A 128179-nucleotide genomic window follows, 5' to 3' on the forward strand; every position below is an offset into this window, starting at 1 on the left:
GCTTTGTCAGAGAGTTTCAGATGTCCTCTCAAGGATTTCAGAGCTGGACTCAGTTTCTTTAAATACTCCAAAGGCATGTGGAATGTGGTGTAGAGGATGACTTTGAGGAAATTAACAGTAGAGCTCTTTTATCATGACGTGACAGAAATGAGAGTGCAAGTCAGTGGTGCCATGCTAGATGGGGAAAAGTGGATCTCCCTGCATCTCTCACCTTTGATTTAGGATATTACATTTCTGTACAGTACACAAGTTGAGCACAAGTCAACTCCACAATTACTGACAATCCTTCTTTAAATATAATATACTGTACAGTATTGAACTTAAAAATAGAGATGCTTTATAGTTTATTTTAACTTGAGTATTTCCTGATTATTTCTTTAGTGTAGCTTTGTTCTGCAAAACTCTCTGTTTCAGCTCTGACGGCTAACAAAATTGGAGAACATGTTAAAAGATGTTGGACCACTCCTTCAGACAAAATATTAAAAAGTACAGTATATGTTTATGTCTGCTTAGGTTCTTAACCCAGTTTAATTCAGAGCCAACCTTTTCCCATTGGGATAAGCATTGCGTTTATTAAAATATATATATTTATTTGTCTTGTTCTCAATTATATTACATACTGTTCTAATCCTATTTTTGCCTGTTGCTAATGAGCACATCAATTTAAATTAGAAAAGCTATCAGAAAATATATCAAAAAATATAAACAGAACAGCAATTTCAACAGTGATACAGAATAAAAGAACATTAACTTATTTGATAAAACATACCTTGTCTGTGTTTGAAGCAGGAATTTTTGGTTGTCAAAATGAGGCACTGTTCCTTTAAAAACATTATGGATGTTGAAAAACCATTGGTATCAGGCTGTTGTTGAAATTAAGAATTATGATGATATATGCTCCCTGTCTAGAACTTGAACCTAAGGTCTAAGGTGGTGAGAGGGGTGAGTGCTCCACCAGTAACTTGCTACCAAGGTTGGTATTCCAAAAACAGATGACTCCTGAATAATGTCTGAAAAGCTGCCTATGCTTGGAAAATGAACATAAATGTGTTTACACGCTGTGGTGTTATTCAATGTTTTTTGTTTCCTGATAAAACACATCAACAAAAATTGGTACCTCGTGCAAATATTTTATAGCATTAAATCATGGAAGTAGGCTTATTTACACGTTATCTCTTACAGCAATTGCTCATTTCCCGGTAGAAATCCAAAAGCTACATCCCATTCTCTTCATAATAGCACCAGCACAAATAGATGTGAAGTCTATTAGGTGACTATAGAAGTGGCTATTTAAAGTCATGGAGACAGCTATGTGTATACATGTCAGAGATAACCCCAATAGGACACCTTGCGCTTAAAGATTTTTTGATTTTGGACTTTATGTCCCAGAATGCACATTGGTCAGGTGACTGTGGCACTCACCTGAACCGAGGTGACTAATTAGTCTTTGCCGTGCATCTGTTGGAATGCTGTTTTCCCAGTGTTGCCCAGCCGTCTGGCCTCGATGACCCTGTCCAAAGATGGGAGATACTTTGTCTCTGCCACACTTTCTGATTTTGGACTTCTGTCCCAGAATGCACCTCAGTCAGGTGATGGGGGCACTCATCTGAACCGAGGTGACTAATTAGTTTGGTTATACTGTATCTAGCCATGTTTTGAGTCTTTGTCTTGCATCTGTTGAAATGTTCTGTTCTGTTGGAATGCTGCTTTATTCTGTTGGAATGCTGTTTTCTAATCAGTTTTGTCACGCCGCCTTGCCATGCTTCATGTTTTGTTTTAGTTTTGTTGGTCCATACAGTAGCTGTATGTATAGTTTTGTTCTTGTTTAGTGTTTGTTTTTGTTTAGGTTTTTTAATTTTTATGACGCCTTTTTTTTTTTTTTTTTGCAAAACTGTGTAAAACATTTGGAAAACTTTTAAGAAGTACATGAATTGTTTAATATAATCCACCACACACCTTGTTTTACAGAAAGGAAAGTCATTGGAGCTGCTTTTGTGCTCAGTTCCTAGTTTAATTACAGGTAAGTTTTCTCATTCTTAACTTGATATGTAAAGATAGATGATACCTGTAAATAATGACTTATCTACCTTTGTGGTATACCTGTACACTTAATGTGCTGCAATTAAACAATTTAGGCTGGTGTGTACAGGAATCAGGTACAGAAAAGGAATCCTGTATTGAAGATGCCGTCCAAAATTTACATGACTCGTATCTTGTATTCGGGGGGCCTTGCTGAAAATCTGACTCAAGGGAAAGCTAGCTCGGGGGAAAGCCCATTTAATTCAATTCAATTTTATTTGTATAGCGCTTTTAACAATTGTCATTGTCGCAAAGCAGCTTTACACAATCAAAAGAATTTTGGAAGTTCGTATGAAATGTGAATATCTATGAATCAAAATGATGAGATTGTCCCTGATAAGCAAGCCAAGGGTGACGGCGACAGTGGCAAGGAAAAATTATTTGGGTGATAACGGATAGCAGGGATTGATCTGCAGTCATAATGTGTGCTAGGCGGCTGGCAATTTAATATAACAGTTGATGTCTAAGCTAAAATAGTCCAGTCCAGTCCAGTTTGTTGTTGGAGGTATAGGTATATAGAAGGAGAAATACAGTCACACAATGTATAAGGTGAATGTATATGTAGTGCAGAGTGCAAGCAGGGACTCCGGCAGGACTAACTATGGCATATGACAATAGTCCAACCTAGAAGTGATAAAAGCATGAATAATTTTTCTGCATCATTTAGTGACAATATATTTCTTATCTCGGCAATATTTCTGAGGTAAAAGAATGCTATCCTGTTAATATTATCTACATGTGCTTCAAATGAAAGACTGGAATATATAATGACATCGAGTTCTTTTACTGTTGCACTTGATGAAACAGAAAGGCAAACTAAAGTTACAGTCTAATCAAAAAGCTTGCTTTTAGCTGCATGTGGTCCGATGACTAAACTTCTGTGTTAACAGGATTAAGCAGAAGAAAGTTAATTAACATCCAGTCTCTTATGTCCTTTACACATTGCTCAACTTTATTAAGCTGGTTTTTCTTATCTGGTTTTGCTGAGACAAATGTCATCAGCATAACAATGAACACTAATACTATGCTTATGAATTACTGTAAGTTGTCCAGAGGAAGCATGTAAAAAGAAAAAAGCAGTGGGCCCAAAACTGAACCGTGTCACTATTTGGTTCTACAGTCACAGTGGATCCTGATTTACTCCTAATGAGTCCAGTGTGGACATAAATGCTGTTTTCAGAATTAGAGAATCAGAATCCGAAAGAGTTTTATTGCCAAGTACGCTTGCACGTACAAGGAATTTACAGACGTGACAGTGACAGAGCTTCCAGAACAAAAAACAAATGACAAGACAAGACAACACGACACACAAAAAAAGTTGAGATCAAATGGAGTAGGGTGTGAGATACTTTTAAATAAGTTACATAAATAAATACTTCAGGTCCTGAGAGATGGTCGTGCCCAGGAACCGGAATGACTCCACTGCTGTCACAGTGCTGTTCATGATGCTGAGTAAGGGAAGTGCAGGTGGGTTTCTCCTGAAGTCCACGATCATCTCCACTGTTTTGAGCGTGTTCAGCTCCAGGTTGTTGTGACTGCACCAGCTGCTCGACCTCACTTCTCTATGCAGACTCATCACCATCCTGGATGAGACAGATGATTGTAGTGTGATCTGCAAATTTCAGGAGCTGGACAGTGGGGTCTGTAGAGGTGCAGTCGTTGGTGTAGAGGGAGAAGAGCAATGGGGAGAGAACGCATCCCTGAGGGGCTCCAGTATTGCTGGTGTGGCTGTTGGACATAAATTTCCCCAGTCTCACTAGCTGCTGCCTGTCTGTCAGAAAGCTGGTGTTCAAGTGACAGATACTGTAGAGCTAGGAACAAAGAGCTGGATTAGTTTGGTCGGAAGCAGTGCTGGGATGATTGTATTAAAAGCTGATGAAAAGTCTATAAACAAGACCCTTGCATAAGCCCCTGGTTTATTTGCCTGCTCGGTGGTTAAGGCATTGGACTACGGTTCGGAAGATCCCAGGTTCAAACCCCACAACCACCAAGTTGCCACTGTTGGGCCCTTGAGCAAGGCCCTTAACCCTCAACTGCTCAGATGTGTAATGAGATAAAAATGTAAGTCGCTCTGGATAAGAGCGTCTGCCAAATGCCTAAATGTAAATGTAAATGTCCAGATGTTGAAAGATGAAGTGCAGTCCCATGTTGACTGCATCATCAACAGACCTGTTTGCTCTATAAGCAAACTGCAGGGGGTCCAGTAAGGGTCCTGTGATGTCCCTCAGATAGGCCAACACCAGTCTTTCAAATGACTTCATGACCACAGATGTTAGGGCGACTGGTCTGTAGTCATTAAGTCCTGTGATTTTAGGTTTTTTTTGGAATGGGGATGATTGTGGAACGTTTAAAGCACAAAGGCACTTTACATTGTTCCAGTGATCTGTTGAAGATCTGTGTAAAGATGGGAGCCAGCTGATCAGCACAGGATTTCAGATAGGCTGGTGTCACACCGTCTGGGCCTGGAGCTTTCCTTTTTTTTTGTTTTAGAAAGATCTGGTAAACATCCATTTCACAGACCTGGAGTGCAGGGGGGGGAAGGGGTGGTTGTCAGAGGTGATAATGGTGGTGTAGAAAGAGGGACAGGAGTGTGGTGTGAGACTGGGAGTTTCAAATCTACAACAGAACTTATTCAGGTCATCAACCAGTTGTTGATTCCCTACAGAGTAGGTTGATGGCGTCTTGTAGTTAGTGATGGTTTCAGGCCTTTCCACACAGGGTAGTACGCAGAAAACAGATTTTCCAGTTTTTTAGAGTAGCTTCTCTTAGCCGCTCTGATTGCCCTTGTTAGTGTGTTCCTGGCCTGGTTGTACAATATCCTGTCCCCACTCCCGTAGGCATCCTCTTTGGCCTGACGAAGCTGTCTGAGTTTTGCTGTAAACCATGGTTTGTCATTGTTATATGTAAAGAATGTCCTGGTAGGGATGCACATGTCCTCACAGGAACTGATGTAGGATGTTACAGAATCTGTGAGCTCGTTCAGATTGGTGGCAGCAGCTTCAAAAACACTCCAATCAGTGCAGTCAAAACAGGCCTGTAATTCCTGCTCTGCTTCACTGGTCCATCTCTTTACTGTCCTTACTACAGGCTTAACAGATTTATGTTTTTGCCTATAGGTCGGGAAAAGATGAACCAGGCAGTGGTCAGAAAGTCCTTAAGCTGCTCTAGAGACGGAGCGATATGCATCCTTTATTGTGGTGTAGCAGTGATCCAAAGTATTTTTGTCTCTGGTGGGGCATGTAATGTGCTGTTTGTATTTAGGCAGTTCACGTTTGAGGTTTGCTTTGTTAAAATCCCCAAGTATAATTATAACTGTCATGACCCGCCAAGTCACAGCCCTGGCATGAATCACCTGCACACTCCAGTTTCATGATCCATCCCACTGCTTTCTTTTCACCGCCTCATTCTCCACTCTGCACACCTGTACTCAATCTATAATCACCTCTCCTCCCTACTTAACTCGTACTCTAACTACACTTCCTCGCCAGATTATTGTGCACTCACCATGTCCAGTATTCCAGCGTTCTGTCTCGTTTTGCCTTCTCGTTTCCGACCTCGCTTCGTTTCAATGACCACGTCTTCGCCTCACGTCACGGATCATTCGCCATCTCGGATTCTCCCGGTACTGACCTTTGGAACTGTTTCTCGACCACGAGCCTGGATTATGGACATTTCCCCTGATCTCCGGCTTCGACCTCTGTCTGTTTCTCGACCACGAGTAATTCCCATGCGTCTGCGTCATCTGCGAGCCAACCCGACCTCAAGTCACACACGCCGGCTCTCTACACGGAGCTCATTCACCTCGCGCCGGCGCTCCGCTTCCGCATTCCATGCGAGCTCAAGTCACACACGCCGGCTCTCTACACAGAGCTCATTCACCGCACAGCGGTGCTCCGCTTCCGCATCCAGTACAAAGTGCCCGCGTCAGCGCAAGCAGGTTCCCAATCTAACTGTCACGTCCTGCTCCTCATCTGCACTTGGGTCTACCACGGCAACTACGAACCGTGACAGTATAATCTGGCCAAATATGGACCCAGCAGAGATTACTCACCTGGAGGGGGCATTAAAGAGTCAAGAAACTCTCTTGGATACTCACCAGCAGGAAAATTGACAGATAACGAACACTCTCCAAACTCTCACTGAGACGCTGACGTTACTCACCAACCAAGTGCAGCAAACACACCCGTCCTCAGCACCCCCTTGTTTGCCCCCCCCTCCGGTGGATGCCTTCCATCACGAGCCATGTCTCCCGGCGCCACCCACCTATAACGGGGATCCCTCCACCTGTCGCTCTTTTCTCTCTCAATGCTCTCTCGTGTTTGAGCTGCAAGCCTCCTCATTCCCCACAGAACGGTCAAAAGTCGCTTACATAATCACCCTCCTCTCCGGGAAGGCAAGGGATTGGGGAACGTCACTATGAGATGCACAGGTTCCCTGCTGTTTGACCCTCAAAGCTTTCGATGATGAAATGAGGAGAGTTTTCGACCGTTCATTTTCGGGTCACCAGGCAGCAAACCAAATACTCCAGCTACGCCAGGGGGCTCGCTCCGTCTCTGACTATGCCATTGATTTTCGTACTTTGGCTCCCTCTAGTGGCTGGAGTGAGCAGGCGCTCTTTGATGCATTTTTTCATGGACTTTCCGATTTAATCAAGGATGAGCTCGCAGCCCGTGAGCTTCCATCGGATCTGCAGGGGCTATTTGACCTAGCGACCCGTATTGACGCCCATAAACAGACTCGGCAAGAGGAACATTATCAATCTCCTAAGCCTTACCCCCCGACCATGACCTCAGACACATCGAATTCATCTCCTGAACCAATGCAGGTTGACCGCACACGCATCTCGCCAAAGGAACGGCAATGGCGAAGGGATGACGGGGCCTGTTTTTACTGCGGAAGGATTGGCCATGCCGTATGTAACTGCACATTAAAGGGGCAGAACCCCCCGGTTATGCTGGGTACCATGGGGAACTCCAGCTTTACCTCTTTCTCAGATAAACGATCATGCTTTGCTGTTACACTAACCCTCAAAGAGCAGTCTCATATTACATATGCCCTGGTGGACTCTGGAGCCGACCAAAACCTAATGTCCTCAGCCACGGCCTCTCAATTGGAGATTCCGCTTGTACGAGTCACTCAACCATTCAATGTTCAGGCGCTCAATGGAAGCAAACTTTCTCAGATCACTCACCGCACTTTCCCCGTTACGCTATGCTTCTCTGGCAACCATACAGAAACCATCACCTTCCTCATCGTGAGAAATGCACACGCCCCGATTATTTTGGGGCTGCCATGGTTAAAGATACATAACCCCCACATCGATTGGGTAAGAATGAGCATTCTCGATTGGCACTCAACTTGCCACTCTTCGTGTCTACGCTCCGCGGCCATAACCCAGACTCGTTCCACGCCACAGGAGGAGATTCCCAGTTTATCCCAGGTCCCGGTAGATTAACTAGATCTGCAGCCGATCTTCAGCAAGTCACGGGCTGTCTCACTACCACCTCACCGACCCTACGACTGTGCTATTGATCTCCTCCCAGGAACCACCCCACCCAAAGGGCGACTCTACTCCCTCTCTCGCCCTGAAAGAGAGGCCATGGAACAATATATTACCGAATCGCTTGCGGCAGGGATCATCCGCCCCTCGTCCTCCCCTGCTGGTGCGGGATTTTTTTTTTGTGGAAAAGAAAGACAAGTCCCTCAGACCCTGCATCGATTACAGAGGATTGAACGAAATCACCATTAAAAACCGCTATCCACTTCCCTTAATGTCTACTGCCTTTGAGCTGCTCCAGGATGCCCGCATTTTCACCAAGTTAGACCTGAGAAATGCTTACCACCTAGTCAGAATAAGGGAAGGTGATGAGTGGAAGACCGCCTTTAACACCCCTACTGGTCACTATGAATACCTGGTGGTTCCATTCGGTTTAACCAACGCACCCGCAGTTTTCCAGGCACTCATTAATGATGTCCTCAGAGACTTCCTCAACATCTTTGTGTTTGCATATCTTGACGATATCTTGGTCTTTTCTCGTTCACTAAGGGAACACAAGATCCACGTACGTCAGGTTCTACAACGGTTATTGGAAAACAAACTTTATGTCAAGGCTGAAAAATGTGAGTTTCACGTTGACTCCACCTCCTTCCTGGGATTCTCTATCTCACCTGCGGGCATTCAAATGGACCCGACCAAGGTCAAGGCAGTCACAGACTGGCCAGTGCCATCTTGTAGACGAGAGCTTCAACGCTTTCTGGGGTTTGCCAACTTTTATCGCCGTTTCATTAGGAGTTACAGCACGGTGGCAGCCCCGCTCACAACACTCACCTCCACTAAGACGCCATTTAAATGGAATCCCCTGGCAGAGAAGGCTCTAGCTGAACTCAAGCACCGTTTTACCACGGCACCCATCCTTACCTTCCCAGACCCCTCCCTTCAATTCGTTGTCGAAGTTGACGCTTCTGAGACGGGAGTCGGGGCCGTTCTTTCTCAGAGGTCACCAAAGGATAATAAGCTTCACCCCTGCTCCTTCTTTTCCCGTCGACTCACAGCCCCGGAGCGCAACTATGACATCGGAGACCGTGAGTTACTGGCAGTCAAGCTCGCCCTTCAGGAATGGAGACACTGGCTGGAGGGGGCTGAACACCCGTTTTTAGTCTGGACTGACCACAAGAACCTTGAATACTTAAGATCAGCCAAAAGACTCAACTCACGCCAAGCACGCTGGTCATTGTTCTTCTCACGCTTCCACTTCACGCTGTCCTATCGCCCAGGTTCCAAGAATGTCAAGCCCGATGCCCTCTCCCGGCAGTTCTCCACTCCTCAGGATACACCCTCAATAGAGACCATCCTTCCACCTCACTGTCTTGTGGCCACTACACGGCTGGAAGTGGAGAACGCAGTCCTTCAGTCCCTTGAACAAGAGCCAGGCCCAAGCAATGTCCCACCTGGGCTACTTTTCGTACCAGCACGTCTACGCCCCCAAGTTTTGGATTGGGCACACTGCTCCAGACTAGCCTGCCACCCAGGGGTGACCCGTACCCGTTTTTTGACGCAACAACGCTTTTGGTGGCCCACTATCAAGGAAGATGTCGGAGACTTTGTGGCATCCTGCGACACATGTTCCAGAAATAAGACTACAAATCGTGCCCCCGAGGGTCTCCTAAGACCCCTCCAGATTCCCCACCGCCCCTGGTCTCACATCTCTATTGATTTTGTGACCGGATTACCACCTTCAGACAAGAACACCTGTATTTTAACCGTGGTCGACTGGTTCTCAAAGTCTGCCCACTTCATTCCATTACCCAAACTTCCCTCTGCCAAGGAGACAGCCGAGCTTCTAATTACTCATGTCTTTCGACTTCACGGACTGCCTACAGACATTGTCTCAGACAGAGGCCCTCAGTTCTCAGCACAATTTTGGAAGGCCTTCTGTGGTCTTATCGGGGCCACACCTAGTCTCTCGTCTGGCTTTCACCCTCAAAGCAACGGCCAAACTGAGCGGATGAACCAGGAACTCGGAAAATCATTGAGGTGCATGGCGTCTCACGACACTTCTTCTTGGAGCCGCTTTCTCCCATGGATCGAGTATGCTCATAACTCGCTCCCCACCTCCTCCACGGGAATGTCCCCTTTCCAGTGTTGTCTCGGTTACCAACCACCACTGTTCCCCTCCCAGGAGGAAGAAGCTGCGGTCCCCTCAGCTCAAGCCTTTGTTCGCCGCTGCAAAAGGACATGGCAACGTGCTCGTACCCGACTACAACATTCGGTCAGCATCTTCCAGCACAAAGCTAACAGGCATCGTCTAGCCGCTCCCAGGTACCACATCGGCCAAAGGGTCATGCTCTCTGCTCGCGATCTTCCACTCAAGACAACTTCCAAGAAGCTCTCACCAAGGTTCATCGGCCCATTCACCATCACCCGCATCATCAACCCATGCTCCGTCAGACTGGCCCTGCCATTGTCCATGCGCCAAATTAATCCCACCTTCCACGTCTCCCAGATCCGTAGGTTGGTTGCGTGTCCGTTGGCTCCACCCCCCCCTCCCCCACCACCACCCAGACTCATAGATGGGGGGGAGGCCTTTACAGTTCGCCGGCTTCTTAAGTCTCGCCGACGTGGACACGGCCTTCAGTACTTGGTGGACTGGGAGGGCTATGGCCCTGAAGAAAGAAGTTGGGTACCAGCCAGATTTATACTAGACCGATCTCTGATTACTGAGTTCCACAGACTTCACCCCGAGGCGCCTGCTAGAACGCCCGGAGGCGTTCGTAGAGGGGGGGGTACTGTCATGACCCGCCAAGTCACAGCCCTGTCATGAATAACCTGCACACTCCAGTTTCATGATCCATCCCACTGCTTTCTTTTCACCGCCTCATTCTCCACTCTGCACACCTTTACTCAATCTATAATCACCTCTCCTCCCTACTTAACTCGTACTCTAACTACACTTCCTCGCCAGATTATTGTGCACTCACCATGTCCAGTATTCCAGCGTTCTGTCTCGTTTTGCCTTCTCGTTTCCGACCTCGCTTCGTTTCAATGACCACGTCTTCGCCTCACGTCACGGATCATTCGCCATCTCGGATTCTCCCGGTACTGACCTTTGGAACTGTTTCTCGACCACGAGCCTGGATTATGGACATTTCCCCTGATCTCCGGCTTCGACCTCTGTCTGTTTCTCGACCACAAGTAATTCCCATGCGTCTGCGTCATCTGCGAGCCAACCCGACCTCAAGTCACACACGCCGGCTCTCTACACGGAGCTCATTCACCTCGCGCCGGCGCTCCGCTTCCGCATTCCATGCGAGCTCAAGTCACACACGCCGGCTCTCTACACAGAGCTCATTCACCTCGCGCCGGCGCTCCGCTTCCGCATTCCATGCGAGCTCAAGTTACACACGCCGTGTACTACACATTTATCTTTGCGCTTTACTTCAGTTTCGCTGTACAACCACAAGTCGTCACTCACAACCTCTCAGATCTGGCAGTACAACCTCAAATCCCTTTTTTTCTAGACTTTTGCTACTCATTTTGCGATATTCCTGTAGCAAAACTCACTTGTGCACTTCGACCAATTAAATGACTTCATTTCCACTCAGCCCCGCTCCCGACTCTGCTCTCTCAAGTTCGCGTTTACAAGTGCACAAGTGAGTTTTGCTACAGGATTATCGCAAAATTAGTAGCAAAAGTCAGAGCGCTGGGATTTGAGGTTGTACTGCCAGATCTGAGAGGTTGTGAGTGCCGACACTTTACACATTTGTCACTATTAATCTGCAACTTCGAATTCAAAACACAGGTGTTCTGAGCAAAGGTGGGACAAAGTCATTGTTTGGCAAGTCACAAGTAAGTCTCAATTCATTGCCCTCAAGTCTCGAGTCAAGTCCCGGGTCAAGAGATTAGGCCCACCACGACGATGTTGTCAGCAAACTTAATGATGGTGGTGGAGCTGGTAGTGGCCACACAGTCATATGTGTACAAAGAGTACAGCAGGGGGCTTAGAACACATCCTTGGGGGGCTCCAGTGCTGAGAGTGTTGGAGGCTGAGACATGTCTGCCCATCCTTACTGCCTGTGGTTTGCCCAGAGTCCCAGGTGCTCCAGCTTGGTGGTGACTAGTGTCCAAGTAAATAAGTGATGTGTGGAGGAGATGAGAGATGGCATCGTCTGTGGAACGATTTGGACGATAAGCGAACTGTAGTAGGTCCAGTGTGTCGGCTAGTGAAGAAATGATGAAGTCTCTACATATAACAAAAATATAACAAAAATTAAATAATTATATATTTGCACCATGGGAAATAAAGTTCAAATCAACTAAACACAAAAAACACAACAAAGAGTCTTTGGGCGCGAGTCTGGCCTCCCCACCCGGAGGCTGCAAATCCCGTCATTTGGACAGTGCTGCATTAATAGCAAAACAGGGTTCTCGCAGCCGGGCTGAGGAGCGGGCACGACATCCTCGGAGCCGAGCTTGGAGCGGGCACGGCTTCCTCAGGCTGTGGAGCTGGCACGACATCCTCAGGCTGAGGAGCTGGCACGACGTCCGCAGGCTGAGGAGCTGGCGCAACGTCCTCGAAGCCGCCTGGAGGATGAAGAAGCGCAACATCCTCATTGTCGAGCAGAGGCAGAGAAGGATGAAACGCGACGTCCTCGCTGACAAATGTAGCGGCGGAGGAGGAAGTACGATGTCCTTGCTCTCGAGCTGCGGAGGGGAAATGCGACATCCTCGCTCTTGAGCTGCGGAGGGGGAAGCGTGACGTCCTCGCTGCTGAGAGGAGGAAGCGCGACGTCCTCGCTGTCAAGGAGAGGCGGAGAAGGAAGAAGCGCAACATCCTCGCTGACGAACGGAGGCGGAGGAAGCGCGACATCCTTAAAGTCGAGTGACGGCGGATGAAAAGGAGGAAGCGCGACGTCCTTGCTCTCAAGCGGAGGCAGGGTTAGGGTTAGGAGAGGCGAAGGAGGAGGAAGCGCGTCGTCCTGGCTGTCCATCGGAGGATAAAGCGCGTCGTCCTCGCTGTCCAGAGGAGGCGTGAGAACGATGTATCCTCCGTGCCGAACAAAGGAGGAGGAAAGCTCGCAGCATGGTTATCTGGCTGGTTATCTCTCTTTCCATTGCCGCTCAGCCTGAGGTTCTAATTCCCAATTGTCACCGCCATACCTGACCCTCCTGGCCCGTACCTCTTGGTCGGTGCGGGGAATCATGTCCCCTCCAGCTGCGTCCTTTTTGAACGGTGTACGCCGAATGGCGAGCCTGCAGCCCTCCCAGCTCTGCTGCGCCCTTCGTCTCTCCTGTGCTCCTCGCAGTCGCACCGGACGGCCCGTCGCCCGCTCCTACAGTCTGCTCGCTCCGACGCCCTCGTCATTCTTCTTCTTTCTTCTTTGTCTTTCGGCTGTTCCCTTTCAGGGGTCGCCACAGCGAATCATCTGCCTCCATCTAACCCTATCCTCTGCATCCTCTTCTCTCACACCAACTAACTTCATGTCCTCTCTTACTGCATCCATAAATCTCCTCTTTGGTCTTCCTCTAGACCTCCTGCCTGGCAGTTCCAACCTCAGCATCCTTCTACCGATATATTCACAATCTCTCCTCTGAACATGCCCAAACCACCTCAATCTGGCCTCTCTGACTTTATCTCCAAAACATCTAACCTGGGTTGTCCCTCTGATAAACTCATTCTTAATCCTATCCATCCTTGTCACTCCCAAAGAGAACCTCAACATCTTCAGCTCTGCTACCTCCAACTCTGCCTCCTGTCTTTTCTTCAGCGCCACTGTCTCTAAGCCGTAGAGCATCGCTGGTCTCACCACTGTCCTGTACACCTTTCCTTTCATTCTCGCTGATACTCTTTTATCGCACAACACACCTGACACTTTTCTCCACCCATTCCAACCTGCCTGTACCCGCCTCTTCACCTCCTTTCCACACTCTCCGTTGCTCTGGACCGTTGACCCCAAGTACTTAAAATCCTGCACCTTCTTTACCTCTGCTCCCTGTAGCCTCACCGATCCTCCTGAGTCCCTCTCATTTACACACATGTATTCCGTCTTGCTGCGGCTAACCTTCATTCCTCTGCTTTCCAGAGCATACCTCCACCTCTCCAAATTTTCCTCCACCTGTTCCCTGCTCTCGCTACAGAGCACAATGTCATCTGCAAACATCATAGTCCATGGGGACTCCTGTCTTACCTCATCTGTCATCCTGTCCATCACCAGAGCAAACAAAAAGGGGCTTAGAGCCGATCCTTGATGCAGACCCACCTCCACCTTAAACTCTTCTGTCACACCTACAGCACATCTTACCACTGTCTTACAGCTCTCATACATGTCCTGCACCACTCTAACATACTTCTCTGCCACTCCAGACTTCCTCATACAATACCACAGCTCCTCTCTTGGCACCCTGTCATACGCTTTCTCTAAATCTAAAAAGACACAATGCAACTCCCTGTTACCTTCTCTGTACTTCTCCGCCAGCATCCTCAAAGCAAATACTGCATCTGATGTACTCTTTCTAGGCATAAAACCATATTGCTGCTCACAAATGTTCACCTCTGCCCTTAACCTAGCTTCCACTACTCTTTCCCACAGCTTCATTGTCTGGCTCATTAGCTTTATACCTCTATAATTGCCACAGCTTTGCACATCTCCCTTGTTCTTAAAAATTGGCACTAATACACTTCTCCTCCATTCCTCTGGAATCCTTTCACTCTCCAAGATCTTGTTAAACAAACTTGTCAAAAACTCTACTGCCACCTCTCCTAAGCACTTCCATACCTCCACAGGTATGTCATCAGGACCAACAGCCTTTCCACTCTTCATCCTCTTTAACGCCCTTCTCACCTCACTTCTACCAATATTTGCTACTTCCTGTTCCACAACAGTCACCTCTTCTACTCTTTGTTCTCTTTCGTTTTCCTCATTCATCAACTCCTTAAAATACTCCTTCCATCTTCCCATCACCCTCCTGGCATCTGTCAGTACATTTCCATCTCTATCTTTAATCACTCTAACCTGCTGCACATCCTTCCCATCTCTATCTCTCTGCCTTGCCAACCTGTACAGATCCCCCTCTCCCTCCTTACTGTCTAGCCTAGCATACAAGTCCTCATATGCTCTTTGTTTGGCCTTTGCCACCTCTACCTTCACCTTACTCTGCATCTCCCTGTACTCCTGTCTACTCTCTTCAGTCCTCTCAGTGTCCCACTTCTTCTTAGCTAGCCTTTTTCCCTGTATACACTCCTGGACTTCCTCATTCCACCACCAAGTCTCCTTGTCCACTTTTCCCTTACCTGATGATACACCAAGTACCCTCCTACCTGTCTCCCTGATCACATTGGCTGTGGTTGTCCAGTCAACTGAAAGCACCTCCTGACCACCCATAGCCTGTCTCAACTCCTCCCTGAAGACTACACAACATTCTTCCTTTCTCAGCTTCCACCACTTTGTCCTCTGCTCTGCCTTTGTCCTCTTTGCCTTCCTCACCACCATGGTTATTTTACACACAACCATTCTGTGTTGTCTGGCTACACTCTCCCCTACCAACACTTTGCAGTCACTGATCTCTTTCAGGTTACAACGTCGACACAAGATGTAGTCGACCTGAGTGCTTCTGCCTCCACTCTTATATGTCACCCTATGTTCCTGCCTCTTCTGGAAGAAAGTATTTACCACTGCCATTTCCATCCTCTTTGCAAAGTCCACCACCATCTGTCCTTCTACATTCCTGTCCTGAAAACCAAACCTGCCCATCACATTTTCATCACCTCTGTTCCCTTCCCCAACATGTCCATTGAAGTCTGCACCAATCACCACTCTTTCACCTCTGGGGATGCTCTGCATCACTTCATCTAACTCACTCCAGAATTTCTCCTTCTCTTTTAACTCACATCCTACCTGTGGGGCATAACCACTAACAACATTGAACATTATCCCTTCAATTTCCAGCTTCAGACTCATCACCCTATCTGATACTCTCTTCACCTCTAGAACATTCCTTACAAACTCCTCTTTTAGGATAACTCCTACTCCATTTCTTTTCCTATCCACACCATGGTAAAACAATTTGAACCCTGATCCTAAGCTTCTAGCCTTGCTACCTTTCCACCTGGTCTCCTGCACACACAGTATATCCACCTTTCTTCTCTGCATCATATCAACTAACTCTCTTCCCTTCCCTGTCATGGTCCCAACATTCAAAGTCCCCACTATCACTCCTAAACTCTTGCCTTTCCTCTTCTCTCTCTGCTTACGAACACGCCTTCCTCCTCTCCTTCTTCGAACATTTAGGGGAGACACCTCTGCTATGCCACTTTGAAGGTGTAGCATTCTGTCACCTTGTGCTCGATGGCGTGTACGTGGCATAAATGCAAAGGCAGTAAAAGAGGAGTTCCAGATAATCTTTTATTGCTATATTAATGTATGACAAAAACAAAAGCTCTTTTCTTCGAGCACTTACGAATCTATAATATAACAACTCTCAAAAACACAACCAACACAACAAACTATAACAAATGCTACACATTTATAATACTGAGACTAATGAGCGACCTCGGCTCAGGTGCGTGCTCCCTTTACCTGACCAAGGTGCACCATGGGCAATCAAATCAACTAAACAAAAAAAAAACACAACAAAGAGTCTCAAAAACCCTTACAATTGTCTTAAAGCAAATTTACAAAATGTTAAGAAAATTTATAGAAGTGTGTATGTGTGAGAAAAAAATGAGTTTAGATAATAATAAGATTTTGAGATTGTCCCTGATGAGCAAGTCGAGGTCGACGGTGTCAAGGAAAAACTCCTATCCTCATTTGGGTGATAATGGATAACAGGAATTATATAACAACATCATGTGTGTTAGGCTGCTGGAAATTCAGTATAACAGAAGTTGTGTGGATCACTGAGAGCTCAGGAGGAGCATGTGTAGATCCAAACCATTATCAAGCTGAATCCAGCTGGGGATGGTCCTTCTCTGGATGCCTCAAGATCTTCGAAGGGTTGGCCTCTGCCTACTGGAGCATTGGCACAATGGCAGACATCTCTCCAGGATGGGTGGAGAAAAGAAGATCTCCGGGATGGGTAAAAAAAAAAGAAGAACTGGATTGTATCATCTTCCAGATGGCAAAAGTGTGAATATATCGTGTTGCTGATGTGTATTGTTCTTTATAATGTGATAAGCCCTAGTGAGAACCCTGGTGTTGTAAATGTCCTGAAGGGCTACTCCACAGATGAACTGTGCAGTTTAATCACCCGCTGAAGAGCTTTTTATTCCTGAGCAGTGCAATTCCCAAACCACACTGTAATTGAGCTGGTGATTACACTTTCGACTGTACTGTAATGATTGTAATGTTCAAAGTGTCTGATTTTGTATATCAATTATTGTATTGCCACTTAATTTAAGATATTGGCATTTAATTTGAGATATGTGCATATTTGAGATATATAAAAGGCATCGCCAGTGCTTCCTTTATTTCCTTTACTTTAATTATTAGTGAAGTCAAGTTTCACCTGAGAGCAATTCATCAATTCAGGACACATCTACAGAAAATAAAAGTAACAAATACACTTAAATATAAATTTATAGAAAATATTCTTGACAGCTGGTTATATATATCAACTGGTTCAACCATTTTCACTGTAATGACTTATACAATGGCGTTTGTATAAATCATGTACAGTAGGTAGTCAACCAGGCTTCCTATAACTTGCGTGCTCACCGGTGCGGCAAAACGACAGCAGCTAAAATAAATCAGTCGCATTTTAAAGTAAATCGTGAAATGACTGCCAGGTGGCACAAACGTGGCATTTACAGTTTCTGCTATTTTTTTTAATGTAATTAAACAAATTTTGTTTAGATAGACAATCTAGTTCATTAGCTGATAATTTTATTCATAGAAAGAATAATCTGTTATATAGCCTATCTCTGTATCTGATTATTGATATTATTTAATAAAAAATACATTTAAAGACATCAAACTTTAAACTGGTTCAACCATTTTCACTGTAATGACTTATACAATGGCGTTTGTATAAATCATGTACAGTAGGTAGTCAACCAGGCTTCCTATAACTTGCGTGCTCACCGGTGCAGCAAAACGACAGCAGCTAAAATAAATCAGTCGCATTTTAAAGTAAATCGTGAAATGACTGCCAGGTGGCACAAACGTGGCATTTACAGTTTCTGCTATTTTTTTAATGTAATTAAACAAATTTTGTTTAGATAGACAATCTAGTTCATTAGCTGATAATTTTATTCATAGAAAGAATAATCTGTTATATAGCCTATCTCTGTATCTGATTATTGATATTATTTAATAAAAAATACATTTAAAGACATCAAACTTTGAACACAGAAATAACTGGAAAATTAGACTTTAATAATAGAATATTAGAATAACTTAAAACACAAATTGTCTTACATTTCTGTAAATGTTTCATATGTTTTTTTTACAGGAATTTTGTTGTACTAAATAATATTTATGCAGTATACTCTAAAAATGCTGGGTAGTTTCTTTAAACACATTGTTGGGTTGTTAATGCCAGGTCAAAATTCTGGGTATTTCGAGTATTTTTAACACATTGTTGGGTTGGCTCATGCTGGGTCAAATGAGATGTAGTGGGCCATTTACAAATGAACACCTGTTATTCTATGGTTTCTCATATAGCAGCCTGCAAAATATTTGAAATATTACTGGTATTGTGTCACAAAATTTAGTTTTATGAGTTGTTTAGACGAGAATGCATGTGTGTACAGACCAAAACCTCCATCACTTATTGAAGATAGCGGCAATTAAAAAAATTGCCATAACGTTTTCGAAGATTTGAGCTCCAGGCAATCCCCAGATGCTCTACGCTCATGTATCCACCCAACGCAACCTCATCTCACGCAGCCTTATTTCAACTTCTGAAAACTACCGCTGGCTGTGATGTCTCTTTAGTGGTTTTAGTATTTTATGGTAAATTAATGTAATTTTTAAATTAGTTTTTTAGTAAGTTGTGGTAGGAGCAAGCATATTTATTGTTAAAATTAAATGCTTTGACATGTGGGTGTGAGGTTAATGTTTTTTTCTCATTCTGTTTTTTTTATTATTTAAAAAAATGAGAAATGGGACAGCTATATTTGAAAATAAGCTATACTTGCATCCTTATAAAATATTCAATACTGTATAAGTTGTCATCACATCATCACAGACCTTTCCTATTGTTGGAGGCAATGCCATTGAGACAGACTCTTTGATGGAGGCTGTTGACGTTGATGTTGATGTTTTTGATGTTAACTACACAAAGCCGTGTCTTCCCACCTGGGCGTTTTTCCAGCACTGTATATCAGGGGATCATTGATGGGGATGAGTCCTTATTTGTTACATTTTTGACAACAATTTTTTCAGCCCACATTTAATAAGTACAATTTAAAAAGGTTTTAGTGTTCTTGTTCTTAATGTTATTGTGAAGTTAATTAAATAGTAATAGTTAAAATAATAAAAGTAATTGTTTAATAGTTTAAATTGTTAATATTGTTAAAATTGTTAAATATTAAGATAATATTACATGATTTGTATTGAAAACTTCTAAATAAAAATTGTTTAAACATCGTAGTAAATGCAAAAACAAATACAATTCAAATTCAGATTTATAAGGGCCTCTTGGTTTTATTGTTTTACAGAGAGTGTTTATTTGGGCCACATGAAATAACCCAGCTTTTTAAGATTTACCCCAGGTAGAGTGTAAATTTTACCCACTGTTTGGGTCAAATGAACAACCAGAATTCTGGGTTTAATTGGTAAAAAGTTTCCACTGTATTCTATAAAACAACTGATACACGTGCCCGCCCTCGCAGCCCCGCTGCCGAAGAGGAAAAGTGTGGTTAGGTTTTTGCGTCAGCGAGAATTCGCGCCGGCCATCAACAGCGGGAGAAGCGCCGTCACGAGGGAGCGTGCAGGAGCGCTGCCTCCGCGTGCTCAGTTCTGCCACTCCGCGCACCAACACTTAGCATCAGCTGTGTGCCCGCATGCCAGTGTGGCACAGCCCCCGGAACTGCACATGCACAACCTTTATCCCTTTCTTTCCTTTCTCCCTCCTTCAACACTTTCCTTCCCCATTTTACCTAAATAAATTACCCTTTTCCTGTAAGACCTCGCCTCGTGTCCGTGCTTTATGGTGCCGCCCGTGCAACATGGGTCGAATCCGTTACAGATCATAACAGTCTACTGCATTTCATTCTTATAATAACGCACAAACACAAGCGGGGCTGAATGACCAACATCAGCTGACGCAGTAGAACGTCCTGACAATGTTATAATTTCTATGGTCATTTATTTTAGTTAATAAATCTACTATAAATTTAAAGGACACAAGATATAAGACGACACAAAACCCTACACGCGTCTTTTCTAATTACACGTGAAAAAATTTTAAGGCTCACTGTGTTAACATTTATTTTGTTTAAATTTGATCCTAATAAGATTTAATTTAATTAAAATCCTACATTTGTATCGTCATTTTAGTTCTGTGATTATAAATTTGTTTAACTACAATGTTTTACTTGATTTTATCCGCTACTACGTGCAGTTCTAAAACTCTGTGTCTCATTAATCCAGCAGAGAATGAACTAAGGCATGAGGCGTCAGCCTGTAGTTATATAGCGCCACTCAACGGTAAAAGCCAGCAAACGCACAAAGCCAAACGGTACCGCCGAGCACGGCGACGGTAGGACCTACATTCCGATTGATTAACCACTGTACCTCTCAGGTGACACACACACACACAAAGACTGGCGACTCCCAGACGTATTCAGCACGTCCCTCTGCCAAACAGAGCAGCAATGACGTTAAAAAACTGAAAATTTTGCTTTCTATAAGTATATATTTTTCAGGTCTGCGAGGAAAGTATACACAGTTTTTATTTTCGGTTCATAGTTGTTACGCTCGCTCTTGATGTCTAGGGAAGATAAGAAAGCCGACATAAGAAAACAAAAAGTTAATATAATAAAGGCCATCACTGATTTCTACCAGGAGAGTAAACTATGTACAAGATGGAGCCAAACTCGAGACGTGCAATGAGCGTCAGCAATTTTTAGTAAGTAAAGCACAAAACACCCAATTGCTCCATAGTTACAGTGGAAAGCAATAGTTTAGAGAGAAAGAAATAATATTTACAAAAATATATACAAAAGATTTAAACTGCAAATTCAGCCATGGGAGCCATGAGCAGAGCTTAAAGCAAATAAATAAATAAATAAATAAAGCAGAACACCTTGTATCTTATGCACAGCAGTCTGCATCACTTCTGGGTTCTTATACTGGGCTAGGGCCGTCTTATTTATTCCAAGAGGAATCACCGTCGCGCTGAGAATGAGGATTGACAGGGGCGATGTCCAATCCCAGGACCTAAAAGACGTAGGAATCAAGAACACAATAGAGACATCCCCAAAATACTACGGGATGTAACAGTATGAATATTTAATTAATAAGGGCACCAATCAGGATATGCATAATATTTAAACAATTCCTCCTACAGGCCAATCATTTCCAGCAAGTGGACACCAATGTACTTAAACATCTCACAGTTGGTTTTTGTGAATTGCACACAATTTAAAAGTCATAGTAAGGACAAGATTGTAAGACGTATCAAGTTTATAGACTATATAGGAGGGACAGTTAAAGTTTTAATTTAACTTGATTCAATTTGTAAGGGGATTTTTGAGATACTCTGTCATTATCACAAGATTAATGTAAATATTTACTAATTACTTTTTACAGTGTCATTTACAACTAGAATATAATCAATGACCATGACTTTGTTCGACCACTTTAAATTTACCTTTCTGGATGATGGCTTCTGTGCACGGGATATTGTTGATCAAAAAATCAATGAGTCCACTTCATCGGTGAGTTTTCTCCATCACATATTAATTCATCTTTAAAGGGGTGTCATGCATATTGCATGGTATTATATCTTTTCGATGTTTTTGATGACACTTTTGTTGTGTTTATCATGTAGGATGACAAGGATGCTTTCTATGTGGCAGACCTGGGGGATATCCTTAAGAAGCATCTTAGATGGGCACGTGCCTTGCCTCGTGTCACACCTTTCTATGCTGTGAAATGCAATGATAGCCAGACTGTTCTAAGGACACTGGAAACTCTGGGAACAGGCTTTGACTGTGCAAGCAAGGTTTACATTTTTTTTGTTTTGCAATATTTTGGTGGCACAGGAGTTAGCACTTTTGCACCTTAATTAACACTTAACTTAATTAACACTTTGAGGGTAGGAGGGTCGGATCTTTTCTCTGTGCTTAAAGTTCTCTTCAGAAGTCCTCTGTGCATGGTTTCCCCGTGCTTTGTGGCCTTCCTTTAAGTAGGCAAGTACCTCTTACAGTCCAAAGACATGCACAGTAGATTAGTGTATCCAACTTTTCTCTGGTTTGTGAATGGGTGCTTGAGTGTTTGAAGTGTTGAAGAGGAGACTGGAAGGTAGCAGCAGGGAAAAATGTATATGTTAATATCAGATCTATGAGGAAGAGAGCAAGAGAGTAGAATTAACTCCTTTTTATATAAAATAATTCTAACACCCCCTGTGACCCTACACAGGATAAGCAATATAGACAATAAATAAATAAATATCACCAGTGCTAAATAATCACTTTCTAAATTTGTAGATTCTTCGATGTATATCGGTAATTTAATAACATGTTCCAGTTGTAGCAGGAGAAGATATTGTACTGAGCTATTTGTACTTTTGTACTTTCTTTAGACTGAGATTCAGCTTGTGCAGTCTCTGGGAGTGGAGTCCAGCAGGATCATTTATGCCAACCCCTGTAAGCAGGTGTCGCAGATCAAGTATGCTTCTGCACATGGAGTGCAAATGATGACATTTGACAGTGAAGTGGAACTAATGAAGGTTGCTCGGAGCCATGACAATGCCAAGTAAGTAGCTTTCTGTATTTAAAATTATAATTATGCTATTGTGTTTAAATAATGACAAAAACTAGAGAATATTAAAGTCCATCTAACCATGATTTGTACATCCACGCAGGCTAGTGCTGCGTATAGCTACAGATGACTCTAAGGCAGTGTGCAGGCTAAGTGTGAAGTTTGGAGCCACGCTGAAAAATAGCAGGCTGCTTTTAGAGCGGGCAAAGGAGCTGGGCCTGGACATCATTGGAGTCAGCTTTCATGTAGGCAGTGGCTGTACTGACCCAGAGACATACACCCAGGCTATTGCAGATGCACGCTGCGTCTTTGACATGGGGGTGAGTGGTTACAGGCTTTGAATTTGTGTATCTGGTACTAACGTATAGGTGTAAAGTGCTTCTTTTGCACTGTTACATTACTGGACTGAAATTTACATCCTTACTTAGGCTGAGTTGGGCTACAATATGACTCTATTGGATATTGGTGGTGGCTTCCCTGGCACTGATAAATTCAAGCTAACATTTGAGGAGGTTAGTTTACCACTTTTTTTATTCATAAAAATAGAGGTGTCTTTTGTCTTTTAATGTTACATTTTTGCTAATATTTTTTTAATTCACTTAGATTACTGCTGTGATTAACCCTGCGCTGGACAAGTACTTTCCTGCAGACTTCGGTGTGAGGATAATTGCTGAGCCTGGGCGATTCTATGTAGCTTCTGCATATACGCTAGCTGTGAACATCATTGCTAAAAAAGTCAACATGAAGGAACAGTCTGGCTCTGATGGTAAGCGCCAGATTCCATTCGCTACCTGTAACTTAATATCTCAAAAATAACAGCCTTACTTTTTTTCTTAATATAATGAAGATAAAGGCAATGTGACCAGTGACAGAACTCTAATGTACTATGTCAACGATGGCATTTATGGATCTTTTCAAGATGTAATTCGGGGATATGAACATGTGACACCCATTGTGCACAAGGTAAGGAAATATATTGGTATGTTCTTTTAGCTCCATCTCCATAAATAAAAATAAAAAAAGGTTTTTGCCTTTATATTGGTTAGAACTTAAAGATATATTTAAATTATATCTTTATGGTGCATACACTCACCTAAAGGATTATTAGGAACACCATACTAATACACTAATCCTTTCGCCTTTAGAACTGCCTTAATTCTATGTGGCATTGATTCAACAAGGTGCTGAAAGCATTCTTTGGAAATGATGGCCCATATTGATAGGATAGAGATTTGTGGGATGCACATCCAGGGCACGAAGCTCCCGTTCCACCATATTCCAAAGATGCTTTATTGGGTTGAGATCTGGTGACTGTGGGGGCCATTTTAGTACAGTGAACTAATTGTCATGTTCAAGAAACCAATTTGAAACGATTCGAGCTTTGTGACAAGGTGCATTATCATGCTGGAAGTAGCCATCAGAGGATGGGTACATGGTGGTCATAAAGGGATAAACATGGTCAGAAACAATGCTTAGGTAGCCAGTGGCATTTAAACGATGCCCAATTGGCACTACGGGGCCTAAAGTGTGCCAAGAAAACATCCCCCACACCATTACACCACCACCACCAGCCTGCACAGTGGTAACAAGGCATGATAGATCCATGTTCTCATTCTGTTTACGCCAAGTTCTGACTCTACCATTTGAATGTCTCAACAAAAATCGAGACTCATCAGACCAGGCAACATTTTTCCAGTCTTCAACTGTCCAATTTTGGTGAGCTTGTGCAAATTGTAGCCTCTTTTTCCTATTTGAAGTGGAGATGAGTGGTACCCGGTGGGGTCTTCTGCTGTTGTAGCCCATCCGCCTCAAGATTGTGCGTGTTGTGGCTTCACAAATGCTTTGCTGCATACCTCGGTTGTAACGGGTGGTTATTTCAGTCAAAGTTGCTCTTCCATTAGCTTGAATCAGTCGGCCCATTCTCCTTTGACCTCTAGCATCAACAAGGCATTTTCGCCCACAGGACTGACGCATACTGGATGTTTTTCCCTTTTCAAACCATTCTTTGTAAACCCTAAAAATGGTTGTGCGTGAAAATCCCAGTAACTGAGCAGATTGTGAAATACACAGACCGGCTCGTTTGGCACCAACAGCCATGCCACACTCAAAATTGCTTAAATCACTTTCTTTCCCATTCTGACATTTAGTTTGGAGTTCAGGAGATTGTATTGACCAGGACCACACCCCTAAATGCATTGAAGCAACTGCCATGTGATTGGCTGATTAGATAATTGCATTAATAAGAAATTGAACAGGTGTTCCTAATAATCCTTTTAGGTGAGTGTATATTGGAAGACCCAAAACCAGTCTCTCTAGTTTTCTGTCTGTGGGGCTGTATGTATGTCTGTCCAGCCAGATTTTGTCACAGCATCACACAAAATTAGTTGGACAGAATTTGATGAAATGTTTGCAGTACTAAGATATTTAAAATTAAATTAAAATGTTTAGGAAAAGTGATGTTACGAACAGTTATTTGGCGGATTTAAAAATCTACTTTAAAAAAAGCTACTAATAAGGTACTTGCTCAATGCAAACAAACACCTGCACCAATAGATATTAAGTAGATATTAAGATCATCCCGGGTTAGTTTGTGATATTAAGTAGAAATGCTAAACTAAATATTTTTACTGTGATTGCTTAATATCTTTTACAGCTTGTTTTTTTTTTTTTTTTTTTTTTTACAAAATTTAAAGCTTTATTCCTCCTACACTGAAAAAAAAAATCCTTTGAATTTACTTAATTTTAATGTGTACATCGGTCGCACATCATCAAAATGTGGCCAAATTACACAATTTTTGTCTGCTAAACCAAAGTATTCCATTCATGTTAAACTTGTGTGAAAGAATCATGTTGACCTAACCTAATCTTTATCATTTACTGTAATAGCAATTGATTGTGCAAGTGTAATGTAATTGAATTATGTCTATGATACTCCATCATAATTGAAAAGTCTAATAATTTCTTAGTGCTTACATCATTTAAATGTTCAATGTAAATTTTTTAAAAAAAATTAATCTGTCGAATTAATTTTTATTAGGTTCATTTAACTTATTTACTAAAGCTGCGTCCAACATTATTTAATACTGTTAACATAAATGAATAGGGTTGGTACAACTCAAGTAAATTTAAATTTTACCCCTGATGAACAGAATTTTGTGAAGGAAAGAAGCATAAGAAAAATGGAGATTTTTATTTTATGTTTAATATAAACCCTGTTTTACACCAGCAGCAACTTACAAATGAGGTCTCAATTTAAAAATATGTACAAAACATAAAACACCACAAACCAGTATTAATCATAAAAAATAAATTAAACACCAACAGAAACGTTTTGTACTTTAATTGTACATTATGACTTTTAAAAATGACCGTTAGATACGGTTGGTCTTGAAGTCAGATGCAGACAGGACATTTTTCAGTCACAAACTCCTGTGAAAAAAATACAGAGATAGATTCAATTAAAATTCATGATACTTAATTTAGCAAAAGAACAACATTTATACTTTGTTCCCCTCGCTTCACAACTCATGAGAACAGACCAAAACCTGAACCGAACCGCAGATTAAGCACGCGCATATAACCGTCTGTATTTTAAGTGTGATTAAAAATACAAGAAATAGCTTAAACCAAAATAACGTGACTAAACATCGCTAAACAGCAGGTGACATTTATGTACAGGTCGTTTCTATTTAGAAAGATTTCCACACACCCGTCAACCGCTTGTCTTCTTAACAAACTGTGTTCTCTTCTTGCGATATCTTCTTGCGATGTTTGCTTTGATATTTCCGTTTTTCATAGTGACAAGATCTCTTTGGTTTATCTCATCATGGTTGAATCTAATACATGTTAAGTTGTTGAACTGCATGCAAATACAACATAATTTATTCATATTCATCTTGGAAACATGCAATTATTATGTACAAAACACATATTACATCTTAGTACATGTAACAGGTAGCCAACTTCCTTTTTTTGAGTTTACTTTTTCGATTTCTCATCTGTGATTCACATTCAGATTACCGTAGAGTCTATTTGGCTGACAACAAAACAAGTACAACTAGTATTCAAGTATAACAAAATATTCAAAGTTAAAAAAATTTATTTCTTTGTATTAAGTTTGGCAGTGAGTTCTGCCGTGCAGAAAGACATGCAGACATTTACAGTACGTCGGCTTCAACCTGAAATAATAATATCACTGGGTACATTAAAGCTGATCAGCTTAGTTTAAGCTTTAACCCTTTATTTCTACAAACTCTTTGACCATCAATGATGGGTACTATAGCTAGTTAATCCTTATTTGTGTTTGGCAAATTACAGGCATGTTTAATTGATTTCACATATTACTGAATATTACAGTTAGGTTTTTACTCTACAGAAAATGAAGCCTGATGAGCTCATGTACCCATGCACTATTTGGGGTCATACTTGTAATGACCTAGACCGCATTGTGGAACTGTGTAACCTGCCTGAGCAGCAGGTAGGAGATTGGCTGCTGTTTGAAAACATGGGTGCTTACACTGTGGCTGCCTCATCAACCTTTAATGGCTTCCAAAAACCAGACATCCATTATGTCATGTCTAGATCAGCTTGGTAAGCTCACAGTTTCTGATTTCTGGTTTTGATCATGCTGGTTGCACTGAATTTGCATTTATGCTGACTTGATCTGTGGATTCTGATAAAGTACGTAATTCTTGTTTATTGTATTTTAGGCAATGCATGCAGCAGATCCATGGCCACTGTAAATGTGAAAGCACCCTGGAGCCGCCTGCTTAGCCCTGGGCCACCATTTGCAGGCTCTAGGTCACCACATATGTGGCACCAAAAGGCTGCAATGAATTAAGTTGAATTAAAACCATATTGATTTTCCTCTTATAAAAAAAACACTGCTTGGACCCAATGTTATAGAGCAGTTTACTGTTTTTAATTTTGTTGTATTTCATGCAGGTATTAAAATACTGAAACTATTAAAGAAAATATTTTAAAAAATTAACAATATGAAGCAATAAATGAATAATAAATGTAGTAGTACCGGCAAGAATTAAAAGCTACTTTCATGTCTGTCTACTTATCTTGACTGATGAAGTTCATCTTCTGCCTAACAATTAAAAAAAAATTTCAAAACAAAAAAGGTGGTTTGTAAAAGTAACACCCACATAAACACCAGAACCCAAGATTTCCAAGCAGAATAGTTGTTACTATTAAAGTGGACAGAAAGAGAATGTAAAATAGAAAAGAAAGTTTTTATTTAGCACCAATCCACCACAGTTAAAATATTTTCATAATAGCCTAGTTTACTGGGAAGCTGGAGTCAGAGAGTATGTTTCTCAGTGTGGCAACACCGTAACCAACAAGAATAAAAGCCTTGTTCAAGTCCCCAAATGTGGCAGCTTTGCAGTTCTAGAGCTCTAACTCTTGACCCTGAGACTAACCCTGAGCCTTAAGCACTGAGTCACAAAAATTGCTCAGTGTCCCAGTGTAGTTAGTTTTTCTTTTATAAAACCAGTGATGCTATCTATCACTAGCAATTACTAACTGTGGTACTTAGTAAATGTTTTTTATTAATTTTTTTTTACCTGTGTTAACATCAAGAGTACTACAAAACTGAAATTGGGCCTGTACATAAGCATAACCAGACTGTACCCTTAAGTTATATATAAAAAGTATGCAATAGAATAAAGAAATTATGCATTATGATATAAAAAAAAGCATAAATACAACGATGCATGCATGTACTCGTTATAAGCTGCAGCAGCTTACTTATTAAATTAATATATAGGGAAGTCATTATACATTTAATTAAATTAGTTTGTATTTACATAGTGCTTTCACAATAATTCATCATTATACAATTTGAAACTTTACTCCCTAGGTTGCTAAAAAGGTTGCAATACATTGCAAGTATTGCTGTAACCTTAATGAAGGTCATTCACATTCATCAGCTGAAACTGCTGCAGAGTGTAAACATCTACCTCTCAGAATCTAGTGGCATGGTTTCAACTTGAAACATCACAACATTATTAAGAACGAATGTTTAGCTGAGATGTTGTGCCAATACGGGAGAGATAAACCCCTCTGTAAAGTCCTCTCAAACACATCCCAAAGACTTTCAATGGGATTAAGGTCAGACCTCTGTGTGAAAATAATTCATTGTGGTCCTCTTTTTCATTTTGGGCCTGATAAATCTTCATATTGTAATCTGGGAATATGCCCATGCTATCAGGAGCGAACATCCATGAGTCACTAACTATTTTAGGTTTGGTTTTACTTTTTTTTGTTCACCTAAAAACAATTTAAAAACCATTTTTACTGTAGATAAGATTAATAGTTAAGTAGAAGGGATTAATGTTAAATTAATAATATATATAAAAAATTCCTTTGAACCTACCGACCCTATTCCCATAAATCTTTTTATTTCTTAAATGCCACCCCACTAAATGTTCATGGCACACACAGCATAGGGTCTATAACATGACTGACAGGAGGCCCATCCAAACATAAGCATGTGTTATAGATGAGATATAGATTTTCAAATAGATTTTCTCGGGTGCTTAATGCACTAGTGCTAAGACCATTGCTTAAACTATCATTCACTTGAAACACTTTTGTTTTGGGGGCCTGAAGCCTATTCCAAGCGACTCAGGCCACATGGTGTGGGACAACCTGGAATAAGGATAACCGTTCTGACCAACTATGGGCAATTTGGAAATTCCAATCAGCATACAATGCATGTCTTTATAATAATAACAAACTATAATAAAAACAAAACCATTGTGCTCAATTTAAACCTTTTCTCAATCTTTTTTTTTTTTTTTTTACTTATTTTTAAAGTTATCAAGACGAATGTCACTATTGCACATTTAAAATCTAAACAAAATGGATCGTGCTGGGAGTTGTTTTTTTATTTGTCACATGACAAACTGTATATTTTTACATGTTCTAACATGACAGGGTGATACCTGATGCTACCAGGTAATTACCAACTTACGAGTCTGTGTTGCCTTTGGCGTATACAGTACAATCCTCCAAGGTGTGGTAAAATGAAATTATGTGGGAAGGACAGGAATCTAGGAATGACATGACGTGAAACTTATGCATATACATGTTAAGCTGTTAGTTGGAAAACGTGAACAAAGCGTTTTAATTCCAAAGAGTTTTCAATTGCAGAAACAAAAGGCTGTGGTCTTCTAAACCAGTCATAGAAAAATGTTAACTACAGACACAAATGTTAATTCAAAAGTTTATGGTGTCTCTTTAAGGTTCTCATCCTAAATTATCTTAAATTCCTTTTCGTTCCACATAGACGAAACATAGACTAAACATTGAGAATTAGTTCAGGGCCAGAGTGTGTGTCTACAAAAATAAAGTTTGAAGGAAAACTACATCCTGATACACACTGAATCTGTCAATACTACTGGTGTGTTTACAGATTCTGGTATTTATTTTCCAGTTGGTGATGGAACATCATTATTTCTGTGAGAAATATGTGCACCTAAAAATGCACCTTAAAAAAAAAAGAGGTCACCAATTAAAAAAACTACATGAATTAATGAGATCTCCAAAGTAGAAGTGCCACTTTAAAAATAACTGTTCGAGATTAATATGCTAATATTATTGAACACTTAATCATTTGTACATTTGACCATAGATCACAGCAGAACTTACATTTCCTGTTATTTCTTGTGATGTAATTGGTTTTGCTCTCAACATACCTATGATGCTTTTAACCGGTTGAATCTAGTTTAGAGCTGTGGTTTCTATGATTTGTGTGTGTCGAAACATTTGCTAGTGACTTGAGCTGTGTGTGTGTGTGTGTGAGTTTGTGTGTGTGTGTGGAGGGTGGGAGCAAAAACAAAGACACACCATAAGACTAACAAGAATCAATTTATGAGGGTATGTCGGATGATGTGGCGTTGAATGTGCTTGAATGTGTGTGTGTGTTTAAAGGGGAACATGTGTGGATGGGGTGGGATCTGCGCTGTCTGTCACCTCCCCTTGTCCTAGAAACTACTCTGACGTGGATTCCAGGAAGTTTACTTGGTGAAAAGGCTTGTTACAATGTGGTTGTCACAGCGATAATTGTACATCCTGAATTTGTCTAAATGGGGGGGGGATTTTCCAACTCTCATACCAAGTGTCTGACATGGTCTGTTGAGAAAAAAGAATCACCCTTTCCACCCTTTTTATAAATCCTTTTAGAAAGTTTATATCAATCAAAATTTTGACGTACAACTTTTCTCTTCCAGGAAAGTACATTTTGTGCCAGGTATACTGTTTCGAAACAAAGGCAGAATCTCATTAATTCTGCAATACGTTTGCAAAGAAAGTGAAGTAATACCTTTAAGTTCCTCTGTGTGTGTTCGCTTGTGACAGGATTAGACAGGATATGGTTCAGTCTATGTGCCTTGACATAAAAAATTCCCTTTAAACCGAACTATATTTGAGCAAACTTTTTAACACAATTTGCTTAGTTGAATGTAAGAAATATTTTCACAGCAACCTATTTAAGTACCTATCATGTTATGCTCTCTCTCTCTCTCTCTGTGTTACACACTCGCACACATATACACCGCAAAGCAGCTTTACAGCATCCAAAAAAAAATTTTTTTTACCCTTACTGACAGTTTTAAATGACTGCTTTTTGGTGGGAAGGTTGGTCATATTATCTATGGTCCCTTCAGCATAGGAAGCTGTAGAACATTGTGAACATTGTGTGCTGTATTGAACAGTGATGTCAAACAACTTATAAACAAAATACCTCAACTATCCTTGCCTTATTAAGATTTGATTTTATATAAAAGGAGGTAAATTTTACTGGACTCAAATCCATGTTGTAGAGGAAAAAATCTTACCATTTTTAGACAAATTACAATGAGTTTTTAAAGATGATTAAAAATCCAAATTACAGAATGTTCCACAAAGCTTATTAACATTAATATACACTCTATTGGCAAAGGTTTGTGGATACCTGACCATCACACCAATGGCTTTTTTAAAACTTCGAATATGAGATTTTCCCCTTCTTTTGCTGTTATAACAAGCTTTCCTCTCCTTTCCACTAGATTTTGAAGAATGCTTGTAGGAATTTGATCATCCAGCTACAAGTGCATGTTGGACGAGGATGTCTGGTCCAGTCAGTGTTCCAGTTTATCCCAAAGCTGTTACTGTAGATGATTTTGAGGTCCGAAATCTGTACAGGCTTTTTGAGTTCTTTCACTGTAACCTTGGCAAACTTTATCTTTACATACCTCACTTTACGCATAGAAAAACTGACATGCTGGAACAGGTTTAGGCTCCCTAGTTCAGTGAAGAGAATCTGTATTACAAATGCATAAGATATGTCCTTATAATGCAACCATTTAGGGAAAGCCCACATATGCGTGTAATAGTCAGGTGTCCACAAACCTGTGGCCAAAACATACAATTACTTCACTACTTGATTGTATTATGTTGGCTGTAAAGCATGTAGTCATTCATCCCACTTTCTAATGTCTTGTAAACACTATCAATGTGACCCTTATGTATGGAAACTTCACTGAAACCGGTACTGCAGTGCCTGTGCCTTTGTTGACATTTAAAATTTATTGGGAAAATCAATGTAATTTCCAGGCAATTGCTACTGTATAACTAGAAGATAAGGCAATTGCCAGATTTTTGTGGTTAGAAGGTTAAACCTTTCGAGTGACAAACTGACTAACATGCCTTTACACTGTAGACATGTATCATTCTACCAAAATATAGTGTTTACCCAGGCATACACACTGCTTTGGCCATGCCTCCTCATCTCTAGATGGATTTCTCTGCCTCATACAAAGAAAAAAAAAGCCCACCTACAAAGTATAGCAAAAATTCTTAGTCAAGCCTGTACCCTTAATCAACTTCATTTGATTTGTCATCTCCGTTGTTCCTGAACAAAACTCGCCTTCCTACTCATACTCCAACTTGTATTCATTAAACTGATGTGCTTTCCAGTGTTTGAAGCTAGTAATAGTAAATGACCTCAGACTCTGGTTCAGAGAAAGATCACAAGATCCGTCTGGAAACTCAGTTGAAAAAAGGACCAGCTTAGAAAAGGCCTGGGAGGAGCAAATGTATGCCTGGAAGCAATATTCACAACCACTGCTAGAGCAATGTAGTCTTTATGCATGATAAAGTTTCCTACATTAGGCATAACGTGGAAACTTTGACAACTAAAGAACCTCAGACTCAATCTCAGCTCAACCTCAGACTTATACCTGATAACTCAACATTCTGAATGCATTCTGATATACCTTTTAATCCTTTTTTATGTTAATTTTCATTAAAAAAAACAGATGGCTATGCCCTATATTTTGAGAATAACTGCTTTTAGCCTTTTACTACTGTTTAACTAATATAGACTTTATTGAATGTTTAACAAAAAAAAGCATGAGTTTTGTGACCCATCTTGTTTGCACTCATGGATTTTTAACACTATCAAAAGACACCATCACTGTTCAAAGTCCAAACTACTCCTAATGCTTTGCTTGCATTTTAGAGATTTTAATAGGTAATAGGAAAAAATAATAGAGATAGAGAGCAGATAATCAACTTTGTAGTGGCACGGACCCTGTGCTTAAAGCACTAAAGCTCGCACTATCATCTGATACTATCTTCTAACCAACCGGTTTTGAGGATTCATCAGTGCTGTAGTATATGGCAAATGATATACATAATAACCAATAATTTATTTCAAATCTTGCAATGTGAGCGGTAGTAGCTCAGATGCATGTTTAATGCAAGTTAAACAAATTGCTTCCAATTTTACGTTTTCTTACATAACAAACTCAGTTTTCTGCGCAACAAGGCTGTAAGGATTGGATATTTGAATAAATGTAGTTATAAGCTTAAACCTGGGCAGTCTCTTCTGACCTTTTTTTTATCAGGGCATTTCCACCTACAGAACTGCAATTTACTCGATTTTTTTTCTTCTTCCACCATGCTGTGTGAATTCTAAAGATTTTGAAACATTCAAATCAGCTGTCTGGTACCAAGAAACATGCAAAAACTGTCATCTATTTGATACGAACAATAACTGAAGCATTTAACTTCAGTTGCATGATCTCATGTGCAATACATATTTTGCTGACCTTAAACTAATTTAAAAGGCGTGTCATAAAGAATCCAGCGGCATCTCCTGGGATTAGTCTTTAAACCCATGTATCAGGTTTTGACAATATTATCTGACTGCACCTTCTGCACACTTTTCGAGGAAAAGACACTACTCATGAAACATGCTCTGGGCTCAAACGAGACTTTGTTGCGCGCGAAGGCCGGTAACAAGCTGAAACCGGTTCGTAAGCAAAGGAGAGGCCGGTTTCAGCTGGCGTGTTGCCCTGGAAACCGCTGAACTATAAATGAATGCCAGCGCATTGCCTGCCTCATTCAGAACAGAGCACGCCGGCTGGATTGCCGAGAAAACGCGGTCTTTTCATTTCACTCATTTTGGTCTAATGGGCAAAAATCTTTGTAAATGCTTTTTAAGGTACGTAATTGACACACAAGGGTTTATTTTTATTTTACTGGATATTCTGGCAAACGGAGAGCTGTGGGCTAATTTGCCTATAAAGTTAGCTCGCTAGCGTAAAGGGGTTTAAAAGCATGCTAGCACCTACTACGACGGCGAGTCTTTTACTACCAATTACGTTTATTTCCTTGGTATCAGGGAGAAAATATACTCGTTAATGAACTCAGTGCTGTTAAAACATCTGATTTAGGTTATTTCTATTGGTTTTTACGATTAGGTACGTGAAATAGGCCTCGTACGCCGATAGCTAAGTTAGCTCCTTGATTCTGGCTGACAAAAAACCGGCAAGGCTGGCGGGACGTCCGTTTAAAGCAAAAAAAAAAAAAAAACTAGTTAAGTTACTACAGCGTCATTAAATAATGTTTGTCGCTATACAAATGGCTAACCGCTTTTGATCACCCTGATATATTTTATGGCTTGCTAAGTATTAAGAAATATTTATAACATCGATTTATTTAAACCACGTGGCCGGATGTTACAGGGGCTACGCCATTATATTTAGCAAAAAGCTGTAAAAGTGAGGATGGATTAACGGTATAGCAAACATTTTTTTTTTTTTTTTTTTACTAGAACATATGCTGTAGCAAAATGACTTTCAAGCAACCCGTTTTACCTTTTAAATATACGAGTGCGTGTACTTGACCGCTGCATTTGCGGCTATGGCGTCTCCGGAACCCGTGCTGCGCTTCACTCATTGGTCTACAAATTGTAGCTCGTTGCCTATTGGGGAACACGGAGTGTCCTGCTGACTGAGGGTCGATCCCAAAACGTGGAGTGCTGACTTCTATGCCCTATATAGTTCAGTGGTGGAATTGGGATTGATCCTGAGCCGAGGCTTACTCTTACCACAGTTTGTCCATGTATGGGTTGACTGACCATTAAAAGAAACGCTTTTCTTCTTAATTTCTTTTTTTTTTATGCGTTGCTAGAACCCATATTTTGCATTATGTATTACTAATAAAAATGTATTAAATATTTTAAAATAATTCTGTTAAGCTTTATCATCTTAATGCAATTCAGATATTCAATTTAAGAAATATAAAAACTGTGACTGAAACTTGGTCTATATGCTTAATTTTAGATCACTTGCTTGAGCAAAGCACACACTGGCCCTGGCCTTGAGGCTTATCTAAAAGGATTTAACTTCACTGGTGAACCACCCTGGTTGCGCTGAACCTCTAACATTTCAGAATTCCATCTCTTTCTGTCCAAGTAAGTAATTGTATTTTTATATATAATTTATAAAGTCACTTGACCTCTTAGCTTTAAAGTGCTGAAGCCCTATTTTTTTTGTATTACATCAATCTTGTTATTAATACAGAAAATTCCCCCCCAAAGTAATATTAAAGTAAAATTTGAATAACATTTTAGTAGTGGCTTAATAAATTGGTGTCACTGACAAAAAAAAGTCAAGGTTATTAGGAGAACCTATACTGCCAAACTTTCATAGGGTAGCCCTTGTTTGATGTGCTTTTTTTGGCAGAGATGGCATTTTTATGATAAAAAGATTGATTGGGTTTAACATCAGTGCTTCTCTTTTTATAGTTTCTTTTGCAATTACAATTTGGTTTGTGGCCATGACTTCATTCAACGACTTTGAATTAACCTTCCTGGATGAAGGATTTTGTGCACGGGACATCGTTGAGCAAAAGATCAACGAGTCCACATCATCAGTGAGTTTTCTCCACCACATTTTTTTTTTCTTTAAAGAGAGGGATGTGTATAGCATGTTATTGTATCCTGTTTTTAACAAAATTTTTGTTTATTGTGTAGGATGACAAGGATGCTTTCTATGTGGCAGACCTGGGGGATGTCCTTAAAAAGCACCTTAGATGGGCACGTGCCTTGCCTCGTGTCACACCTTTTTACGCTGTGAAATGCAATGATAGCAGGACTGTTCTAAGGACACTGGCAACTCTGGGAACAGGCTTTGACTGTGCAAGCAAGGTTTGCATTTATTTATTTATTTATTTTGTCTAAAGGTTCATTTAATTACGTTTTAAGTAATATCAATATATTCTAAGTACATTATTGACATATGTTCCAGTAGGGGTAGCAGTTGTAGAAATTGTACTGAGCAATCTCTCTTCCTTTAGACTGAGATTCAGCTTGTGCAGTCTCTGGGAGTGGAGCCCAGCAGGATCATTTATGCCAACCCCTGTAAGCAGGTGTCGCAGATCAAGTATGCTTCTGCACATGGGGTGCAAATGATGACATTTGACAGTGAAGTGGAACTAATGAAGGTTGCTCGGAGCCATGAAAATGCCAAGTAAGTAGCTTATATCTATAATTATGCTATTGTGTTTAAAATTCTATAGATTTATTTTTTCCTTATTTAAAGACCATCTAACCATGATTTGTACATCCACGCAGGCTAGTGCTGCGTATAGCTACAGATGACTCTAAGGCAGTGTGCAGGCTAAGTGTGAAGTTTGGAGCCACGCTGAAAAATAGCAGGCTGCTTTTAGAGCGGGCAAAGGAGCTGGGCCTGGACATCATTGGAGTCAGCTTTCATGTAGGCAGTGGCTGTACTGACCCAGAGACATACACCCAGGCTATTGCAGATGCACGCTGCGTCTTTGACATGGGGGTGAGTGGATTAATACTGTGAATTTGTATGAATCCTCTGCTGATGATGTAATAAAAGCTACTTCAGCATTACGGAACTGAAATTGACATCCTTCCTCAGGCTGAATTGGGCTACAATATGACCCTATTGGATATTGGTGGTGGCTTCCCTGGCTCTGATGATTCCAAGCTAAAGTTTGAGGAGGTGAGTTTGCCACTAAAATGTATTTCTTTTAATAAAATGTTTTTTTTCACAGACAAGTGAGAAATTTTATTTTGCTTTTTCTTAGATTACTGCTGTAATTAACCCTGCGCTGGACAAGTACTTTCCTGCAGACTTCGGTGTGAGGATAATTGCTGAGCCTGGACGATTCTATGTAGCTTCTGCATATATGCTAGCTGTGAACATCATTGCTAAAAAGGTCAACATGAAGGAACAGTCTGGCTCTGATGGTAAGTGCCTGTTTTCTGTTGGCTTTTGTAATTGTATATCTCTTAAACAGCAGAACTTACTTTTTTTCTTTTGGTAATACAGATGAAGATGATGGCTCCAGTGATCGAACTCTAATGTACTATGTCAATGATGGTGTTTATGGATCTTTTAACTGCATTCTTTTTGATCATGCACATGTGACACCCATTGTGCACAAGGTATGGAAATAATGGCTCATGGTGTAATGTATGTTGTGTATATTGTTTGGCCGTATTAATATGCCATATGGCATGCAAATTTTTCTATCATGAAAATGTTACATAATTTAAATATTTGGCTTTGCTCTTTAGAAACCAAAGCCAGATGAGCGCATTTACCCGTGCAGTATTTGGGGTCCTACCTGCGACGGCTTAGACCGCATTGTGGAACTGTGTGCCTTGCCTGATCGGCAGGTAGGAGATTGGCTGCTGTTTGAAAACATGGGTGCTTACACTGTGGCTGCCTCATCAACCTTTAACGGATTCCAAAAACCAGACATCCATTATGTCATGTCTAGATCAGCTTGGTAAGTTTCCCCCTTTTTTTTAATTAATTTTTTTTATACATTTTTTTGGCAAGTTGCACTGCCTTTTATTTTTCCCCATCTGTATCAGATGACTTATTTCTTCATCATATTTCAGGCAGCGCATGCAGCAGATCCATGCCCAAGGGATGCCAGCTCTGGTGGAGGAGCAGAGCTTTGGGCACATGCCAGGCCACTGTGGGTGTGGAAGCACCCTGGAGCTGCCTCCTACCTCCTGTGCCACCCGTGTGCTCTAGGTCAAAATTGATGCAGTACAAAGAGGTGCCGTGCTGCATTTAATTGGTCAAATGGATGGACTCTCCTGATGGTTCCCATTGCTCAATTGACAGTTAAATTTCATCATAAAATGGTAATTAGTACATGGTATATGTGCAGAACATTGTAGATGTACACAGGTTGACCATTTTGTCCTTGCTTCTTTTTACATGGTTCCTTAACCAGGGATTATGGGAGAGCGTTGTGGTATTTTCATTTCATTTGTGATGGTGGTTTACTGCTGTTTTCCAGCCCACTCTCACAATTGATGCAATGCTATTTTAATATATTAAACATTATGAAGAACCACTCTTCTCAGGAGCTTGGCATGACCCTTCTTTTGAGCTAGGACCATTCATGGAAACCATACACATTCCTTTGTTTCTTTACTTTTGAGATTATTTTTAGTAAAATAATACATAAGGTAAAATACTTAAGTAGCATTATTTATGACCTTAATGCATTTGAAATTGGATTTGAAAGAGGTGGGATTGCATTCATACTGCTTTCCTATGGAAACTTTTTTTTAAAGCATTTTTGTATTGTTTGTTTTTATAAATAAAACATCAATAAAGCCTGATGTTGCTGCTTTTTTTTCCATATTTTTATTTTTTACAAAACTAGTACCAAACTATACTTTTAAAACGGTACCGGTTCCTGAACGGACACTTTAAAGAGAGAGAGAGAAAAACAATGGTGGATCATGGTGAAGAATGACTTTTTGTATTAGTTAAAGAAATATATAGTTAGGTTTATTCTAATATACAAGTAAATATAAGGCAATTTATATACTACCTAACTCAGCTACAATAAAACATTTGTCTTTTTGGTATGCCACAAACCAGCAATTATTTGTGACAAAACACGACACCTCCACTGCCTACTAGGGTTGGTCTGACTGGGGCCAGAGACGCACACACTGCCAGCTAATGACCACGAGCTGTTAAACCCGGTGCATCCCTCGGCTTTTAGCTTCATCTCATGTTCCCCTTTAACACGCAGTTGTTGAAAGACATTTGCTAAATGCCGTGGCGTCGGGAAGCCTTTGTGTGAAATCGAGCCACCCTTTAGAACGTTCGCTCCTTGCTGTCATCAGAGCTAATAATGTGAAGTTTGGATCATTTTAGTGACTCGGTTCTTTGAATCTCTCGTTCATCAAAATGGACGAATCTTTTCTGAGTCATTTAGTTCATTTCGTTGTTTTGATCATAAAAAAATGGTTGCATTGTCAATAAACAGACCCCAACACGTCTACATACACATTTTGACTATAGGCCCAAATCTTTTACGTTATTAGTGGCTATGGGAATCACGTGGCGAACGAATGATTCGGACCAAGACTCGAGAGATAACTACTCATTTCTGTTTCCTGTATGTAACCTACAGATGTTTTGCGAGTTGTAGTATAAAAGTCTACTCATTCTTCTGAGTCACGTTAAAGGCTCGAGACGTTCATGAACGTGCATTCACGCTGATGGTCTAATTTCCCATGTTGTGCTTTTAAGTCGGAATGTAAAAGCAACATGGACACTCAAGTTACTACACAGATTACTAGGCATTTAAGGGTCACTGAAATCTGCGTTCTGATTAGGTCCTGTTACGTACCGGATCAAGTAGATAACCCCGCTTGTGAAGACAACAGTTTTGGCCCCTTGTGACATGGATTCCACAAGACAAGTGTGTACCTGGGTAACTTGCACAAAGACATAGCAGCAGATACGTTATGTCCCATTGGTTGTGAATGGTGTGACCTCTGTCTCTTAGACTTGCTTGTCCAGCATGTTTCACACATCCTTGATTGAACTGAGGTCTGGGGAATTTGGAGACTTGCATGATTTTGCTGAAAAGGCCACCCTTGCCATGAAAGGGGTACGTCAAGTTCAAGTAGGCTTTATTGTCACTTCAACCATATACAGTTAGTACACAGTGAAGCGAAACAACGTTCCTCCAGGACCAAGGTGCTACATGCAACATAAACTTACAACATAAATTAACAGAGAAGCTAAACTAGCTAACTAAGAGGCCTAGTTAGCTGGCTAGCAGAGACAAGACAGACAGTCCTAACATAAATTACAACATAAATTAACAAAAACTAACTAAAACTAACTAACTAAGGAAGACTATCTACAGGTTTTACAGACAACAGGCAACATAAAGTGCACGTGCAAATGTGTACTTGTATTGCAATAAAGTTTAACTAGGTGGTTCACAAGGTGTCTTTCTTTGGGCCACTTTTGGTAGGTAGTAAACAGTGCACACAAGAACTAAATTGACATTTTGAACTTCAGGAGATGACTTTACACTTGCTGCCCTATATATCCCACTCTTACAGGTGCCATGGTTATTGGATCGATTAGTGTCAGTGGTTTTAATGTTATGGCTAATCAATGTAGGTTTTGGAAGATTGTCTTGCTAGATAAAGCCTATGGAAAGTTTTCTGTCAAATGAAATTTGAATTTAATATGAAAAATGACAATGTAATGATAAATCTCAAATTTACATTTTCAACTCATACATGTAACTTTTTAATTTGCAATTTGTTGTAACATTTAAAATGACATTGCAATTATTTAAATAAATTATTATTCATCACCTTATAGCAAAATAAAAAAAAAATTAAAAAAAACAGGGAGGCCTTTGCAATAACATACTCACTATAACTGCGTCAGAATCGTCTGGTAAAAAAAGCATTCTTTAGTATTTTCATTTTCAAAGCTTGCTACACATCAGCTGTAAATCAGGGTGGGAGTATGGCATACTAAACAGAACGCATGGGTGGATTATGGAATTTATATAACAACTCTTCTCCTTCTCTATTCCTCTGGGTGGAGGCGTACAGAATTGCTCTGAATGCATTTTCACATACTAACTCGAGCACAGTTAGTGCAAATATGTTGGTACAAAGTGGGGACCAAAGTGCTGTTTTAAAATAAGTTTTAAAATAGAAGCATATTTCTAGTAAGTATTATAATTATAATTTTGACACCATAATTGTTCAACCAAACGCAGCACCCTAATTCAATTTGGGAAAACCATTTTTATTTCAATAAAGGTACTTATGAAGCAAATCTTAAAGGCCTGTGTAAATGAAATCTCTGTAGTACATATAATTGTGAATAGAATAGTTGAGTTAGAATTTTATACCAATAATACCTATGTATTATGTAAAATTATTAGATGTACAGGCAGCATGGTGGTTTTGTGGTAAGCACTGTCGCCTTGCACCTCCATGGTCCGGATTAGATTCCCAGCCAGGCTCAATCCCATCTTTGTGTGCATGAAGTTTGCATGTTCTCCCCGTGCTTTGTGGGTTTCCTGCGGATACTTCGGTTTCCTCCCACAGTCCAAAGACATGCTTAGGCTAATTGTCATTCCCATAGTGTGTGAATGAGTATGTGAGTGTTTGCGCCCTGCAATGGATAGGCACTCTGTCCATGGTGTACCTCACCTCGTGCCCCAAGTTTCTTAAGATAGGCTTCAGGCCCCCGCGACCCTGAATACAGGATAAATCGCTATAGACGATGAGTGAGTGAGAGCGAGTAACAGCTGTATACCAAATTGCTAGGAACTATTTGAATTCGAATTTTGAGCCCAAAGTTGCATGTACAAGTTGGAAATGTAAACTCCACTTTATTATTACATTGCCATGTTTAATATTATATTTTAATTTTGATACAAAAAAACAAAACACATAATCATATGAAGTAACTATAGCCAAGTTGTAATTTTTAAGACAGAGGCAGACAGGTTTTCATTCCCAAATTCATTGTACTTTATATGTTGCCATATATTTTTAAAAAGTTCCCATGCCTTTGCAGAAAAAATACACCACGGATCACAGATCCCTAACAGTGAAGACTGGTTTTGTTTCTGCATAAATCTGTTTTATTTTTCTTCTAACGCCACCTAATGTGAGGCTCACTTGAAAAACATCTATTCTATTCTCTTACAACAGAACTTAGTTGAGACTAGGTCACATCAAGTATTTGCATTTGTGGTTTAATAAACAAAATCAATCAATCAAATAAAAATACAAACCTGTTATTTTTGTATGGCGCCCAAAAATTGTTTTGCATGAAGATTATGATATAAATATTGACATACTAGTGAATATCAGTAATGTCAGGTACGTAGCTATTCTTATAATATTAAAAGGGCAAAAAAAGGTCCAATTCTGTCACATTTAATTAGTGTATTTGCTAAACTTCTACATACTGATGAATGATTAACGGAATTTGGCTGCTATCGAGTAATACACTTTCAGTAAAACAGGACTGAAATAGGCACAAGTTAAATATACCTGGTTAAGAATCACCCACTCACTCTTTCTCTATATACCACTTATCCTTATACCACTTATCCTTATACCACTTATCCTTATACCACTTATCCTTCAGGTCACGGGAGACAGGGTACTAGTACAGGCACTAGAGGTACAGGGTACAGTGTGTACCCAATCCATCACAGATCACTGACACGCACACACTCACACACTCAGTCACACACACTATGAACTGAGAACATCATTCAGCAACTTTTTGTTCTTACTAATTTACATTTTTGTTTCACGATTTATAAACACTGTGCAAGGTCAATTTTCTCCGGCTAGCTGTCAGGATGTTATCAACACACTTTAAATGTATACTCATCAGAAAACTAGAGAAGCAGCAAACTATAACTAGAAATAACAAACTATTGTGATCATAGCCTTAAAACTCAGAGTACCCATAGACATTTATTTGTTTAGCTATTTTCTTTCTTTTTTTCTTTCTCTAAATATATACATATATATATATATATATATATATATAGTACTATGCAAAAGTCTTAGGCACCATATTAAACGCTGTACTAATTTTGTTATATATGTTTATCATGTCTGCATAATCATGTACAAAATCATTCAGTATTTCCATATATAACTTAAAAATTCATAAATAAATAACATTACAGGAGAATATTTGCATATAATCATATATATAAAAGCATATAATATGGTGCCTAAGACATCTTTTTTTTAGTCTAACCTAGGTAATATGATGAACTGAATTTTATTTTATTTTAACCAACTATACAAACATGACCAAAGAAAAAAAAGAAGAAAAAGTGGTCACTTAAGGAAAGAGATTGCACAGATACACACAATCACATGTTTTTCTGGTTGTTATTGGTTGTTTCTATGACCTAGAAATAAAAAGAATAATATTCTAACTTGGGGAATTCAACATTTTTGTGGTGTCATTACCATATTCAACGTTGTGTTTGCGCGCATGTTTATCAGTTAAGTCCCATTTGTTCTGAGGTGTGGTGTTTTAGTTTTATCTAAGTGAGAGTGTTGTGTGTGTGTACAAAATATCTGTCCAGATATTCTGTAACATTTTTATTTTCAGATGGAAGGAGGGTGAAGAGTGAGTGTGACAGGTGACTGATCAGACACAATGCTTGTGGCTTTGCGGATGCAGCATCTGGTGTATGTCTATGATAGAGGGAGGAGAGACCCTGATGATCTTCTTGGTTGTCGTCACTATCTGTTGTAGGGTCCGAGATGGCACAATTCCTAAACCAGACAGTGATGCAGCTGCTCAGCATGCTCTCGATGGTCCCTATGGCTATTTTATGATAATTTTCTGCACATGACTATATTATGTAGCTGGTCATCATCAGTGAGCCTTGGCACCCCATGATCATCTGTTCCTTCTTTGGACCACTTTTGGTAGGTTCTTACCACTGCTGTCTGGAAACAGCATGAGCTGCTGTTTGGGAGTTGCTTAGCCATCACAATTTGGCCTTTGTCACAGTAACTACAGTTACAATGGTGCCTGGAAGTGGGTGGGATATATTAGGCAGCAGGTGAACATTTTGGTCCTAGATGTGATGTGTTGATTCGACTTTGACAAGGGCCAAATTGTGATGTCTACACAATAGGATCAGGAACTCCAAAACCGCAGCTCTTGTGAGATGTTCCCAGGCTACAGTGGTCAGGACATACCAAAGATAGTCCAAGGAAATAAAATCGTTGAACCGGTGACATTGATGCACATGGGGAGCGAAGACTGGATTGTGTAGTCCAGTACAATAGAAGAGCTAGTGTTGATCAAATTGATGAAAAGGTTAACGCTGGTTTACATAGAAAGGTGACAGAACACACAGTGCATCACTGTTGTGGTTGCAGAAGCGACGATTTACTCAATATTAGGTGGGTGGTCATAATATTATTACATACATTCATGCATGTATTAGTTCTGCCTATGCACAAAAGTGATTTTAATAATTATTTTTAGCCTACACTGATGGGAAGCATATTTATGGAAAGTAGACTGGAAGAAAAAACTGGTAGGAAAAGGTACACAAACAAAAAGGATGACTGCAGCCTTAAAAAGACCTTGGGAGAGTTCCATAAGAAGGCATGTGCCATGTGTAGTACACACAGACATCTTCAGAAAATGGGTTACAACTGTTGCATTCCTGGTATAAAGCCACTCTTGAAATAGGTAGACCATTAGAAGCTTCTTACCCGGGCTAAGGAGAAAAAGAACTGAAGCGTTGCTCAGTGGTCCAAAGTCCTCCTTTTAGATGAAAGTAAAATTTGCATTTCATTTGAAAATCAAAGTCCCAGTGTCTGGAGGAAGAGTAGAGAGGCAGAGAATACAATATGCCAGAGGTCCAGTGCGAAACTTTTACAAGCTGTAATAATTTGGGGTGCCATGTTATCTGCTGGTGTTGGCCAAACCAATAATGCCTCAGCGGTGCCACAGGCTTAATGCCCTCCATGCCATGTCACATGTACCAACATGTTTGCACTAACTGTGTAGTGATGCAGGATTTCTGTTCAGGTATTGAGGGCAAAAATTAACATAGCTTTCCCTAATCTTGGAAATATTCAAATATTTTGAGATATTGGCTTTTTGATTTTCAGGAGCTGTAGGCCAAAATCATTAAAATGAAAACAAGACAACTATCTTCCTAATTCAGAAAATGAATTAAGAAATTATGAATATATACTGTAACTCTCTACTTTGCAACAAGGTGGCAATGTTTCTCCATGCAAGGTTTACTCAAACACTACTCCCACCCACCACCCCCGGAAAAAAAAATGGTTGCATGATGTTGCCCATTTCATAAGACACTTCCAGCAATAATGGAATCCAGCTGTCTGTGCTTTGAATATTCTACTAGCTTGCTCATTACTTTAGTAACAGTCTGCTTCAACTCATTTTCCTGTCAGCTTTCATCATGGCTCATTGCTCCATGGTAGCATGGGAGGTTTCTTCAATTTTCTTCAATTTCACTGACCGCACTTGCTCATTTAAATTTTTTACATCAATTGACTAAAAGCCAATTCCACCATCAGATCCTTTAGACAGGCATCTGTAGTGTGTGAAGTCCTGTGCCTGCTCTACTTCACCACAGGAGTTAAGACACCCAAGGAGCTCCAGTCAGAATGGATTCAACAGTGCACCTTGGCTAATTAGGCAGCACTAATAGCTGATGTTTATATGGCATGTGCCTTGCTGTTCAGGGAACACATATGCTGCTCTGTAATCCTTCTTGATAGAACGAGAGAAAGAGAAAAACCTGGGACTGAAAGCTTTTTTACACATATTTTAAAAAGTCTAAAGGGAGAAAGATTTATTCAGCCTTTTGGTAATATGGTGAACTTGCACTGAATGATTGAAAAAGAAGGAAACCTTGCTATTCAGAACTTGTACAGAATCAGATGAGTTCTGTACAGAGTCGGATATCTTACATTCAAAACATTTCCTTACAATATCAAAATTGTCATCCAAGTTGTCATGCATGATTTTCATGAATCTGCACTTTCTCTACATTAATAATGTTAATAATGTAAATTAACAACTTCACCATGGATGGAAGGACAAGATTTTAATAAAAACAAGAGAAGAATGATGACAGTAACAATCTAGAGTTTGTCTAGTAACAGAATAGTTTCAGTTCCCTTTTATAAATACGGCATCTGTACGGCATATAAGACATCTGTTAAAACCATAACAACATCATTGAATACAAAATGTCAAGATTCACTAGTTTTAAGCCATAACTGTCATGAAGGGGTTTAAAATGCTACGTTCCTTTTTAAAATTTGGACTTGATTTGCCTTCATTCTGGTTCTGTTTTTACTAGAAGTGTTTACTTAACACTTCCAGTAACACTTCATTTGACATGTTCCTGATGGTGTGTTTTTACAAGGCTTGGGAAGAGGCCAGTTACGAGGTCAGACACATCTCCATAACTATCTCAGTCAAGATTTTACAAATCAAGCCAGTTTCTATGGTGATGGGAAATGGAAAATGATGAAGTTGGACATGCATAATCTACATCATGGAAATGCTTTATCCAGGAATAAAAGGAGGTATACTATGTGGCACACTGTTATATTGCAGCAATTTGTGAATGGCAGATTATTATTACATTCAGAAAAGTAGAGAAACAAGAAAGCAGAAACGCATTCACATTGGGCTTCACTACATTCCATTGTGGCGTCCTAAAATGCACCATTAGCAACCGTAAGGGCATAGACCAAAAAATATTAATATTTCAAATCAGTTACAATATTTAGGTAAAAATTGCAATAATACATGCAACAGTAAGTGTCTATTAAACAAATCATTGCTTTTATAAAAAAAAAAAAACAATCACTACTACATACTGATTAATATCCATGAAAAAAAACTAGAAACCTTCCAAACAAAAGTCTATTAATGTGAACAAAATGCTAGCAACATAAACATAATAAATTGTTTTATAAAACAGTTACAAAGAAAAACAGCAATTTTATATCTTAAAATAAAACTGTTCTGATTATTTCACATTGCAAACTTAGTAATGTGTAAAAAAAAACATATTCTACAAAACCACTATTTATAATAATCAGCAAGAATTTATGAACATGCACAATACAAACATTCCCCAAAATAATACATACAATAATGAGTAATAAAAAGAAAATAAATTACCATAAAACCTTTTGAGATCATAAAATTTATAATCTAATTACTCTTAATGAATTGTTGTAAGGGATTGATATGTATGCAAGGCATTTTATATAATGAATAAGATTTCAGTTTTGAATATGTGGATTATTAAATTCATTTGTGAATCGCAAGACAGTTATTTGTGGAACATGACACTGAGCTGAATCCATAGAAAAATCATGCCACATTTGCAACTAAAATACAAATTACATTTAAAGAGAGTCGACAGTCTTGTTTTGCATCAGTTTTGTTGCTCACTTGCAGCCTTCAAACAGCTCAATGCCTGCCTGCACAATTTTGCATATTCACAAGGCAATTATACATGCAGGTACATGCAGGTGAAGATTAAAAGTTCTAGGAATTCCAAGTGTCATTTTGTCTTATACATCACCCCTTTGCCAGAGTTCAGATTTCCAGATTTTTCTCATGGATTTGAACACCTATGTACTGTAAGTAACCCTCAACACTCAAGCAGAAATTAAATACAAGAAACACTGACACCCCAAATTTAGGGGACATAGATTTACACATGTTCAGCTTAGCTGATATTAGCTGATAACTAAGACCAAGTTAAATCTACAATCAGTGTGTTGTTAAATTTCTAGTGTTACAGTACATGACGCTTACACGTGATGATCATATTAGTGTTAGTCTAGTTCTGGTTAAGTGGATTTAAAAAGTAATTCTCGACATCTCTAAATTGATCTATTATTAGGCTATTGTAATTGTTTTTGATATGTGTTAGTATATTTTAAAATATCAAGAGCAGTAAAATGTGTTGGTTTACGACAATTCTTGTGTCACTATACATTGATGTTTATTCTACATTTCACTGCTTCACTAATGTTTTTGCAGTTAGGATAAATTAGCATGTATGTATATTTTTAAAATTTTTATTAACAAAGCAAATGTTGTAGTGCAGATCGGTACCTTTTCATAGCCTTGCATTGGTTTGTAAGCGATTCTAACTTAATCCGATGTCGTCATTTTAGAAATAGTACGGACAATCTGCCTGAATTGTCACAACTGTAACATCAGAGGCCCATTCGCGTAATGTCGACTTTGTAAACATGAATGTTAAACTCGCCACCTTTATGCTATCATCCACAAAAATTCTATTATCTTTGGAGCTGAACAGAGCTTTGTATAAATAAACTTTCTTATTCATTTGTTAGAAATAAATAGTCCAATTATTTATCCATGCAGCGTTTCTTTTCTTAGGAGTATAATTTGCAACTGCGACTAATGCATCATCTGGGTTTCATACACCTACTATATGTTTCTTTAAGTCTTAATGAGATCCAAATTTGCCACGGCCATTAACAGAACATAATTTTTATGCAATAGTTTTGAGGGCCCAAGTCTCAGGGCTGACATACCGTGTTGCTTTCCACTAAATATTTCCATTATAACCTGCACTTATAAAACACATATTACCAAATATACACAACACTATATTCCCAGTCCATACCAAGTGATAAGTGACTGGTAATAAGGTTTTCATGTGCTCACTGGCCTCCATTTAGGATTCGCATTTCATAACTGGTCCTTAATGCCACTGACCGAATAGCATATGCAACAATGACTACAATAACCACACCCTTACATTAACACGAACACTTACCATGTTCACTATTAACTTGAGTGAACACTATTAGAGTGCACTGTGGTTGTTCCTCTCAGAACTGACTGGCGCTGCTCGGATCACACTGGAGGAGGCGGACGATCGAGGGGTCGCTCCTGGCGCCTTTTATGAACTCTTCCAGAGAGATCTTTCCTATAATAGCACAACAGGACACAAACTTTAATGATAGTTAAGTGCTATTAAATAGATGATCTCAAATAATGTCACTGTACAAGGCTACAATTTGCAAATAAGAAATAATTCATAACAGTTATATTATTTGAGATTATGTCCTGAATGCTCTTAGATGCTCTAATGATTCTGCATTGAGCTTCCCTAATGCATTTAAATAATACCATTAAATCTGGCCATAATAACAGCCTCATTAAATATTATGCCACAACAGTGCACCTAAATCTTCATAAAACTGCTAATGAACTAACAAACAGATTTTTCTGTGGATTTAAAGTCAGGCAGAGGGCAAAACAGAGAAAATTAAAAAGTGTTGGAGATTTTTCTGTTTTTACCATCTTTATTGGTGTCCATCTGTCTGAAAATCTTATCAGTTCTCTTCTCGGGAGTGGACTCATCCTCTGGCATCTTCATCACAGAAGAAACCATCTTATAGATTGCCTAAAGAAAAACAAGTTACCTAATGAAAATAATCAAATTATATGGGTTGATTTTTACTGCAGTTAAGTATGTGAGACCTACTCACTCTGTAACATCATGACTTTTTGAACATTTTTATAAAGACGAGGGTGAGTCGAAAATTATCCGCACTCTGGCTGTACCTATTGTGATTCGTTTTTTTAGAATATACTACTTTTTTCCACCATAATCTCCGTGCTTTTCAACATACTTTGGCCATCTGTCAACAAGCTTTAGCATTGCATAAAAAAATGTTTTAAGCTGAACCAGGAATGCACTGCTTTCATCACTTCTTCATCAGAAATGAATCTTTGTTCTCGTAGGGCTTCTTTTAGGGGACCAAACAGTAAAAGTCTGATGGACTGCTTCAACACCTCAAAACTAAGTTTTTGAAGAGTGACGACAGTGTGGGCAGTGTGGACGTGCATTGTCATGCAAGATAGCAGTCCTCTGGGTTTAATCTGATGTTTAGGCTTCAGATCTTTAAGCATCTCACTGTGGGAAGTACTGTTGATTGGTGAACTATTTTCCTGACAATGTTCCAATACTGGCTTTTGAGAGTCCCAGAAAACTGTAAGCATAAATTTTCCAACTGATGGAAATGGGCTGTGATTGAGGATGTTTCCATTCCATTACACTCTGCTCTTTACTCTCAGGCTCGTAGTGATGACTGTAACTGAGGCAACACGTGCACAGCTGCACAACAGTAACAGAGGAGACAGTAGCCTTGAACGGAAAGCGCTGATAAGACAATTTAGGATAAGTTTTAATATAACTGGAGTGCGGATCATTTTTGACTCGCCCTCATAATATACAAGCAAATTAGTGCAGGTGATTTCGCAATGTGGTCTCACTTAATCTCTGTAATTCAAAGCAACCACTAATGGGATTTTTAAATCTGTTACGGTGACTCATGTTTTCCGGTCAATTTAACCTTATTTACATCATTATATCTAATAAATAGTTTGGGTATTTCAGACTGTCTTCATGACTTCTGTATTATTTCTATAGTATTCATTTTCTGGCTCTCAAAAGCTTCTCATTCATGTCCCAGAAGAAAAGCAACATAAAAACAATGAATAAAAAGTACAATATGTAGAATAATATATGTAACATTTTTATAACAGGTGACTAGTGATCTAGTCTGAAGAATGTTAAATAATGCATAATAGTGCAAATTTCCAGAATAGATTAATTCATAATGATTTTTTTTTACAAGACCTTGGTATTGTAATGTTCATTTTGAAATCATTGTGAAATATATGTTATATCTCCCTAAAAAAAGGCATATCTTAGCAAGTGAAAATATCTTCAATCTAGTCAAATGTATCTATAAATTCTTAATACAAGATACAACAAACCAAATGATTATTTAATTATGGTTTTATTGGCAGATAACTGTGTTAGGTTTAAGCATTTATATCTTTTAAGAAGCAAAATTATCTGCCAATAGAACAAGTAATGCCTAGCTAAAAAAAGGCATTTCAGAAATCAAATTATTGGGCTGCATCAAACAAAGAAAACAATAAGGAGATTTAAAATGACTTAAACTGGCTTAAGAACCCTTCAAAACATTATGAAAGCAGGAAAAGATCAACTTTGCGGAGGAAATGTGGTTAAATAATATTAATAAAAAAATCATAAATGGAGAGCACTTAAATACATGAAGTTGCTAAGATATCACGTTTTGCAGTGCAATGAATAAGTATTTATATTACATGAATGTACATTAAAATATAGCAAAAATCACATTTGAACTATTTATTTAAAACATTTAAAATTAGTACTTTCAGGTAGATGTTGTGCAGATTTATAAGTAAATTGACTGTTGATTATTGTTCAGCCAAAGTGCTTCTGGAGACTCAGAGTGTTGCACTATTGCGCACTAGAGTGTTCATTCTGTGAAGTCATAAAATAAACATCTCAGACACATTTTGTATTTAGTACTTGGTGCCTAAGACTTTTGTATAATACTGTGCCATGGCTGTGTCCTACTTTCTATCTCAATACATGAGTATTATGAAGTTTTTATTTGCATGGCACTTTGGTGAAAAATTAGTTTATATGAAAAAAATTAGCAGTAGAGTATATTTTATGAAATTATTAAATAAAAATTTGGAGACAAAGTCAAAGAGGCCAGATTGAGGTGGTTTGGACATGTTCAGAGGAGAGATTGTAAATATAACGGTAGAAGGATACTGAGGTTGGAACTGACAGGCAGGTCTAGAGGAAGACGAAAGAGGAGATTTATGGATGAAGTGAGAGTGGACATAAAGCTAGTTGAAGAGTTTAAGAGTGCCTAGACTGACCCATATTTGAAAAAAGACTATGATAAATAGACAATACAAAAAAATTAAATGTAATTCCTTGTTTTTGCACTGAGAATCCTGTTTTTTTCCATAGTGTGATGGATGTGAAAGGATGGATGGAGTTTTGCTAGCTGGAAAACTTTGATTTTAACTCTCCTCACTCAGTTGGAACCTTAAATATATATTTTTAATAAGTTACATTACTGCACTGTGAGGCTGGGGTCAGAGCTGTTATACTGTGCCTCTGGAGCAGACAAGGTTAAGGATCTTGCTTAAGGGCATAACAGAAGCAAAATAGTAGAGCTGGGGCTTGAACTGCTGACCTTCTAATCAGTAACCCATGGCCGTAACACACTGAGACACGACCGCCGCCATTAATGAAGTTCAGCATTTTAAAATTAACAAAGTTGCCCAGTACACACTGTAGATCAGTGTGTAGAACAGTACACACTAATCTACGGGACCAATACTAGTATGAACAAGAAGAGAAAAGGCATGTCACCTCTCACCTGTACAATTTCCAGCATCTCTGCTCGGCTGATGTACCCATTGCCATCCAGGTCGTACATACTAAAGGCCCACTTCAACTTCTGCTCCAGCTTCCCTCGTGAAGTCACACTCAGTGCGATGATGAACTCTCTGAAGTCTATAGTCCCATCACCGTTAGTGTCGAATGTTCTGAAGACATGCTCAGCAAATTTGGAAGCATCTCCATATGGAAAAAAATTTGCGTAGATTTTTTTGAACTCGTCCACAGTGAGGTGACCTGTGGGGCAGTCCTTCAGAAAGCCCTTATACCACTCCTGCAGCTCATGCTCACTGAACTCGGTGTTCTCACGCAGATCATTAAGCACCTCAGGCCGCAGCTTGCTGTTCTGTTTCCCCATGACGCCCGGATAAGTGAATGCCTCTCGGGCCTTTCTCTCTCTCTTTCTCTCTCTCTCTCTCTCTGTCTTCACAGTGCTCTACTGTCTTCACTCTTCTCCTCTCTGTCTTCTTCTTCTTATTATTATCTCCTCACACCTTACTCTCTGTCCAATGAACAGTAAGCAAAGAGATAGTAAGAGTGAGCTAATCGTGAGGAATAAAAAGATAAAATCTTAGTGGCTGGTGCAAAAAGGCAGGTCTTTCTTACTATGGGTGGCAGGATCTGCTATTCATTGTCTTTAAGATTTAAAATGCACTACATTATCATTTTACACCGCAGATGAATTACAATGGCAAATTGTTTTAGTATTCCACAGAGCTTAAAATTTGGAAATAACAGCTAGGGATGCAGCAAATAGTTTTGCATAATACATGAATACATAATGGCATGCTTCTCACATATATTTACACCAAACTCCAAATCTGATAAAAAACAAACAAAAAAACAAACAAAGCCCTAATGCATCCATTTATAAACAAAGCAAATATTTCTTTTTCACTTGTCATGTAATTATGATGCTCTCAAGTCATTATCTAATCCGACATGATGGATATTTGGAGAGGTTTTACTCATAAAATCAGTATAAAATATTTATTATTTATTAATTATTATTATTGATATTTGTTTGCATGTTGGGGTATTTAAAAGCACTCAAGGTTATTTTAATTTGAGATTCCTGGTTTTGGCACTGAAATGCTGCACCTGACCTTTAAGTGTTGACGATATTAAAAAACTATTTACTCTGGTTAGTATGAACATAGCTAGAATAAGCCATAGAAGGTGACTAGCTCTGTCTAGCAGGGCTTAATGACAACTGCAGCCTTATTCCAAATTGCTATCCCCACAGTAATAAAATTATATGCATAACACAGGACTCACTCTCATCACTATAAAAAATATCCATTTCCCCCCTTCGTGTAACAAAGAGGACTTGGCTGGATTTAATGGATGCATTTGCAGAGCTTTATTGGATACACAGAGGTAGCTGAGTAATGAAAAAACAATAGTTTAATAGAAAAGCATGCTGAAGTTATTAACATTTATAACAGGTGAAGTAAATTGATAATCATGGCAATGGTGATAGCGACACCTTCTGGCTAGTTTTGGTGTAGCATCATTTTATGTCATAGTTAATGGATTATTATTTCATCTTTTTATGCGTTAAGTGAGAGAATTCACTCCAGATAACCAGATCAGGTCACGATTTTAAGTTCAACTAGTGGTACACATAACCAATTTACCTACAAGCCTGATTTTGGACATTGTGTGGGTTTACTCAAGCTTATGGTGGTTTATGCACAAACCCAGCCACTGTAATGGCACATTGCATTTAGTAGTGGTCACCATACTTTAGGACATATTTCTACAAAAATAAATCAACAGAGAGAGAAAAAAAACAGGAATTTGAAAATAACAGGAATTAACCACTCAGAAATAAATTGCAGGTTTCTTTATAAAGCACGGGAGCATAATTGATAAAGGAAAAAGGAATAAAAATAAGGCTTGATCTGGATGAGCACAAGGAGTGGTTGAGAACCATGTACTCTTAGGGTAATACATTTTCAGTTCTTTATCATGAACAGCTTTTTAAACTGCTACTCATGCCATGCAATGTTTCTTCGTTACCTAGGCAACCTGATGTCCACTGGTTTGCTTCCAAGCTGAAAAGTTGAGAAGAAGAAGAAAAAAAAGAAAAGAAGAAAAAAAACCCACACTCCTTGTATGCTACTTTCCACAATGGTCATGGGAATGATTATGGCAGTTAATAATACAGCAAATGTTTACCAGTCCATTAAGTTAATATAAACTCCACCACAACGTCTACCTCCACTACTCTTCATAGTCTCTACCATGGTTTCCATTTCCAAGTCCATTAATGCCATGCATTCTTGAGATCACGATCCCATTCTCTATATATTATCATATAATAATAAAATAATTTGATTTAGGAATACACGTTTTAATATGCAAGTACACTATATTGCCAAAAATATTTACTCACTGATCCAAATCATTGAATTTAGATGTTCCAATCAGTTTCATTGCTAAAATCATGCACCTAGGCATGCAGACTGCTTCTACAAACATTTGTAAAAGAATGGGTCGCTCTCAGGAGCTCAGTGAATTCCTGCATGGTACCATTATAGGATGCCACCAGTTCAATAAGTCCATTTGTGAAATTTCTTGCTACTAAATATTTTACTGTCAACTGTTAGTGGTATAATAAAAAAGTGAAAGTTATTGGGAACAACAGCAACTCAACCACACAGTGGTAGGCTGTGAAAATCACAGAGCGGGATCAGCGGATGCTGAGACACATAGTGCACCGAGATCGGCAACTTTTTGCAACAGCTACAGACCTCCAATTTTTATATGGCCTTCAAGAACCATGGTTTTCATGGCCGAGGAGCTGTATCCATGCCTTATATGACCAAGTGCAATGCAAAGCATCCGATACAGGGGTGTAAAGTACGACGCCACTGGACTCTAGACCAATGGAGACATGTTCCCTGGAGTTACCAAGCACGCTTCTCTGTCTGGCAATACAATAGACGGGTCTGGGTTTGGTGGTCGCCAGAAGAATGGTACTGTCTGACTGCATTGTGCCAAGTGTAAAGTTCGGTGGAGTGGGTATGTTGATATGGGGTTGTATTTCAGGAGTTGGGTTCAGTCCCTTAGTTCCAGTATAAGGAAATCTTAACATTTAAGCATTTCACTGCATATTAAGCATTTCACTGCATATCGTACTGTGTATGACTGTGTATGTGACAAATAAAATTTGAATTTGAAAAATTTTAATTTAATGCTTCAGCATACCAAGACATTTTGGACAATGTTATGCTCCCAACTTTGTGGGAACAGTTTGGGATTGTCCCCTTCCTGTTCCAACATGATTACGTACCAGTGCACAAAGCAAGGTCCATAAATACATGAATGAGCGAGTTAGGTGTGGATGACCTTGACTAGACCTGAGTCCTGACCTTAACCCGATAGAACACCTTTGGGATGAATTACAGCATAGACTGCTAGCCAGGACTTCTCGTCTAACATCTGACCACTCAATTGGGCTTCAGGAAGAATAGTTAAAAACTTCCATAAACACACTCCTAAACCTTGTGGAAAGCATTCCCAGAAACGTCGAAGCTGTTATAGCTGCAAACGGCGGGCCAACATTATATTAAACTTTATGTATTAAGAATTGGATGCTTATATGCATGTGAAGGCAGGCAGGCAAATGCTTTTGACACTATAGTGTATAATAAAAGATTGACATGATTGCACATTGCATTGCCATAATACAGCTCTAAAGTGGATCCTGGGTTTGATCCTGGGCTCTGGGTTTTTTGGTTTGCTCTTGCGGTCCAAAACATGCAGGTGGGTGGACTGGCTGTGTTAAAATATAAACTACGAATGAGTATGTGTGACTGTGTGTGCACGGTGGACTGCAATTTACTGGCGCCCCATTCTCCAGACCTGAGCCCAGTGTTCCTTGGATAGGCTTCAGTTGTGTTTTTTTTTTGTTTGTTTATTTGTTTTTCCTTCTACCCAAGTCAGCATTCAGATGAGTCTTCCTTCTCTACAAGACATTAGCAAAAAGACAAGGAAAATCTAGTATAGCCGGACTGTAGAAAATAGCCTGAAGGAAACTCTGTCAATCAAAAACTAAAAAACATTCACCCATGACTTTCTGGCCATAAATAGCGCTGTTGCCTGAGGAATGAAAAGGAAAAATCAATATCTCTTCACACACAGGGAAAAACACAAAAACTCACACTGAAGTTTCAGTAAGTTGGAGGTCACTAATATATCACAGGAACATTAGCTTACCAGATAGTGGCAAATGTATATCTCTGAATATGCTAGCAATCAATAGAATGAAGATACACTCATCATATAGCTAGCTTGTTTTCATTAACATTCACACGCAAGAAATAAAATGATGTAGTATGGTATCGTATTAAAATAATCAATGACTGGGTCTTATCATACAATCCAAAGTTCTTTTCCCACCAAATAACTCCAATAACTGTCTGAATTGTTGTTACAGTGTTGCTATAGAGGAATAAATCATCTTCTTCTGACCAATCAGAATAGAGGATGCTGGAGCACCATGCTGTAAGAAATATCACACATCATTTTTTTTTTATATAATATTAAATCCCCCTCAAATCAATACATTAGGATATTCATGACTACCAGTACTATGGCAAACCAGCCTCTTCAGTGTGATTGATCAAATAAGGACCACATTCACATACTAGACTGGAGTTAGTTTTGGACAAGAAAACAATAAATACATTATAAGCAACACAATAAATCCTTTAAGCTGAAAACCCAATGGACATGCACATTCCAAAACTAGATGCTGTTTCAAATTAATATTCCAAGATCTTGCACATTATTCCCCAATAGTGAGAAAAATACCGACCAGCTGCCAAAGCCAAACTAGATGCACCTTCATGCACACACAAAACTTACAGTAAAATGACAGTAATCCCTTCCTTTAAACCTTCAGCTTCTCTTTTTCTGTTTATAGAACATTTGAATCCATGAGAGACTCTGACATATTTACCTGTTGAATTACCTGTTCTTATGGAGTTTTTTTAAATTACCATAATAGCCATTTAAACCAATGGCAAATGATGAATTAGAAAATTTGGTGCACTAGATATTTTGGCAACTAACAGACCAAAGACTGCAGTCACATCTGCCAGAGATTAAGCCGGAGCTCCTCCGGAGGATACTGATCCCCCATCTGGCGAAATGAGGAAGGAAATAATGGTGAATATTGATCAAAGGAAGAGATGTGTCCAGGGGAATGGCGTTAATTGCACAAAGCGCAGCTCCTTGCTGTCAAGAGCTCTTAAAACTGATGACACTAATATCACTGTGGAATAGCTCAGGGAGTAGCGACCCAAACCACAATTTATTCAGATCACTGTGCATGAAAAGACAGCCGAGTTACACATAAACCCTTCAGTCGCAGGTGGATTTATTCCAGTCATCACATTGTCATTATACTATAATGTATAGAAGAATTATGGCTACACGATATGACAATAAAAAAAAACATATTGAGTTTATTTAGACATATTTTGCAATTGTGATTTAAACGGCATGTAACTATTGAGTGTACCATTTAGTATTTAATCATAAAAAAGTGGGATTAATTTTGACAAACGACTATCTCTCTCATTCATTCTCTATATCGCTCATCTTGTATAGGGCTGCAGAAGGCCTGGAGCCCATTCCTGGGGAACTCTGTGCTCAAGGCAGGATACACCATGGGATATACCACCAGTCGATTGCAGGGCACAAGCATGCACATACTCACTCACACTATAGACAATTTGGAAATGCCAATTAGCCTAATCTGCATAGAGAAAGAACCCGAAGTACCCGGAAGAAAACAAGCACAGAGAGAACCTACGAAAACTCCACACACTCCGGGACTTGAACCCAAAAGGTGCAAGGGCGCAGCGCTAACCGCTACAGCACCGTGCCACCAAGCTCTATCTGAATTACATTATCTTTCATGACGGCTGAAAATATTCATGTGGCAAATTGGTAATAGGGAAACAAATCAGAATATAGGGTGCTGGAAGAAAATAATTTAATGCATAAAGATGCACTTTATAATGCACTTTATGGCTGCATCATCACACCCTTGAAATTGATCTGATTAAATCATGAAGTCCCCAGAAAGCCACACTGCCACTGCACAACAATCTGTGTTAATATCAGCAAAGAAAACCTTACTGCTATTCTTTCTGATCCTGTTCCCATCACAAACCCACTGATAGAAAAACAACAGGATGTGAAGAAAAAAATCCCCATTCCAAATATCCTGTGAGTTTATGGGTAACAATAGACTATACCTCTTCCGGCTGTTGACCTACCTTAAATCACTGACTCCTTCAGGGAAGGAAGGGGTTACTGAAGAGCAATCACAATACCTTAAACAGGATGTTGACAGAAATATTTCCATATGCACAATCTCAGACTCGAGGAGAAAGTAAAATCAAATATTATTTATTTATAAGAATGCAGTTAATTTACAAAGCAGTAGTACAGTGCAATGTACAGTACATTACTATCCCTCTACATAAGAATTATAAGCAGAGCTAATGCGCAAGTAAAATCTCAAAGAAGTGATGGGGTGTGAAGTTTTCTCTGAGTGGGTTTCTTCAGCTCTAAATATGCAGTTATTAAATGCTACTATAGCACAATGCGCGAAGCTCTAGGGACTGCAGATAAACCTTCCACTCCCACAAGTCTGACAGTGTGAAAAATTTTTGTGTTTCAGTGGAGGTGTGGGAGGTTAGAAAATGCTACACTAGTGGATACAGCATGGCTGAATTCTGGGCTGTACAGTATAAATCACTAGGGATGGGACGATATGCTTTTGTCTCGATACGATTGGAAACACAATATGTTGCTCATGATTTGATACACACACAATACAATTTAAAGTTCAATAACCACAATGTGTGACTACAGAATACTTGTCCTTATTCCCTTTTCCCCTTTTTTTCTGCAAAGGTTTGATCATGTAAACAAAAAACAACAATACATGCAGCAATGTGCAAATAAAATTTCATAAACCACAAAAAATTTTTTTTATTAAAGTCTAATAAAATTTGTATCTTTACCTAACAACTTCATAAAGTTTAATTAATTGGCCTGCATCAAGAAAAAAATAAGATTTTAAATGACTTAGAGCTGGGTTAAGAAATTGTTAATACATTAATAAAACGGATAGTGCAGAAATGTGTTTGGGAAAAAAAAGAGGGGATTTAAACACTTGGTGAAGTTGCATCATGAGAACCGTCGGCAGTAGAAATCATAGCTATGTTTAATGAAGGTAGGAACATTTCCACATGTGAAATGTGACCAAAAACTCACAGAACTGTACTAATGTTTCAATTTGCTAAGGACCATAAAGATTGGACTCTGAAGCAAGGCATAAAGGTCATGTGATCTGGTAAGTCTAGATTTGCCCGATTACATTAGGGTAATATGCATCATGGCAAGTGCATGTGCATCAGGGAAAGTAGGTGTTACTAACTGCATTATTAACCAACAAGTCCCCCTGATTCTGCAATTGAATACTGAAGTACCAACAGCGCTAACAAAAAAACAGGCAGAGAGAATTTTGTTTTTTATTTTACTATAAAGCCCTGGTGGACACTAACTGGCCACTTTATTAGGTACACCTTGCTAGAACTGGATCGACCCTCTTGCCTTCAGAACTGCCTTAAATTTTAAACTAATTCTTATATTCAAGAAACCAGTTTGAGATGATTTTAACTTTGTGACATGCATGTTATCCTGTCGGAAGCAGCAATCAGATGATGGGTACACTGTGGTCATAAAGGTATGGACACTGTCTGCAACATAACCAGGTACTGAGGGGCCCAAAAGTGTGCTAAGTAAATATTTCACACACAATTACATCACCAGCAGCCTGAACTGCAGAATGGATCAGTGCTTTTATGTTGTTTACAACACATTTTGACCCTGCAATCCAAATGTTGCAGCAGAAACAGTAACGCATCAGACCAGGCAAGATTTTTACAATCTACAATTCGCCAGTTTTGGTGAGCCCATACAAATTGCAGCCTCAGTTTACCTTTCTTGACTGAGAGGAGTGGTACTCAGTGTGGTCTTGTGTTGCTGTAGCCAATCTGCCACAGGGTTCGCCATGTGTGTTTAGAGATGATCTATGGCATACCTTAGTAATAAGATGTTGTTTGAGTTACTATTGCCATTTTATCAACTTGAACCAATCTAGCATTTCTCCTCTGACATCTGGCATCAACAAGGCATTTTGCCAAGAGAACTGCCACTTACTGGATATTTTCTCTTTTTAGTTATACATGAAAATCCCAGAAGATCAGCAGTTTCGGAAATATTCAGACCAGCCTGTCTGGCTGACCATGTCTACATGCCCTAAATGTATTGGTCTGTATGTATGACCGGCAAATGTATGTCAATAAATTTGCACTACAAAGCAGTGAATAAGGTTGTCAGCCTTCTTAATAAAGACAATAATCCTCCCTTCTTTTACACAGCCCACAGTCCAGGCCCAAAAATCACAGATCAAAGATCACATGTGTATCACCAAAAATACACATCTTTCATTTTTCAGTTCCTTTATGTAGCAGGGCTCATATAAATGTATTGATTGTAGATAGATTCTTTTTGCTGTGTTATTTACCTTGAAATTTGAATAAAACCTCCACAAGAATTTCTTTGCCAAGATGTTTACTCACGTCTGGCTCATCCTTATCTCATTTTATAATTTCTGGATTTCTCTTTTTTTTTGTCTGTAATAACTCAGTGGCATCTTCATTGTGGCAGTGAACTTCTTCCCACACACAGGCTGTTACACCACGCGGGAGGAACCCAAGCAGTCAGCGCTTCTCTCCCGCTCAGCCTCTCGGCTCTTATCCCACCACGTGTGACCTTCATTGGAAAGACACTGACTGTGTAGAGGTGTTTTTTTTTAAGGTGAGTGCTGTGTGTGATTTTTTTTTTTTATCTGGCATGTTTGACACCTTAAAGTATTACAAAAGACTGTGAAAGGAGCCCACGTACACACGATCACTAGCCACCTTTTTCCCCCTCACAACTCTCGCTGCTCAGAAATAGCCTCGATTGAGCTGCAGAAACTGAGCTGTAGTAAAAAGACAATTGCATCATAGGGCATTAAATGGGTGGTTTGTTTTAATTTGGCCTGAAATGTTTAATCATATTATTATATCATAAAACACGGGGGAATTACATGGAGCTTTTGATGAACTGTGTGCTGTATCAACCTGAATAGCAACCATTCATCAACACTGTTACAAGAACTTGATGCTATCAGCCATATGTTCACATCAAACAACAATAGCTTCAACCGCCCCACCCCCTTCCCCCGTCCTCTTTAGCAATTTCTTTCACACCATCTGGTCCCAGAGAGAGAGAAAGAGTGAGAATGGGCTAAAGAGAGAGAATAAGCTCCACTCAGTCGACGCTCTCATCACTAATGCATGTCCTCAGGTATTCACTCAACCAGGTCAACCCACAATGAAGAGATAGTAACCTGACCAGGCCTCGGGACTACCCCTGGCGTGGATATTAACAAGACACACACACACACACACACACACACACACACACACACAATGAATTAATGTGAACAACAGGGTAAAATTAATTTGAATGTTGATAAATTACTGCTATACTCAGCATTAAGAGTATGACACATTTCAATAAAAAACAACAACAACAAAAAACAGAGGTTAAAAAAGGAGACGGAAAATCAAAGGGTTTTTATTGGCATGAGTTTTGCACTTTTCAATTCCCACCACACTTCCTCTTATCTTGTAAAAAAATGTGGGCCAAACAGCATTGTGGAACTCACTGTTAAACTAGGGTTATAAAACGTATTCAGGGATGTAAAACTTATTAAGATGAACAAAATCACTTCCGAAGATAAACAAAATCATCTGCAACAAATAACAGGACACAAACTTGACAGGTTGGAGACAGTGAGAGACAACAGATCACTGAACAAACTCCTGTCAATCATAGAAAATCTATTCCTCCCACTACATGATCCTATACAGAGGCAGCGGAGTTCATTCTCCAACAGACTGATCCAGCTTTGCTGTCACAAAGAACGATTCAGGAAATCGTTCCTACTGTTCACCATTGCACCGTACAACAACTCATCGCTATGTAACAGTATGACTTTAGCAACATACACATACATACACTGACATTTGCACATTTTTATCTCTTTTTCTTATTTTGAAACGCCAATTTGCACTCTTTTTTTTATGTTGCATCTGCAATACTGTGCTAATATATTTAAATTACAATTACATTCTGCCCCCCACCTATCTATCTATCTATCTATCTATCTATCTATCTATCTATCTATCTATCTATCTATCTATTTAAGTGTTTTTAACATATAACAACACAAAGGCAGAAAAAAATCTGAAAAAGAAATACTGCACCTGGTCCTGTTTTCATCTAAAAAGCAACACAGCTGTGATGTGCAAGACAGAGGTGTGTATAGTGACTAAAATAACCTCAATGCAGACGGGAGTGGGCAGCCAGATATGACGCTCAAGGGACAAAAGATAGATCACTCCATGGCTAAATGTATGTGGACATCCCTCCTAAATATTAACCTCACCCATTGCTAGAAAGTACGGGAATTCAAGCACACTGCCAAGCCAAAAAACTGTCAGTACTGGATTATACTGGACAGTTCAGTGACTTCTTTATTTTGACTTTTCTGTCACTTCCTGTCTTCCTTTGCCACAAATCGGTTCATGAAATTTCTGACTAGATCTGTGCAGGTCAACTGTAATTTGCATATTTGAGTGCAGGATCATGGTTGCCACTGTGGCCTCACAGCTCCTGGGTCGAGGATTTGAGTCCCACCTTTGGGTCTATGTGCAGAGTTTGCATGCCCCCCCGTGATTGGGTTTCCTGCAGGTACCCACAACCCACTGTTGGTCTACTGGTGGGACCAAAGATAGGTTGGCCCAACATTGGTTCAGTGGATAATGGCAAACTGGTTGAAAATTGAAAATCAAATCATATTTCTTTATCTTTGTCCAGCAGGCTCTCTTAATGATGCCATCACACCAGGAGCTCATATGAGGGCTGCCAATCTAGTACATAAATAACTTTAAAAAAAAATACCATATCTCTAAATCAGTGGACCCTAGCTAACACCCCAATTCTTTTAATAAATTTTCTTATGTTTTCTAAAATGATGAATGTTAAATTCATTGGACTTTGTGCTCAACTGTGAACCCTAGACTCACAGTTCTCCAAAGATGCTGTAATGTTGGTGAAAAAGATGATAAAGAACAGCTGAGCTGCAGTGATCAAGCTGATGGTGAAAGTACCGTGGTAAATGATGATGAGGAAGATGCAGAGCCACCTGATATAAAGGACAGTCAAAGGCAATGGGTACTTTGTTTGTACCTTGCTTAGAGAAAAAGTGGTTGTACTAGGTGTTTATTTTGTAGCTTATCATCATAATGGTTACATATATTTTCTTAGTTTTTAATAATTCTAGTACCAATAAAATTAATAAATACATTTCTGGAGATATAATGTGTTCCCATATTATTGCCAATGATGAAAAGAGTGTAATTTAATTTCCAATTTCCAACCTTGCCATTATCTACTGAACCAACGTTGGGCCAACCTATCTTTGGCCCCACCAATGAGCCAACATTGGGCCAATGGACAAAATGACATTGGGCCAAGCACTGATGCACTGCCATTGGCCCAGCGTTGACCCTTTAGCAGTGTGCTATCTGGGATTGTGAGTGCGCGCATATGCAACCTGCAAAATATTCATGAAGATCTTCTCAGAGTGCTCCTAACTTTGATTAAAAGCTTTTAACTATGAGTCCTAGTTTCAAAGTGATTTAGGACCAAATCTCAAAAAGTGTTTCCCCTGTGCTCAACATCTTTTTCTGTGCGCGCTCGACTCTGCCCAGGCCTGGACTGACCATAGGGCATATCGGGCAATTCCCGGTAAGCCGATGCACATTTTTGGGCCGAGGCTGTCAGTCATAATTTATATTTTTTAAAAAGTTTATAAGGCCAATTTATTTATTACAGCAACGGTAGAGTATCTGAGACACAAATCGTGGCCCATTGGTTGACTGTCTTAAAGGACATTGAGCTAGACCAATGAAATTTCAAGCCATGCCCTGCCTCCCTCCTGGCCAGCCCTTATCTCCCCGTGACAAAATCTGCTATTTAGAGTTGGCAGAGTGAAAGGAAGGGACATTTATTTAGGGAGGACAGAGGGCTTTTTTTGTGATGTGTGTGTGTGTGTGTGTGTCACTCGTGCATTTGAGTGTTTGTCAAGGATTTGTAGGCTAAAACTGTGCAAATGCTCAAATTATTGCAGTCAGACTTAAAAACATTTAATAGTAGACCATAAGTTTTGTGCAGAACTTCATCCTTGGAGGTCACTCACGTGTGTGTGTGTGTGTGTGTGTGAGAGAGAGACAGAGGGAGAGAGAGAAAGAGAGAGAGAGAGAGAGAGAGAGAGAGAGAGAGAGGGAGAATTGCTAATAAAAGACTGTATAATAACAATAATAATAATTAAAAATAATTTTTTATCAAGGTTTTTCGCTTCCATGCAAGTTACTGTGGTTTAATGTTTGAAACAAAACAGTGAGCGCATATATCCTTTGATGTGTCATATGCCTCAGCATATTGTTTAAATAATCATGGTGGGCCGCTATGGCCAAAAATGCCAGGGCCGTTTTTTGGTCCCAGTCCAGCCCTGACTCTGCCTGTATGCTCGCTTTACAGAATCAAAAGAAACTTTTTAGAAATTAAAATTATTTTATTTTATATATTTATATATAAATGATAGGAAGCGTTGTAAATAAAGTTTTATTTATTTACAATATTATAAACAAACGTTATAGTATTTACTATAATAAGTATTAGTATATACCACTTTCGTTTGTCCATTGTGTGTTTTTATTCACTTATCTACTTTTCCATATAGCTCATTGTTAAACTACGTTGACTAAAATTCATATGGGACAACTCGGTCGTTTTACTTATAAACCTTTATTTACAGCGCTTCCGTTATGCGGTCGATAGTGCGAGCTGTTAGAGAAGAAACAGCCAATTAGACGTAGTTTGTGAAAGTCTGTGAGTGGCTAATTTTGTGTTTAGTTTAAGCTTAAGTTAAAGGGGTTATCCAGACCCATTTTTCATTAAATGTTAATATGATCTTTAGGGTCGTAATGAAAAGTTTGTAATATATTTAATTAAAAATTCTCAATGATTGTGTAAAAAAAAACACTACTTTTAACTGGTAAAAACTAGCTCTGTTCTCAGCAACCTATTTCAGTGCATGTTCCTTTAAATACTTATGATCTCTGCTGAGCCCGCCCCCCAGTTCTGTGGGGCGTGTCTTCACAACACACGTGGGGTATAGCCACGGGAGTGTAGTCCAGTGCGGGCAATGCTTTGGACTGCATTACCCACAAATCATTGCCCACAACGCAGTGCATTTCAGTCCAAACTGATAAACGCTGGAATATCGAGCCTGAGCCTGTTTTCTTAAGTAGTTTTTGGTTTGATTTAGGTACGGAACCTACGCTGAAGTTTGTAATATCGCCTGACATTTTTCAGGAGCAGCTTTGTAGCAAAACCTGCTTTATATTGACCCGCGTTTATAAAGCAGTCTGGTAAAAAATTATTAGTACAAACATGAACGCATTTAGGTAAATCGGCGGGGACGTTAGCTTTAAAAACAAAATTCAGCCACTGCGTCCTCAGCGGCTCAGATGTCGGTAGTAAATGACGACTGCTGTGTTTGCTATTACACCCAACAACTGTACACAACACTCGCTTAGGCGGCATTTTGCTCCAGTGGCGAAAAACAATGGCCGACAGCTTCTCCTCACTCGGGGCGGGTCTTTGCTAAAACACCAGTGTCAATCAACTATAGTAGGAGTGGCCTCTGTCGGTGTGGCATCACATTGCCAGGCATTTGCGATTGGCCTGATTTCAGAAGGGGCATCTTATTTTAATAAATGAAAAGAAAATCACTGGGCGGCTCTTTATCATCGTAGAGTGGTTGTGTACGCACTCTCCTAACCCACGGTTCAGTCCAAACAGCTTAAAAAAGTGCATGTAGGCCCGTATGACCCCTTTAAGTTTTGTAAAGCTGGACCAAGTTGAGCGAGCGTACAGACAGAGTCGAGCACGCACAGAAATGTGTTGCATGCGCGCGCAGACAGAGTCAAGTGCGCACCGCAAAAGGATGATGCGCGCACGCGCGGAAAACACTTAGAACGTGCAGAGGAGACACGGCACGCGCATAGAGTGCTTTGTCTACTCTCAAAATGTCAAAACTGTGCGCTCAGGAATGTGGCATAAATATAACCCTATATGAGCAAGGAAAAAAGGGATGCACAGCTTGACCTGGGTTTAGTTGATCCTTGTTAATAAAATTTACTTTCTGCTTTCATTCCCCGTTCTGCTTGTCTTTACACACACATACACCACACTTGCAGTTAGAGTTATTGTTAGAGGCCCACTCAACCCAAAAAAATGTTATCAGTTGCTTTTGTTTACACTGTGCTTTCACTGCTGGCGCACAAACTCATATTTCTGTCATACTTTTGGAACAACTTGTGTATTCTTTTTATTGTTTTTATTTAATATATTTATTAGTAAATCCCTCTGAGTGAAGTGAGATGAAGTAGAAGAGTGGAGGAAAAGAGTAAAGTCAGCTTAAAGTTAGCTCACTGTCTGCTTAAGTGCACTCCTCCATTCTAGTTTTCAGTGTAGTGATAATAATGTAGTTGTAGTGCAGTATAGTGTAGGGTTTTGCGTTGGTGGTTCTGGAGCTTGATTTGGGCATGTTAGAGTGGATCAGGCGGGTCAGGTGCAGACATAAAAAATACTTAACTGGCACAAATCACTGCAAAGCTCTCTTAATCATCAGATAATCCTTTCCTTTGAAATAACTATTTTGCTTTTTTTACCCTCAGCATGTAGATCCATTTGCTTCATTTCATTTTTAAAAAAAAAATTCTTAAAATTTTAAGAAAAAAATGCCCTGCTCTATTCAATTTTTGTAATGCGAACATATTCATTAAAGTTGCATGGTTGGTTTATTCGTAGTAAAACGAATGATCTATGTACTATGATCTATGAAAGATTCTTGGAAAATGTCCACAATTCTACAAATTATTTTTAGAATTTCATCACTAGGAGCACAAAGAGTTTTGAATACAGCCCCAGGCCTACCCGTGATCCTGAACAGGATAAGTTGTATAGATAATGAGTGAGAGCGTGAGCGCCAGTGAGAGCGTGAGTGAAATGGAAGATTCTGAAAGCAATAGCAGCACTGTTTCAAAGTGATAGACCACAGATTCTTAGAGCATCTAAAGCTCTAAGGAAGTCACACTGGACACAATTGATTTGTACCATGCCCAGGAACGACAGCTCCCCTCTCCCCACTCCCTCGTGGCCCAGCATCTTTTTTGGTCTCTGTCCTCAGGTACACATGCGTATTTACACTTTTTGATAGAACAGGTGGCAGTATGCACCTACTTGGTTTGTGAGCCATTTTAATATTTTGAAACACTCTCATGTGTCTTCCTACTTTATCAGCCAGACGGCACTCATGATGTCGTGCAAACAGCAATGCACATCTGTGCTCAGGTACGACTGGCTTTGATCTGTGCCTAAGTACGCAGTATCATTCTTAAGACCACCTTTTCCACCAGGCAAGGTTCCTGAGCCTGGAACGATAGTATTCTTATTGATCAAGATGAACCAGACTTTAGGGTTAAGTGTTGTCAGAATTGATCCTGGGGCCCTAATGTGAAAACCCAAAATCTAGCTGATCTCCTACAGTAGTATAGCCCACCCCAAGCAGTACACTCAGATGAAACAGGCCTGATGTTAATGTTATATATCGATAATAGTAGAGGTTAAAATTTGTAGAAGTGATTATTATATTATTATTATTATTATCATCATCATCATCATCATCATAATAATAATAATAATAATAATAATAATAATAATAATAATAATTAAGTAAAACCTATATTTTAATTAATATTAATAATGAAGATGAAGAACATCTCCAAACCTCATACTTCACATTTTATACTTTAGACATTTTTAAAGCTCATAAACAATTTACATTTTTTTCTTTTTTTAGTTATAGCTTCTAGCTTAAATGTCACCTAAATGCATTTTTTTTATAAAGTGAAGTGTAGTACATGTTGAGAAAAAGGCTATATTCCTAAAGCAATGTAGATGTGGTACAGCAAGTAGTGCCACATGGACATGTGTAATATATGGTATAATATACACTTTCACTCACTCACTCATCTTCTATACTGCTTTATCCTGTATTCAGGGTTGCACTGACCTGGAGCCTATCCCAGGAGGGTACACCCTGGACAGGGTGCCAATCCTTCGCTGGGCACACACACACACATACACCCATTCACACACTACGGCCAATTTGGGAACGCCAATTAGCCGAATTTGCATATCTTTGGACTGTGGGAGGACCCGGAGGAAACCCTCCACGCATGGGGAGAACATGGAAACTCCATGCACTCAGAGATCAAACCCGGAATGATATACACTATACAGTATTGGCAAAAGTATTTGCTTGCCTGCCTTCACATGCATATGAACTTGAGAAACATCTAGTGTTAGGGTTTAATATGATGTTGGCCCACTCAGCTTTAACTCTTCAGGCTTTTCACAATTTTTAACCATGCTCCCAGAAGCACATTTGTGAGGTCAGACACTGATGTTGGATGAGAAGGCCTGGCTCGCCTTCTCATGAGACTATCAAGCCAGTAAAGTTCTACTACACTTGCTTTGTGAACTTCTGCGCAGTCATGTTGGAACTGGTGTCGGGTTGTTTTTCAGGAGTTCGGCTTGAGCCATTTTTTCTAGTGAAAGGAACTCTTAATGCTTCAGCATACCAATCCTTTTTTGGACAATTTCATGCTCCCAACTTTGTGGGAACAGTTCGGGGATTGCCTCTTCCTGTTCCAACTTGACTGCACACCAGTGCACAAAGCAAGGTCCATAAAGACAAGATTGGTGTGAAAGAACTTGCAACGGACCTCAAACGGATAGAACAGCTTTGCGATGAATTAGAGCGGAGACCGCGAGCCAGACCTTCTCGTCCAACATCTGACCTCACAAATGCGTTTCAGGAATGGTCAAAAATTCCTATAAACCTTGTGGAAAGTCTTCCCATAAGAGTTGAAGGCTCTTGAATGTAAAAACTGTATCTCCATCGTGTAAAAGTTGTATAGTTTAAGTGCTTTCGTTTAAACTGTTTGCTGATTTCGGGACAGTCGCGCTAGATCTGTTCACGAGCTACTTGCTAGCATCGCATTGCGCAATCACCTGATGAGCAATAATGATTAGTTAAATGGCGCTACTTTAAATTATCTTAAATTACACGGTGCAAATAACAGGAGAATATTACATTTAGTAATTGTTGTGGTTTTCAGCGAACGCAAATAACAGTATATTTGTGACTATTAGCTTTTTGCATTTCTACAGTTTTTTTATAGTCCACTACAAAGTTAACTTGTAATTTACTGTGGTTTTACTTATACATACATAGTTTTATTATACAAAATTACATTATTTTAGCTTTTTATATCTTATCAACTCAATATATCAGTGTATTTACTCTATATGTGGCTTTTGCATTTTTTAAAGTTTATTTTTATACATAAATAATACCCTGATTTATGTTTTTTTTTAATAGTTATAAGCAAAATATCAAATTTAAGAAGCGGTTAGGTTTTATCCGATTAATCGAAAACATAATCGCCCAACTAATCGATTATCAAAATAATCGTTAGTTGCAGCCCTAATATATATATATATATATATATATATATATATATATATATATATATATATATATATATATATAAATCCAGAAGTATCCAGAAACGGGTCCAAATGCACTGGAGCTGCACGTTGCCGACCCCTGATATAGAGCATATCTCTATTGCACATAAAATACAACATGACCTTTAACAAAAAAATGGGTGCTTTTTTTGTTTGTTTGTTTGTTAATTAACCCTGGAGTTTATTAGTAATTTATTAATACAACATGACCTTTAATAAATTGGTGTTTTTTTCTTTTAATTAACCCTGGAGTTTATTAAGAACAAACAGGTACAACCTGCAGAAATTACATAGAAGGTCAATAGCTAGGACATATAAACCTCAAGGGATTATGTACACCCCTGTCTATCGTACATTGCTAGCTGGCTGCACACAGTTTTTAGCCTGAATTGATTATGCAAGCCACCAAGTCTTTTAAGTAAATGCTTTCAGAATATTGGGCAAACCATAATAGGCATAATGGGTCAATAAAATCATTAACAATAACCATCAACACATCATGAACATGACTGTGCAAAATGCTGGGTTCCATACTAATTAATTTCTGCATTTTAAAACATTTTCCCATCTTTAAACTGATATTTTAAAAGTATTGCCCTAAGGAGATAAAGACCTTAACCATTAGATCTTGACCTGCATAGCTGATTAGATTACTGTGCATTGACTCTAATTACTGCTCACTAACCTTCCTTTTGGTGAGATTAAAAACATATTTTCAATGAATATGGTAATCCTTATTTTGTACGAATTAATTCCTAAAAAATACCCCTTCCCTGCCTAAAATATGTAACACAATGTAACAGTGCAATTGCTCTCGTTATGTTATGTTCATTCACAAAACATGAAATCAGTCATGAAAACAGCCTGACACATGGAGCTACTCGTAAGCTGATCAACACCTCAGAAAAATCCACCCACCATTTCCAGCACTGCCTGAAAATTCAACCATGTCTGATCCCTGTTTCCTGCCAGAGCTGCATGGAGAAGCTCCCTTTCTATAAATGACTGTACGGAAACCCTGACAGAGGAAGAGTGACAGCTTGTCTAAGCATGGAAGATTTCCTGTGTGAGGTGTGAAACTCTTGGGTGTATGTGTGTGTTTGCTTGCATGATATATAGCTTTGAATAATTCTTGAATATTAACTAATAAATTAAATGAAAATAATGTGGTCGGGTCACTTTTCTCTTATTGTCTTTCTGGATTCTGTGTTGTTCACTGAGCCAGAAGACATATGACCATATTAGACATGTAAGGCAATGCCACTATCTGTATTTGATCTGTTTTTGGCATAGCCTTAAAGTTGTTAAACATACAAACCCTATGACTACACCCATGGGAACACTGGTAAACATGGAAGAACCAAGATACAGAAATTCCAGTACTGTCAGCAGTGTGTGTGGTCCTGACTCTGACAGTTCCTTAACCTCAGCAATATTTCCAATACTTACAATTATAGATGTCTGTCATTCCAACTACATACTTCTAGTCTAGAAACCAGATAACCCATGTCAATCTCTCTGGCTTTTTTTAAAAACAAGAACAACAACTGAGGTCTGGGAAGCTCAGTGGTTAAGGCATTGGACTATAGTTCAAAAGATCCACCAATGCCAAGTTGGGCCCTTAAGCAAGGCCCTTAACCCTCAACTGCTCACATGTATAATGAAATACAAATGTAAGTTGCTCTGGATAAGTGCGTATGCTAAACGTAAACAAAAAAGAACTAAATCCATGTCTTAGTCATATCAGTTTATTTATTCATTCTCAATACTGTATTTGGTTACATCCCTAGTCTATAAGACCTTTGCTAATGAGTTATACAATTTTTATATCAACACACTCAAAGGAAACAAAAATGTTGCACTTGTGCGTCAGGCTGATAGAGAATACTGTTGCTGGCTCAGTGGGAATAAATGTCATTTCCCACACAGAGCAGGCCTGACACAGACTCTCCTTGTCCAGAAGTTCACTGTAGTGAACAGGCAGGAATGCTGCTTAATCATTAACAAACACACACACACACACACACACACACACACACACACAAACACAAACACACACACACACACACACACACACACACACACACACACACACACAGTTTCCTGCCTGTAACATTTCCCCATGATGTGAGCATTTTTCTTGACATTGACGTGAACATGAAGGACGTTATTTTAATCACCACAATTGTGAGTGGAACAGTCTGGAGCTTAACAGTTTCACTGAAGAATGGAGGAAAGAAAGTTTCATAAGCCAGATGAAAACACGTGATGTCATTTTTATCTGAGTCATTGCCATATTTGTGCTTTGAACTTGTATGATGTTGTGTGTCACTACAAAAACACATAGACATTGCACATGAACTTGTAAAAAAAAAAAGGAAGCTGCTATTGTGATTTTAATGTTTCACATATACTGATCAGCCAAGACATTAACATTAAAACCACCAAGAGTGTAGGCTTCTCTTGTGCCGCTGAGGCAGCTTTGTGGCTCCTCGAGACCGCTAGGCGTGTGCTCTGGTTTCTGGCACCATGAACATGACTTTTGTGGATCTGGCAGTGGATCTTTTGGGTACTATGGGTTGCTGGGTGGGACCTGGCTCATTTGTCCAGCACATCCCATGGGTGCTTAATCAGATTGTGATCTTGGACTCCTTGCTTGTGGTGTAGGCTGTAGGTTTTGAAGCCTTTTTTTTGCAGCTAGCATAAAATTTTTTCAGCAAGTTTTGCTGCATTTCTGTGGGATCAAGTTGGATGGGCTGGCCTTTGGTCTCCATAAGTGTAGATGAACTCTAACAAGAGGCTTCGGTTACTACTGCATTACTTTGTTATGGTGCACAAGGACAATAAACTTACCGTAATTGTATACATTTACATAAATTCTAATTGAAGTTTTTATAATAAGATGTGACAACAGTAAAATATCTGGCAAAAAATAAAAAGTTTGAAATAAAAAATTATATTGCAGACATTAATATGTTTCAGCTACAAACAATGCTTTTAAGCCTAACTGATGCTGAAAGATGTATTCTGTTGAGATGAAAAAATTTCACTGTCATTCAAAAGGGTCATTTATTGGCCTGCATCAAGCAAAGAAAAAAAACTAATGTGACTACTAAACTTCCTGGAATTGGGTTAACAACAGTCCAAGGCACCAAAGTTCAAGAAATGTAGTTGAAAACCAATCAAAAATGACAGTGAAGTTGACATCTATAAAATTGCATCCATGTTTAAAAGTGAAACTAAGTACACTTCCACACAATGTAAAATTAACTTATTGGACTGAGATAAAGCAGGTGTCTGGCCTTAAGGGTAAGAAGGGAAACACATGCATAGTGGCCATTGTACAAGCCTATGGAGGAAATGTGTTATGTGACGCTGGTTCGGTTGGTCCAGTTTAGGCTGAGCAATGTTATAAAGGAAGTCAGCTGATGACTGACTGATCAGGACTTTTTCTTCATTGATGGCATCCTGGACAACGTGGCCAAGAGTGATTCTGGAAGACCATGAATGGAGCACCAGAGAGTTCTGCTTAGAGTCCTGCTAAAGTCTTTGGGATGTTTTGGAGAGGATTTTTTGGATTGGTTCCACTCTCCCATCATTAATGCAAGATCTCTGCAAAAATGTATGCAACTGGGCATAATGTGCAACAATGTGGGCATAAACCATTCTAAAGACAGTCAAGCAAAAATAATTATGCAACTTTTTCTGGTTAGCCAGTATATCATCAGTTATATTTCGGCAGGTCTACTTTTAAATCTTTTGATATACATAGATTTCAAGGCATTTGGAGTCTTTTCATAGACACTTTTGATCTGAATAATAATGACGAATTAATTTGTTCTACTGTTGAATTTGCTTTGACACCTTTGTTTAAATTATTGGTGATGTCCAGCTTGACTCTGTGTCTACTGTGACCTATTTTGCTCTGCTTGTCTGATAGAAAAGCTCACTGATCTTGTTAGTCTCCCAGGATATTATTCAGTTATTATAATCTGTGCTCATAAGACATTTTCTTTCTTTCTGTCTCTCTGAAATTTATATTAACTTGTCCTTGGGGCAAAATGCTTGTACAACAACTCATCTTGAGTCTTGTGTGCTACAACAAGTGGACAAAATATATATAGTATAAATATATAGTCCATTCACGTAAGTGGTATATAATTGTCCTGAATTAAGCAAGACAACACAAAGACAAGACTTACACTTGATTCATCCTAAAGCATTGCTGAGACTTGACATTTGCAGTAACAAATCAAAAATGTTCCATATAACCAATAAGACTCAAGAATTCAATAGTATAGTGGAATAAAACATTAACAGGGAAATTTTCTAGAACAGCATGGTTAGTGGCACTTTAAATCCCCTCCATTTCACATTGCAAATGTAATGTGCAATGGTTTTTTCAACAGCAATGAAGCGAGTATTCTCAGGCATAGTCTGAATGTTTTGAGATAAGCAAATCATATGCCAAAATAATTAACCAACTACACTTGCCTCATGTAGCAGTATGCCATTGATTAGTACTGGTTTGATGTAGGATTAAAGCTAAAGGGAAGAGAAATTGTGTTGGGATTTCATGCTTTAGAAATTCAATCGCATTAAGAAGATGTGACTGGCATCAGCGCCTAATGAAAACTCTCAAGACGTTAAAAGGTTATTGCACATCTGTTCATTCAAAGACCTCTCTCTCTCTCTCTCCATCTTGCCTACCCATTATCCCCAATACATCCCTTCACATTACATGTGAGCTGGAACTTAACTTACCGTTTTGAGAAAAAATTAAATTGTAGGAGAAAATCTATACTCATGGACAAAAGAAATGTTGCATTGTAAAAAATTAAAAGGTTCACCCAATATGTATAAAAAGTAAGGAAAAAAATGTCTGATTACGCATTTTGCGCATCATGCCCAGTTTAGACAATGCTAGCAGAAAGACAGCCATCGAAATGATTCAACTTGGTGCAATGCAAGCAGGTGTCACCGGTCCGGTTTGGAGTTGCCAGGAATACCATTTCTAGGCTATGGAACAGATTTTGAACAGCTGGTTTAACGGCTGATAGCCCTAGGTCTTGAAGGCCAAGAGTGACAAAGCCAAGGCAAACTAATTCGATGGCATCTATTTTAGAAATTGTAAAGAAACTGCTGCCACTACTGCTGCTGCTGGTATTCCAGGATTACACATGATAAGTCATCAACTATGTTTAGCTGATGCTGAACGTGCGAGGAGACTCTATCATGAGCTAATGTTGACTTTACGCCATTTTCAAAGTAATTTGAATTTTTTATTTCTGGTGCTGATGGACACAGATTTTTGTATAAAAATCAAACTTCATTATTTATTTGACATAAATAAATTCATATGTGCACCATTTATTTTGTCCAAGGGTATATGAAAAAATGTTAGAAGACAAACCAGGACAAATGTTACATTTAAGTTCCATGAAAAGCAAGTTTCTTTGTCATTTTTTACAATTCCATTTCTCTCTCTCTCGCAATTCCTCATCCCTCTGCCGGCTCCTTAATGCTGCTCATTTACTGCTACTGAAACTTGCACATATATTGACAGTTAATTCCAGGTCACAGAAACCCTTCATTCTGAAATCTGTCAGAAAGCTATGATTGCAGACTAACATGGAAAAGCACGTATTCATCCATATGCCCTCCTACAGGAAATTTAGTCATAATGTTGTATATCTAAAATCGGACTGAAGACATAATGGATCCTTTTTTATTGGATGCCACATTCATTTCTCCCATTACTGTCATAAAAAGTGATAAAGTGTTCCTCCCACCCTATCTCTAAAATACAGCAATAATAATAAAAGTACAAAATAGGAAATAAATGTAAAATGAAATGACTGCATCAAACATCTATTATACATAAAAAAGCATCTATGACCGCACCAAACATACATCTAAGATCCTGAAAAACATTCCAACGTTAGTTGATTCATTTTAATCAAAAGAAACATGATGTCTTTTATACCCAACTGTAGTATTTTCATGTCCCATTAAAATGAGGAAATAGTGTGTAAAATAAATAACATAAACAGGTGACAAAAACCATATAGTAAGTGGAAGGAACTGCTTACAGACTGAATCATACTACCTTATCTTATTGAGGAAGCATGTATAGCTGCCAGTGGAACTGGTTTCCTTGTGTATAGGGTTATATTATCTGCTCAGATTTAAGCACTTTTTAAAACCCAGTGCAGATGAACAATGACACAATGCATACTTCGAAAGCAACCCAATAGTTGTTTTAAGACAAAGAAATAGAATGGCCATTTTAATCATCTGACCTGAATCAAACTGAGCATGATTTTACTTCCTTGAAGACCAATGGCAAAATGCCCCAAGAACAAGCTAGATCTTTAGTCAGCTGCAAGAAAGGCAGAACAACACCCGGGCACAAACCCAGCTTCTGGTGATATCTACTGGGCTCCAGGCTTCAGGCAGTCATTGACTGCAAAGGATTTGCAACCAAACCTGAATATGTTTGTCATGATTATTTCATTGCATTATTTCAGAGCAAACATAGAGCACTTGAGCAGAAGCTACTTTATACAAAGCATCAGTCTTGTCAATAAGATAAGTAAGTTATGTAAGAACTACATTTATAACAGCCTAATTTTTTTTTTTACTTTAACTTTATATCCTTCTTTTATATTATTGTAAGGCTGCTAGGTGACAATGTGCATTGTTAAAAACACTACACATCTGCCTCTAAATAACATTGTCTTGTCAAGCTGTGTACTGTCCAGTTGCACTGTGTGCTGTCTTGCCTGTCGCTGTCTTTTGTAATCTTTTTTTGTTGTGCTGTCTGGTATTGCCTCCTTCCTTTCTTATATCTTATGTCTACTGGTACATGCCTACCTGTACGCCATTACCAATACTTAGCATACACTCTTGCACTCCAGTCAATTTGCACATTTTGACAATCACTATAGTTAATAAGCTCTGTGTAGTCTATTTATTTCTTCTTTATATGGACACTATTCTAGATTTAGAGCTGGACTTCTTTATTTGTTTTATGTTCTTTTTTATGTGTGTAAACCCAGCTCTGGAACTTGCCACTAAGCATTTCTCTTTTAATTCCATAAAATAGAGATAATATCCCTAAATTAAAGCTTAACATTTTAAAGCACTGCCTTGTTTTGTTTTTTTATTCTAATGTACTGTGTTAGACAATAAAAATGTCCAAATATTCTAGTGCCTGACTTTATAATTGTAAGGAGATTTTAAACTATAATCGCAATAACATTTTTTTTTTCTGAGACTGACTACAAAATTCCACTTGACTTTTACCCACTAATTTAACCACCAATACCAGATTATGCTACTTTTTATGAAGCCACATTGGAGAAATAGAAGTTTTGGGCCAGGTGTAGCTCAGTGGTTAAGGCATTGGATTACGGTTCGGAAGATCCCAGGTTCAAACCCCACAACCACCAAGTTGCCACTGTTGGGCCCTTGAGCAAGGCCCTTAACCCTCAACTGCTCAGATGTGTAATGAGATAAAAATGGAAGTTGCTCTGGATAAGAGCGTCTGCCTAATGCCTAAATGTAAATGTAAATTGCGGTTTAAGAGATAAAAAAAATATATATATAAAAATAATGTACAGAATAAAATAATATTACAATGGGATTGAGCTTAGATGGCAAAGTGGCTTTGTAGTTAGCCCTATTGCACCTGATTTCCACCTCAGGTCTGCGTGTATGGAGTGTGCATGTTCTCCCCGTGTTCGGTGGGTTTCCTCCAGGTGCTCTGGCTTCCTCGCACAGTCCAAAGACATGCAGATAACTGGTGTTCCAAAATTGTGCATAGTGTGTGAGTGTGTGTGTGCATGTGTGTGCCCTGCCATGGATTGGTCCAGGGTATACCGCACATAAGTCTCCTGAGATAAGACTCCAGACCTTAAGTCTCCTGAGATAAGACTCCAGACCCTGCACCACCCTGTATACAGGATAAATGGGTATAGATGATGAGTGAGTGAGTATACAGTACAGTGTATTCAAGGACTTGTCTTTATAATTGTAAAACTATCTTTGTATGAGACTGGTTATAAAATCATCAGACTTTACGTCAATTTATGGTAAGTGTTAGTGCTGAAGGTGTTTGTCTTTTATTTTTGGATTGTGATTTGTATTTCTGGGATGTTCGGTCACATGGGTGGCGCAGGTGGATATTTATCTAATTGTGTTTGCTGTCTGGGTAGTTGGGAGAGAGGGGGTGAGTAGTGAGAGCGCTCACTTTCTGTTGACCGTCTTAAGCCGTATGCTGTAATGTTCTTTTATATGTTACACTGTGTTATCAATTAAAGGGTGAATACAATGAACGGGAATGCATCACAGAGGAATTCCTTCTACTTAGCCTCTCAGCGGCTATAGGTTGTCGCTACAGTAAGTTTTTAGCCACTAATTTAACGAACAATACCAGAATTTATTAAATCATACATTTTCTTATTTATGCTTAAGAGGCTGGAGAAAAAGGGGATTTGGGAACCAACAAAAGGATGTACAAGCTAAAACGATAATAATAATAATAATAATAATAATGCGAGATAGATCTGGTGCAAAAAAGATGCACATCATCAAGGTCTATGCAATGCAATGTCTATATAACTGGTCATTTTCAATGTAAACAGTATACTATAATACTGTTGAGTAAAGAGGAACCAACAATCCAACATTAGGAAGCAGAGGAAACAAAAAAACAAAAAAACAAACAAACAAACAAACAAACAAAATGAAACACTGTAGACCATGAATAGACTTAGGTTGATTGTGGATTGGCATAATAGCTGATGAAAACACTCATGTCATACATGACAAGTAAATTATTTATTTATTTATCTAATAACAGATGGGGATCATTTCCCCAAACAGCGTCGTTTCACTGTTTACCTTCTCACTTTCACTGGAAGGAGAGACGCGTTTGACAGAGCGCATGGTAAATAATCAGTAATTACTTTGCAGGTTTATTTCTAAAGAAACACCTTTACACCCTGCTTTGCTGGTTTCCCATTAATGACGTTTTGTTTCTCAATAAGCACATTAAGGTTTTAATAAGGACTCAACTGATGAATATCTCACTAACACACAAGTGAAACCTGGAGAAAAGGATTTATCAGTAAGAGTCCCCCCCCTTTTTTTATTAAAAAAAAAAAAAAGCGACAAGAATTAGCGTGAAAGTAAGAAAGCTATATACTGTACAAACCGAGTAAAATGACATGTAATAAGTCGAGTGTCTACTCACCAGCTCCACTTCGGACAGTGACACCCCCTTTACAAACACAACGCAAGCCTATCTTTAACTACGACAGACGTGCAAGTCCTATACGAAAAGTCCAAAAAAGTGCAAAGCCATAAACGCGGGAAAAATAATTCGCAGCACTCTGAAGTTCTCGCACACGCGCAGGGCTGAGTATTAACGTCCGTACCGCTGGTCGCACAGCACTGCCTCCTGCAACGCACTAACCAAGTTTAAACGGACGCCACATGAGTAAGGGGCGGGGAATATGAGTCATGCATTCACCATCATCATGAACATCACTAGACACGACTTCATTTAAAATAATTAGAATAGTCTGATGAAGGGGGATCTCAGAGGGGGCTGTGGGTAACCTCCTCAAACAACAGATGGGTTCCCTGATTCCATTTATTCACAGCACATGAATTGCTATGGAAACTCATTTACAACTCAGTATCACTGTCTGCTATACATCATGGTATCTTTGGTATCATGTAATTTTTACATCTAAAAACAGCATTATACATAGTCTGATCAATAATGTTGCAATTTAAACTGCTTGATGTGTGTCACACACAGGCACAGAGTGTAACACTGACATCTTCTTGAGCTTGGTGGGTTTCCTCTAGTACTCACAAAGACATGCAGATTACGGTGATTGATGTTCTAAAATTGCCCATAGAATGTGTGTGCCCTGTGATTGATTGAAACCGGACTCCGGGAATAGCCCCGGATAACCAGTATGATGAAGCGGTATAGATGATGAGTGAGTAAGTGACACTTTGACTCTGACCTCTTACTGTGATGGACTTCAGTTACATACTTTCTTTTATCTTCAGTAACCACTTTATCCTGGTCAGGGTTGTTGTGGACACAGAGCCTATTCTGAGAAAAAGTTATAATTTATGTCCAGCATTAGGTGCTTTGTGACAATACCACATTGCCATTCTTAAAAGCACTAAACAAACAAAATGAAATTTAATAGAATTGTATTTGGAGGCATGATGCTTGTGATGTCTGAGCGTGTGGAGTTTGCATGGTCTCCCCATTCTTGGTGGGTTTCCTTTGGGTACTCCGACTTCCTCCCAGTCTTCAAAGACATACAGATTAGGCTAATTGGCTTTGTCAAAATGCTCATCAAGTGTAAATAAGCAAGCGAGGCAGGGTGTGTGTGTGTATGCCCTGCGTTGGTTTGGCACCCCGTCCATGGTCCATGGTGTACCCTGGTGGGTTTGCATGGTCTCCCCGTTCTTGGTGGGTTTCTTCTAACTAATTTAGCTTTGATTATGGAGTTCAGCTTGGTGGCCAATTAATGTGCGAAAATAATTCCTCATGTTGCCAGAACCACTCTTACGCCTGGGATACGCCTGTGCCATCAAGGAAGGAAAATTGTATTGATTAGATAACCTGGTCATTCAGTACATTTGGGCTGTCAGCTGACTTCCTTTTATTGCCACATAACATTGCTAGACTTGAACTAGACCTGACTAAAATGAAGCAAACCCAGATCATAACACTGCTTCCAGATGCTTGGACAGCAGCCACTATGCATGAGGGGTGTATTGCTCCATGCATTTCCCTTTTTATCCGGCGCACCCTTTGCTCTGAAAAAGTTTCAATCTTAAAGATTCAAAGGACTTTATTAATCCCAAAGGGAAATTGCTTAAATCTGAACTCATTAGACCACATAACCTTTTTACATTGCTCCAAAGTCCAATCCATTTTTTTTTATTAGCCCGACAGCCTCACAGTTTTGTTTGTTTACAAAGCCACAAAGCCACAAAGCTGTTTAGTCCCAGTCCTGTGAGTTCCCACGATTGTGTTGCATTGTGTGTGGAAATGCTCTTGCTTTCACTATTAAACATCTGTGATTTCTTTGGCATGCTGTAGCATGGAATAGTTATCAATTGTATGTTTAGTGTTCATATAGCACATATTCAAAACTCTGATAAAAAGAAGCAAAAGATACCATCTGAGTTTAGGATTTTGAGAAACACACTTCAAAACGAAAAAAAAAGAAAAGTTTCTTTCCAGAAGCTGGAAGAAGAGGACCTCCTTGACACCAAAAAGAAATAAGAACCTCTTAGGAAGTTATATGGAACTTTTTCTCTTAAAGTCAGATGGTGGAAAAAGTAAGATAAAGCTTGTTATATAATGTTTCTCAGGAGAGCGTGTGTGTTAATAGCAAAGTATTGCCTGAAAGGCTGTCACCACACCAACCACGCTGTTCTGTTCTCTGGGCACTGGAGAATTCATTATAGCACTCGCCCAATATGAGATCATTAGTGTGGGAGAATAAAGGGTGCTGAACTTTTCATGGTTGAAATAAAGTTTTCTGTGATTTTTTTTAAAGTGGTAGTGATGATGATTTTCAGCAAAAGCTCTCATAAGTCGTTTTTAAATAATTGAACGTGTTGTTTTTAGAATTTGATTACAGTATTCATCTACAGTAAGGCCCATAAGTATCTGAACACCGACACAATTGTCATCATTTTGCCTCTGTAGCACACCACGATGGATTTGAAATGAAGCTTTCAATATGTGATTGAAGTTTAGAATTTCTGGGTCAAGGGGTTTATTAAAAATATTGCATTAACCAGTTAAGAATTACAGCCATTTTTGTAAGAAAAACAAAACAATTTTTTTTTTTTTACAAAAAAAAGTAATTGGAAATATGACTAATAAATATTTTTACAATTCTATTTAATTTCCTAGTTATTTCATGACGGATTAAGGAGATATGGGGTGTAAAAATGCTTCATTTGCTTGCACCATTTGACTCAATATGCAGTCAAATGGTGCAAAATTAATATGATGAACCTCAGTGTACAGATAGATAATGACCCAAGACATATTGTGAAAGCAAGCCAAGGCACAGAATGTTCTTAAATGGTCACATTAACTTAACCCAAACATGTTTTTCACTCCACAAATTGAGCGAAGGAAGACACAAAAAAGCTGAAACTGAAGGCGATAGCAATAAAGGCCTGGCAAATCATCTCAGGGGAGAAAACTGACTTGGTGATGTCCATTGGTTCGAGACATCAGTCAGTCATTGTTATGCAACATAACTTTTTTTGCATCCAAGTATTAAAAGGAATCCTAATAGTTACGATTAAGTAATTTTGTCCACTTATTATTGGGCCTGTGAAAACTAATGGGATGTAGAGTTACTACATTTTTGTTGTTAACCCCTTTAAAATAAAACAAAGTCTGCACTTCTAATACATCTTAATCGCTTTATTTCAAATCTATTGTGGTGAAGAGCCACAAGTAATAACAAAAAAAATGTGTCCTTGTGCAAATACATATGGACCTTAATGTTACTGGCTATAAAGAACAAAACCAATAAACGTTTAGAGCTAATGGTTCATGTCACATTTGTTGTGATTATCTTCAAGTATTCTCAACATTTCAGTAATTCAGTCCTCAATATTCTCAATTCATTTCAGTTTGTTAATGTTTATAGAAAAGTTTGTATTTTTAAGAGAAATATTTGGAGAGACCACGACATTCTATGGGAAGTAGGTGGGGGATATCCCAAAGATATCATCAGAGACACCCAGATAGTTTCCTTTGTTTTCATGCATCCTCAGTAAGTGCTTTATCCCGGTCAGGGGTACAGTGCATTTGGAGCTTTAGTAACACTAGGTGTGATCCATCCTTGGATGTAAAGCCAATCCTTTGCAGGGAACAATACACACATTCACACGTAGGTCTCCTACCCACTTAGAGCTCATTCACACCTAATGTCAGGAATTTACTAGCATGTTTTTGGAGGTGGGAGTAAACCACAAGACATCTCTTGACATGCACAGATATAACCAGAGGTCAGGATCAAACCAATTGCCCTGGAAGCGCTTTCATCGTGCCAACATACCAACCCGGAAACATACGATATGACATAAAGTAAGTAATTAAGAACAATGTAGTCAACAAGACTTCCAGCATTATCCCAGTGGATTTAACATAAGATGCTCACTGCAGACCAGTCTCTAAAACAAAGAAGTCTAATTGCTAAAAGTCCACAATGATGCAGCTTTATTCTGTATACTGGGGTGCGGGGGGCCTCAAGCATATCCCAGGTGACTGAGACACGCGGTGGGGTACACCCTGGTGCCAATCCATCGCAGGGCATGATCGAATGAGTACAGAGTTTAATTTCTCAATGTAATCAATTTACATTACAAATAATTTATGACTTTTTTAGAGCATGTCCACCAGATGGCAGTAGAATGCTATGATAGCATTATGTTCCATATCATACACTTTCATCCATCCATCCATCCATCCAGGAACCTCTGTAGTCCAACCGTTGCAGTCTACCGGGGATGGTGATTACCTCTTTATTTATTACCTTTTTACGACTATGGCGGGACCTGCAGTCAACAGTCACACACACAGTCACATACTTTGGAAACACCATTAGCCTGATCTGCATGTCTTTGGACTGTGGGAGGAAACCAGAGTACCTGATGTACCCTTGGAGCATCCAAGAACTGAGGGGAACATGCACACAGACCCTGAGGCGGGAATCGAACTTGGACCCTGGAGGTGCTAGGCAAGAGTGCTAACCACTAAGCCAACCTGCTGCCATCATATACTTCAATGGATGTTAAAGCATGTAGATTATAAAAGTGTGATGTGTGATAGAAGCATAAATGAATAAATTAAATAATAATAATTATTATTATATGTTTATAAAAGGTCAGAGTCAGGTACGATGCAATAAATATAGAGGGGCACAAAACATTTATACACACTTCAACAGCTGTTATGCCCTTTAAAAAAAAGGAAAAACAAATTGAATTATGGCAGCAATGTGTAGTAATAGCCTATGTTTCCTAGTAGTCATACCATCATTGATGCTATTAAAAAAAGAGGCATATATTTTTCATGTGGAAGTGTGTATACATTTTTGCAGGCCCCTCTGTACTTAAATGGAGGCTGCACACTTGCAATGTTGTTTGCAGGTTAGTATTAACTAATGCTGTGAAAACAATGCTAAAGCTATGATAAATGCATATAGCTGCTTGGTCTAAAAGTGGTCGTCTGATTTAGTGACATTTTAACCTTAGTATCCTGTTAGATACAGTTGGAGTTCCTGTAGAAAGGTGACATGTATATCTCAGGGACCTCTTGGAAATAAACAACAGAATTTAATCTTAGAGATATTTAGAAGACGCGTGTGTGTGAAACAGCCTTCACTTTCCTCCAAGGACATGCCGTTTATTTGCTTGAGACTACATCAAATCAAGGACGAAGATCTGTTGGCTTCCGCTCTTTTCATCGGGCGAAGACATGAAAGCTTCTTTGAGAGTTGGCAGAAGCGCTGAAACCCTGGACCAGGCGAGCATAAGTCTGCCATTGATGGGGGAAAGGAAAGCGATCTGCTCCACAAAGCATCTGTTCATGCTCCTTTTCCCACACTTCAGTAGGGCAAGAAAGGGTTAGATCTCTTTGATGAGCAGCCATTTTTCTTATAAGAAGAAGGGAATATTAAAAAGTGTTATTTTGCAGTTCATTAGTGTTGAAGGCTTGTAGTTGACGTGGAAGTGGTAGAGCTGCATGCTTTAAGTAACAAGGGACTTAATTGCTCCAGCTTGCATGTTGTCATTTGAGTGTTACTGGATTGTGAGGTAAAGAGTTATGGTATTTCCTTTTTGTTTGTAATGCATTACTAAATGAAACATTTCCCTAATAAAGTTGTCTCTGAATAATGTATTGGTTATTGCTGAGACAACCTGTAGGGTTTTAAAGCTCGGAAATAAAAGTATCAAGCTCTACCTTTTCTTGTCACTGGTGAAAATTAGTAATAGATTTTTTTATCTTTAGTATTGTATTTTTTTTTCTTAAAAAACAGGAATATATTATGCATTTAAACATAACACACAATGCAACCTTAACGACCCATTCTCAAGGACTAAGCTTGGCGGTGAAAGCTAATTAAAAGTTTTAAAAAACAAAATTTTATTACCCATGGTAAAGAATACTTACCGGCGGAAAATATGTATTCTTGGTGGTGCTGTATTGATGAGGCATGAACTAGTAATAACACCATACACCCCGAAACTACTTTTCATGCCATGAGCATGTCAATACAATTACATAATAAGATGAGTGCATAGACATCGTGTCCTTCTCTTAACCCTTGTGAGTGCTGTTTGATAGTTCTGTATACTTTTTCTTTCAACGTCTGTTGCCATGATAATATCTATTTTGTCCAGGCACCATGAACTTGTGAAATTCAACATGGAACAGTCAGAGCTGGACTCAGCCACCCACCTTTATTTTTCTGGCACCCATAAATTTTTGCACTCTGACACCTGAGTTTAACACGGCAAATTCACGCCATAAAGTGCGGGAGAAGACATGGCTGTTATGTTGAAGTAATCCTCCATTCAGTGCCCTAAAAGCTTTCCATAATTCATGTTTCACTTTGTCACATTTGATTGATGAATACAGTTGCGAAAGAATCTTTTTCACAGCCATTATTTGCAGGGCTCGTGAGATGTCCTTCATCATATAAAAACTCATTGCACAGCAGGATTAAATGGGGAAAGAAAGACCACATGGACAGGGTCTTTGTATAAGGGGACGGCGGTTTGTATAGATCATCTCTGTTTAAACTTTTTAAAAAAGGATTCCTTGTCGGTCTTTTGAATAGTTTAGAGTTTTAGATTTCCTTAAAGGGTTCTACTTACCCCACGTAGTGTGTGTGTGTGTCTGTAAACTCCTAGAAAAACTTTATTCTGAGCTCCCACATTCCTTTTTCATCTCTGCTCCAATGCTGGCAGTGCTTGAAAGTTTGTGGAAGGGGATACAGCGCTTCTAATCTCAGACACACACACACACACACACACACACACACACACACACACACACACACATGCACGCACATTCCAGTCATTCTAACCTACCTTTGATGAAGCTGCTGCTGTATCCCATACATGGCTGTCAAATATCTATGTAATAACACCACCTTTGGTTGATTTATCTGAATATAGTTTTCTGTTTTTTCGTTCATTTAATATAATTTATTTATACTTACCAATAAATTTCTTAAAGTATTACTCACATCAGGCAACTTTGGTGATGTTAGAATGCTGGAACTTTATTAATAGGGCGGTGGTGGGGCTCAGTTGGGTAAGGCTCTGAGTTACTGGTTGGAAGGTCGGCGGTTCCAGCCCCAGATCCACCAGGTTGCCACTGTTGGGCCCTTGAGCAAGGCCCTTTGCTTCAGGGGCACTGTATAATGACTGGCCCTGTACTCTGCCCCAAGCAGACAAGAAGTTGGGATATGTGAGGAATAAAGAATTTCACTGTGTTGTAATGTATATGTGAAGTATGAAGTCTGAACTTAACCTTACATGTTCTCTTTTTGCATAGCTGAAAACCCAGACTGAAATTTGCATATATGTTGTGTAACTGCCCTTTAAACTATCCAAAAGTATAACAGATCTCTGATCCTTTCACCCATGGGTTACAAAGTAAAGTAACTTTTTTTTTTTCTTTTTTTCCAAAAAAGCTGGGTTATGTTTAACGCATGTGTGTGGAATCACGCCTCCTTCCCTTATAAGTCTAACCTTACCCACTGCATTTCCTGCTCTTTTTTTCCACTATATGAGCTGAGGAGTTTTATAAGTTTTTACTGTGACAAACACTCTTTAGCGTCAATAGAGCTGTCATCTGCTGAACCCTCTATCAAAGTATTAAAGTCGCTTTCTCGGATAGTGTGCTATACATTTAAATACCAAATTATGACACTTACAGTAAGCAGTTCTACGCTTACCATCCATCTTTCTACTGTACATCTGTTCATTTATGCAGGTTCATTCATTCAGTTAGCTAAACAAGAGGCAGTGGCTCAGTGTATGAAATCATACAGATACAGGTTATGATTATTAGTTAATATATCAAGCGTCATGATGAGGAAAAAGTGATTTCTGTGCCCTAATTCATGGCATGTTTGCGAGTGCCAGGCAGGCTTGTATAAGTATTACAGAAACTGCTGTTCAGGGAGTATTGCACACACTATCTCTAGGGTTTTCCCCAGAATGGGGAAAGAAAGGGGAGAGTTTGCAGACTGAAACACCTTGCAGATGAAAAAGATCAGAGGAATGACAAAATGACCCATTCCCAGCGAAGTCTGTGGTAACCCAGTTTAAGAAAGATGGGCTACAACAGCATTAGAATTTACTTCCATTAGCTAAGAATCTGAGCAAAACCTCATCATTTCATAGTTCTATACTTGAGCGTGTATATAGCTGTCTGTATTTAAATACCCTTTCTCACGAGGCTATGACAGACAATGCTGTTTCTCCTAAAAGTTTTACTTGTACACCGAGACAGACATGATATTCAAGTATAATACCTCGCAGAATTCTCTGTTTATGAGCCGAAGGTTGTTGCAGTAGCATTGCATCACTGTCTGGCCATTACACTGCAATACCACGTCTTGTTACAAAATGAATGTAATGCCGCCGTGGTCGTGTTGACATGCTTAATGAGCTTGACTGCAAATTTCTACTCAGATTAATGTAAAGAAGAATGTAGACCAGAGATCACTATAATTGAGATTTCTCCCACTTCTCCCTAATAGGTGTTTTTAGGATTGCGGAGATTTGTGTAAAACAAGACCATACATATTTTGTCATGTTTTCAGACCAAAGACACTGAGACACTGAATTCTGATAGCATGTTAGCTGACAGGTGTGGTATTTCTGTGAGGCATGTTGCAGCGCTAATCACATTGTAGCTCCAAACCCAGAAGCTCACTGGAAGTTTATGAAAGGCTTCATAAGCTAGAATTGGCTTTTTCTTTGCTTTGTTTTTTGTTTATTTTATACTCTTCCATTCTAACTTGACTTTCACTAAGGTTTACCAAAGCCACGATTTATACACTTCACGCTGCTTTTCACTTGGCTGAAAATGAGCCGTTGCGTGTACTCTCTGTCAACCCTGAAGGTAAAGCGACTGTTTGATTTTCCAGCTCACTCAATTTAAATGGCAAACATTTGCAACCACATGAAGTCTCAGTGACATTTCCTTTCTTGGATAGACACAAACATGTGCATGAATACAAAAAGACATAAAGCACAGCAAAATTATAGGATAGCAGATTAATATGAAGTTAGGGATGTGGTTAGAATCAGTGGGTAGAGAGGTAGGCATGTGGAAAAATGGCAAACACCAGTTAAAAACACCAGTGAAACTCCACTCAGGAGGCAACATGAGACCACAGCCCACACAATAAATTGCAGTCCAGGGCCTTTGATATTTTCTCGTTCTGACCCTTTCGGTGCGGCCATCTGGTACCCAGAACAACCTTCTTCAAAGCCCCGTTCCCTCGCCATTAAAGCAATACACAGCAGTATTAATCATGCTTGTTTATTAAAAGAAAAAGCACAGCTATTCATGACATAGGAAAGCAGGTGCTGTGTTTAATAAGAGGAAAAGGACAGTGATAAGAGGAAGTGGCAGGAATAAGAGACAATAATATTGTGACAAGGTCAGGTTTATAAAAAAAACTATGATATTACAACATCCTTTTGAGATACAGTATCTGGCTGTAAGTGTTTTTTAATTTCTATTTGGCTGAAAGAAAGGCCACCCATATCTATTTCAAAATACAGTTGAACTTTAAGTCCCCCACCATATCTCTTACTGTGCGAGCAGAGAAATAGAGCATCTGTACGATGTGTCACCCTTGAAAAAGCCAAAAGTGATTATTGCTTCACATGCCTTTTCTTGCAACATGATAGCCTGTTAAGAGGTCTGTGCTATAACTCAGGCCATGAGGGCATTTTATGCACGTCGCTGAAGGGCTTGCAGACTTAACAGCAGCCCGACTCCTTTCTATAAAGTGACCAATAAATCCCGTGCCCATTTCCAGGGCTCGTTAATGGAGGCCAGCGAGGATGTGAAAATCCTTTCCCTTTTGATCGAGTGTGTGTGCATTTTCTTCATAAAAGCACCAGTTGAGAAGGGAGGGTTAGGAGCAACACGGTCTAATTATGACATGTGAACACCAGTAGAGGATATAAGTGGGATCTGGACAAAGCGTCTAACTCCAAATGTTCGACAAAATTAAATCAGTCAGGTTTATGTTTAAACATTGTGGAACATGCCCTGGAAACAGATGGCCAGCGTACATGTAAACGGAACTAATACAAAAATATAAACAAAAAATATCTTATTGTTAAATTGATTGCATACAAATGCTTCATGAATGAAATGCGAATTCATCAATTTATACAAATTTAATAAAAAGTGCAGACACAGTGGGTGAGACAAATTTCTGCTTAAAAGATAATGTCATTAATAAGAACAGATACTGGAAATAAAACCAATTTTCTTACCAAACAAAAATATGCAAATATTCTGAGACTCAATAGGAAACAGCAGAATGCTGGGGCATACAAGTGTACGTTACTGTATGTTCTAGACCTGGCACAATATTTAAATACTAATTTGTGATATTTGAGAATAAACTAACGAATAAGATGTTTATTTATTGAAACCTGTATTATGACTTGCATATTCTTTTACACATATTACCTTTGGCAGAAACGATTGTTTTAATAATTGAATCGTGTGCCTTTTACCGCCTGTTTGTCCAGGTGTGTGTGAAAGGGCCTCTTGATCTACTCGATCCAGCAGGGGCTGTGAGTTGGGAAAACGAACATGAGGGACATCTGATCATTACTAAGCTACAAAGTCTTTCTCCATCGCTCCTTCTCCCTCTACCCCCCTCCTTCTCCTCCTCCTTTTCTTGTGGAACTTTATCCCTCACCTGCAGTTTCCTGTCTGTCTTGAACAGACAACTATCTTCTCATTTTCAATCAAGTTTCTTCCTGCTGCTTTTTGAATTAAATCTACATTCTCCCATGATCTTGCCAAAATACTTCTTCTCTGCCTCTTCATGTTACATACTCACAATACAGCATTATTATCTAGCTATAAAAAAACGGAGGCTTAATAATTCCACTGTGAATAGACTACCCCACATAGTCACTTACTGCAAATATTTTTGAGCATTAATTCCATTTTCGATTTAGAGAAACTGTTTGAATTAGACTACAAACACTTCAGTGGTAAAACTTTTAGTAGAAGAGTTGAATGGTGCAAACATTTTAAACAAGGCTGTATGTACATTCAATTCAATTCAATTCAATTTTATTTGTATAGCGCTTTTAGCAATTTTCATTGCCGCAAAGCAGCTTTACACAGTCAAAAGAATTATTTAAGTTTGTATGAAATGTGAATTTGTATGAATCAAAATGGTCAGTTTGTCCCTGGTGAGCAAGCCGAGGGCGACAGTGGCAAGGAAAAACTCCCTGAGATGGTAATAGGAAGAAACCTTGAGAGGAACCAGACTCAACAGGGAACCCATCTTCATTTGGGTGAAACAGAAAGCAGTAAATGATCTGCATTTATACAGTGTGTAGGGTGGGAGGCAGTTCAGCTATAATAGCTGATGTTAATTGATGTTAATAAGGAGTCCAGGTAGTTATTGAAGACCCAGGTAGACTTGTAAGAAGTTCCAGTCATGAACTATCGAACTGTCAAGTCCCCAGAGAAACAGTTGCCAACACCAGTCAAGGCCAGAACCATTTTCTAGGTAGAGAGAATCATCACCAGACACCAGACGCATCCCAGAGAGACACACGGGGCATCCATGTGACGAGATCTTTAGCCAGAAGCGGGGCACCAGGATGGGTCAGACAGGTCCGGAGGGCAGAGGGAGTCTGGATCACTGGCAGCTCAGGAACGACATGTGTAGCTCGACAGAGAGAGAGAAAGAGTGAAAGGGGGAGACAGGAGGAGAGAGGAAAGAGAAAGAGGGGGGGAAGAGAAGAAGAGGAGAGATGGCAGTTAGGTATGGTCACAGTCACACAATGTATAATGTGAATGTATATTAACTGTAGAGTGCAAGCAGAGACTCCGGCAGGACTAACTATGACAGCATAACTAAAAGGGAGAGCCAGAAGGAAACACAAACATGAGGGCTTCCTGACATGTAAAGCAAACAATTACCTCACCGTCAGCAAACCTGTACATGAATGAAGATCCCAGGCGAGTTGACTTGGAGCCCACTGCACTCAGTTTTGTGAACATTCAGCAAATAGAAAGCCTGATCCTTGTCCCTTGACTGGGAGTTCCGGGTCTCTTTCCAAGCCATTTTACATGTTTGCGCCATTAAGGGAGTTCCTGGGAGGCCGGCGTTTCAGATTGAATCCTCCTGGTACATGGCTATATGCACTTGCTGTATATAATGCATGTTCAATATATTCTGTTACAGTTCAAGTCCTTTATTTTGCTTAGTGCGACAAAACATGTTTTAGCAGGAAAAAAAAACAATAAAGGATGATATCAGTAATTATATATTGCTATTTACACCGATCAGCCATAACATTATGATCACTGATTATCTGGTTACATTGGCACCTGGAAGTGTGTGGGATATTTTAGAAAGCAAGTGAACACTTTGTGCCTGAAGTTGATGTGTTAGGAGCCAAAAAAATTGGACAGGGATAAGGATTTGAGCAACGACGCAAATTTTGATGTCTAGACGATTGGATCGGTGACAAGACTGATGACACTGATATCAGTGGCCTCTTTCAGCAGCATAATGTGCCCTGCCACACTGCAAAAATGCTTCAAGAATAGTTTGAGGAACACAACAAGGAGCTTGAGGTGTTGGCTTGGCCTACAAATTTTCCAGATCTCAATCCAATCAAGCATCTGCGGGATGTGCTGGACATTCTTGCAACTTGTAGGATTGGCTAAAAGAAGAACTATTCAATATCAGACAGGTGGTCATAATGTTCTGTCTGATTGGTATATACTGGTGTGTTTTTTGTTAGCCCATTTATAATAGTTGCCCCTGCAGTTTATCATTGTACTGTACAATATGGCCAAACGTATTTGGACACTCAACGATCTCCTTCTTATGTGCTTCTAGAACATCCCAATCCAGATTTAGACTGCTTTAATAATACCATTCACTCTTCCAGGAAGGCTTTGCACAAGATCTAGAAGGTTGGTGGCAGGGATTAATAGTCATTCAGCAACAAGAACAGACATTGTTGTTGGGTGAGAAGGAGCAGTTGGGATCAGGGCTCTCCAAACTCATCAAGCTATGTCTTCATGGACCTTACTTTAAACATAAAGTACATAAAGCTACATTGTACAAAGACACCCAGTACAATTGTTTGCTTTAAACATTGTGGCAACAGTTTAGATAAAGACCCATAGTATATGGGCGTGATAGTCAGGTGTCTGCAAACTTTTGGCCATGTAGTGTTTGTTATATAATTATGCTACTGTCTGGCATGAGCACTTAACATGGTGGGCTTGGTCAAGCCCAGTAGGACACTTTTGCACTTTATATAATCCACAGTTTAAGGAAAAATAGTCAACAGATAAGTCAAAAGCAAAAGTAAACAATGACTGTTGTCTGTGCTGTTATGTAAAACTAAAGAGTTTCTAAAGTGATGCTTGGTGTTTCCCCAGTCCTCTGCAGAGATATTAATGTGTGTTTAAGGGGAAGGAATTGGAGAGTTGACATGGGAATCCTTGGCATGTTACTTTTGTGGGATTCTGGGTGGAACACTTCCTGCTATTGTTTAGTTAACCCTGCTCCTCACTGACAAGTTATCAGGATTTACTTGACACTAGTTGGATGCTGGACAGCATCTTCATTCCGTTATGCCTAACATTTAAGATTGAACCATTTCAAAGAGGCTATGATGTATTTGACTTTATTCATGTAAAAACGTCGCATACCATAATGTACATTCTGTATTTTGTATCATGCTGCTTTGTAATAATAAAAAAAACTGGTCTAAATTTCATCTCATTACCCCTCATGTGTTTCTGACCTTAATCATGTTTTTCACTCCAATGTTTTGTCCTGCAGGCTTTTACAAGTGTTTGCTGTCTAATCTTGCCTCTCGCTGTGTACTCATCCATCCTTTGCTTGCACACTCATGTGCATACAAGTTGTAAAAGGATCTTAAAGCTGTATATGTTCAGTGCTGGGAATATTCTGGAATCTCAAAATGTTTTAAAGTTTTTCTTTCTTTCAGCTTTTCCTATTGAGGCATCACTACAGCAGACCAACTGATTCGCACAACAACTGGGCACAGGTTGTATGCTACAGTAGATGCCCCTTCTGATGCAACCCTCCCATTTTATCTGGGCTTGGGACCGGCACTGCAGTAGCTTGGGTTTGGTTTTCGGGAAGAGACTCGGGCACACAAAGGAAACACACCAAGCATAGAAAGAACATGAACACTATACACACGCAGGTCTGGAGGTGAAGTTCCCACACCTTTAACCTGGGAAATGAAAGATGACAGTGCTAACCACTAAGGCACTATGTTACCAAACCAGAATCTATTGTTTATATTGATTGAGGCATAACTGGAGTATATCCTTTATGGTAGTGTGATCCCACTAAGTAAGTGTTAAATGTCACTTACTTGTTGACTACATTAGCAGACATTATTGTGGATCATTAATCACAGTCAGGATGAATGACTTCGGTCATCTTTTGGAGTTGGTTATCTTTTACATCTTACACATCTGCATTGTGTTTACTAACTATACATAAGATTTATATTGTACAGTCACATCTACAAACCTGCCTTTGTGTTACTGACCTCATCGATGTTGTATGTTTGGAATTTCCTAGGTCATCAATAAAGTATGCATGTATGTATGTTTGTATGTATGTATGTATGTATGTATGTATGTGTGTATGTGTGTATGTGTGTGTATTCACAGCAAAGTTGCAGCTTACTGAGTCACACTGAGTACATAAGTTTACAAGTACACATACGTTAAGGCAGAGCAATTTTCCTGGCTTAAATACATTCAGCGTCCTTTGTTCCAGATCATAGACACCTCAGGCAACAGTGAGATAAACTCTGAATGTCTCTGGTTGGAAGGCGTTGCTAGGCAAGCCCATTCTTGGCTGCCCTACTATTGTGGGAGAGTTATTTCAAAGGATTAGTGTTTCATATACACAAACTGTGACGTCTGTGAGTTAATCAACGTGTGTTGATCAATCAATGAGTCAGTAAACTTTGAATTATATCTTTTATTATGGTAATAAAGATGCACACTTAAAAGTGATACGATAAAAATGAATGAATGAATAAATTAAAAAAATGAAATTAATTACATTATATAACTTTTTACACTTAACCACTAATCTTGTTTTAATGTTAGTTAAACGTTAGCACTGAAAAAGCTTTAAAGATTTGAAATTTATGACTGTCAGATTAAGCTATTTAGAAATGTAAGTAATCAGATTACAACTATTTTATGGATCATTAATTACATCATACACCTTCTTATCACCCCATCCCATGCTTCTTTTGTTTTATTGAACATGCATACACATTTATATTTTTTATCAGATTTTATGACCATTTCATGCCATTTTATGTAGTGTCCATAACTTATTTTAGTTCAAATCTTTCAATTATCTAAATTGTCATTCAGATGAAACTTGGCCAATTTAGATTTCACAATAAAAGGTGCATTATTCTAAAATGCTAAATTGTTAAAATATTACACTAGAAGACAACAGATTTATTTTAAATTTTTTAAATACTTAATTTTGCACATAATGCTTTAATTTAAACAACACTTATTACAGGTCACATGCTTCTAGATTCTTACACCAACTTTAATATTAATTTTCATAAAGATATATTAATTAGGATTTATTATTGTTTGAAGCAGTACAATTGCCATGTTTGGGGCACAGATAAAATCATCTCTCCAAAACAGTTAAAAGGTAACAATTTAAGATTTTTAGAGAAGCAAGATCATGGTCATATGCATGTTGTATAAACTTCAGAAGTAGCTTCTTTGGCACACATTTTCTGTATTATATGTATAACATAAAAATAAACTCAATTAGCACTAATACTGTGTTTTGGCTGAAAAGTACATTAGGAAAACCTAGTGTTCCTTATTTCTGGATCCTAGCTACATGCAAAGAGTAGATGATAATATGAGTGTTTGTTGATCTCAGTAGGGGCTACTTGACTTAAATCTCAGTCTTTCCCCAGTTTTTCCCCCTACCCTAGAAAACAGACATGATGTAATTGGTGAAAGGCGGCATGGTGGCGCAGTGGTTAGAGTCGAGGGTTAATTCCCACCTTCGGGTACATTTGCGTGGAGTGTGCATGTTCTCCTCCCTTGATTGGTGGGTTTCCAGTGGATACTCTGGTTTCCTCCCACGGTCCAAAGACTTAGACCAGATTAGGATAAATGACCAAATTTCCAAAATCCCTGTGGTGTGTGAGTAATATATGCGTGCTTGTGCTCTGTGATGTTGGTGTACCCTGTCTACTGCCCCGACTCCCCTGGGATAGGCTCCGGGCCCTGTACAGGATAAGCAGCATAGAGAATAACATGTAGTGATGGTACAGCATGCACATGAGCATGACAAGGCAGAAAAGCTTTCATAGCCCACTACTTTCACAAGTGAATCATAAAATGGCCACAATGATTCACAGACAACCCAGACGAAAGATATGCAGCAGTGATACACAGATCCCCCCACTCACAGGAAAGTGTGTCAGACTCATACATAATCCCACATATCCCAATACACAGACGGGATATAAACACACTGGCCTCTATGTTGTTTGGTGTTGGACTGTGGTACATGAGGTTTGCCTCTACGAATCCTTTATGGGATAAAAGGAAGTCATAAAAAGGGGCTAAAAGTCTGCTTTACGGTTTAATGCGACAACCAGAGTGCACAAGCTCCTCATTAAGAAGAGGCCCCTGCTGTGCTGGGTCAATTTGGGCCGATGTGACAGACATGTATGTGTGTGTGCGTGGAGGTGGGGTGTCAAAGGGGCTTTTCCATAACCTACAGCAGGACAGGGTTTCCCCAAAGCACATTAAGTGAAAAGGATTTATATGCAAACTGTAGGGTTAACATACTGTACAAGCAAACTATAAGACTAATAGATTCATAATAGGTCTTAAATAGGTAATGAAAATCAATTCAATAACAAATTATCCTGCATACACATATAATACAGTTGAGTCGTGTGATACGTTTCTGAGCCTCTGTTTTCACCTTTTTGCCAACCATTTCTTTTTTTGTTAGGATGTCAGGACAGCATTCTACATAACAGCAAAGACTTGCACTCTTCCTAAGCAACCTGGCGAAAGCGAAAGAGTTTGAATTAACCAAGTCATTAGACATTAAGGCAAGTTTTATACCGTACAAACAAACACAGTGTAGGTGTTTCTCTTTTGTTTTGCTGTTTTAGCTCATACATGCATTACATGTCAATGCGAACGTCTATGCATCTCCCACATTTTGCTAATGCAGGTCCATACCAGCTCGTAGGAAATAAATAAACCGCATGGTCTAATTTTTTCTTCATTACCAATGGAAAAAACAGAAGAAATGCTCACACGAGTGATGACAGGAAGTAGTCTTTTTCTCTCCGGCCAGCGCTGCACCATATGGAGTCTATCAGGAGGCAGAGGAGTGTGGAGTTGGTTAGATAATAGGATGTTTATGCTGTGTTTGTGCCTACTGCAGCCCAGCTGTCATCTGATAGATGCTTGAGAGATTGTCAGTAGAAACATTTCGTCGTAGACATGAAAGTCCGTGTTGGCTTTGAAAAAATATGCACTTCCTCCTATGTCGCTTTTCCTCTCCGCAGCATCCCACAGATTGATGGGCTTTTAGCAATGTGTGAGGTCTTTGTGAAAGCTCGCTCTTGTTCTCTTGTTCTGTATTTGGGTTTTCTCCTCAGTTAAAGCAGTAGCCCACAGGCCTACAGCACCCAAGGGGAAATTAGTCACACTCTGATGTGAAAGACCTGAACAATGTGGAAGGAGGGAACAGCTTCCTTGGCGTTCTACGACAAGTCTTGACAAGTCAGAGATTTACCTGGAATCACACACCTTTTCAGTTCCCAACCAGGAACACCCATCTTTGTCCTTTCTTGTAACCAGTAGTGATAGTAAAATTTTGTAATAACGTGATATTGCGGTTAACCACCCAACCCCAGGAGCGTTGAAATTAAAAACTGCCATAGTCCATTTGTGCACCTCTCAGTCATAATATTAACAGCACATAAGTTTGGAACTGAAATTGAAACAAACAGTTTTGTACCCATCCTCCGTCAGTAAAGGAGGACTTATATCTATATTTATTTTTTCGACATTATATAACTTTTCTTCAGCCTTATAGCACAAACATATAGAAGGAGCTGCTTTGTTCTCACTATCTAATTCTCCCAAATGAGGCTGGTCCGCCTTTGCAGTCTGGTTTATCTAAAGCGTACTTGTTTTTTTCTTGCCGCCATCATCCCCTGACTTGCTCATCAGGAACAAAATAATATAAGTTGGCTAAATTCCAACCAATGAAGGACCAATAAGTATTTATATACAATGTAAACATCTATTTATATAATATAAATGAAGTAATAAGTAAAGATTTTTTTTGTATACTATTACTTATTATATACTGTATTACTCATTATATTTTTTTTCACCGATTGTGATTCATGATTATTATATTCCTGCTGCCTAATATTGTTGATGTCAGATACCACAGCACTCCTTCAAACGGCTTGTGGAGTCATGTCTCAAGAGGAAATGACAAAATATTGGGGTTAATGTTTTAAGGCCTTCCTGTTACAGATGATCGGTGTATATGGGTCTTTTTCACCTTCGTGCTTAAAAGTAGCCGGAAAAAAAAATCAATCACACTCTGACGTCAAACATAGGATATACTGCGCATGTAGCACATGCTCTTACAAGCCTTACAAAAAATGTGACACACACCGATACAGAACACAGAGTTTCGTAAAAAAAATAAAAAAAAATTCATTCTTAAATGTACCCATATATTTGTGGACGACACCTGAGATTATTTTGATTTCTTTTGATCCGTGTTTAAACGGAAAGCTTGGATGTGATGCAAGTCAGGTCATCATTAATCTCTGTAGTACCTAAAATCTTTTTTACACTTTTCTCAGCCTATTCTAAAAGAGTTTGAAAGTTGCGATCTGATTGGCTGTCCTCCCTTAACCAGTATATCTTCACACAAGACACATAATGGATGTGTTTATTGATTAAATTACTATTACATTTATAGATAGTATTAGATTATAATGAGATTAGGTCATTGTTTGTATGATCTGTAACTCTTTCATAAGTCAAATCGCTTATTAAATAAAAGTTTTGTTTCATAAAAAATGTTTGGCTTTTAAAAACCTTTTATCTGGGATTCTTAAAGGAAGGAACTGTCCTGTTCAGTCTATATGTTTTTACTCTCTGGCTAGCTTTTATCTACGTTATGTTCGAACAAGCAGTGAGTGCCAAAGGTGCTTTAATCATGTTCATTGGCTAATGACTCATTGAAGCATGACCTGACCCGTCATTTAAGCCGCTTATGTACAGTGAATAGCCCGTTCTGTAGTAGCGGTATGACTCAGCTTCTTCCGTGATGGCATTTTATATACATTGTAACAAAAGTTTAAATGTTGCCATGGAAACATGTCTTCCTTGCAAGCAAATATCTAAATCATACACACTGTACATACATTTTGTATATCGTGTGCCATCTATTTTATAACCAATATGTCTAACACGACATCATCATGATAAAATGCAGTGAACAAAAGGCTTTTACATATTATGTCTGTTTATATCATTTGCATACTGAAACAAGACTGGCTCTTACATTGTATGATACACACAACAGCTGTACCGGTCATGTTTAATACCAACAGATTTCAGCCAATATTGCTCATCTAAACAAAAGTGTATCAGGAAAGAAGGCAGACATGTAGCACAGAGTTCCAAACCTCTTTTCAGTCAACATGGCTTGCATGGCTTATTCACTCATTCAAAACTGTACAGAACAAACTCCAAGTTACACAATGCTGAAAATGGACTCCCTTTTATTAAACATAGAAAAACAACTGTGCATAATAAATAGAGAGATTTGTACAAACTATGACATAAGTAGGTCTAATATTTCTTTTGCACAGCAACAAAACACAAAGGCAGCTCTCTCTGAGGCGTGGCCGGCCGTTCTGAAAAGGCACAAAAGTTTTTCTCTGCTGCGAGTGTACTTTCACACACTTTTGCCACTACCTCTTTCAAAACCTCCATTATGGAAAAATAGTTGAGCTGAGCTATCCTGAAGCCTGGAATAAGGTTCCCAAAAAGTCAAATTTGTCCGTTTGTAAAAATACCAACATTAAGTTAAAGAAAGAGTTGAAAACGAAGGCAAGTCATACACATCGCATGGCACGCGCAGGTTCAGTAATACGTGACACTTTAGGAGTAATACGGCTTTACTCTGCTCGGCCATTATAAGCAGCTAATTCCATGGTAATGTAAGATTAGCATTTGCAAAAAAAAAAGGATAGATTTTCCCCTATTTAATGACATCGGTTCGAAATTTATTTAAACACTCTTAGCTTGTTATTTTCCAGGGAGCCATTATAACACCTTTCTTTCACTGCAGACAAAATGTAGCTGGGACAGATTCGGTGAGATCTCGATTTCTGCGCGGTCTGTGATTTATTTATATATATTTTTTCCAAAAAAGCTCATTGCCGCTTGGAGTCCTTTGATACAAGTAATAACTAAAAACAGAAAATTTTACACACTTGTACAAATAGGTCTTAAATGACCCTTTTAATATACATTAGTCATCTTCTATCTCAGTAAAGATTTTCAAGCTGTAGATTTGGTCCACTAGCATATATACAAAGAGCTGATGCAACAACAACAACAAAACTGCATTTGTGTAAATTTTTAGAAATTTTATACAGTGTAATTGAGAATTCAGCATATACTCATTTAGTTTCTTAAGAAATACAGCAATATTGTGTAAGATGACAGTCATGCCTGATCAAGAATAATTCATACCACTTTTTCGACATCAACTCTGCATCGCTCGTTCTGACACGCCATCTTCCACGCAAGTACAAAACAAGAAGGAAATTGAAGGGAATCCAGCTCACTAAGTGAGGCAGCTCTCCTTCCACACGAGTGATAAAACCATGTGTAATATTACAATATCAACATATGAAAGTAAGAGAGCCCAGGCCAAGCTGAAACACGTAATCAGTTCCAAGCAAACAGCGATTGTAATTCAGGATTGTTATGGTTGTGTGTCAAAAGTGCAATCCATGTTTTCAGTCCCTATGGCAACTATCTGTTACCAAGGCAACAAACAGTTGGAGGAGGTGCTCTCTCACTCTCTTTCTCTCTCTCTACTGCACTCGGCGTGCTCTTCAGTTCACTGGAACAGGAAATAAGGCACGGTGGAAATGAGAAGCCGGTTCAACGTTTACTGGTTTACTGTGGTTTCCCAGCACAGGCAGAAAGCAGAACCCTAACAAATAAATGGCCAGCTCCAAGGTCCCTCACACTTATAACCAGACTCATGAGGACAGTCTCAATCCACAGTGTGAGAATCCATTACAAAGGAGGGTGGGGAGAAAAAAAAAAAAAAAAAAAAAAAAAACCATACAAATACAATAGAACCTTTCCTGAAAATCAAAAATCAACCAATTCAGGTGCAAATCCGATGTGTTGCAAATCCAACATAAAAAAGGGTCACCAAAGCATGTGGAATCTGGTGAGTCGGGAAGTTTTAAGTGGTAGTCAAGCATAGAAATGAAGAGACAGAAGCAGTGTATATAAGAGACTTTATGCCAGGAACTCTTCCTGTTTCTGTGGTTTCTGATAGCCTCCATTGGGGTGCTTGTGCTCGTCCAGTGAATAACTACCCTCATCCTTCTTCTTCATGCGGTAGACCATGAGGGAAACAAGCATGATCGCAAAAGCCAAGCCCACCACGCCACCTGCAATGACACCTGTGAAGACAAGACGAAAAAAAATTAAAAATAAATTAGTTCATCCACATTACCTCATTCTCTCAAAGTTATTTTTGTACTATGACACCGGATGGAAGTATGGAATAAATGTTGAATGAGCAGATGAACCGACTCATGCATTATAAATTAAGGTTTCTCAAAGCTGGGAAATGCAGTACATTCCACTAGAGCTAAATACCAAAACATGATATTGAAACAATGTGTGTTTATAATAACACGTACCTGCAAGGACTTCTTTCCTTTCCAGTAAGCTATCGTTGTCGGAACCTCGTGCGTATTCAGAATCAGACCCAGACCCTGGTTGTGATCTCGGCTTTATTTCATTGTCGATCTCGAAATCAACATCAGTCTGCCAAAGCCAAAGGGAAGTAGGGTGAGAGATAGCATAAACGATAACCTGCACTGTATGTTAAAAAACTTTCTACAAATGTCAGTACAAATACAACAATTCAAAAGTCCTCTTACCAATGTTGGCTGCTTGGACTCAACTACGGGTTGTCCCTTATCTGAAATTGTATCTTCAATGAAATTAGTCTCAACGGTGGTGGATTCAACAGCATCACCCGAAGCTTCAGTATCCGCTAGATTACTCTCTGATGTGGTACTCAACACCAGTGGTGTGGTCTCCATATCAGGTGCCTCAGTCGCCACAGGTTCTGGTTCCTTATAAACCATAGTTTCCTCTTCCTCAGGCTCTATGTTTGATGAATCACTCGTGGGGACCACTGGTGGTTCCAAAGCTGGAGGTTGAGTGGTCTCAGGCTGCTCCTCATTGTTGACTGTTGTGGTCTCAGGCTGCTCCTCATTGTTGACTGTTGTGGTCTCACCTTCCTCACCTAATGGTTTAATTAGGTCAAATATCTTCCGTTCAGTCTCCGTGATTTCAGTTGTGCGTGGCAAAAAGGCTTCAGTCTCCGTGTTTTCAGTTGAGCGTGGCAAAAAGGCTTCAGTCCCTGTAATTTCAGTTGTGCGTGGCAAAAAGGCTTCAGTCTCCGTGTTTTCAGTTGTGCGTGGCAAAAAGGCTTCAGTGATATCGCCAGAGGTTTCAGCCTTGTTGTCAAGGACGATAAACGGGGTAGTAGTAGTAGAATCTTCTGGAAAAGCATCAGGGGTTGTGAACCAGGCTGCCTCTGTAGCGTTGGGACTTGCTTGAGTTGTCTTCACAGGGTCATCGATCCAAATGTCTTAAAATAAAATGCATAATTAATTATTCTTAGACCGACGACTAACATACATTCACTAGGCAAGGTGCAAAATATATAATTGTACGGAATCTTGTTTGCACGAAATAAGAGATTAACTGATGTTTGCAAAGAAGAACTATGCAGTCACTTTTTTAAGCCTACATGCTCAAACTCTTGATCCGTTCTTTAATTCTAAAACCTTTCAAACCTTTAAAAAAGAAGCAGATCTCTTCTCTTACCATCATCTCCTGATCCTGACGCAGAGAACTCATCATCGTCTCCTGACGCATCTTGATCTTCTGGTGCTTCATTCTGATAAAAGAAATTAAGACAAGATGTTTAAGGTATTCTTTTCCCCCTAACACTTTCATCATTACAATGTCTCATCTTTATTACCGCACAAAATAGATCATCATCACGGTCCCTCATCATCTTTATTTCGTGTACAGGGGGACTTGTCTCCTGGGATAGGCTCCATGGGGCACGAGACGGGGTACAACCCTGGTGGAAATCCATCGCAGGGCACACACACATACACACACACGGCAATTTGGGAATGCCAATCAGTCTAATCGATAAGTCTTGGACTGTGGGAGTTCCCTGGAGGAAACCCGCCAAGCACGGGGGAGAACATGCAAACTCCATGCACACAATAAGGTTGGAATCGAACCTGGAACCTGGAGGTGCAAGGCGACAGTCTAACCACTAAGCCGCTGTGCCACCCGCCCTATGAATCATATAACCAAAAGTATGTGGACACCTGCCCACACCCTGCTGAAAATCCCATTCCAGATATACTTTTTTTTTTTTTATATAGTAACCTCCATTCCTCTGTGAAGGCTTTCACTACATTTTGGACCGTGGCTGCCAGGATTTGCCCATTCGGCCAAAAAAAAGCATTAGTGAGGTCAGGCTCTGATGGTGGTTGATGAGGCCTGGCAAGCAGTCACCAGTTTAGTTCAGTCTAGTCCCAGAGCCGCTAAATAAAGGACACACATCCTTATTGGCAAATCATAGATTATGAATGCCTCATTGTGGACAGGGACACCATCCTGATGGAGAAGTTTTGGGAGCCTTCTAGTAAAGGAGAATGCGTGACACAAAAGAAAAACAGAAACATGTGTAATGATCAGGTGTCCACATACATTTGGATATATAATGAATGACAGAAAGCATATTTATTCTAAAAGTTTTAATAGGTTTTAAACGGTTATCTGATTTTACTTTGCTTTACTTTAGTTAGTTTCATAAAAAAATACAACAACACATTAATCAAGTATGTCGTTGATCATTAACCAGAACGTAGAGTATGCATTCTCAAGCAAAAGAAGATATTCAAAGTAAAAGGCCTCCCAAAAATAAGCCACAGCGACGGTCCTCTGGCCTTTTAGCTTAATATGATGGTCATTGCCCTTTCACCCCTTAAACTGCATTGCTTCATATGAGCCATAGACTTCCTGGAGCCAGTTCCACAAAAGTGATCTGCCAGCAGTTGTTCAGCTCAGTGTTATTACAGCATAAAATTTAGTTCTTGCCTGTGAAGTATATTGTATTGCAGAAATCACGTCTTTACACGTTCGATAAAACCATTACGCCGCGAATCGGTTGCTCCCGGTTTTCTTGCGTCGAAGGAAATCCGACTGGGATCATAAACGGTTTATGGCGAGCTAACTTTGATCTGAAGTCAGATAACAGGAAATTATCTTGCTGACGGTTTTCCTGTTACGCAGCTTGAAGCTTTTTAAAAAGGGAGGGAAATCTTAATAACCGTTTAGAAGACACCATCATTAATTAGACGCATTGCCAACGTCAGTTATATTTCGGTTAAATAATTATGCACGCTAATTAAACAAGAGGTGTATAAAAGAAAGGGTACAGTTGGTGATTCATGTGGGGGAAAAAAAAAGAAAAAGAAATATCCCTCCAGTGTTAAACAAGCAGCTTATAAAATACAACATGCTGTCTGTGTGTGTGAAACCAAATACATGAATAGCCTTAATATAAAACGTGGTCTCTGGCTAGGGAAGGAATCCAGGCCTTCTAAATGCAGGGCTGCACATTATGGTATCCCACTGAGGGACAAAGTATAGACGGGAAAGTTATGACTTTAACCCTTTTTGTTTAAAATTATTATTATTATTATTATTATTATTATTTAACCCCCAAAGGAAATGAATAAGACTTTTAATCAACCAAGATAAACAATATGCATCAATCAATACATTTATAAAAATACTTTTAATTAACTGTGCATTATGTGGTGTAATGGAATTTAGTCTCCACGACAGCGGCGCTTGAACTTTATCCATTTTCTTAAAATTTACACTGACAGAACACACTCAGCCCATGCAGAGTGACCAGTTAAACCGAATAATAATTAATTAAGAACTCGATAAGAAATACAATAATCACAGCCTCTGACTGGCTACGTTTCACAGATAGCACCACTGCACCAATGAACTAAGAAGTGGCTTGAAGTTAATCATTTCACGTCACTTAAGTGGTAAGAAAGTCTTCACCAAGTCTTGCGAGTCACTGAGCCACAGGCCTCCGGCTATCACTTTACAAAGTTTCAGCCCAGTGGCTAATCACAAAGAAGGCCAGTTCAGTTGGGCAGCTTCATGTTACAAAATGCATACAACTCCAGGTGTGTTGGAATGCACACAAATACACATACATTTTATAATGTAATGTACGTACATGCATTTCATTGTAAAAAAAAAAAAAAAATTATAAAAAGCCCCAGCAGCTGCATGGCTGTACCATTAACAGACAGTTATAAACCATGGGGCATTCCAGTAGTCCCTAGGTTCCTCGTTTCAAGTTCACAGTGTACCTATGCTTGTTCAAAGGTCTCTAGTGACTTGATCCTTAACATTTTTTTTTCTTGGCATTTTATAGCAAGGTGCAAAAACTCAGAAAACAGAAAAGCATTTGTGTGCCTTTACCAACACGCACAGCCTTTTCCTTTACAATTTAGAGGAGGGACTAACATGCACACTCACACAGATATACAGACACACAATTTACATGCAAATCAAAAGGTTTGACTCATTGTCAGAGTTTGAGGAACAGTTTGTTGTATGCACTCAGTCCAAAGTATTGACATGCATAATATTTACACTCCACTCACTTTACAACACAATGGAACACCCAATCCTATACATCAGACATGGCTGAAATGAATCACAGTAACGACTATGCTAACCGGGGCAATGTGGAGTTGCTGGGAGGCCCAAGCCATGTATAAATAGCCCAGGGCCGGCGCAGGCCCCTGCTCTGAACGCTCACATATACGTGTGACATCCCACCTCTATAAGTTTTCTCAGCTCTAGGTTAAGTACTATTCACGGAAGAGCGAGGGGGTAGACACATTTCACACAATGTGCTGATTTCCTGAAATCCCTAAAGCCAGTACAGACTCAATGCTCTGCCAACAGGACTGCAATCAGTTTTCTGGAGTTCAACCCATTACACTATAATAATACACATCGGAATATGAGAACATGTGCGGATGAGGACGAGCTACAGGCTGAAGAGACGCGGCACACAGGCTGGCATTCCGGAGATAATGAACAATTTCTCCAATTTCCTCCCTTATAAAGTCAAGGTCACAGGCTTACACTGGGTCGACAATAGAAAAAAAAAAAATACTCAAATCACATCATCAGTGCTCCATAAGAAAATATTTAGGCTAAAATATTTATTTATATTTAGCGGATCTGAGAAAATACGTTTGCCACCTTTCTATCGAGGAGTTCAGAGCGGTCACGCTCCAACAGACAGAACCCTTATGTGACTCCTGGAGCATCTGGAAGATCTCAGACAACACATCTGACAGGGAGACGTTATCTTTCCCCGCTTGGTACGCTCAACACCGCTTTAATCCCTGCTCTGTAGTCATGACAGGACCTATATAAACATAGGCCATTCTCAAACCAGGCGTCAAAATCGAATATCATGTTCCTCTTAAGCTGGACCTGATTTCTGACTGCATGTGCATCCCGAAACTGTTTTCACTTAGTTTACTTAAAAATAGAGGAAATTAAACATGTCTGCACCATAAAAATGGAATAAAAAAATACTGTAGGGTACTGTAGGACAATGAATTAGAACAGGAGGGGAAATTCAAGCTGCATGGCGTAATACAAACCTGTTACTGTCACACATGTTTACACCAGCTATAAACAGTCAGTTTTTCCCCCCATATGGATAAGGTACCACAACTGGGGTATTTATGTATTGAACAACCCCTTTTGGTGGTATTTATGGTGAAATTAAACAAACTGACATATAATTTAATGTCAGGACATGGACAGTCTCATTTCTCTTCGTAATATTAGACAATAGTTAAAGGGGGTTACATCCCGCCTCTACGTCCACATGACTAAACTGAGAGATGAAGTATTCCTGTTCTTCGGGCATTTTGAAACGTTTTTTCAATGGATCTGGGAGCAACACAAAAACAGATCTTAAAACGGCCCAGGTCATGACCTTTTTCTTTAACTTGAACTAGAACCCTGTTCATAGTATAGTAGAAAGGGCGATTTCAGGATCCTTAGCCATCTATCTCCGAGATAGTCCACTCTTAGATCGACTAACAAATGCAGGAAGCAAATACCGATCATAACAACAACAACAAATGCATACACCTCTTAATGAAACTATTTACCTCTTGCCAACGTGTATACATAGTAACAAGGTCCTTTGGAAACAGTTATTCAAAACACCGTTCCACTATTCTGAGATTTTACAGTACACCACTAAATGTGTGTTTAGCACTGGCAGTCATTGCAAAAAAAAAAAGAAAAAGAAAAAAAAAAACACAAGAACAAAAGCACAACAAAATCACACCTACACAAACACTACATGATATAAAGACTGCAAGGTTCAAGGGCTTTGTGGAATGTGGGGATAGAGGTTAAACTGAAAATGCTGACGCCAGCTTCAGGGCCTGTCCAGATTAGTGGTGCTTTAAGCCACACGCTTAAATGTCATTCGTAGCAACTTCAGGAACAAGAACAAACATTTAGTAAAACTCTAACCTCTTGAAGAACCGTCAGCTTTTACAACCTGCTGATGAGCGCAGACATTGATGTGAAATGTCTCATTAAAAACAAAGCTTTCGCATACGCTTCGGCACCGTCGATGGACATTTTGTCCTCACAAACCTCCGAGACACTTTTTGCATCCCAGGTCACTGAAGGTCCAGGACAATGGGAGAGAAAAGGGGGAAAAAAAATAAAAATAAAAAACCCCCAACGACAAAACAAAACCATGTGATGCACACCTGTAAATGGCACGTACGCTTAGGCTGCTTACAGAACTGGAAAGACCATGAAAACATCTTACACAAAGATGGGTGTGACAAGTGCACCAAGTAATATACATGGAAAGAGAGAGGGAGGAAAAAAAAAAAAAGCCCTGCATTCAGTGTCCATGCTCTGATAACCCTAGCTTTTGCTTTCAGGCATGTGACAGGCTGAGACATATCGATGACTGGAATTCAGAGCTGGGATTTTCCTCAAAGAGGTGTACACCACAAAAGGTACATTATCCTTACGGCACAGGCATAATGAACAGAATGTGTAGCAGATATAGCAATAGCAACGAAAACAATAGATATACTATTTGATTCGGAGATGGACACAACAACTTTTTTTTATTATTGTTATTCAAAGCCGCCCATTGGACAAACAACCCCCCCCCCCGCCCAAAAAAAGGGTACCATGCTGCTTATTTCATTATGCAAAACAAAGTTTTTAAAAAATCTGTCATGTATATTTAATATGCTTGATCCTGGCATCTATAATTATATTGTGTAACTTATCTGCCTGCACCATGCACATCAACCAAGGGACAATATTTTTGATAATGGCACCATTTTTACAATCTGAACATGCAGATATATGGAAACACTGAAAAAAAATGGCTGAAAGCTAAACTCCTTGCTAGCACAGCAAACCCATGGTTAGACACACAACCAATTAGACAAAAAAAAAAAAAAAAAAAAAAAAAAAACACATCTTACAGCCTTACAGCAGAAACTTTAACTAAAGACGTTTGCTTGACCATGCATTTATGCTTCATTATTATATAATAATTTACTAAAGTAATGTCCTATTCTATAACTCGCTCACAGTACATCACATTAAAATAAGCACCACCCTGTTCTAACCTTTTCACTTAGACTGTCTGCAAGCTAATACATTGGACAATGTTGTTTTTATAATACAGTAGATTCAATACATTTTGTTCAAACCTGCACAAAAATCTAAAAACTCAAGCCACCGAATACAAGAAATAAACCCCTAGCTATGTCTTTTCACAACCCTTATGTTGCACATGGTTTACCACTTTGCCAGATGCATAATAACCCAGATTTACACTTTCACTGCAGTCATGAGTCATTCATTCATTCATTGTCTAAGGGAGTATATGCACACAGCTAAAGCAGGATTAGCAGAGCCATTTACCAGGATTACCTGAAAGGTGAAAACAATAATGAATCAAAAAGCTGCCAGTCAATGACCACTGTGAACGAGGCAGACAGAGTACTTCAGGCAAGGCGTGAAGAAAGAAAGAAAAGAAAAAGAGTCAGTGATGGTGATCCACTCACATTTTATCAGGGTGCCTGGATGTCTGTTTTAGTTATGTTAATTAATCACCAAGATGTTACACAGAGCCACCTTTTATTTGCTTTGTGTGCGCTCATGTGTGTGTGTGTGTGTGTGTGTGTGGGTGGGGGGGGGGGTATGTCTGAAAAGGCCTCATAGAAATACAGTACATCTCATCGCTGTAGTTAAAAAAAGGGTGCGATTAATGCTTTACAAATACGAACAAAAGGTGTTCCTGCAAATAAAGAAATGCATTAGCGATCTCCTGTGTGCGTACAGTGAAGCTTGCAGATATAGTCTCGGTGAAACGGGCGCCATGACGCAGCCATGTGAACTTGTCTATAGCTAGAGCAATTACTTTGTTATGACAGCAACCACATTAAAAACCACACCACATCCATAACCAGGTCTGCCATTGAAGTTGTGCTTGACAAAACAAGGCAGCTCAAAGAAAAACTGAAATTTTGACGTGTACAAGATTAAATCAACCAAGCAAAGGAATTCTAACAGTGGCTTATCAGTTTTCTGACCCTTGTACAATCAGCGTCTAGACAGTTCAAATCATCATGAGACAGCTGGAGAAAAAAGGGGAAAAAAAGAGCCACGGTTAAAGAAGTGCATGTCCTTGAGAGCAAATGGGTGTACAATCTTTACTCACGAACCATCTAATTTCATAGCAAAGTTTCTCGTCTTAAAATAGGTTCTGCTTTCTTGGCAACTAAAAAAAAAATCCAATCCTGGTGGCCAAGAAAACCAAACATGCCGAGAGGACATGACAGACAGGAGAAACTAATGGCCTGGATAATGGAGTCCCTGGGTGTGTTCAGTTTGTCTTTATGTTTCTCCATGTTTGCTACAGATAACACCTGGTGGCCTGATCATTTTTAAAATGAACTTCACACAGCTACCATACGTCACAAAAGGAGCTGCTAATCCACAGTCTCAGGAAATGGCCATGTTAAACGGGAGGCAAAGCTAGTTCCTGTTTTTCCTTCCACATACACCCAACCTGAATGCATTGGCCCCTCATACAGAGCTTATTGTAGATGGTTTACAATGGCATGAAATGTGTATGGTGAGTTTGAGGAGGTTAGGAAACGTATAGTGGATTTATAGTGTCTATTAAAGTTTGGTCATTGGAGCAACCCTGTAATCAATGAGTTGTGTGCCGTACTCTTGTTTTCTCTGGATACATGATGTTTAGCTTGAAGTGTAAATCAAAGGGACAACACACACCAAAAAAAAAAAAAAAAAAAAACCCACAGAAATCTCAGATCAGGATCTGAGCAGGGAAGCAACCAAAAAAGGGTTCGAATTCTATCAATAGCTGTGGGTTCTTACCATAAAGTGGATAGAATAATTACATTCCCTGGCAAGCTCGGCGGGACAATATGGCAAAGCAATTTGTTTAAGATCTCAGCAGTGGGACGCCGAGTGAAAAGCCATTTACATCTACAAGTAAGAGTAGGAAAGGCAGTCTAATTAAGGCTTGGCTGAAAGCAACAAGCATCAATAAAAGCCCCTGAGCCATTCAAACTTTCCACTTGCAAGCATTCCTGATTGAGAAGTCATGTGCGAATGCTTGCAAGGTGAGACCAGGGCAGTTTACCACACAAGGGAAGGGAAAAAAAGGCACAAGAGTGATGCAATCAACCTCAAAGTTTTACTCTGATACTGAACTGAATCTCAGCTTTGCTTTCCTTGGTGAAGATCTGAGACAGCCAAGGAATTTTACTTAACTGTAAAAGACACCTATAGAGATCAGGGTTAGGTTATAGAGAGGACTCCAGGATCAGTATCATGATCATGGCATTCACAGACTGAACGGATCACATGTAGTGCGTGTGAACAATAACGATGTACAGGATTTCCCCAGGAGATTTGGGTTTTTTTTTTCTCTGAGCTGTGTGGCCTGATGATCACTGATCTGCGCTTCCTAAAGCATTTACCTGCTAGACTAAACACACGGTATCTCGGGTAGAACACCAACAACAAAAGCGTTTGTAACACAAAGTAACATTTTTCTTAATTCAGGCTCGAGACGAAATCAAAGACAAAAGGCAGAAAATCCCATCAAACAACTCTGCACTTAAGCACGCTGTATTTGCCACGTGTGAAAACAACGCATCCACAGATAGCAATCTAAAAGAAATCCGTGCCAATAGATCACTCGGTCTCCCCGTAACAAGACCTTTCAGACACGGACAACTTACCGCATGAGCAACAGGTATCCACAAGCAGAGGTACACGACAAGCGCAGCTGCAGAGTGAAGCCTCATTTTCGCACAGCGGTCACCGGCACCGTGTTTCCCGCGGAGGCAGACTGAAGTTCTTTTAAGCGAAGATCAAACTGTTAAAAAGTATCAAACCCCGACAGGAACGCTAATAAGCACAGACTCGGTGACGAGCCTCAAGACTCCGCCCCCTTCCCCGGTTGGTCCAAGGTGAGCGCCGTTAGGGCTCCGCCCACCGACAAATATGGTCACGTCCTCCGACTCACCGAGGGAATGACTGTATTATTTACATTTGGTAAAGAATGTGCTTGATCTTCTGACTCACTTTTCAAGGAAAATATTTTTTCATTTAGTTTCAGCAGGTCAGGGCTACTTGCAACACTCTGCTTGCACAATAGAAAACCATAACAAAATGACCACCAGCCTAATATTGAGCAGGTTCCCCCTTTGCCATCAAAACAGTAATGACTGATGTGTTCTGACATCTTTCTATCACAACCAGCATGAACCTTTACCTCAATTTGACCTACAGTAGTGCTTCTATTGGATCAGACTACACAGGCCAGCCTTCCCACTCCCACTCCCATGTGCATCAGTGAGCCTTGGCCGACCATGATCCTGTCTCCAGTTCACTGGTTTTGCTTCTTTAGATTCCTTCTTTGGTATGTCTGACCACTGCAGCCTGGGAACATCCCATAAGAGCTGCAGTTTTGGAGATGCTCTGACCTAATTGTCTAGCTATTAAATTTTTTGCCCTTCTCACAGTAGTTACTTTTTCAATATCTTGTTACAATGGAAGCTGAAAGTGAATGGGATAGATTAAGCAGCAAAGAAACCTTTTTCCTAAATTTGATGTGTTGGAAGCAGGAAAAAGGGGCAAGCATAAGGATTTGAGTGAGTCCCTTACCTTTTCCACTGAGTGCCCTAGGATTGGTTCCATCCAACTATACACTGAATAAGATGTATGGAAAATCGAGACCCAGAAAGTTTGGGTCACTTCCATAAATGTATCATAGAGAGCATTCTAACTGGTTGCGTGACTGTTTTTAACGCTGCAAGGTGGCTCAAGTGAATTATGATAATTTAAATCATCATTGGCAAACAAACTTCAAACATACAACATGTTTTGTATATTTCTAAGGAATACTTAAAAATACAACCAAACACTGGTCACTTTACAGATTGCTCACGGTGGTAAAGAAACTGAAATGTATGAAACTTTAGATAAAAAATAAAGAGTTTGGAAGATCTGAATTTTACCATCACTACTGACACCTTCTGGTCATTAGTCAATGCCCTGGCCCCTGAGCTACCACTACCATACAGCAGTGTTTGGACAGTATAAGTCATCTGGGAAAAAAAGCTATATATACATAACGCCACAGTAAATGGGTGTTCAATAAAAAACTATTCTTGCAGGGAAGAAAACAAAACATGCTGATGGGGTATGACAAAAAAGGCACATTAATGGCCTGAGTAATTGAATCAATTTGGTGTGTTCGGTTTGTTTCTATATTTCTAAGTGTTTGCTACAGATAACACATTGTGGCCTGATCTGTGTTAAAATGCATTTTCACGGCTACTATATGCCACAAAGGAGCTGCTAATCCAAGATCTCAGGAAATGGCCATATAAAACATGAGGCAAAAAGTAGTTCCTGTTTTTTCCAGATAAGCACAACCAAAATGTACTGGTCTTCCATACAGGATGTGATTATAGTAGAGGGTTTACAATGGCACTACATTTGCATGGTGATTCTAACACAGCTTGGAAAGCTATAGTTGATTTCTATAGTATCCTGTTTATTGATTGAACTGTTGGTATTGTCATGAGAGTTGTACTCATTATTGGCCAACAAACTCCAAGCTTTACAGGACATCTTCCGTACATAGTGTGAGGAAAACTCACGAAATCACCACGGGCTACAATCACCCAGCATATAACACATGTTTACCAGACTGACATTTAGCAGATGGTACCACAGCATTAATTCCAGAACAGGCAGGTTTAAGAAACAGCTTCTGCCTGCAGGCCAGCAGGATCCTAAATAAACAGTAGTCTGGATATTTTTCCTTTTCCCACTCTTTCTAATCTACCTCATCTACCAGCCACACCCATATTCTGACACACTGGTCACTGGACACTCATGGACAATCAATACACATGTTTCTGTAACTTTTGAGCATAGTTTAAATTCTACAGTTAGGATCTACATTTTACCTACCTACTTATTAGGCATACCAGTTTCTTAATGTATTTAGCATATTTTTTTTATAAGTATGTTTTTTTTTTTTACAGAATCCCCCACTCCTTCTTCTTTATCTCCTTGCCACTTATCTTCTTATGTACATATTTTATATTGCACAGCTGTTGAGTACCTGAGCTGCATGACGGTTTTTAACGTACAACCATCCCTGACATTTTGTGTACATGATAGATGAACTTGAAACTTGAAACTATTGTTGGCTTTCAGATGAGCATCATAGCAGAACAATAGACAGACTATGACATTATAATGAAACATTTTTGCCACTGCCAGAACTTTGTTGTCAGCTGCCTTTGATTACAATGGCACAAAATCAACCACCGCTGGGCACATCATATTCTGCTTTCTATAATCAATAACCAAATAATTATTATATATATGTGTGATGTGGCAGCAAAAAAAGCCAAATGCCATACAGTTTAAGGCTGGCTTGAGATGAAGATTGTAGAACATATTATGAGCAATTCATGCAGAAATGCAGAAAAACCAAGTTTTTCTTTCTTTACCTAATTTTTTTACCTGCAAAGCTTGTTGGCATCACTTAAAAAGCTATTTTATAACTTTATAAAGGCTTTAAAAAAACTTGCCATTTTGGCAATAACTTGGCAAGTCTCTCCATTTCACCAATGTTTAATAAGTACAATATATCCATGTATGAACTATGAACATCAATGCAAGTGCTACACACCTATAACTATGTTTATGTTCATCTTACATGGAATATGTCACCCAAAGTTGATACGACTCATATGAATAAATAAAAAGGGAGTTTATACAGGCTTTATTCAAACAGATTGACTTGACTCATGCAGGAATTATATATAAGCTCACGGACATATAACTGCTGGCTCCTCTTCTACACCCACAGATCTTGGCACAGAAGTGCCAGTAATAGCTGAAAAACTAACAAAAGCTCTGCATCTTGCCTTCTTTTGCTTTCTTTCTCTAATCATGAACATCAGATTACATTTACAGCAAATCTTCTTGGTGATGCAGAATCATTTACTACTATAGTGAATTGACTCACAAGTATACAGCATGGTGTCAAACTAGCACCTTTCCTGTTGGAGGTGATAAAAGAGAAAGCTTATTTGCTGGCAAGAGCTGCACTTCCCAGTTATCTACATCTGCAAATAAACATAGTACAAAGTACAATTCAGCAACATAAAATAATAAAAAGAGAATCACAATATTGTTTAGTGTGCTACCTCTTGTGAACGAAGGTATAAAACGAAGGCTTCAAGCATAGTGCATTGATTATGCATGACTACATTTTAACGGTGTAAGGGTTTTCAAGAAGGTCATATGTCTGTGAATGTGATCCCAGCCAAGGTGGCTCGGAGCCCATTGCAGTTGATCCAATGAACCTTTAGCGAGTGGAACGCCTGACCCTTAAAAATCGACAGATAACTTGTCATCAAATTGCAGAAGATATGCATATGTCTGTGGAAACCATATACACAGTCATTCACGAACACCACTTACAGGAACATTCCAGAAACTCGGCTGGAATTTTTGTCACATCCTTCATACAGCCCTAACCTTGCTTCAAGTAGTTTCCACAAGTAGTTTTGGGCTGTTAAAGGAGTTCCTGGGAGGCTAGTGTTTCAGACATTAAGCAAGTAGTATGAGTATAACTCCTGAATGCTGAGAAAAATGTCTAATTTGAATGCATTTGAAGCATTATTGAAACTCTGGGATAAAAGAAATTAAGGTAGTTTTTACTCTTAACTGTTTTCTGAGCAACCCTAAAAAAAAGCATACATCAATGCAACCATATGTAACAGGCACATACTAAGCCACAAAGCAATAGTAACCATACAGAGCACGGTAGAGTATCAGTGTTAGAGCTGATAGCTCGTTCTACCATCAAGAAAAGTATTTGGATGGAGACCTCAAGTAATGGTAACACCAGACATTATTCATTTGCAGACAGTAGAGGACAGGATGGGGCATAAGGTCAAATTGTGGATGCTATTCCAGTGACATCCCTGAAGACATGCATGAATGTTTTGTGTGTTTGTGTGCTGCATGAAATAAGATCATGGTATATTTTAGGAGTCTGCCAGCCAGCTGTGTTCATGTGAAGCTGTGGCATCTGACACATTCCTTCCCTGTGCAAGTAGCCATCTTATCTGGTGAGTGCGGTTAAGCTACTTGGCTGAAAAACAGTATGAGACAACATATTAAAGCATAGTTTGCTAGTGCAGACCACGTTTTCAACTAAATGACTTGAAGAGTGATTGTGGAACTGTAATGTAAAGAAGAACTCTAAGAACTTCAGCTGGAGTTCTGGCTGGTTTCTGCTATGAGCTAAACATGCAGGCCCTTGAAGAGTCTTGAGTAGGAACTGTTGAATAGTAAGGAGAGGAAAAGGAAAGACATTTTTATAAATTTATATGAAGTAAGCTGGGAGGAAGGTGAAGTTTCTGATATGGTCTTTCCACAAACATCAGTTACTATAATAACTCATTCATTAGGTGGTACTGTGATGTGTGTGTTTTAGGGGTGCACAATTCTGAGAACTTGAGCCGTAGGTCTTGGCAGTTTCTGCTTTATGCTAGCCAGATCCCCAAAGAACTCCAAAGTAAACAATTATATTTTATATTGTATTGTGCAAGTCTTTTTCTGACATATTGTATATGGGTGAAAATGTAGCTGTATTGTGTCTAGCAGCATGCTAGCATGTATCTGTATTGGGTCCGCAAGGCATAGTTAAGGATTCATTTTTATACCTTGTAATGCCTATTTGACTCATCACTTGAAATGAATGGGTTTGGATTAACCCGAAAACACATAGGCATATAAATAGTGTTGCCTTGGACCCAATGCATTCTGTGTAGTTGTTGACAATGTAAATGGTTGATCAGTTATCAGTATATTAGAACTTTTTTAACTTTATAATAATCAATAGGAATATGCTGGATAAAAGCTACAAAAATACACTGGCATTATAATGCTTGGAAAAGATTTTGCAATTTGAATTACTTGTTGTTATAAGAATTCCGATTCAGTCAAATCAATTCGAATAAATTTTTTTTGGATGGAACAGATTCCACAATAAATGAACTTTATCCACTAACAGTGATTTAACCCTCAGTCATGACTTTCTTGGAACTGCCACATCAGATACTCTTGAGCAACATCAACCCTGTATAATGCAACCTACTGAAAATTTCAACATCTTTATTACTTATTCTCTGTCCGTTACTGCAGATGCGAAGTTATTAAGTTTTTTTTCTTAAACATATTGGTCTAAAATTGTACATAAAATGGCAAAGTTAAAGGATAATTCTCTAACCACGTAAACCACATTTTGCTATTTTATACTCAGTGCCATTATCAATACATTCGTGTATTACTTCACTTACTAGTCTGTTTTTTTTTTTTTTTTTTTTTGCTCCTTAGGATTGGAACAGTGTGCTGGAGTACAATAACAGACCGTTTCTGCCCAGCGAATTAAGCTACGATTGAAGGCATTTCAAGATAAACTCAGCAAGACTCTGGTTTAGGAATAATTACCGCCTGACAGTCATGTGAAGAATGATGCTGAACAAAAACTTTTATAAGGCTTAATTTTTTTGTAGAACTTGTAAGAAATGATGAATGCACAGCTAAAGTCACAGTGTTTCCCACGCCGCCTGACAACGTCACTGTCTCCTCCCTCTGTGGTCAGCGTGATTATACACTGCATCATTGCTTATGGTATCAGTTCCTGTCTGCAATCAGCTGCTGACTGAATCCGTGCTGGAATGATTCATACTTCCGCTTGTACATTTTGTCTGAACATGATAGTTGGTTCAGAAAGTAGGATCACTTCTTGATTTGAGTACAGACTGGACTAGATATTGAATAACTTATTCTAATCAATATTATGTGGTATAGGACGTATTTGTCCTAACACATTTGTTTTCAGACATGGAACATCTACTGTATGTATTGCCTTGCATGTGTCATTGTGATGATAATTGTGGTTAAGAGACTTTTTGGCTGCTTCATGATTCCCACAGGTTGCTGGCATGTGGTTTTGAGTTTTGATTTTTAATGAAGGATCCAGCACAAGCTTCACGTAGATGTAATTGGAAGCAGCTGGCTGTTGATCTGATGTCTGCGTCTGCCTCATGCCACACTAAAGCTCAGTCAGTTTAGTGATGTGGGAGTTGATATGAATCTGTGCCAAAATGTCGTTTAAGCATTATACACTTAAAATGCATTGAAAAGACTCTTGGATCATTTAATATTATGCTAATATAATAATGCAAGTTATAGCAATAGATTAAAGAGCTGATAAAGAGAGATCATTTCCTGTTGGCAAATATGCCTAGATAATTATACACCAATAAGCCATGACATGCTTTGGGACAATGACCATTGTTAAAAGCGCTATATAAATAAAAATTGAAATTGACATTAAAAACTGTTAACATTAAAACTGCTGGGCCATGTTTGCGGTTGGCTGTAGTGCACTGGTTGTTCTGGTGCTTTTCTATCATGACCAGCAATGATTTTTTGACAATTTGTGGTACAGTGGTGGACCAGACGGGCTGGCCTTTGGTCCCTGTGGTCCCTGTGGTCCCAGTGGGCATGAGTGAGCCTTGGGTGCCCATGATCCTGTTACCAGTTTATATATATACTCAGCGAAAAAAGAAACGTACCTTTTTCAGGACTGTGTATTGCAACAATAATGTTGTAAAAATACTAATAACTTTACAGATCTTCATTGTAAAGGGTTTAAACAATGTTTTCCATGCATGTTCAATTAACCATCGTCAATTAATCAACATGCACCTGTGGAATGGTCATTAAGACCTTAACAGCTTACAGAAAGTAGGCATCTAAGGTCACAGTTCTAAAAACGCAGGACACTAAAGAGACTTTTCTACCGACTGTGAAAAACACTCAAAGAAAGATGCCCAGGGTCCCTGCTCATCTGCGTGAACGTGCATTAGGCATGCTGCAGGGAGGCATGAGGACTGCTGATGTGGCTAGGGCAATAAATTGCCATGTCCGCACTGTGAGACGCCTAAGACAGCACTACAGGGTGACAGGAAGGACAGCTGATCCTCCTCACAGTGGAAGACCACGTGTAACAACACCTGCACAGGATCGGTATATCCGAATATTACACCTGCGTGACAGGTACAGGATGGCCACAACAACTGCCCGAGTCACACCAGGAACACACAATCCCTCCATCAGTGCTCAGACTGTCCGCAATAGGCAGTCCATGAGGAGGAGATGCACTGCAGTACTTCAAGCAGCTGGTGGCCACACCAGATACTGACTGGTACTTTTGATTTTGAGCCTCCCTTCATTCAGGGACACATTGTGAAACATTTTTAGTTTGTGTCTTATGATGTTGACTCTTTTAGTGTTCATACAAATATTTACACATTAAGTTTACTGAAAGTAAAAACTGTTGAAAGTTAGAGGACGTTTCTTTTTTTGCTGAGTATATATACATAGAGTATTTTCTATTTCTATTCTATTTTTTTCCTTCCCTGTTGCATTATTTTTTATTATTGATTTATTTTTTATTTATATTCTGTTTATAGCAAAGTACAATACTTGAAAGAAAAGATACTTAAGTTAATGTTTAAAATGTAAATACATACTTTAAAAAGTAGAAGTACACAAAAAACTACTCAATTACAGTAAGGTGAGTAAATGTAATTTGTTACTTTCCACCTTTGTGTGTGTGTGTGTGTGTATATATATATATATATATATATATATATATATATATATATATACACACACACACACACACACACACACACTATATTCAACATTGCTCAACATTGGGAATTAGACCAAGTAAAACACCCCATAAAGCAAAAATAAAATCACTATTTCAAATGATATAATGTACTATAATGACATCTAGCAGACTGTAAAAGTGGTGTTGTTCAAATCTGAAATATGCTAAACTGTGTACACCGCTTACACTGCTTTTTAATGCTACAGACAGGGTTAGGGTTGGACCCTCCCCCTGTCTTACTCTGTGTTACAACATGTCTTTGTGACCCTCATGTGCATGGGTTTGAACATCTCATTTGTGTCACATCACACATTTACACATGTTTGATCTCTACTGCAGGCTATAGCTGGCCAATAGATATAATCCCATCCATACAGTGATTTAATCAGAGTGAAGCAGAATGTTGCAATGGAATGCAGAACACAACTCCTTTGTTTATAATCCACACAAGATGCAAGATATGAACATCAAGATACCACCGATGCAGCATTTTTAAGGGAATTTTTTTAATATTACAATTTGAAATAATAATATTATAAAGGAAATAAATTAGAAAATGCTAGTAAAAATGCTAGTAATATTCAGCATCTTAGCATTTATAAATAAAATTATCTTATTTCAGTAGATTAGCTTAATCGCTTTCTTTTACCAAAGTGCCAGGTTAGATTAGATTAGCATTGATTCCAGTACGTACTGTAACATGACTGGCTGGACAACAAGTGATAATCGGAGAGCTAGTCTGCATGCCCAGTGGGATATTTTACTTCTGATAATTTATTTCTTTTAAAAATGACTGAATAATTCATATGTTTGTTCACGATGTATTCATTAAGGTGAAAGCAACAACAGCAAACAGAAAGTGAGCCTGTATTCCAGCAATGCATTCCTCTGTCAATACCAAAGTAAGGCAATTTATGACCACACCCTAAAGTTCAACAAAAACTGCCGTGTTATTCACATCTATCAGGCATTATAATTAACAGATTAACTAGTATGCTCATGTAAACATCGGCTTTACAAAAGGACATCAATCACACAAATGATCACAGAACCAAATTTAAAGGATCAAGTTATAACTTTCATTTTCCCATAGTACATTGCATCAATGATTGCAGCCTTTAATTACCAGGTTCAGATGTATTTTAATGTTAAACAAAGGGCAGAGTCTATGATGTAAATCATACGTTTACACGGCTCTCTGGTCCGGTCTGGTCTGGTCTGGTCTGGTTTTACACAGACTGTCTAGCTGGATTACAGTTCTGCACTGAACGTTAAATGGTGAAATGAATTATTTAAATGGGATAATTACTGTCTATGTTTCTTTAACAATTCAGGTTTGGCTTACTTGAGATGTTGACACAAACAATATTTTGACAATGTTTCTGGATTTTACTGACTAATCACATTGTATATATAGTGGTAGGCATCATGTAGGCCACTTAACAGTAAATGTAGCATTTTGTGTGCATATAATGGATAAAAAGATTTTAATTCTAGTAAACATTACCAAACAAAATTAATACAGTGCATGTCCAAAATGTGGATGCCATATTCAATCTTATTCCAATAAGTTCCTATTTCCTGCTATAATAACATTCACTCTTCTGTTATGGCTTTCTACTAGATTATGGAGTGTAACTGTGGAGGATTTGCCCATTCAGCCATAAAAGCATTAGTGAGGGCGGGCAATGATGTTGGGTGAGCAGGACTGGGTTGCCTGCTGTGTTCCACTTCATCTGCAGGGTATTTAATGGAGGTTAAAGTAACATTTGTCAGTATTAGTGTGTATATAGTACAGTATGTTGCATATTGGACAAAATCAAATGTTTGACCAACATAGTATTTTGTTCAAACAAATCAAATCCATTCCTGCAAATTCTGATAACATTAACACTGAGTCTTATGCATTGTTCTACATCTGATTTATACAACATGTACAGTATGAGCAAAATAATCTGCAATTTGAGCACCATTTAAAAAAATCAGCTTCAGCTAAGTGGACACACGCTTCCACTAATTTCTTATGCACTAGAATTAATCGGAACACAAGATCGACCCCAGCAATTTTGCCACAATGCCATTCACAGATTTTTATAGATTTTTATCTAATACCTTTGCATCCACAATGTGGAAACCATCATTTCATTGCATTGTAGGGTACTCACTCACTTATTGTCTACACTACTTTATCCAATACAGGGTCGCTGGGGGGCCTAAAGCCTATTCCAGGAGACTTAGAGCATGAGGTGGGGTACACACATACACACACTCACACACTTATTTACACACTACAGGCAATTTGAGAAAGCCAGGAAACCCACCAAGCATGGGGAGAACATGCAAATCCCATGCACACAGAGGCGGGAATCGAACCTGAACCCACTAAGTCACAGTGCCGCTTTTATCAGGCTATTTATATATAAATAAAATAGGTGGTAAATGTACTTCATACAAATGAACTGTGCGATGACTTTTTCTACTTTAACTAATAAATGTGCATTTGTGGTATTTATGGATATAGTACAGAATTTTGTTGGCTCTACTTACTAAATATGCTGTATCTCTTAATTATATTGATTTTGACTATTTAACCCCAAATCTAGAATATTTCCCCATTTAAAAGTTTTACACAAACAACTTCTTCCATGTAAGGCCTGGAAGTTTGATCACACGCATAGCTGAATTGGTAATTTTAGGCTGCTGAATCTGTACTAGTTATATGAGGACATCTTCTGGAATAGCAAGTCATTACAAGATACTGACTCCAAGTTTATTCTTTTTATATTGACTTACTAGTTGCAGCTTAAGAAAACAATTAACACAAGCAAAATATCTTGTGGATTTGCCATGCCATAAATCACACCTTGTAGCTGAAAGCATGCTTTTATGTGACAGAACTGCTGCACATTTTAATGTTAACATGCCACACACTGCCCAGTGATTAGAGCCACTTGTGCTGAATCCATGAGACTTAAAGCAAATAACAGAATGCTGTGAAGACTGATGCTCAGTTTAGCATTCAGTCTAGATAATTTGGACTCATGCTACGTAAGGTAGTTAACTGCACTGTAGTCATTTTATGACTGTCCAGTAATTTCCAGCCAGAACTGAGCAGGATGTTTTAAAGATCAGCTGCAGAGAATGTTTCTTAGAGAGTATCTAAGATATTGAAGCAATTTACAAATTGCTGGATTGTAGATCCTCTTACATAAAACTTTGGATGATGTCTCTTTTTTTGATGTTAAAACTAAAGACCCCTTTGCAACTTTTATGTTACTGTGGGCATGAATTAAAAGCCATATGTGAAAAACCTTTTTGTGTTGTTGTTTGATCAAAGTAGTTATTTGATAACAAACTTGTGATAAATATATCTATGTGAACTTCTGTACTTTTATAACACTTTAACTTTACCTTAGTAGTGTAAGTCCAGACTAGTGGAAAATATTACAGGAAAAGTTAAATGAGTGGCCAGAAATAAAAAACTTAGGTTATTCTATGCAGCAGATAATATTGAATAGATGGTTGAAATGAAGTGTGGTGTTAATTAATAACTGACATGATAGTAGGTGGGACTAACTTTAGTGTGCACTAAAACATTATACATTGCCTGTAAAACGTACATCAGTTGAAAAGACTATTTCATAATACACATGGACAACACACCTAGGAGACTTTATCTAAAGTCAAAGGTGGGATTGATAGGAGGAGTCTCCCTCACTGCATGAGGCACGATTGGTTCTGGGATCTTCATGTCCCCTCAGACTGCGCTCTGGAACATCAGGAGTCCAGGGGCTAGCTTAGTGATTTGGGCTGCCAGTGCTGTGTTGTCAGTGCTGGAATCACTGAATCACCCTGAGTTGGAACAGTGATCCAGAAATCTGGAGGCAAATACATCTATATACTGCATATGTCAGGAAACCTGATAGCCTTTGCAGTATGCGTGGACTGGATCTCAGCTTTGCATACAACACTGTTTCACCTTTTTATTATAACTGTGTTCCTCCGACCCTGTTAGTAAAGTCTGTAGCTGCTTATGGGCTTGTGTTCTTTGCCATGATGAAATACCTGAATGTGCATGCTTCCATGGTTATCTACACGGCCCTCACAGCAGCTAAATTCTTTGCACTACTGGTAATTTCCACTGGTCGTGTGGCTTTGTTTATTTAAGAAAACACTGGTCCCTCCACAATGCATTTGAGGGGGACCAACCTGTCATAGGAATAACGGAATGTCATAGGAAAGTCATAGGATCAGTGTCTCCTTTGATGGCTCGGGTCACCATGAATTTAGAAGGCTGAAGGGGTTAAGCATCCTAAGGTAACTATCACATCCATATAACATATCACATACAGGGCATCTTGAAAATTTTATCACATATCACAAAAAAATTCATTTTCTTTCGCGATTAAATTTAAAAAGTGAAACTTTCATATATTATAGATTCATTACATGCAAAATTTAAGCCTCTGTTGTTTTAATTTCAATGATTATGGCTCATAGCTCATGAAAATCAAAAATCCAGAATCTTACATTATTAGAATATTTCTGATGTAACATCAATGAAGAAAAGGATTTACACTACAGAAATTAAGTTCATTTATGTACTTAATGCTTGGTCAGGGATCATTTAGCACAAATTACTGCATCAATTCAGCATGGCATGAATGCAATCAGCCTGTGGCACTGTTGAGGCATTCTTGAAGACCAGGTTGCTTTAATAATAGCTGTCAGTTTGTCTCTCTTAGTGGGTCAAGTGTTCCTTACCTTTTTGGACTTCCATCCAGTCCACTCTTCCTCCATTGATTTCCAAATGAAATGTTAAATTTACTTTCATCTGAAGACTGGACTTTGCAACACTTTCAATAATGGTCCAGTTATTTTTCTCCTTATCCCAGATAAGACAATTCTGACCTTGTCTCTGTTTTAAGAGTGGCTTGACACTAGGAATGCAACAGTTGTAGCCCATTTCCTGAAGACATCTACATGTATGCATGTATAGGGCTCTTGGCCCTATGTTCATCTCTATTGCTTTTGCATCTTTTTCTACCACACATGGCATGTACTGAATTAGACATAGAGATGTGCAGTAAGAATCCAACTTGTCAGTGATGCTATTCCAATCTCATTGTATGCTGAGAAAACCATGTGACAGTAATTTATTTCAGGAATCAGAGTGGTGTGATGACAGGGGCTGTTTTCATTATACAGGTGGGCCTAATCGCATATGTTAAATGGAGAGCAATTTCTCATATCCACTGTCAAGAGGGAGCATATATTCATGACCTTGCTGGTAGCCCAAATCTGGGAAAAGATTGTCCATGTACATATAAACCTCTTTGCCTCTGCCAAATTAACTCTTTATCAAGTTGTCCCTGCTAGAGCTAGAGAGCCCACCGTGATTAAATGCCTCCTGTGCAATAAATCCAGTCGTGAAATTTCCTCACTACTAAATATTCCACAAGCAACTTTAGTGGTATTAAGACAAAGTGGAAATGATTAAGAATGACATCATCTCAGCCACAAAAGGGTAGGCCATGTAAAACCACAGAGCGAAGTCAGCGGATGCTGAGACGCATAATGCACCGAGGTCGTTAACTGTCTGTGGGGGTCGTTTTTTTTTAGGAGGTGTGCTCAGCCCATAGTTCCAGTAAAAAGAAACTCTTAATGTTTCATCATACTAAGACATTTTGGACAATTTCATGCTTCTAGCTTTGTTTGAAATAGTTTGGGGATTGCCCCTTCCTGTTCCAACATGACTGTGCATCAGTTCCCAAAGCAAGGTCCATAAAACATGGACGAGTGAGTTTGGTGTGGAAGAACCTCACTGGCCTGCACCAGTCCACCTGAACACCTTGTGGAATTAGAGAGGAAACTTAGAGCCAGGCCTTCTCGTCCAACATCAGAGTCTGACCTCGCAAATGGGCTTCTGAAAGAATAGTCAAAAATCCCCATAAACACACTCCTATACCTTGTTAAAAGCCTTCCCAGAAGTGTTGAAGCTGTTATAGATGCAAAGGGGGCGGGGCCAACATCATATTAAATCTTATGGATTAAGAATTGGATGTTACTCAGGTTCATATGTATGTGAAGGCAGGTGAGCGAATACTTTTGCCAATATAGTGTAGATAGATAAAGTTCGGACACACTTTCTAATTCTATGTTTTATTTATTTATTTATTTTCTACATTCTAGAACAACAACAACAAAAAAAACCTAAATAACATGAAAGTCAGCTGTTCTGAAATAGTCACTGCAAGAACACTATTGCCAGGCACGATGATAAAACTGGCTTTCATAAAAACCATCCCAGAAAAGCAAGATCAAAACTTACCTCTGCTGCAAAGGAGAAGTTCATGTAGATTTACCAGCTTTAAAAAAATCACGAATTAACAACACATTAGATTAGACTGATACAAAGGCTTTACAGAGCATGTAGTAATTAGCAGACGTATATCGATATCAACTGTTTAAAGAAGATTATTGCATATTTTGGATGCCTTCAGCATTGATTTACAATGTGGAAGAAAAAGAAAAAACCAAATTTGGTGTGTCTATACATCTATATAATATAGCTATATGTTGACATCTTCTGGAGAAAATTGTCATTACAAGAGAATAGCCTTTTTACTTAGCTACAAATACTACAGTTTAAAACAGTCTAGAGAATACCAATGTAAAGTATATACACTATGTAATAATTATTTGTAACACATTTGTAATCATTCGTCCTAATGTTTAATGGACAATTGTGGCTTTCCCAAAAACAGCTCTTGATAAAAATGTGTTGTGACCCAGTTAATGTGCCAGGTTGCATTCATAAAGTCATACTAAATCGAGAGGGCCTTTAGCCTGTAATTGAGGTAATTGCTAAGAAGAATGAAAACATGTATACATTGTGGTTGTTGGTGTCAGTAGGTGTTTCAATATGTCACAAACTGCTAATCTCCTAGGGTTTTCAGGAACAGCTGTCTCTTTGTCTGTGTGCAAAAATATTGCAAAAAATGAAAAATATTTAAGGCAGTGATGGCTGAGTGGTTAAAGGTGCTGGGTTACTGATTAGACCTTCTGTTGAAGCCACAGCAGCAAAATTGCCTCCACTAGGCCCACGGGCAGAGCTTTTAACCCTTTCTGCTCCATTGGTGCTGTATCATGCACTCTGACTCCAGTGTACTTACAAGTCAGGATGGAAAAGAAAAACATTCACTATACTTTAAGGTATATGTGATAAAAATATATTTATATATAGTGATATAAATTTGTTGCCCACTGTAGCCTCAGATTCCTTTTTGGTTGAGATGAGTGCAACCTTAAATGGGCCTCTACTGTTGCAACCTTAAATGGTACAGTACCTCTAGGTTAAACTTTTCTCTTGAGGATTTTGAGATGGCAGAGGTTATTTGATAACAAGCTTGTCAGAAGAAAAGCATTAAATATTTGTAGTCTTGTAACATTTTAAGCTTAAACAAAAAAAAGATAAATGAGTGGTCAGGACCATATCTACAGTCGCAGTAGAATAGTAGTTAATGCAATGGTTAGCTTAAATGTGCCTTAAGCCTGTAATTGCCCTAATAGTAGGCAGGGCAGTGGACACTGCATTTTTATACAGCACTTAGTAAAAAGTACAGTAGTTTACTCACTCACTCATCTTCTATACCACTTTATCCTGTATTCAGGGTCGCGGGGACCTGGAGCCTATCCCAGGAGACTTAGGGTACAAGGCAGGATACACCCTGGACAGGGTGCCAATCCATCGCAGGAGTACAGTAGCTGAAAAGGTTAATTTCCAATACATCTAGAGTCATGAGCCAAGGAAACTTCAGTTAAAGTCAGAGGTGGGACTTGTCCTTATTGCAGGGGTCGTGATTGGTCCAGGCATCTTCATGTGCCCACAGACTATATGGCAGAACATCTGGAGTCCTGGAGCTAGTTTATTAATCTAGGTTAAATGTGGCATTGTAAATTAGGCTTCTGACGGCTTAGGAGTCAAGAATAAACCATCTAAAACCATTTATATTATTATTAATATTTATTATTTATTTGCATAAAACTGAAAAAAACTAACATGTCTGTGATGTCTGTTATGTAGTTAGTATACTATGAATTCCTCATGCATGTTGTTTTAGTCAAGACCTTTATAATTATTTTACCATCATCACTTAGCGAAGTTTGGCCCATAATCTGTTAACTACTAATACCCCTATCTCACCTATGCGGTTTCGCGCCGTGGCCATAAGTACGGTTCATCATGATTCACCGCAAGGCCGGGTATCTGAATAACAGATTACATTTTTGACAATATAACTAAATAACTGAGTACCTAAATGGCAGACCTAACGCGTTACATCAAAAAAGTAGTCCAAGTACTCTAGCGTGTTACTTTGTAACGCCTTACACCCAACACTGCTTGCAGTACAAGTTTCCAGTAAGGACAGCTCATGTCCACCCCTTCCCTTCGTGCCCCTACTTGTACTTCTATTCCGAACAAGAGACCTTCCCAGACATTAGCCTGACAACAAGAATAACTGATCCACACAGTGAAAAATGTGACGTGAGATAATAGATCATACAAATGTCACCACTATTCTGATTTTGTTTTCATATCCCGTATGTGCTGTGCTTCTCCTCACAGCTGGCCATGCCTAAATCATCCCATGTCGCCCCCACACTGGTGGTGTTTCATGTCTCAGAAAAAGACAGTTTAAGGAGCACCAAGAAACTGAGCAAAACAATCACATACGTTTGTATTACTGTATATGAGTGATCAGTATCGTACTGTACTGTACAAATGCATGTGGTTTCACCCCCTGTGCAAAATCTCCTCAGGTGGTCCTAGCTACAGCTGGCCTCACTGACAGCGATTCAATTGGCAAGTATAAATGGCACTGGATAAAACTGCAGATCAAGTCGATCAGGTTTGTCAAGGTGCATGTGTACTTTTTTGTCTGTGCAAAGTTACCCCATCCCTACCTTGCAAATCTCCATATTTAAAAAAAAAAAGAAAAAAAATTGCCATGGTAATGTAGGCTCTACCATAATGGTACAATTATGTATTATGTACTATGGTAAGTACTATGGTTAAAATA

At 39.1% G+C, this 128179-nt stretch overlaps 4 protein-coding genes across 6 annotated transcripts; 2 read left to right on the forward strand and 2 right to left on the reverse strand.

Annotated features, from left to right (window-relative positions):
- Nucleotides 1–1556: 1556 nt before the first annotated feature.
- Nucleotides 1557–27678, forward strand: LOC128535774 (ornithine decarboxylase-like). Of its 2 annotated transcripts, XM_053509824.1 has the most exons (11): nucleotides 1557–1616; nucleotides 1969–2020; nucleotides 21331–21458; nucleotides 21572–21745; nucleotides 22325–22497; nucleotides 22607–22823; nucleotides 22932–23015; nucleotides 23107–23269; nucleotides 23351–23466; nucleotides 26879–27093; nucleotides 27213–27678. In XM_053509824.1, exons 3-11 carry the CDS (start codon nucleotides 21357–21359, stop codon nucleotides 27274–27276), a joined length of 1308 nt encoding a protein of 435 aa, XP_053365799.1. In that variant the 5' UTR covers nucleotides 1557–1616; nucleotides 1969–2020; nucleotides 21331–21356; the 3' UTR covers nucleotides 27277–27678. The 2 variants fall into 2 exon arrangements, with proteins under 2 accessions (XP_053365799.1, XP_053365798.1); XM_053509823.1 differs by lacking the exon at nucleotides 1557–1616 and having other exon boundaries at nucleotides 1934–2020.
- A 6167-nt stretch (nucleotides 27679–33845) lies between these two features.
- Nucleotides 33846–38459, forward strand: LOC128535673 (ornithine decarboxylase-like). Its single transcript, XM_053509719.1, has 11 exons — nucleotides 33846–34003; nucleotides 35127–35257; nucleotides 35591–35718; nucleotides 35819–35992; nucleotides 36142–36314; nucleotides 36419–36635; nucleotides 36735–36818; nucleotides 36904–37066; nucleotides 37149–37264; nucleotides 37397–37611; nucleotides 37727–38459. Exons 3-11 carry the CDS (start codon nucleotides 35623–35625, stop codon nucleotides 37863–37865), a joined length of 1377 nt encoding a protein of 458 aa, XP_053365694.1. The 5' UTR covers nucleotides 33846–34003; nucleotides 35127–35257; nucleotides 35591–35622; the 3' UTR covers nucleotides 37866–38459.
- Nucleotides 38460–45749: 7290 nt separating this feature from the next.
- Nucleotides 45750–79323, reverse strand: LOC128535862 (hippocalcin-like protein 1). Its single transcript, XM_053509937.1, has 4 exons — nucleotides 79124–79323; nucleotides 51971–52492; nucleotides 49029–49134; nucleotides 45750–48654 (listed from the first exon to the last, which is right to left on the reverse strand). The coding sequence occupies exons 2-4, from the start codon at nucleotides 52346–52348 to the stop codon at nucleotides 48557–48559; spliced, it is 582 nt and encodes a 193-aa protein (XP_053365912.1). The 5' UTR covers nucleotides 52349–52492; nucleotides 79124–79323; the 3' UTR covers nucleotides 45750–48556.
- Nucleotides 79324–99064: 19741 nt separating this feature from the next.
- LOC128536169 (syndecan-3-like) lies at nucleotides 99065–111230 on the reverse strand. Of its 2 annotated transcripts, XM_053510334.1 has the most exons (6): nucleotides 111049–111230; nucleotides 102458–102530; nucleotides 102056–102218; nucleotides 101500–102016; nucleotides 101257–101383; nucleotides 99065–101013 (listed from the first exon to the last, which is right to left on the reverse strand). In XM_053510334.1, exons 1-6 carry the CDS (start codon nucleotides 111112–111114, stop codon nucleotides 100847–100849), a joined length of 1113 nt encoding a protein of 370 aa, XP_053366309.1. In that variant the 5' UTR covers nucleotides 111115–111230; the 3' UTR covers nucleotides 99065–100846. The 2 variants fall into 2 exon arrangements, with proteins under 2 accessions (XP_053366309.1, XP_053366308.1); XM_053510333.1 differs by having other exon boundaries at nucleotides 101500–102218.
- Between the last annotated feature and the right edge of the window lie 16949 nt (nucleotides 111231–128179).

Source organism: Clarias gariepinus, chromosome 13, assembly GCF_024256425.1.
Source record: "Clarias gariepinus isolate MV-2021 ecotype Netherlands chromosome 13, CGAR_prim_01v2, whole genome shotgun sequence".
NCBI classification, from domain to species: domain Eukaryota; kingdom Metazoa; phylum Chordata; class Actinopteri; order Siluriformes; family Clariidae; genus Clarias; species Clarias gariepinus.

Coding starts and splice junctions, on each gene's coding strand:
- LOC128535774 (XM_053509824.1), top strand. CDS start 21,357: ATGACCATGACTTTGTTCGACCACTTTAAATTTACCTTTCTGGATGAT. Junction 21,746..22,324: donor GCTTTGACTGTGCAAGCAAG/GTTTACATTTTT, acceptor TACTTTCTTTAG/ACTGAGATTCAGCTTGTGCA. Junction 23,016..23,106: donor TCAAGCTAACATTTGAGGAG/GTTAGTTTACCA, acceptor TAATTCACTTAG/ATTACTGCTGTGATTAACCC.
- LOC128535673 (XM_053509719.1), top strand. CDS start 35,623: ATGACTTCATTCAACGACTTTGAATTAACCTTCCTGGATGAAGGATTT. Junction 35,993..36,141: donor GCTTTGACTGTGCAAGCAAG/GTTTGCATTTAT, acceptor CTCTTCCTTTAG/ACTGAGATTCAGCTTGTGCA. Junction 37,067..37,148: donor GGAACAGTCTGGCTCTGATG/GTAAGTGCCTGT, acceptor TTGGTAATACAG/ATGAAGATGATGGCTCCAGT.
- LOC128535862 (XM_053509937.1), bottom strand. CDS start 52,348: ATGGGGAAACAGAACAGCAAGCTGCGGCCTGAGGTGCTTAATGATCTG. Junction 49,135..51,970: donor AGATGCTGGAAATTGTACAG/GTGAGAGGTGAC, acceptor GTTTTTCTTTAG/GCAATCTATAAGATGGTTTC. Junction 48,655..49,028: donor GATGGACACCAATAAAGATG/GTAAAAACAGAA, acceptor GTGCTATTATAG/GAAAGATCTCTCTGGAAGAG.
- LOC128536169 (XM_053510333.1), bottom strand. CDS start 111,114: ATGAGGCTTCACTCTGCAGCTGCGCTTGTCGTGTACCTCTGCTTGTGG. Junction 102,531..111,048: donor GGATACCTGTTGCTCATGCG/GTAAGTTGTCCG, acceptor TTCTTTTATCAG/AATGAAGCACCAGAAGATCA. Junction 102,219..102,457: donor GTCAGGATCAGGAGATGATG/GTAAGAGAAGAG, acceptor TTTTATTTTAAG/ACATTTGGATCGATGACCCT.